Here is a 144,179-nt window from a genome sequence, read left to right on the forward strand (position 1 = left end):
TACAGGAGACAGCACACACGCAGGCTGGCACACACTGTATACATGAGACAGCACACACTGTATACAGGAGACAGCACACACGCAGGCTGGCACACACTGTATACAGTAGACAGCACACACGCAGGCTGGCACACACTGTATACAAGAGACAGCACACACTGTATACAGGAGACAGCACACACGCAGGCTGGCACACACTGTATACAGGAGACAGCACACACTGTATACAGGAGACAGCACACACGCAGGCTGGCACACAATGTATACAAGAGACAGCACACACTGTATACAGGAGACAGCGCACACGCAGGCTGGCACACACTGTATACAAGAGACAGCACACACTGTATACAGGAGACAGCACACACGCAGGCTGGCACACACTGTATACAGGAGACAGCACACACTGTATACAGGAGACAGCACACACGCAGGCTGGCACACACTGTATACAAGAGACAGCACACAGGCAGGCTGGCACACACTGTATACATGAGACAGCACACACTGTATACAGGAGACAGCACACACGCAGGCTGGCACACACTGTATACATGAGACAGCACACACTGTATACAAGAGACAGCACACACGCAGGCTGGCACACACTGTATACAGTAGACAGCACACACGCAGGCTGGCACACACTGTATACAAGAGACAGCACACACTGTATACAGGAGACAGCACACACGCAGGCTGGCACACACTGTATACAGGAGACAGCACACACTGTATACAGGAGACAGCACACACGCAGGCTGGCACACAATGTATACAAGAGACAGCACACACTGTATACAGGAGACAGCGCACACGCAGGCTGGCACACACTGTATACAAGAGACAGCACACACTGTATACAGGAGACAGCACACACGCAGGCTGGCACACACTGTATACAGGAGACAGCACACACTGTATACAGGAGACAGCACACACGCAGGCTGGCACACACTGTATACAAGAGACAGCACACAGGCAGGCTGGCACACACTGTATACATGAGACAGCACACACTGTATACAGGAGACAGCACACACGCAGGCTGGCACACACTGTATACATGAGACAGCACACACTGTATACAGGAGACAGCACACACGCAGGCTGGCACACACTGTATACAGTAGACAGCACACACGCAGGCTGGCACACACTGTATACAAGAGACAGCACACACTGTATACAGGAGACAGCACACACGCAGGCTGGCACACACTGTATACAGGAGACAGCACACACTGTATACAGGAGACAGCACACACGCAGGCTGGCACACAATGTATACAAGAGACAGCACACACTGTATACAGGAGACAGCGCACACGCAGGCTGGCACACACTGTATACAAGAGACAGCACACACTGTATACAGGAGACAGCACACACGCAGGCTGGCACACACTGTATACAGGAGACAGCACACACTGTATACAGGAGACAGCACACACGCAGGCTGGCACACACTGTATACAAGAGACAGCACACAGGCAGGCTGGCACACACTGTATACAGGAGACAGCACACACTGTATACAGGAGACAGCACACACGCAGGCTGGCACACACTGTATACATGAGACAGCACACACTGTATACAGGAGACAGCACACACGCAGGCTGGCACACACTGTATACAGTAGACAGCACACACGCAGGCTGGCACACACTGTATACAAGAGACAGCACACACTGTATACAGGAGACAGCACACACGCAGGCTGGCACACACTGTATACAGGAGACAGCACACACTATATACAGGAGACAGCACACACGCAGGCTGGCACACAATGTATACAAGAGACAGCACACACTGTATACAGGAGACAGCACACAGTATACAGGAGACAGCACACCGTATACGGGAGACAGCACATTATACAGGAGACAACACACTCTGTATACAGGAGACAGCACACAGTATACGGGAGACAGCATACAGGAGACAGCACACAATATACAGGAGACAGCACACAGTATACGGGAGACAGCACACACCATACGGGAGACAGCACACAGTATACGGGAGACAGCATACAGTATACAGGAGACAGCATACAGTATACAGGAGACAGCACACACCATACGGGAGACAGCACACAGTATACAGGAGACAGCACACACTGTATACAGGAGACAGCACACAGTATACAGGAGACAGCACACACTGTATACAGGAGACAGCACACAGTATATGGGGGACAGCACACAAAATACAGGAGACAGCACACTATACAGGAGGTAGCACACACTGTATACAGGAGACAGTGTACAGGAGACAGCACACCGTATACAGCGCACACCATACAGGAGACAGCACACGTATACAGGAGACAGCACACACCATACAGGAGACAGCACATTGAATACAGGAGACAAACACACACTATATACAGGAGACAGCACACTGTATAAAGGAGACAAGCACACACTATATACAGGAGACAGCGCACCGTATACAGGAGGCAGCACACCGTATACAGGAGGCAGCACACACTGTATACAGGAGACAGCACACCGTATACAGGAGATAGCACACACTATACGGGAGACAGCACAAACCATACAGGAGACATTACACCGTATATAGGAGACAGCACACCGTATACGGGAGACAGCACACACTGTATACAGGAGACAGCACGCACTGTATACAGGAGACAGCACACACTGTATACAGGAGACAGCACACAGTATACAGGAGACAGCACACCGTATACGGGAGACAGCACATTATACAGGAGACAACACACTCTGTATACAGGAGACAGCACACAGTATACGGGAGACAGCATACAGGAGACAGCACACAATATACAGGAGACAGCACACAGTATACGGGAGACAGCACACACCATACGGGAGACAGCACACAGTATACGGGAGACAGCATACAGTATACAGGAGACAGCATACAGTATACAGGAGACAGCACACACCATACGGGAGACAGCACACAGTATACAGGAGACAGCACACACTGTATACAGGAGACAGCACACAGTATATGGGGGACAGCACACAAAATACAGGAGACAGCACACAGTATACGGGAGACAGCACACAATATATAGGAGACATTATACAGGAGACAGCACACAGTATACGGGAGACAGCATACAGTATACAGGAGACAGCATACAGGAGACAGCACACAGTATACAGGAGACAGCACACACCATACGGGAGACAGCACACAGTATACAGGAGACAGCACACAGTATACGGGGGACAGCACACAAAATACAGGAAACAGCACACTATACAGGAGACAACACACACTGTATACAGGAGACCGCACACAATATATAGGAGACAGCACACAGTATACAGGAGACAGCACACAGTATACGGGAGACAGCACACAATATATAGGAGACAGTATACAGGAGACAGCACACAGTATACGGGAGACAGCACACAGTATACAGGAGACAGCACACACAGTATACGGGAGACAGCATGCACTATAGGGGAGACAGCACACAGTATACAGGAGACAGCACACACTCAGGCTGGCACACACTGTATACTGGAGACAGCGCACACGCAGGCTGGCACACACTGTATACAGGAGACAGCACACACTGTATACTGGAGACAGCGCACACGCAGGCTGGCACACACTGTATACAAGAGACAGCACACACTGTATACAGGAGACAGCACACACGCAGGCTGGCACACACTGTATACAAGAGACAGCACACAGGCAGGCTGGCACACACTGTATACAAGAGACAGCACACACTGTATACAGGAGACCGCACACAATATATAGGAGACAGCACACAGTATACGGGAGACAGCACACAGTATACGGGAGACAGCACACAATATATAGGAGACAGTATACAGGAGACAGCACACAGTATACGGGAGACAGCACACAGTATACAGGAGACAGCACACACAGTATACGGGAGACAGCATGCACTATAGGGGAGACAGCACACAGTATACAGGAGACAGCACACACTCAGGCTGGCACACACTGTATACTGGAGACAGCGCACACGCAGGCTGGCACACACTGTATACAAGAGACAGCACACACTGTATACTGGAGACAGCGCACACGCAGGCTGGCACACACTGTATACAAGAGACAGCATACACTGTATACAGGAGACAGCACACACGCAGGCTGGCACACACTGTATACAGGAGACAGCATACACTGTATACAGGAGACAGCACACACGCAGGCTGGCACACACTGTATACAAGAGACAGCACACACTGTATACAGGAGACAGCGCACACGCAGGCTGGCACACACTGTATACAAGAGACAGCACACAGGCAGGCTGGCACACACTGTATACAAGAGACAGCACACACTGTATACAGGAGACAGCACACACGCAGGCTGGCACACACTGTATACATGAGACAGCACACACTGTATACAGGAGACAGCACACACGCAGGCTGGCACACACTGTATACAGTAGACAGCACACACGCAGGCTGGCACACACTGTATACAAGAGACAGCACACACTGTATACAGGAGACAGCACACACGCAGGCTGGCACACACTGTATACAGGAGACAGCACACACTGTATACAGGAGACAGCACACACGCAGGCTGGCACACACTGTATACAAGAGACAGCACACACTGTATACAGGAGACAGCGCACACGCAGGCTGGCACACACTGTATACAAGAGACAGCACACAGGCAGGCTGGCACACACTGTATACAAGAGACAGCACACACTGTATACAGGAGACAGCACACACGCAGGCTGGCACACACTGTATACATGAGACAGCACACACTGTATACAGGAGACAGCACACACGCAGGCTGGCACACACTGTATACAGTAGACAGCACACACGCAGGCTGGCACACACTGTATACAAGAGACAGCACACACTGTATACAGGAGACAGCACACACGCAGGCTGGCACACACTGTATACAGGAGACAGCACACACTGTATACAGGAGACAGCACACACGCAGGCTGGCACACAATGTATACAAGAGACAGCACACACTGTATACAGGAGACAGCGCACACGCAGGCTGGCACACACTGTATACAAGAGACAGCACACACTGTATACAGGAGACAGCACACACGCAGGCTGGCACACACTGTATACAGGAGACAGCACACACTGTATACAGGAGACAGCACACACGCAGGCTGGCACACACTGTATACAAGAGACAGCACACAGGCAGGCTGGCACACACTGTATACATGAGACAGCACACACTGTATACAGGAGACAGCACACACGCAGGCTGGCACACACTGTATACATGAGACAGCACACACTGTATACAGGAGACAGCACACACGCAGGCTGGCACACACTGTATACAGTAGACAGCACACACGCAGGCTGGCACACACTGTATACAAGAGACAGCACACACTGTATACAGGAGACAGCACACACGCAGGCTGGCACACACTGTATACAGGAGACAGCACACACTGTATACAGGAGACAGCACACACGCAGGCTGGCACACAATGTATACAAGAGACAGCACACACTGTATACAGGAGACAGCGCACACGCAGGCTGGCACACACTGTATACAAGAGACAGCACACACTGTATACAGGAGACAGCACACACGCAGGCTGGCACACACTGTATACAGGAGACAGCACACACTGTATACAGGAGACAGCACACACGCAGGCTGGCACACACTGTATACAAGAGACAGCACACAGGCAGGCTGGCACACACTGTATACATGAGACAGCACACACTGTATACAGGAGACAGCACACACGCAGGCTGGCACACACTGTATACATGAGACAGCACACACTGTATACAGGAGACAGCACACACGCAGGCTGGCACACACTGTATACAGTAGACAGCACACACGCAGGCTGGCACACACTGTATACAAGAGACAGCACACACTGTATACAGGAGACAGCACACACGCAGGCTGGCACACACTGTATACAGGAGACAGCACACACTGTATACAGGAGACAGCACACACGCAGGCTGGCACACAATGTATACAAGAGACAGCACACACTGTATACAGGAGACAGCGCACACGCAGGCTGGCACACACTGTATACAAGAGACAGCACACACTGTATACAGGAGACAGCACACACGCAGGCTGGCACACACTGTATACAGGAGACAGCACACACTGTATACAGGAGACAGCACACACGCAGGCTGGCACACACTGTATACAAGAGACAGCACACAGGCAGGCTGGCACACACTGTATACAGGAGACAGCACACACTGTATACAGGAGACAGCACACACGCAGGCTGGCACACACTGTATACATGAGACAGCACACACTGTATACAGGAGACAGCACACACGCAGGCTGGCACACACTGTATACAGTAGACAGCACACACGCAGGCTGGCACACACTGTATACAAGAGACAGCACACACTGTATACAGGAGACAGCACACACGCAGGCTGGCACACACTGTATACAGGAGACAGCACACACTGTATACAGGAGACAGCACACACGCAGGCTGGCACACAATGTATACAAGAGACAGCACACACTGTATACAGGAGACAGCGCACACGCAGGCTGGCACACACTGTATACAAGAGACAGCACACACTGTATACAGGAGACAGCACACACGCAGGCTGGCACACACTGTATACAGGAGACAGCACACACTGTATACAGGAGACAGCACACACGCAGGCTGGCACACAATGTATACAAGAGACAGCACACACTGTATACAGGAGACAGCGCACACGCAGGCTGGCACACACTGTATACAAGAGACAGCACACACTGTATACAGGAGACAGCACACACGCAGGCTGGCACACAATGTATACAAGAGACAGCACACACTGTATACAGGAGACAGCGCACACGCAGGCTGGCACACACTGTATACAAGAGACAGCACACAGGCAGGCTGGCACACACTGTATACAGGAGACAGCACACGCAGGCTGGCAGTGTGTAAGGACCGTGCCAGCTCCCGCCGGTGTGCGGGGCGCTGAGGGAGATGGAGACAGGGGAAGGTGAGGGTGACGTGCGCTGGCACTGAGGGTGTGTAGTGTGCGCTGCTGAGGCGGCTCCTCCTTACACTCAGCCCAGGGAGGGAGCGGAGCTGTGAAGTGTCAGACTGCTGCTCCCCACAGGGTACTGCACGGACACACACTGCGGGCTGCTACGGGGAAGCCAGGACCCCTCCACCTGTGTGCCCCCCACACCTGGCACAGCTCGGGCACTGACTGGATCTACTTATCCTTCACGTAACCATGGAACTAGCTGTAAAGTTCATCATTGCCTGCTCCCTGTACGTTCATGCTGCCGGGGACTACGACGGGAGGTAAGCTGCTGCCACCACCTGAGGAGCACTACAATGCCCAGCTAGTGCTTTCTGCTGTATGTTGTGGTGGAATGTAAGGTTGCATGACCTTGATTTTGAGGTCTGTAATTGTTCTGGAGGCTGGAGCTTCTCCTGAAGGCTGTATGCCCGGACAGGTACATACTATCTAGATTAGATGAAGAATTGCTAATGATCTCCCTACTAATTACATTGATATACTTGCTAATGACACTGGTGTACTTATTAATAACATTGATATACTTGATAATGACATTGGTGTACTTACTAATGACACTGGTATACTTGATAATGACATTGGTGTACTTACTAATGACACTGGTATACTTGATAATGACACTGGTGTAGTTATTAATGACACTGATAGACTTGATAATGACATTGGTGTACTTACTAATGACACTGGTATACTTGATAATGACACTGGTGTAGTTATTAATGACACTGATAGACTTGATAATGACATTGGTGTACTTACTAATGGCACTGATAGACTTGATAATGACACTGGTGTAGTTATTAATGACACTGGTATACTTGATAATGACACTGGTGTACTTATTACTGACACTGATAGACTTGATAATGACATTGGTGTACTTACTAATGACACTGATAGACTTGATAATGACACTGGAGTACTTATTACTGACACTGATAGACTTGATAATGACACTGGAGTACTTATTACTGACACTGATAGACTTGATAATGACTTTGGCACAGTCAGGCCCAGTTTCCCCTCTCTGGGCCGGGGCAGCTGTGTCTATGCCGGTGTCAATAGCCCTGTTCCCATCCCGGACAATGTAACGACGCCACCATAGGACATTGTGCAATATTTGGCCGGGGGACACTGTCCTGGGATAGTAACATATTGCTCCAATCATGGTGTTATGTGATTCAGAACAGACATAAGACCCTGTCCAGTAGACATGTCTGACTCCTCCAGGTTCCCTTCTATAGTGATCTGTGCAGCACACAGCACCTTCTCCATCAGCCGGGGACAGGTGCCACCCTGTAGTGTCCAGGACCCCATTATCCCTGGACTGACCCCACAGCACAGATCTCACCTAGTATAACTGGACAGAAGGGGGAGATGAGGCTGAAGGTGTGTCTGAGTCAGCCCTCCTGGCAGATGTGTGTGGAATGAGGCGTGCAGATGTGTTGACAGATAGGACACCTGCAGGTTCTGGGGGTTGTGGTCATTAAGGAACAACTAACTCCCCCGGATAGATTCCTATGAGCTTTTTGTGTTCTCAGTCCTCTAAATGTCTTTAGTTTTAGCTGTCAACATTCTGGTCTCTTTAAATTCCTCATGATACTACCGCTGTCTGCAAGGAAACGCCAGACTGCTGCCAGCTAATGTTAGCAGAAGCTAGGAGAAAATGCCTGGTGTGGACCACTATGGACTGGCACCCTTTCCTTATCATTAGGATAATTCCCTCCAAACATGGAAGGTCAGGGTTACAAGGGTTACAGGGGTAATGCTCCTTATGCTATGTGCACACTGAGGCTTGTTTTTGGAGCAGAAACTCCCTACAAGGGTTTAAATAGTGTATAGAGTTTTTAAGTTAGAGAGGGATTTCTAGAATTTCTGCTCCTCAAAAATCCCCCAAATCTGATTTTTTGACAGTCCATGTAATCCCTGGGGCTCAGACTTACCCCAATTCCCAAATCTATATGTGTCTAAACTTGTTCAGCACAATTCTCCTACACATTGGAAAGAAAGTGTCGTTTACACTTACGTAGCTAGAACCCCAGCTTCACACCCATTCTAGTAAGATATGGACCCTAAGGGCTTCATTCACCGAGAACATGTCACAAGATCATTTTGATAAATTACATTTTCTCTTAAAAGAGTTTCTGTTGCTAAACCTTTATAGATGTCAAGTAGTTTTACCCGACAAGGCCAACAATAATGCCTAGACCAACACCATAAAGTGTACAAAGTGGTGCCCGATTGTGATGAGCGAGCGTGCTCGGATTAGGTCGTGCTTGGGTACTGTGAGTGCTGTCGGAGTTCTCGAATAGTATGTTACAATTCCCGCGGCTGTTCGACATAACATACATACCGGCAATCCATGCATGTGTTGCGGCTGTCGAACAGCGGTGTGACATGCAGCCGCCACGAGGATTCAAACATATTTTCCGAGCACACAGATGACACTCCGTATCACCCGAGCATGACCTTATCCGAGCACGTTCGCTCATCACTAGGCCCAAGTCTTCAAAATTTGACCCATCTCTTGTTATTCACCCTCTTGAATTAAAAACCCTTGCCAGCTTTGACCAAGCATAGATATGTGGCATCTACTATATAATTGTCTAAGGGTCACTTCCGTCTGTCTGTCTGTCACGGATATTCATTGGTCGCGGCTTCTGTCATGGAAATCCAAGTCGCTGATTGGTCGCGGCAAAACAGCCACGACCAATCAGCGACGGGAACAGTCCGGCGGCAAAATGGCCGCTCCTTACTCCCCGCAGTCAGCGCTCACACAGGGTTAATGGCAGCGCTAATGGACCACGTTATGCCGCAGTGTAACGCACTCCATTAACACTGCTATTAACCCTGTGTGACCAACATTTTATGCCTATGCAGCATCAATAGTAAAAAGATCTAATGTTAAAAATAATAATAATAAAAAAAAATAGTTATACACTCACCATCCGTCGGCTCCTCGGATCCAGAACAGGCCTTTCCCGCTCCTCCCGATGCTCCGGTGTCCGCTCCATGCATTGCGATCTCGCGAGATGTTGACGTAGCGGTCTCGCGAGACCGCTGCGTCATCATCCCGCGAGACCGCAATGCACTCTTCAGACCGGAGCGCGCGAGGAGCGTTGGTATCCGCTTCGATCCGGGGGCCAATGGAAGGTGAGTATATAACTATTTTTTATTTTAATTCTTTTTTTTTTTGCAGGGATATGATGCCCACATTGCTATATACTACGTGGGCTGTGCAATATACTACGTGGGCTGTGCAATATACTACATGGGCTGTGCAATATACTACGTGGGCTGGGCAATATACTACGTGGCTGTGTAATATACTACGTGGGCTGTGCAATATATTACGTGGGCTGGGCAATATACTACTTGGGCTGTACATTATACTACTTGGGCTGTGCAATATACTACGTGGGCTGTGCAATTTACTACGTGGGCTGTGCAATGTACTACTTGGGCTGTGCAATATACTACGTGGGCTGTGCAATTTACTACATGGGCTGTGCAATGTACTACGTGGGCTGTGCAATGTACTATGTGGGCTGTGCAATGTACTACGTGGGCTGTGCTTTATACTCCGTGGGCTGTGCTATATACTACGTGGCTGTGCAATATACTATGTGGCTGTGCAATATACTACGTGGGCTGTTATATACTACGTGGCTGTGCTATATACTACGTGGCCGGCTGAAAACAATCAGCGACATGCGCAGTCCGGCGCGGGATTTGAACCACGCTTCTCTAGTTTGTCGCGGCCGGCCGAATCCTGTGTATTCAATGTATTCTAAAATCTTCATAAATAAACTACATACATATTCTAGAATACCCGATGCGTTAGAATCGGGCTACCATCTAGTAAGTTATATCACTTTCTGCTCTAAATTAAGCAAAATCTGTTGGACAACAGTTGGCTATTCTCCCTGCTGTTAAGCCCTGTCCCCCTAAAAGTGGCAAGAGGGGTGAAAAGGTCCCATTTTTTGGTGTAAAAATGACATTTGCCACAATTTGTGACTTTTTCAACTGTTTAATATATTTTAGCCTTTAAATGTGCGGTGGATCAGTAGTGGTCTAAGTCCTGAGATCACCACTGATCGTTGGTAAAATCACATGTGCGCTCATTAGGCAGAGGTTATGCGCTACTGTATGGGCGAGTGCACAGAGCCGTGTACACGCCAAGAAACATCCCCCTAGTTTCCCTAATCTCTATCAATATGACCTGTGAAGAGGGACTCTGGTTAGTGGCAGCCAAACCTGAAGTCGTCCTTAAGGCATCCGGTAGCTAGTGAAAAAGCGTAATGTATATATATATATATATATATATATATATATATATATATATATATATATATATGTAGAGCTGGTTATCTTACTTACTAGTCTCTTAACTAATGACTAACACCGTATGCATGGGTCTATCAGTACACCTACCTCCTAGACGTGTTCCCTGCCACTGACATCATTTATACATGTCCTACAATGGGTTATCGCAGGTGGCACACATAATAACATGTGGTTATCGCAGGTGGCACTGTTCTACCTGTGAAGGTTAGGAGCCTGGCATATAAAGGATACGTTTGTTCGGAAGCCTCCAGCACTTTGTGTCTGGGTGAGGAGCACTGTCTGAGCAGTAAGCTTCTGCTTTTACCCTGGCTTAGGATATTGTTACAGTCTTCATCCGTAATAAGGACAGTATATTGTTTGCTGTCAGTCAAGTGTAAACCCAGAAAACGGAAATTAGCTAAATATGCCGGAGCAGATAGTTACCAGATAGCAGGGATTTTCTGCTTTTCAGTAACAGTATCATATTCAGTTGGACACTCGGCGCTCGGTCTGGACTACTCTCATTAAGTCCATTCTAGACATTTTGGTCATCAGTGAAAAGAACCATAAGGAATATCTGAGCACCAGGGAATGAGAAAATGGTCAGCAAATGGCAAAGTAAGTTTCCATTACATGTCATCAGTACAAAAAGTGACATGGAGGCACCATGCCGTTGGTTGTAGATGGAAAGCGGCACAAATACATGGAACCCTGCACCATCTGGACTGACGTAGTGCTGACACCTTACTTCATGATAATAATATGACTCATTCTGTGATGGGTATTCACCTGAAACGGGTTCATTCACAGGACACCCTGCTGGATCGTGAGCCAAGGAACCCATAGTCCATCATTCTGTCCACCCGTCCCGCTTCCTTCCTGCACCTGCTTGTGCTCCATGCATTTCCCAGCCAAGGTGAAATGATGGTTTGTTGTTAGGCTTTTCTTTAGTTATTTTTACATATTCTTTTAATGCTTCCCTCTGGTGAATGTTTAGATTGGCTTTAGTTTTTTTTTAACTAGGCCAATATTAAAAAAAGGATATCCCGGGGATGAGCTGTGACAGCACAATAATGTGCATTGATTGAGAAGGCAAAAATAGGTGGATCACATTCGGAGCATTGGCAAACCATTTTCCTACGTAGCAACATATAAGGGCTGATTTATAATATGATATGATGTATCCACAAACGTCTCAATAAGCGACTGATGCATATGACTTTCATGTGCTAAGTCAATGGACTCGTATTAGATAAATCAGTCACTATCACTACAGATCATGTATTATCAATCATACAGTTGGCAGTGACTTTTGGATTTTCAGAAGCCTCTATGTACCCTCCTACACCTGCAGTGCCAACTGTTCCCAGAGTGAGGTCATTGCTTTCTTGGCAGCTCCTTTATCAATCCAGTCTTGTTAATGTAATACCTTAAGCTACCATGACCTTTCTGATTACCGTGTGCCCGTGATACTGAAATTAGCGTCTATGTCAAGATAGCAGATATGTAGACATTTTTCGCATAAATATAATTATTTTCAAACATTTTCCTTATGTACTGTAAATCTATGTAGATTCATGGTGACTTTTTTCTTTTTGAAAAAAAAAAGATTATATGAAGATTGTATTCTTTTCATCAAAAAGCATTCCGGAACAAGCAGTGACAAACAGTGTGGACAAGATTATCCATTCACTTCTTAATGCATTGCTAGGTTTAACTTGTTTCCTAAATACGGGAGTTGGGATCATTAACCTACAGAAATCTATCTATCTATCTATCTATCTATCTATCTATCTATGTATTTGAGTCTTACTTAGCAACTTTTATATATACATAAAAAAGTGGCCACATTTTTCTCAAAAGGCCTTGCATATATTCATGTGCATGTTTGTGTTGTAGGAAATCAGGGGTATGTGTCACTGAGGTGGCTGACTTTGGTAATGTAAAGCCTGTACCAGTGGCACTTGGTTACTGACAGGGTTTTTATTTGACTGGATTTTAGGTCTGGGATTTAGGAGCAACCAAAAGAGTCTGGGTGGGAAAGGTCGCTCCCATACTCCAGTCTGTGTCTTACAGGCATAATAACAGGCAGCTGGTTATCTTAGCACAGTATGTTGTGTTGGAGCTGGAGAAAGACCGCTAATGGTGGACAATGGACAGTCTATGCTAGACCCTAAGAAGTGCCTGGAATACCAAGTTAGTGAGACTGTTTTGATTTATTTTGCCTTACTCAGAAAAATGATTGTTTTGTTATTCATTTGTGCTGAAGAAAGGACTGTTTGATTATTAGCCTACAATAAATATATACTATAATAATAAATGCCTTGCTTTAAAGGGGTTTCAAGTTAAATCTTATCCTAGGATAGGGAACTACTTACTGATTGCTAGGGGTCCAACTATTCTGCACAGCCTTGATGGGATGATTCAGCAAACTATGGTCAGACCCCTAGTAATCAGCGAGTTATAGGATACCTCTAATCCTGAAAACCCTTTAATGCAAGTAGATTTTACCTAAACAGCTAAAGTATTTTTGCAGTACACTGTTGGTTGACTGAACTTTGATATTGTAGTAGGTGATGATATCATTTCGGGATAACCTGGAGACTTCCTGTTTCATTTTTTTCCCAAAAAGACTTGAAAATGTAAAGAAACCCTTTGGAGGTCATGAACCTGCACATACTTGTCATCTGAGCTTCCTTGGAGATAGTATGGAATATTGTACATATAACAAATGTGTGTGAAGCCAAGAGTCATTGAGATGTAAGTGACTGTAGTAAGATAAGATCCGCAGTCGTGTTGAGACAGGTAGAACAGAGACTACTAGAGATGGCGGAAGCCAGGAATGCAGGTCCTGCTGGGATACATTTTTCTTCACGCCTCTTGAGTGGCAGCCCTAGAATTGTTGGCTCTCACGTTTTGTAAAATGTGCTTGATATTTTTGAGATTTTAATTAAAATTGTCTAGTGAGAGACAAATATCCCATGTTGCAGCTGGATGTTAGTTGATTTAGATATGACATAAGTGAATTCAGCGGACTGATGTCCATACATTGTGGTTCCTGTGGTTCCTCAGGAGGACATCTGAGCTTGTTACAAGTTTTCATACGGATTTGGATTTTCTTGGAGGAAAATGCTGCCATGGGATTCTCTCTTGCAAGAATACAGGCTTCTTATGACAGTAGAGTCTTGAGAGAAGTCAGAGGTGGCCTTTTTACTTGAGGCTCATTGATTTACATGCCATGTGGGTCAATGTGTTACTGACTGGGGATGTCTACAGAATGCATTTCAAAAATTGGATGATTTATTGCAGAATTACTCCAAATGTTTTCTTTTGATTATTTGTACCATTTTCCTTTTGAACAACTAAGAGGACGTTATTTTCCATTCACACATGTGTATGCTGCTTGTCAGAGCTCATGCATCATACATAGTTTTCAGTATCCATTTTCCGTTCCCACGTTTTAAGGCAGTATGGACCTCTAATACATAGAGTAGTAGTAGTAGATCAATGAGTTTATGCTATGATTCAGCAAGCAGCTACCTACCTTGTGTTATATAATGCTTAATGTGCTTTGGGGTCACCAGACTCTTCCCCCCTTGACAGGCATTGGCAGTAAGGAGAAATGGGCATCTTGGGTTTCATGGTTGAGGTACAAGCCACTGCCAGAGGAGTGTAGCAGTTGTCTCCGTCTTCCAATTGAAAAGCAGTGCATATAGGAAGAGTGATTGGCCAATAGCTAACTTGATAGGTTTGTTCCAGAATAATCTGTTTTTTTTTCTGAACTTCCTTCACCATCCTAATAATTAAAAATATATTTTTATTTACCCTTCAACACTTATTACAGTATTTTTTTTGCCCCTGGTTTCACTGGTTTCTCCATTCCAAATGTTTGAGCTGATGGCCATTTTCTGATAAGCCATGAGAAAGAGCCCTGATATATTAAATTGGGACTACAGCGGGAGAACCATATACAGTGGGGGAAATAATTATTTGATCCCTTGATAATTTTGTAGGTTTGCCCACTGACAAAGACAAGAACAGTCTATAATTTTAAGGGTAGGTTAATTTTAACATTGAGAGAATATCAAAAATAAAACCCAGACAATCACATTGTATAACATTATATAAATTTATTTACATTTTGCAGTGAGAAATAAGTATTTTATCCCCTACCAACCATTAAGAGTTTTGGCTACTACAGACCAGTTAGACAATCCTAATTATCTCATTACCTGCATTAAAGACAGCTGTCTTACATAGTCATCTTTATAAAAAAAACTCCTGTCCACAAAATCAATTAATCAGTCAGACTCTAACCTCTACAACATGGGCAAGACCTAAGAGTTTTATAGGGATGTCAGCGACAAGATCATAGACCTGCACAAAGCACCCGGCAACAATAGGAACATTTTCCTATTGGTTCATTTTGATCACTGTGATAGGGTCTATCACAGTGAACAAAATAAAAAAAAATAGTAAATAACCCCCCTCCCCCCCAGTTATCACCTCCTTAGTTAGGGGAAAATAGTAAAATAAAAAAAAATATTTATTTACATTTTTCCATTAGGGTTAGAGTTGGGCTAAAGTTGCAGTTGGGCTAAAGTTAGAGTTGGGCTAAAGTTAGAGTTGGGCTACAGTTAGAGTTGGGCTAAAGTTAGGGTTGGGCTAAAGTTAGGGTTAGGGTTCGGCTAAAGTTAAGGTTGGGGATAGGGTTAGGGTTGGGCTTAAGTTAGGGTTGGGCTAGGGTTAAGGTTGTGGTTATGGTTGGGATTATGGTTAGGTTTGTGGTTAGGGTTATGGTTGGGGTTGGGATTAGGGGTGTATTGGGGTTATGGTTGTGGTTAGGGTTAGGGTTAGGGGTGTGTTGTGGTTAGGGTTGGAGTTAGAATTGGGGGGTTTCCACTGTTAGGTACATCAGGGGGTCTCCAAACGCAACATGGCACCACCATTGATTCCAACCAATTTTGCATCCAAAATGTCAAACGGTGCTCCCTCCCTTCTGATCACTGCCATGCACCCAAATAGTGGCTGTCCCTCACATATGGGGTATTAGCGTACTCAGGAGAAGTTGCACAACAATTTCGTAGTCCATTTTCTCCTGATACCCTTGTGAAAATAAAAAAAAATTGGTTCCAAAGTAATTTTTTTGTGAAAAACGTAAAATGTTCATTTTTTCCTTCCACATTTATTTTGTTCTCGTGAAGCACCTGAAGGGTTAATAAACATGTGGTTTTGCGCACCTTGAGGGGAGCAGTTTTTAGAATTGTATCACTTTTGGGTATTTTCTGTTATATTGACCAACCAAACTCTTTTCAAATGTGAGGTGGTCCCTAAAAAAATGGTTTTGTAAATGTTGTTGGAAAAATGAGAAATCGCTGGTCAACTTTAAACCCTTATAACATACAAAAAAAATTATGTTTCCAAAATTGTGCTGATGTACAGTAGACATGTGGGAAATGTTATTTATTAACTATTTTGCGTGACACCTCTCTCTGATTTAAGTGTTTAACCCCTTTCTGCCATTAGATGTACTATTCCGTCCATGTGGGGTGGGCCCTACTTCCCAAGGACGGAATAGTACGTCATAGGCGATCGGCCGCGCTCACGGGGGGAACGCGGCCGGGTGTCAGCTGCTTATCGCAGCTGACATCCGGCACTATGTGCCAGGAGTGGTCACGGACCGCCCCCGGCACATTAACCCCCGGCACACCGCGATTAAACATGATCGCAATGTGCCGGCGGTGCAGAGAAGCATCGCGCAGGGAGGGGGCTCCCTGCGGGCTTCCCTGAGACCCCCGCAGCAACGCGATGTGATCATGTTGCTCCGGGGGTCTCCTACCTTCCTCCCTGCAGCAAGTCCCGGATCCAAGATGGCCACGGATCCGGGTCCTGCAGGGAGGGAGGTGGCTTACCAAGTGCCTGCTCAGAGCAGGCACTTGGTAACGCTGCAGCGCTCTTTCATAGATCGGTGATCTGTCAGAGTGCTGTGCAAACTGGCAGATCACCGATCTGTATTGTCCTCCCCTGGGACAATGTAAAAAAGTTAAAAAATTTTTTTACAAGTGTGTAAAAAAAAAAATATATATATATATATATATATTATTCCCATAAATACATTTCTTTATCTAAATAAAAAAAAAACAATAAAAGTACACATATTTAGTATCGCCGCGTCCGTAACGACCCGACCTATAAAACTGTCCCACTAGTTAACCCCTTCAATAAACACCGTAAGAAAAAAAAAACGAGACAAAAAACAACGCTTTATTATCATACCGCCGAACAAAAAGTGGAATAACACGCGATCAAAAAGACGGATATAAATAACCATGGTACCGCTGAAAGCGTCATCTAGTCCCGCAAAAAACGAGCCGCCATACAGCAACATCAGCAAAAAAATAAAAAAGTTATAGTCCTCAGAATAAAGCGATGCAAAAATAATTATTTTTTCTATAAAATAGTTTTTATCGTATAAAAGCGCCAAAACATAAAAAAAGATATATATGAGGTGTCGCTGTAATCGTACTGACCCGAAGAATAAAACTTCTTTATCAATTTTACCAAACGCGGAACGGTATAAACGCCTCCCCCAAAAGAAATTCATGAATAGCTGGTTTTTGGTAATTCTGCCTCACAAAAATCGGAATAAAAAGCGATCAAAAAATGTCACGTGACCGAAAATGTTACCATTAAAAACATCAACTCGTCCCGCAAAAAACAAGACCTCACATGACTCTGTGGACTCAAATATGGAAAAATTATAGCTCTCAAAATGTGGTAACGCAAAAAAATATTTTTTGCAATAAAAAGCGTCTTTCAGTGTGTGACGCCTGCCAATCATAAAAATCCGCTAAAAAAGTCGCTATAAAAGTAAATCAAACCCCCCTTCATCACCCCCTTAGTTAGGGAAAAATAAAAAAATTAAAAAAATATATTTATTTCCATTTTCCCATTAGGGTTAGGGCTAGGGTTAGGGCTAGGGTTAGGGCTAGGGTTAGGGCTAGGGTTAGGGCTAGGGTTAGGGCTAGGGTTAGGGCTAGGGTTGGGGCTAGGGTTATGGTTAGGGCTAGGGTTAGGGCTAGGGTTAAGGCTACAGTTAGGGTTAAGGCTACAGTTAGGGTTGGGGCTAAAGTTAGGGTTAGGGTTTGGATTACATTTGCGGTTGGGAATAGGGTTGGGATTAGGGTTAAGGGTGTGTCTGGGTTAGAGGTGTGGTTACGGTTACCATTGGAATTAGGGTTAGGGGGGTGTTTGGATTAGGGTTTCAGTTATAATTGGGGGGTTTCCACTGTTTAGACACATCAGGGGCTCTCCAAACGCGACATGGCATCCGATCTCAATTCCAGCCAATTCTGCGTTGAAAAAGTAAAACAGTGCTCCTTCCCTTCCAAGCTCTCCCGTGTGCCCAAACAGTGGTTTACCCCCACATATGGGGTATCAGCGTACTTAGGACAAATTTTACAACAACTTTTTGGTTCCAATTTCTTCTCTTACCATTGGGAAAATAAAAAATTGGGGGCGAAAAGATAATTTTTGTGAAAAAATTTTTTTTTTTATTTTTACGGTTCTGCATTATAAACTTCTGTGAAGCACTTGGTGGGTCAAAGTGCTCACCACACCTCTAGATAAGTTCCTTAGGGGGTCTACTTTCCAAAATGGTGTCACTTGTGGGGGGTTTCAATGTTTAGACACATCAGTGGCTCTCCAAACGCAACATGGCGTCCCATCTCAATTCCAGTCAATTTTGCATTGAAAAGTCAAATGGCACTCCTTCACTTCCAAGCTCTGTCATGCGCCCAAACAGTGGTTTACCTCCACTTATGGGGTATCGGCATACTCAGGACAAATTGTACAACAAGGTTTGGGGTCCATTTTCTCCTGTTACCCTTGGTAAATTAAAACAAATTGGAACTGAAGTAAATTTTTTGTGAAAAAAAGTTAAATGTTACTTTTTATTTAAACATTCCAAAAATTCCTGTGAAACACCTGAAGGGTTAATAAACTTCTTGAATGTGGTTTTGAGAACCTTCAGGGGTGCAGTTTTTAGAATGGTGTCATACTTGGGTATTTTCTATCATATAGGCCCCTCAAAATGACTTCAAATGAGATGTGGTCCCTAAAATAAAATGGTGTTGTAAAAATGAGAAATTGCTGGTCAACTTTTAACCCTTATAACTCCCTAACAAAAAAAAATTTGGTTCCAAAATTGTGCTGATGTAAAGTAGACATGTGGGAAGTGTTGCTTATTAAGTGTTTTGTGTGACATATCTCTGTGATTTAATTGCATAAAAATTCAAAGTTGGAAAATTGCGAAATTTTCAAAATTTTTGCCATATTTCCGTTTTTTTCACAAATAAACGCAGGTAATATCAAATAAATTTTACCACTATCATGAAGTAAAATATGTCACGAGAAAACAATGTCAGAATCACCAGTATCCGTTGAAGCGTTCCAGAGTTATAACCTCATAAAGGGACAGTGGTCAGAATTGTAAAAATTGGCCCTGTCCATAACGTGCAAACCACCCTTGGGGGTAAAGGGGTTAAATGTACAAAAATTAAAAGTTTGAAAATTGCAAAATTTTAAATTTTTTTGCCAAATTTCCGTTTTTTTTTCATAAATAAACTTAAGTTATATCGAGAAAATTTTACCACTAGCATGAAGTACAATATGTCATGAAAAAACTGTCTCAGAATCAGTGGGAAGCGTTCCACAGCTATAACCTCATAAAGTGACAGTGGTCAGAATTGTAAAAATTGGCTCGGTCATTAGGTACCAAATTGGCTCTGTCACTAAGGGGTTAAAGTCCGGAGAAATAGTTTTCATTGCTTAGCTGTGAATAGTGTTATCTGTACTATATCCAGGCTGTTAGTGTAAGCAAGACTGTTTCCATTTACTGACAGCAAAGGCTAGGTTCACACTAGCGTTGCGCCGCCCTGCGTCGGCGACGCAACGCGCGACGCACGTAAAAACGCGCGCAAACGCGCGCAAAAACGCGCGCGTTTTGCGACGCGTGCGTCGTTTTTGACGAAAATCGGACGCACAGAAAATGCTACAATGTAGCGTTTTCTTGCGTCCGACGCTAGCGTCGGAAACGACGCACGTGGCAAAAACGCCACCAAAACAACGCACGCGTCCCCTATGTTAAACATAGGGGCACGTCGCCGCTGCGTCGCCGCTGCGTCGCCGGCGCAACAGCGACGCACATTGGCGGTACGCCAATGTGAACGTAGCCAAACCGAGATCTTGAGAAATGTATACACAAAATATATTAGGAAGTTGCAGATATTTCATTGTGCCACAGTTTATTCTTATTTATGTACATAAACCATGGACACCCTTTGTTTCATACATATGTAGATAAATTAGAGTGGTTTCCATTTGTTTTTTTATTCCCAGACTTCATTTAAACGAGACTGACGAGTGACTATAACTGGCTATTCTGCAGGAACATGAGCTGGTTACCAAAAATACTATGGAAAGAGCATGCTGCAGTTAAAAGGGAGCAGTGGCTCAAAAATAGAGTAATGAAGTACTTACCGTACGTGTAATTGTGCGGCTGCTGCTTTATCGTGAATGTGAAATAATACATTTAGGCTTCGTTACCACTATCTGGCCATCTGGCTTATTTTCTTCTTCAGCATGTCTGTCACACATCAGATGATGCAAGTCATTCATCACCATTTCTATCTTTCTTTTTTTATTATTCTGCCTTTGTTTTTTATCATTTATACATTGGTTGCTACTAATCATTGCTTTTTTGAATAACACTATTGTTGCTTATTGTATCTGGGTTTATTCTTTATGTGATCTTAGCCATGTATTACAGTAGGAGTCTGCCTATTTTAGTATGCTAAGTATGCATTTAAATATTACGGTATATACTTTTACATTAAAAGCATGCTTTTAGCATGTGTCCACATTGTGCAGTTTTACATTATTTGAGGAGGTGGTGATGGCGAACTCAGTCGAGGGGTTCAAGAGAGGCCTGGATGTCTTCCTGGAGCAGAACAATATTGTATCATACAATTATTAGGTTCTGTAGAAGGACGTAGATCTGGGGATTTATTATGATGGAATATAGGCTGAACTGGATGGACAAATGTCTTTTTTCGGCCTTACTAACTATGTTACTATGTTACTATGATCTTGATATTGATATGCACAGTTGATCATTTGGACCATAAAAGGTCAATATGTGATTGGTAATTGCAAAATAACAAAAGAACTGTGTACTTGTAGGTACTTAAACTGAAAAATGTCTGAATGCTGATCATACCCCGGAGGAAGCCTGTAGTGATGGCGAAACCCAGCGGTTTGTTGAAGGGATCAGCATCAGTATAAGATTGTTGTCTGAACCAATTGTTTATAATACGTTTGCATAAGTAAGTGGCATTATGTAAAGCTGCAGGACAAAGGCAACACCATCTGATGTTGTTACACTGATGTGATAAATGTGGAGGATATTAGATGTGACAATTGCCAAATACTGATTAGGTTATAGCACCCTCCATTTCGAGGGTATTTATTACGCTGTGGTGTTGTCAGTGCTGGGAACTCCTCTTTACCTAATTGTTGAACTTTAGGACATACCCATTTATTCGCAGCAGCTCCTATGAAGCTAATTGATTGTTGTGACACATCTATGTTTACAGGTCAGAAACTGATGCAAGAGCTGATCACATAGTATTCTAGGGCATCTTTCACATTCATCCAGTACGTCACTTTTAGTATTGGACCCTTGAAGGAGCCATATCAAAAAACACTGCATGTTCAACTCATAAATGTTGCAGAGTAGAAACTGGTAAAAAAAAAGCCTGATGACAATAGATACTGTTTTGACAGCAGTTTTCATCAATTGAGGTACAGGAAAACTGATTTGGATGGCTTGAGTAACATCCATGCCTCTGCTTTTGTTGTGCGGCATCGGACTTTCATTGCTGAAAAATGCGGGGCAAAAGCGCAGTAGTTCAGTTAGTATTTTGGAGCTTGTGGCATCGTCCACAAACTAGTTTGTGGGTTAATTCCTAACATTGTTGCACTCCTGTCAAAGTACAGTATTTATCCTCTTCATATATTGTAATCATCATATTGTATAGCACTGTGTACTTACAGTTGCTCATTTTGCCGTTCTACCAAGTAAATTCTTTTCTTTTTTTTCTGCTCTGTAGAAACAGAAAGTGTCTTGTGCCTGCAGAAATCATTTCCCTCGTTAACTCATAGAATCATAGAATGTTAGAGTTGAAAGGGACCTCAAGGGTCATCGTGTCCAACCCCCTGCTCAATGCAGGATTCACTAAGCCATCTCAGACAAATGTCTGTCCAGACTCTGTTTGATGACTTCCATTAAAGAAGAACTCACCACCTTTTGTGGCAGCCTTTCCACTCATTGTGCACCCTCACTGTCAAAAAGTTTTTTCTAATATTTAATCTGCATCTTTTCCCTTTCAGTTTCATTGCATTGCTACTTGTTTCCATGTGCAAAAGAGAATAAGTATGATCCCTCTATGCTGTGACATCCCTTCAGATATGTAGACAGCTATTAAGTCTCCCCTTAGCATTCTTTTTTGCAAGCTAAACATTCCCAGTTCCTTTAACCATTCCTTGTAGGACATACTGTGCAGTCCGCTCACCATCCTGGTAGCTCTTCTCTGAACTTGCTCTAGTTTTTCAATGTCTTTTTAAAAATGTGCCCAGAAGTGGACACAGTATTCTAGATGAGGCCTGACCAAGCAGGAATGTAGGATTACTTCATGTGATCTAGACTCTATGCTTCTCTTAATACATCCTAGAACTGTGTTTGCCTTTTTTGCTGCTGCATCACACTATTGACTCATGTGCAGTCTGTGATCTATTAGTATACCCAAGTCTTTTTCACACATGCTATTGCTTAGTTCTATTCCTCCTATTCAATAAATGTAATTTTCTGTTTTCTTCCCCAGGTGTAGAATCTTGCATTTCTCCTGTTAGATACCATTATATTAGTTGCTACCGTTTGCTCAAGCTTATCTAGATCCTTCTGAATCCTTCTGTCTTCTCTAGTTAACTATCCCTCCTAGCTTTGCATCATCCGCAAATTTGATTAGTTTACCTTCAGTTCCCTTATCGAGATAATTTATAAAAAATGTTGACCAACACAAGGGCCAGGACAGAGCCTTGTGGGTACCCCACTTGAAACACTTTTCCAATTGAATGTGCAACCATTTATTACCACTCTTTGAGTACGGTCACTGAGCCAGTAATGAATCCACCAACCGTAGCCTTGTTAATCCCTTACTTGGTCATTTTTTCGAGAAGGACAGTATGAGATATTTTATCAAATGCTTTGCTGAAGTTGAGATATACTATACCTACCGCATTTCTCTGATCCACCCAGTCAGTGATTCCATCATAAAAGGAAATTAGATTAGTCTGGCATGACATGTTTGCTACAAACCCATGCTGGCTCTGGGTAATTACTGCATTCTTATCCAATTACTTACATACATGCTATGTAATAATTTGTTCAAATATATTTTCTGGTAAAGAAGTATTTTCACTGGTCTGTAATTTCCTGGATCTGTCTTCTTTCCTTTTTTGAAAATAGGGACAACATTTGCCCTTCTCTAATCCTCTGGGACTTCTCCTGTTTTCCAGGATTTTTCAAAGATTCTGGCTAGCGGGTCTGCAATTTCCTCTGCTAACTCTTTCAATACCCTAGGATGTAATTCAGTTGGATAAGGAGATTTAAATTCATTTACATTAGCTAAGTGTTCCCTCACCATCTCTCTATTTATGGATAGAGTGGGTTCTTGTATTCCTTCGATGGCACCGTGAAGATTAGTTGATGTTACATTTGCTTTCTTAGAGAACTCCTGACCCAGCTTAGGCTGGGTTCACACTGCGTTAGTGTGACCCGTTTAACGGACTACGTTACACCGCGGCATAACGCGGTGTAACGTAGTCCGTTAACGCCACCATTACTTTCAATGGCGGACGCATCGCTAGCGCACGCCCACAATGGGCATGCGCTAGCGATGTGCCATCATTGAGTGACAGACCCGAGACGTGGGCTGCAGCGTTTCCGGGTCCGTCACTGCTAGCGCAGATGGAGCTAGCAGATGCAAACGTCGGCACTTGCATTAGTACAGTCCGTTTAACGGATGTGTTGAACGGACTGCACTAACGCAGTGTGAACTTAGCCTTAGAAGGAATCAGCTAGTCAGTTTATAATCACATGGTGTCAGAGACCTAATGGAAATGAGTAATTGTAAGTACACAGTAGCATCTACTATATACGGTAATTGTCTAAGGGTCACTTCCGTCTGTCTGTCTGTCTTTCTGTCTGTCTGTCACGTATATTCATTGATCGCAGCCTCTGTCTGTCATGGAAATCCAAGTCGCTGATTGGTCGTGGCAAAACGCCCACGACCATTGCCACGACCAATCAGCGATGGCCATAGTCTGGCAGCGAAATGGCCGCTGCTTTACTGCCCTGCAGTCAGCGCTGAGCGCCCACACAGGTTTAATGCCAGAGTTAACAGACCGCGGTGTAATGCACTCTGTTAACGCAGCTATTAACCCTGTGTGACCAACTTTTTACTATATACGCAGCATCAATAGTAAAACGATCTAATGTTAAAAATAATAATAATAAAAAAAAAGATTATTCTCACCCTCCGATGTCGCCTGCTGTCCACGGCAGTGCAAGCGGCAGGTTCCGGTGCCAAGGATGCTATGCGAGAGAAGAACCTGCCATGACGTCACGGTCATGTGACCGCGACGTCATCACAGATCCTGCGCTCATACCAACCCTGGGGCCGGAAGCTGCCGCGTGCACCGCACACAGGCACCAGGACTTCAAGGGGCCTTCGGAAGGTGAGTATATGTTTATTTTTTATTTTAAGTCTTTTTTAACCACGCATATAGTGCCCATATTGCTATATACTACGTGGGCTGTGTTACATACTGCGTGGGCTCTGTTATATACTACATATCTGTGCTATATACTATGTAGCTGGGCAATACGCAACGTGACTGTGCAATATACAACGTGGCTGTGCAATATACTACGTGCTCTGTGCTATATACTACGTAGCTGTGCAATATACTATGTGGCTGTGTCGGTTCTGTTATATACTATGTCGACTGTGCAATATACTACGTGGCTCTGTTATATACTACGTGGCAGTGCAATATACCACGATATACAGTGGGGAAAAAAAGTATTTAGTCAGTCAGCAATAGTGCAAGTTCCACCACTTAAAAAGATGAGAGGCGTCTGTAATTTACATCATAGGTAGACCTCAACTATGGGAGACAAACTGAGAAAAAAAAACCCAGAAAATCACATTGTCTGTTTTTTTAACATTTTATTTGCATATTATGGTGGAAAATAAGTATTTGGTCAGAAACAAAATTTCATCTCAATACTTTGTAATATATCCTTTGTTGGCAATGACAGAGGTCAAACGTTTTCTGTAAGTCTTCACAAGGTTGCCACACACTGTTGTTGGTATGTTGGCCCATTCCTCCATGCAGATCTCCTCTAGAGCAGTGATGTTTTTGGCTTTTCGCTTGGCAACACGGACTTTCAACTCCCTCCAAAGGTTTTCTATAGGGTTGAGATCTGGAGACTGGCTAGGCCACTCCAGGACCTTGAAATGCTTCTTACGAAGCCACTCCTTCGTTGCCCTGGCGGTGTGCTTTGGATCTTTGTCATGTTGAAAGACCCAGCCACGTTTCATCTTCAATGCCCTTGCTGATGAAAGGAGGTTTGCACTCAAAATCTCACGATACATGGCCCCATTCATTCTTTCATGTACCCGGATCAGTCGTCCTGGCCCCTTTGCAGAGAAACAGCCCCAAAGCATGATGTTTCCACCACCATGCTTTACAGTAGGTATGGTGTTTGATGGATGCAACTCAGTATTCTTTTTCCTCCAAACACGACAAGTTGTGTTTCTACCAAACAGTTCCAGTTTGGTTTCATCAGACCATAGGACATTCTCCCAAAACTCCTCTGGATCATCCAAATGCTCTCTAGCAAACTTCAGACGGGCCCGGACATGTACTGGCTTAAGCAGTGGGACACCTCTGGCACTGCAGGATCTGAGTCCATGGTGGCGTAGTGTGTTACTTATGGTAGGCCTTGTTACATTGGTCCCAGCTCTCTGCAGTTCATTCACTAGGTCCCCCCGCGTGGTTCTGGGATTTTTGCTCACCGTTCTTGTGATCATTCTGACCCCACGGGGTGGGATTTTGCGTGGAGCCCCAGATCGAGGGAGATTATCAGTGGTCTTGTATGTCTTCCATTTTCTAATTATTTCTCCCACTGTTGATTTCTTCACTCCAAGCTGGTTGGCTATTGCAGATTCAGTCTTCCCAGCCTGGTGCAGGGCTACAATTTTGTTTCTGGTGTCCTTTGACAGCTCTTTGGTCTTCACCATAGTGGAGTTTGGAGTCAGACTGTTTGAGGGTGTGCACAGGTGTCTTTTTATACTGATAACAAGTTTAAACAGGTGCCATTACTACAGGTAATGAGTGGAGGAAAGAGGAGACTCTTAAAGAAGAAGTTACAGGTCTGTGAGAGCCAGAAATCTTGATTGTTTGTTTCTGATCAAATACTTATTTTCCACCATAATATGCAAATAAAATGATAAAAAAACAGACAATGTGATTTTCTGGTTTTTTTTTTTCTCAGTTTGTCTCCCATAGTTGAGGTCTACCTATGATGTAAATTACAGACGCCTCTCATCTTTTTAAGTGGTGGAACTTGCACTATTGCTGACTGACTAAATACTTTTTTGCCCCACTGTATGACGTGGCTGTTATATACTACGTGGCTCTGCTATATACTATGTGGCTGACCAATATACCAAGTGCCTGTGCAATACACTACGTAGCTGTGCAATAGACTACGTGGCTATGTTATATACTACGTGGCTGTGTTATATACAACGTAGCTCTGCTATATACTACGTATGCTGTGTTATATACTACGTAGCTCTGTTATATACTCCGTCGGTTGTGTTATATACTATGTCACTGTGCAATATAGTACGTAGCCTGTGCTATATGCTACCTACATATTCTAGAATACCCGATACGTTAGAATCGGGCCACCATCTAGTATAGTATAATGACTGCAATATATTAAGAAGATAAAATCTTTGATTGCAGTGCTTTTTTAACTTCCTGTTCTGAGCCTGGATGTAGGGTCTTACACCATTTAAACCCTTATTGATGGTTCACTCTTGTTACTCTGCTACTGCTCATCCAGTTTGTTTCCCATTATTGACTTTTGCTCGTGTCATGACTATTCCTCTTGATGACTTTTTCCTATCCTGACCTATTGGTAATTACCCGACTTTCAGACCATGCTCTGCCAGCTGGCTCCACTGTTCAGCAGCCACTTCATGGACTCAATCTAGTGGCCTTTGTGTAAGTCCAGATCTCTGTCAAGGAATTTAAAGGGAACCTTTCACCCCCAAAATCGTAGGTGAGCTAAGCCCACCGGCATCAGGGGCTTATCTACAGCATTCTGTAATGCTGTAGATAAGCCCCCGATGTAACCAGAAAGATGAGAAAAAGAGGTTAGATTATACTCACCTGGGCGGGCGGTCCGATCCGATGAGCGTCACGGTCCGGTCTGGGGCCTCCCATCTTCTTACGATGACATCCTCTTCTTGTCTTCACGCCGTGGCTCCGGCGCAGGCGTACTTTGTCTGCCCTGTTGAGGGCAGAGCAAAGTACTGCAGTGTGCAGGCGCCAGGAAAGGCCAGAGATGCCCGGCGCCTGCGCACTGCAGTACTTTGCTCTGCCCTCAACAGGGCAAAGTACTCCTGCACCGGAGCCGCAGCGTGAAGACAAGAAGAGGACGTCAGTGTAAGAAGATGGGAGGCGCTGGATCGGACCGAAACACCCATCGGACCGGACCGCAGCGGTAACGCCCCTGGGTGTGTATAATCTAACCGCTTTTACTCATCTTTCAGGATACACCGGGGGCTTATCTACAGTATTCCAGAATGCTGTAGATAAGCCCCTGATGCCGGTGGGCTTAGCTCACCTTCAATTTTGGGGGTGACAGGTTCCCTTTTAGTAATAAGGCCAGGGTCCCCTTGGCACCTGCAAGACGGAGTAGCTAGTGCAAAGACAATCCATGGATGCCCATTAAAGGGTTGTCAGAATTCCACTAACACTACACCATTACAACATGAATATATTGTAAGGAAAGCCATTCTAACAAATGAGCCTTGCATGTGTCAACCATACACTAATATGTCCATACTCATAATTATCATTTGTATTTTATATATGTCCTGCTGAATGTTGAATAATACTTCCTCCAGGGCTTCATGTAAATATTCTTCCACATTTAATTAAGTTACACCAGCTGTTCCTTGGTAATAAGTACTTTGTTTTGGAAGAAAAAAAGAGAGAAGCTCTGTTATTGTCTACAGCTACAATCTGGTTTGCTAAAACATCTACATATTACATCATCTTTGACACACGTCAAAATGCACAATAGACTACATCAAAAGGTGCAAGCTGAAGATGTTGACAATGGTCCTCACAGTCCACTGATCTGAACATAATTGAAAATCTGTAGCTAGACTTCAAAATAACAGTGCGTACAGAACTGGAAGAATTTTCCAAGGAAGAATGGATGAAAATCCCTCAAACAAGAATTGAAAGACTACTGTCTGGCTAAAAAAAAAGCATTTTCAAGCTGTGATACTTTCAAAAGGGGGTGCTGCTAGGTACTAACCATGCAGGGTGCTGAAACTTTAGCATTTTCTTTTTTGCAATTTTTAAAATGTAAAAGCTAAAAATTTATGCATATTTTTTTTTAATAAAATGCAAAGGAAATGTGTCATCTTTAACTCTAGGCCTTTTAGAGATCAGTTCATCTTAGACTTGCTTAACTGTTCACAATAACAGTAATTTTGCCCACGGGTGTCCAAACTTTTCAATGCCACTGCATTAAGCCATATTTAGACATCCTTGAAACACATCTATAGAATGGACTATGGCATATAGACCAGCGGTAAGTCTCTTTACCCGATCTCAACAGCCTCATAGACATATCTGGTTCATGAGACCAACAGCCAGCCGAGGTCCAGTCCATCACGGTTCGTATTTGGACCATGTTACATGGCTGTCTGAATTTGGTCTCAATATTCTTGTATTTATGCATCTCAACCATCTCAATTCTCCAGTCTACACTGTACAACTTTAACATCTGATGGGTTCAGATTTAACATCAGAGGGTTAAGATTGTTTGGTAATTCTAAATATTTCCCTCTTAATGCAGTCTCTGTTAGCGTCGGGTCACAAGACCATTTCCAGCACAACCAAGAAAACAGTCCCATTATTCTGATCGGATTTTGATCTGAATGGCATAAATTTTTCTCACATGTGAGGAGAACAAAAAAAGATCTTACAGCTTTTCCATTCTGTCAGTTAGTGAAAATCGTGAAAAAGAGGATGTCATCCGAGCGTGGTTCAATTTTTTTCATGGGCCCATAGACTTGCATTGTCGATTTTGATCCGACAAACACATCAAAATTGGACATGTCTCCGATTTGTTTCTGCAACCATTTGATCTGAGGAAAACATCAGATGTGCACAGCCCCATAGAATATCATAGCTACAAGTGTGGTCCGTGAAGACCATGGATAGCATTTGTCCAAGAAAATTGATTACTGTTAAGCAGTACGGTAGACTGTAGAATCTGTGGGGTATATTCTTCTCTCTACATAATATTGTGATCAGGTATAACAGGATAATAAAATTGTTTGATTGTTTTTCTTGTCTCGTTATGAATGTGTCGTCCAGTTTTCCCTCCTCTCGATCCTTCTCATACAGTGATCTTCTCAGTACATGTTTGCATCCCCAGGCTGCGCAGAAGACACTAGTAATTATGCATTACAATTCCATTTGGTGAAGTTATCTGTGTGCTTTATGTGCCAGTCCCATAGCCAGAGGTTAACCACCCAGCTATTGGTTAATAAGCACTTTCCAGACATGTTTATTTAGATGGAGTGTGCTGCATTGTATAACAGGTGCCTACATGTAACCATTTCATTATTTTAGTGCTATATTGTGCCTTGTTGTCTCTGACGAAGGGTTAAAAGCATTCCAGTCAACTGGATTATTGCATTTTGCAGAAAAAAAGTCTAGTTCTACATTGCCAAGAGCTTAATGTCTGACCTCAAACTTCTTAGTGGATTTCTAGAGAAATGTGACTCTTCTCACTTTGTTGGTGTTCCAAAAATCCTTTCTGCAATAAAGCAACAACCTTCCGATAACACATATTATTATATAAGGCCCCTGGGCTGTGGGAAAAATGTACTCTTCTCAGAGAAGAGCCAATATACCATACACGAAAAATAGGGAAACTGAACATCCTTCACAGAAAATCAGGTGTGGATGGGAGATGGTTTCATTGTATCTGACACTAATGCTCTGCTTTGTGTTACATTGTTTCCATTAGTGTAGTTCACTTTACTGTTGGCATAGTGGGAGGGGGCTACAGATAGATATAGGTGAGGTATATGTATCTGTCATTGTGTGTACAGTATATTAACAAAGCAAAAATCTGTATTTGAGTGTGAATCATACAGATGATCCCACTAATGATAAGTCATAACAAAGCAAAAAAAGTGGAAATTAAAGCATAACTTTTAATACACTAAAGTTAGTTAAAAATAGTCACCCAAGTGAACACATAAGACAAAGGGGCCACGTCTCAACCATATATAATGGATGTCAGAGACTGATGAGCCCTAGACAGGGTTAAAAAGTTGCCGACCGTAATTTCGGAACCTATATTTCTGAGACAGGGTTCATGGAAGCTGTGTCAAAATATATGAGGGACAGCAGCAATCCCTGTGCACTCAGATACGTATATTAACAATGGACAGTTAACAACGGGTACTGCAAGAGATGCTAACTGTAACTTTAGAAAAATAAAAGGAACGGTCTCACCAATTCCATCAGGCAGGCACAGGAGCATCGGGTGTTTCTTAATCTGATGAACATCCGGAAAGGAAGGAGATGACAATCCCTATGGGGCTACCGGTAAGCTATCCCCAACGCTCCTGCCCTTACAAGGGCAATCCACAGCTACCCCTGTATACACATGCCCTGCACTCTCTCTCTCTTGTCGTCCCAGAAGCAGATGGCTTCTTTCTGAGATGACAGCCATGCAGACCAAATTGGTGCAGTGTGCGGTGTATGGTCTGAGCACTGACAAGCTGACCCCCCACCCCTTTAACCTCTGCAGCAATGCTGGTATTTTTAAAAGACAACCTCTGGATATGACACTGAGCACTTACACTCAGCTTCTTTGTTCAACCATGCCAAGGCCAGTTCTGAGTGGAACCTGTCTTGTTAAACTGTTGTATTGTCTTGGCTAACATGCTGCAGCTCAGTGTCAGGGTGTTGGCAGTCTTCTTATAGTCTAGGCCATCATTATGTGGAGCAACAGTTCTTTTTTCCAGATCATCAGAGAGTTATTTCCCATGATGTGCCACGTTGAGCTTCCAGTGACCAGTATGAGAGAGTGTGAGAGTGACAATACAAAATTGAACACACCTGCTCCCCATTCACTCCTGAGGCTTGTAACACTAATTAGTCACATGACATCGGGGAGGGCACAATTTGGCCATTTTCAGTTAGGGGTGTACTCACTTTTGTTGAAAGCAGTTTAAACATTAACCCCTTCCCAACATTTGCAATATATATCATGCTCAGGAAGTACTTCCCGACCGCTGCAGTATATATACGTCATGGCAGTCTCCCACGCACAGGAGGCTGTGCATCGGTGATCGTCGTTGGGCGTCAGCTGATTCTGACAGCTAACATCTGGCACTCAGTGCTGGTGGTAAAAATGTAATTATTTTTTTCTTCACTGCCCGATGGTATAAAATTTTGTGCAAAAAAAAAGGGGAGAAGCCAGCACTGCTTATGGTTAGAACGTGGCGGGGTAGCTCAAAGAATTGATCAATTGTTTGCTAAATGTCTCATTTTGAAATACAGTTAGAAATCAATATGTGCATTTGCACTTTATGTATTGCGTTCTGACCATAGGCAGCGCTGGCTTCTCCCCTCTTTTGCTATAAAATTTTGTGACCCACCTGTGGTGGCAATATGATCATTGCACCCCTAGATTAATTCATTGAGAGGTTTACTTTGTAAAATGGGGTCTCTTATAGGGGTTCTGCTATTCTGGCACCTCAGGGGCTCTGACAATGTGAAATGGCACCCTCAAACCAGTCCAGCAAAATGTGAACTCATATATGGCGCTTCTTCCCTTTGTGAGCTTTGCACTGTGTCTGAAAAGTTGTTTTCGACCACATATGGGGTATCGGCGTACTCAGGAGAATTGCACAATAAATATTGGGATCCATTTTATCCTTTCCTTTATGTTAAAATTAAACAATTTGGAGCTAAAATAACATTTTTGGTGGTAAAAAATATATATATTTTTTCATTTTTACAGATAATAATAATCTTTATATAGCGCCAACATATTCCGCAGCGCTTTACAGTTTAACAGTTTCAAACACAAAAGTCATAAGTAACAACGTTAACAATACAATAATTAAAGCAAAATAAGCCGCCCCTGCTCGTGAGAGCTTACAATCTACAATGAGGTGGGGGAGATGCAAAGTACAGGTGTGTATTTACAATGATGTATTTACAATCATGGTCCAGCCATCTTCAGGGGTTGGGGAATAGATGGGGATAGTGAATGGGCTACACACACACACAAACATAAAATGACTTTGATTAGTGAACGTGATAGGCCGCTCTGAACAAATGTGTTTTGAGCGAGCGCCTAAAACTATGCAAATTATGGATGGTCCTAATATCTTGGGGTAGAGCATTCCAGAGGATTGGCGCAGCATGGGAGAAGTCTTGGAGTCGGGAGTGGGAGGTACGGATTAGTGCAGAGGTTAATCGAAAGTCATTTGCAGAGCGCAGTGGTCTGTTAGGCTGATAGACAGAAATGAGGGAGGAGATGTAAGGGGGTGCCGCACTGTGCAGAGCTTTGTGGGTGAGAACAAGTACTTTGAATTGTATCCTGTAATGAATGGGTAGCCAGTGTAACGACTGGCGAAGAGCGGACGCGTCCGAGTAACGATTAGCCAGATGGACGAGACGACCCTGGCTGCTGCATTAAGGATGGACTGGAGAGGGGAAAGTCGAGTGAGGGGGAGGCCAATTAATAGAGCGTTACAGTAGTCCAGGCGGGAGTGGATCAGGGCGACAGTGAGGGTTTTAGCTGTCTCCATGGTGAGAAAAGGGCGGATTCTAGAGATGTTCTTTAGGTGTAAGCGGCACGAGCGGGCAAGAGATTGTATATGGGAGGTGAAGGAGAGATCGGAGTCAAACATAACACCCAGACAGCGTGCCTGCTGCCGGGGTGTTATTATGGTGCCACCCACGGAGAGGGAAATGTCAGATTTAGGGAGGTTAGTAGATGGTGGGAGCAGAAGAAGTTCAGTTTTGGAGAAGTTGAGTTTCAGATAGAGAGCGGACATGATATTGGAGACTGCGGACAGACAGTCAGTGGCGTTCTGTAGTACAGTTGGGGTAAGGTCAGGGGATGACGTATATAGTTGTGTGTCGTCGGCATAAAGATGGTACTGAAAGCCAAATCTGCTGATGGTCTGTCCAATTGGGGCCGTGTAGAGAGAGAACAGAAGGGGGCTGAGCCCTGAGGTACCCCGACAGCGAGAGGAAGAGGAGATGAAGTGGAGCCAGAGAACAGACACTGAAGGAGCGGTCAGAAAGGTAGGAGGAGAACCAGGAGAGAGCAGTGTCCTTAATGCCTAGTGACTGGAGCCTAGAGAGAAGGAGAGGGTGGTCAACAGTGTCAAAAGCTGCAGAAAGGTCGAGAAGAATGAGCAGAGAGTGGTCACCATTACGTTTTGCTGTCAGAAGGTCATTGGTCACTTTGATGAGTGCAGTTTCTGTCGAATGTAGGGGGCGGAAACCGGACTGTGAAGGGTCTAGGAGGGAGTGAGTGGAGAGGTAACGGGTAAGGCGGGAGTATATCAGGCGCTCCAAGAGTTTAGAGATGAAGGGGAGATTGGAGACCGGTCTGTAGTTGTTTGCACAGGATGGGTCGAGGGTGGGTTTCTTTAGTAATGGAGTAATTATAGAGTGTTTGAAGGAGGAGGGGAAAATGCCAGAGGAGAGGGAGAGATTAAAGATTGTAGTTAGGTGACTTGTGACAACTGGAGAGAGAGACTGGAGGAGATGTGAGGGAATGGGGTCGGTAGTGCATGTAGTCGGACGAGAAGAGGAGAGGAGCTTGGAGACTTCTTCTTCTGTGATGGGATCGAATGTGGAGAGTGAGCCAGGGGCAATGAGGGGAGGGATGGGAGTCACTGAACTTAGTTGTTGGGAGCGGATTTCCTGACGGATATTGTCTATTTTCTCTATAAAGTGGGAGGCCAGGTCACCAGCACAAATATCTGTGATAGGGGCTTGTGCGTTTGGCCTGAGGAGGGAGTGAAAGGTGTCAAAAAGTTTCTTGGGGTTGTTGGATAGTGAGGAGATCAGAGTGGTAAAGTAGGTCTGTTTAGCGAAGTGAAGGGCAAAGTTATAGGTACATTATAAGTACATTGTAATATTCTGTGAAGCATCTGTGGGTTCAAGATGCTCACTACACATCTAGATAAATTCTTTGAGTTGTCTAGTTTTCAAAATGGGATCAATAGTGGGAGGTTTAGACTGTTTAATCATATCAGGAGCTCTCGAAAGGCAACATGGCAACCGCTAATCCAGCAAATTTTACATTCAAAAAGTCAAATGGCGCCCCTTACCTTCCGAGCCCTGCCGTGCGCCCAAACAGTGGTTTTCCCCTACATAATGGGGTATGGACGTGCTCATGAGAAATTGCACAGCAATTTTTGGGGTCTATTTTCTCCTGTTACCCTTGTGAAAAAAAAATTGGGTCTAAAGTTACATTTTTGTAAAAAAAAAGTTAAATGTTAATTTTTTCCTTCCACATTCCATTACTTCCTGTCAAGCACCTGAAGGGTTTATAAACTTCTTAAATGTGGTTTTGAACATCTTGAGGGGTGCCGTTTTTAGAATGTTGTCCCTTTTGGGTGTTTTCTGTCATATAGACCCTTCAAAGTAACTTCAAATGTAATATGGTCCATAAAAAAATGGCTTTATAAATTTTGTTGTAAAAATGAGAAATCGCTGGTCAACTTTTAACCATTATAACTTCGTAACAAAAAAAAACTTATGTTTCAAAAATTGTGCTGATGTAAAGTCGACATGTTGGCAATATTATTTATTAACTAAGTTGTGTGACACCACTCTCTGGTTTAAGGGCCAAAATTTCATAATTTTTAACATTTTTGGAAAATGTATGTTTTTTTCCACAAACAAACACAAGACATATCAAACAAATGTTATCACTATTATGACATGTCACGAGAAAACATTCTCAGAATCAGTGTAAAATTTGGCCTGGTCATGATGGTGAAAACAGGCTTGGGGTGAAGGGGTTAATAGCTATATGTTGCGTTATTTCGAGAACACACCAAACTTACACTGTTGTACAAGCTGTACATGCAGGCCGTTCTATAGAAAGCATGATATAGAGAAGGACACACTGAGCACAATTATATATACATTTGCTAGAAACGATTCATTATAACTTGTATTTTATTCACTGAAATCCCTGGTGTTTGTATACGGCTGCCGTCACACTATCAGTATTTGGTCAGTATTTTACATCAGTATTTGTAAGCCAAAACCAGGAGTGGGTGATAAATACAGAAGTGGTGCACAATGTTCTATTATACTTTTCCTCTAATTGTTCCACTCCTGGTTTTGGCTTACAGATACTGATGTAAAATACTGACCAAATACTGATAGTGGGACGGTAGCCTACATGTGAGTCCAGTGAACGATCCTCTCTGTGCACATTCACACAGGGAAGACTGTCAGTCACTATTAGCACTGCCCACTGGACTCATATACATATAAACATCATGGATTTTGATGAATAAAATACAAGTTTTGCTGGATTTTTTTACACAAAAATGTACATCAATCTGATTAGCTCTGTAATATTCTGCCTGCAGATCAAATACCAGTTTCAATATGACAAGTTCCAATTAACTAAGGTTTTGGTTGCAATGAATCCAAAATAAAGATGACATCTGTCTTTCCACAGGTGGCCAACACAGGTTGCCTCTTCTACAGGACTCTGCCGGTATGGTAACAGGATTGATTGCTGCTGGGGATGGGCACGACAGTCATGGGGGCAATGTCAACGTGAGTATTAAAATGGCTGGGGCTTTTGCAATTTAGAAGGGGCTTCTACAGATCTAATCTTAGCTTCCATATGTCATAGCAGGGCTTAATTCTGGGGGCTTATGCACGTGCACTCTTAATATGGTGACTCTAATTGACCCATATTTATCCACCGGAAATGCTTTATCAGTCATTTATAGCAGAAAACATCCACACTACTGACTCTGAAATGATGAATTAACAAGACTTTTCCCATTAACGTGCCTTCATATTGTAGTTCTGACTTTTTGTGTAAGGGACTGCCTACTGAGCTTAAACCTGTAAGTACGTGCGCCGGGTCCTTTTCTCAGGCTAAAGGACCACTAGACTTAAGATACATGCTGATCTAAGAATAATATTAACAACCACATGGCATTTTTAATCTGAGCTGTTATTATATACTTTTTTTTTTATAAGGCAGCATGTATCCTATGGTAAGTGGTAGCCTTAGTTGCCAATGGTCATGTAGTGTACAGTATACTTCTGTAAAAGTGTAGGACACTGCCTAGTCTTTTGCAACAAACTCAAGGGTTTTGTAGGCCTGTGTATAGGACTCACCTGGTACCCTTGTATTAGCCAGCTAGAGAGTATAAGATGTTATGTGACGTGAAACCAACATCCATACAACCTATACTGTAGGCATAGCCAGCACTTGTACGCTGCTTTCAGTGCCTTTTTTGGCACAAGCCTTTTTTGATCTTTGACCTAACATGGATTCTTAGAATTGCGAGATGTGTTAGTGTTTCTTTATAGCAGCTTGACAAGATATAAAAATGTAGAAATATCGAAGGACATCCCTGGAAAGGAGTCCAGAGTCGAGAGACAAGTACAATTTATCACTATGTTCACATCTGTATCATAGGTTCTATGTAAAGTAAAACTACAATGAAATGCCTGATTCATCACATACCAGACGCTGGCCTTACTCAAAGGAACTCCATCGATAATAGACCATAAGGTGCACCCAATTTTGCCAGGAAAAATAGCCATACATGAAATGTCATTTTTCTTGTCAAAAACAAGGAAGTGTGCCATGTGAATGTAACCTAAAGTGTGCGTAGACTGACACCCATACATCTGTATTCACTTCAGTGGTCTTTTTGTGTAGAGTCTAGTGGTCAGGTGGCCCACCAGTGAAGAGTTCACTTTCATTACTGTTGAAATGCCAATCTGAGATACAGCCAGATGTGACTCATTGCACGAAAAACTTTCCTATTGACCTACATTAATTGCTATATTAAAGGGAACCTATCATGTTATTCATTCTGCCTGAACCACAAGGAGCATGAATCAGCGCAAACAGCAGGATGGGGAGAAGCTGGCTTGGGAACAATATGGGACTAGTCATCAGAGACACTTAGTCCCCCATCAGCTTTTCAACTATGTTTACTCTAAAATGGTAGAGTGTTTCAGTGTAAAGCATACCAAGATATAATCACACAGCTTGTGTCTGGTTCATGCTGCCTGTGATTCTTGCGTTTGGGTCATTGCCTAGTTCTCATCCTCTTCTTCTGTGTAAAAGTACATTGAGGTCTATTTTATGCTCAGAGCAGCTGTTGGCATCTTTGCTCCTGAACTGTTTCCGTTTTGGTTGTGTTTGTTATAGCTGGTAGCAACATGCCACCAGTTCTAGACGTAATAATAAAACAGCTGTCAAAATGGTCTATGACTGTTGGATTTTGTCTGCCAAAATTAGAGACGTGTACGGTATTCACCCTGTAAAACGTGCATTCAGAGAGAAGACAGCCATTACCTGCAGTCATAATGTGATAAAAGGAGAAAATAAAGTACTGAGGGAACCAGAAGGACACTGCATTTTATTACCTGACCCAAATAAATGGAGAATGTATGACATTCTGGTGCTGACCTACACACCACTAATAAAACACATGGTGTAATATAACCTACTGACTCCAGTCATTCGAGGACTCTTCCTCCACTAAAAAGCCATGATGACAATATGGTGACCTATTTTTGCCCAGTTCATTTCAGGATGAGATCAGCGCAGTTTTAATTGATGGTATGAAATTCTGCCCAGCAGGGGACATGTTATGTGACCACCGTAGTTTTCATCATAGGATCTTTTAATGAAGTGTATGCTTTCAGTTACTGCTCTCTCTACGACAGGCCCATAAATGTCTAGGATATGTTTGACCAAATATTAGTCCATACTTAACATTGTATTGGAATATTTCAGAGAACTAAAAACATCTTTTAAAGGGGCATCTAAAAGAAGCTTTAGTATTCATTTATAGTAAATGTATGTAAGTATAGGGTAGTGCTTCAAGCATCAGCATTGGGCAATCAAAGATTTATCTAAACCTGCTCAGTTCAAGATCTAAAAACATAAACTGAGACATTCTTGAGTAAAAAGTATCTCGGAGATCAGGAATCCAGCTGACACGATACATGACATAGCAAGCTTACAATGGAGGAGGAGGAGGGCTGTCATACTTCCCCATCCTGGCGATGTACGCAGGCACCTGTCTGGACTCTTTACTAACCATGGAGAAATGATGAATGGAAACCGAACTCTGCAGATACAACTTTGCCAAATGCAGTTTCACAATTTACCTTTCAGTTTGACGTTTTCAAAGGAGAAATGCCGGCGCTCTGCTCCATCACCGTATACAGTACAGCACACATTATATTTCACATAGCACTCGCAATGAAAGCTCTTCAATGTTGAGCAATGGCAAAAGATTAAACAAAATCACAGTATCAGCTTGTGCATTCACACCTCTCGGTGGGGCTGACATAGTCCATGTACGTTTAATGGAAAGTTTTGTGACCCCAATAAATATTGTGATTCTGGTATTCAGTCAGCTTTATGCTATACAGAGTGACACTGTGCAAACTAGTAGCTTAGAGTGTCCTGATACCTAAGTCAAGGGGTTCTTGATCAAAATATTTTCATTTTTCTGCTGGAAAACACTGCCTCACGTAGACAATATTTTTGGTGTCTTTATCATGATGCATGTCCCTAGCAACCAGTCTGTCTTATGACTTAAGTATTAAAATCGAGAAGGAATTTCCACTTGTTGCCAATTAAACTGATGGGTAGAAACAAAAACTAAGGATTTTTTTCCCAATGGAATGGTCACATTCTTCAGCATCTTGTACCTCCTGGTGTCACCTGAAAGCAGCCTAAATTTTATTATTTAAATCTATGGCTGTATAAAGGAAAGCAGAGGATTTGGACCTCTGTCGGGTTCTGTTCTCAATGTTTTTCTGCACTGCATCCAGGGCTTACGTCTCAGTCCCTGTGAAATTTGATTCAGACGAAACCCCCGACAGAGGCATCTATAATATAACGCTGGGAGCGTCACTCTGTCCGAAGCCTCTATAGACTGCGCAAGCGCAAGCGCCGGCGCAGTCTGGGCCTCACAGAGCGACGCTCCCAGGAGATCGCGGTGTGCGTTCACACTGAACACACACCGCGATCTCCACCGCAGAAGCAGGGACCGCCAGGAGGGTGAGTATCGGCCTATATTCACCTGTCCCCGTTCCATCGCTGAGCGGCGCCATCTTCCCGGTCTTCGATCTGTGGCCTTCAATTCAGAGGGCGCGATGACGCGCTTAATGCGCGCCGGCGCCGCCCTCTGACTGAACAGTCACGGCCAGGAGACCGGGAAGATGGCGGCGCTCAGCGATGGAACGGGGACAGACAGGTGAGTATAGTAAGTGCTGGGGGGGCCTGAGCTGGCGGCGATACCGGCACCTGACCCCCACAGCATGCCGGTGTCCCCGCCTGCTCAGGCCCCCCAGCACTCGGCGCCGAGCGGGTCAGAGGCAGTATGGGGACGCAGGATGGAGCAGCACATAAGGATGGGGACGCAGGATGGAGCAGCACATAAGGATGGGGACGCAGGATGGAGCAGCACATAAGGATGGGGACGCAGGATGGGAGCAGCACATAACAGGATGGGGACGCAGGATGCAGCATGAACATAAGGATGGGGACGCAGGATGCAGCAGCACATAAGGATGGGGACGCAGGATGGAGCAGCACATAACAGGATGGGGACGCAGGATGGAGCAGCACATAAGGATGGGGACGCAGGATGGGAGCAGCACATAAGGATGGGGACGCAGGATGGAGCAGCACATAAGGATGGGGACGCAGGATGGAGCAGCACATAAGGATGGGGACGCAGGATGCAGCATGAACATAAGGATGGGGACGCAGGATGCAGCATGAACATAAGGATGGGGACGCAGGATGGAGCAGCACATAAGGATGGGGACGCAGGAAGGATCAGCACATAACAGGATGGGGACGCAGGATGGAGCAGCACATAAGGATGGGGACGCAGGATGGGAGCAGCACATAAGGATGGGGACGCAGGATGGAGCAGCACATAACAGGATGGGGACGCAGGATGGAGCAGCACATAAGAATGGGGATGCAGGATGGGAGCAGCACATAAGGATGGGGACGCAGGATGGAGCAGCACATAAGGATGGGGACGCAGGATGGAGCAGCACATAAGGATGGGGACGCAGGATGCAGCATGAACATAAGGATAGGGACGCAGGATGCAGCATGAACATAAGGATGGGGACGCAGGATGCAGCAGCACATAAGGATGGGGACGCAGGATGCAGCATGAACATAAGGATGGGGACGCAGGATGGGAGCAGCACATAAGGATGGGGACGCAGGATGCAGCAGCACATAAGGATGGGGACGCAGGATGCAGCATGAACATAAGGATGGGGACGCAGGATGGGAGCAGCACATAAGGATGGGGACGCAGGATTCAGCAGCACATAAGGATGGGGACGCAGGATGCAGCAGCACATAAGGATGGGGACGCAGGATGGAGCAGCACATAAGGATGGGGACGCAGGATGGAGCAGCACATTTGGATGGGGACGCAGGATGGAGCAGCACATAAGGATGGGGACGCAGGATGGAGCAGCACATAACAGAATGGGGACGCAGGATGCAGCATGAACATAAGGATGGGGACGCAGGATGGGAGCAGCACATAAGGATGGGGACGCAGGATGGAGCAGCACATAACAGGATGGGGACGCAGGATGGAGCAGCACATAAGGATGGGGACGCAGGATGGGAGCAGCACATAAGGATGGGGACGCAGGATGGAGCAGCACATAAGGATGGGGACGCAGGATGGAGCAGCACATAAGGATGGGGACGCAGGATGGAGCAGCACATAACAGGATGGGGACGCAGGATGGAGCAGCACATAAGGATGGGGACGCAGGATGGGAGCAGCACATAAGGATGGGGACGCAGGATGGAGCAGCACATAACAGGATGGGGACGCAGGATGGAGCAGCACATAAGGATGGGGACGCAGGATGGGAGCAGCACATAAGGATGGGGACGCAGGATGGAGCAGCACATAAGGATGGGGACGCAGGATGGAGCAGCACATAAGGATGGGGACGCAGGATGCAGCATGAACATAAGGATGGGGACGCAGGATGCAGCATGAACATAAGGATGGGGACGCAGGATGGAGCAGCACATAAGGATGGGGACGCAGGATGGAGCAGCACATAACAGGATGGGGACGCAGGATGGAGCAGCACATAAGGATGGGGACGCAGGATGGGAGCAGCACATAAGGATGGGGACGCAGGATGGAGCAGCACATAACAGGATGGGGACGCAGGATGGAGCAGCACATAAGGATGGGGACGCAGGATGGGAGCAGCACATAAGGATGGGGACGCAGGATGGAGCAGCACATAAGGATGGGGACGCAGGATGGAGCAGCACATAAGGATGGGGACGCAGGATGCAGCATGAACATAAGGATGGGGACGCAGGATGCAGCATGAACATAAGGATGGGGACGCAGGATGCAGCAGCACATAAGGATGGGGACGCAGGATGCAGCATGAACATAAGGATGGGGACGCAGGATGGGAGCAGCACATAAGGATGGGGACGCAGGATGGAGCAGCACATAACAGGATGGGGACGCAGGATGCAGCATGAACATAAGGATGGGGACGCAGGATGGGAGCAGCACATAAGTATGGGGACGCAGGATGCAGCAGCACATAAGGATGGGGACGCAGGATGCAGCATGAACATAAGGATGGGGACGCAGGATGCAGCAGCACATAAGGATGGGGACGCAGGATGCAGCAGTACATAAGGATGGGGACGCAGGATGGAGCAGCACATAAGGATGGGGACGCAGGATGCAGCAGCACATAAGGATGGGGACGCAGGATGCAGCAGCACATAAGGATGGGGACGCAGGATGCAGCAGCACATAAGGATGGGGACGCAGGATGCAGCAGCACATAAGGATGGGGACGCAGGATGGAGCAGCACATAAGGATGGGGACGCAGGATGGGAGCAGCACATAAGGATGGGGACGCAGGATGCAGCAGCACATAAGGATGGGGACGCAGGATGCAGCAGCACATAAGGATGGGGACGCAGGATGGAGCAGCACATAAGGATGGGGACGCAGGATGGGAGCAGCACATAAGGATGGGGACGCAGGATGGAGCAGCACATAAGGATGGGGACGCAGGATGCAGCAGCACATAAGGATGGGGACGCAGGATGCAGCAGCACATAAGGATGGGGACGCAGGATGCAGCAGCACATAAGGATGGGGACGCAGGATGGAGCAGCGCATGACAGGATGGGGACGCATGATGGAGCAGCGCATGACAGGATGGGGACGCAGGATGGAGCAGCGCATGACAGGATGGGGACGCAGGATGGGAGCAGCGCATCACAGGATGGGAGCAGCGCATCACAGGATGGGGACGCAGGATGGGAGCAGCGCATGACAGGATGGGGACGCAGGATGGGAGCAGCGCATGACAGGAAAGGGAACGCAGGATGGAGCAGCACATGACAGGATGGGGACGCAGGATGGAGCAGCGCATGACAGGATGGGGACGCAGGATGGAGCAGCGCATGACAGGATGGGGACGCAGGATGGAGCAGCGCATGACAGGATGGGGACGCAGGATGGAGCAGCACATGACAGGATGGGGACGCAGGATGGAGCAGCGCATGACAGGATGGGGACGCAGGATGGAGCAGCACATACCATGATGGAGACAATATACCAATATAAATGCCCGCCACCCGGCGTAGAACGGGTTCAATAGCTAGTAGACTATATAACAGAAGAGGAGTTCAAATGAACTCAGCTTCTGCTTTTTTCTGTAAGTGTCCATAGTCAACTACTTTTGTTGCCCATCTGAAAAGATAGACACTTCCAGAAAAAAATCTGATTGTTTGAACTTCTTTCGTATCACATGACCCCATCAAGGGATCCATCAAAATCACATTTTTCAGGGACTCAGGCGTAACTCCCAGAATAGTGCATTAATGCACTGTGAATATAGCCCAACAGAAAGAAGGAACAATTCAACCTAATATGTGTATATCATAGATACTGTAGATGGATAGATATCGATAGAATAGATATTTTCTCAAAAATAAGATAGGGTCTTATATTATTTTTTTCCGAAAGATGGGTTAGCGCTTATTTTCAGGGCTTTTTTTTTTTTTGAACAAGCAATCCACACTTATTCTTGATAAAAAAAAATCATCATTTATTCAAATTTAATCCTGTCATCATGCACTCACAATGCACATACAAATGTATATACACACACTGCACACACACATGGATCTACAAACACACTGCACATGTGTACGGTATATACACACGCACTCACTGCACGCACACATGTACAACCCCTGGCAAAAATTATGTAATCACCGGCCTTGGAGGATGTTCATTCAGTTGTTTAATTTTGTATAAAAAAGCAGATCACAGACATGGCACAAAACTAAAGTCATTTCAAATGCCAATTTTCTGGCTTTAAGAAACACTAAAAGAAATCAAGAACAAAAAAATGTGGTAGTCAGTAATGGTTACTTTTTTAACCAAGCATAGGGGAAAAATTATGGAGTCACTCAATTATGAGGGAAAAAATTATGGAATCATGAAAAACAAACAAACAAAAAACACTCCAACACATCACTAGTATTTTGTTGCACCACCTCTGGCTTTTATAACAGCTTGCAGTCTCTGAGGCATGGACTTAATGAGTGTCAAACAGGACTCTTCATCAATCTGGCTCCAACTTTCTCTGATTGCTGTTGCCAGATCAGCTTTGCAGGTTGGAGCCTTGTCATGGACCAACTTTCACCAAAGATTTTCAATAGAACTGAGATCCGGACTATTTGCAGGCCATGACATTGACCTTATGTGTCTTTTTTCAAGGAATGCTTTCACAATTTTTGCTCTATGGCAGGATGCATTATCATCTTGAAAAATGATTTCATCATCCCCAAACATACTTTCAATTGACGGAATAAGAAAAGTGTCCAAAATATCAACATAAACTTGTGCATTTATTGAAGACTAGATGGTGGCCCGATTCTAACGCATCGGGTATTCTAGAATACGTATGTTTGTATATAGCACCACATAGTATATAGCACAGGCCACGTAGTATATAGGAGCCATGTAGTATATAGCAGACATGCAGTATATATCACAGCCACATAGTATATAACACAGCCCACATAATATATAGCACAGCCCACGCAGTATATAATACAGGCCATGCAGTATATAACAGTGGCCACGCAGTATATAAAACAGCCCACGTAATATATAGCACAGCCAACACAGTATATAACACAGCCCACGCAGTATATAACACTGCCCACGTAGTATGTTACACTGCCCATGTAGTATATAGCAGCCACGCAGTATATAACACAGCCACGCAGTATATTACACAGCCCACGTAATATATAGCACAGCCCACGCAGTATACAACACAGCCCACGCAGTATATAATACAGCCCATGCAGTATATAACACAGGCCACACAGTATATAATACAGGCCACGCAGTATATAACAGTGGCCACGCAGTATATAATATAGGCCACTCAGTATATAACACAGGCCATGTAGTATATAGCAGTGTGGGCATCATATCCCTGTTAAAAAAAATAATTAAAAGAAAAAATAGTTATAAACTCACCGTCCGACATGCAGCGAAGCTGTCCCGATGCGCATGCTGCTGCCGCCAGCTTCCGTTCCCAGCGATGCATTGCAAAATTACCCAGATGACTTAGTGGTCTCACGAGACCACTAAGTCTTTTGGGTAATTTCGCAGTGCATCTCTGGGAACGGAAGCTGGCTGCAGCCGCACGCGCATCGGCGGACGACTGAAGGTGAGAATAGTAGGTTTTTGGCTTTTTAATTATTTTTAACATTAGATCTTTTTACTATTGATGCTGCATAGGCAGCATCAATAGTCAAAAGTTGGTCACACAGGGTTAATAGCAGCGTTAACGAAGTGTGTTACCCGTGGCATAACGCGGTCCGTTAACGCTGCCATTAACCCTGTGTCAGCACTCACTGGAGGGGAGTATGGAGCGGGCGCCGGGCACTGACTGGACGGAAGTAGGGAGGGACTAATTCTCGGCTGGACTGTACCCGTCACTGATTGCGACGCGGGATTTCCTTTACAGACAGACAGACGGAAGTACCCCTTAGACAATTATATATATAGATGTATTGACAGCCATTTGAAATGACTTTAGTTTTGTGCCATGTCTGACATCTGCTTTTTTTCTACAAAATTAAACAACTGAATGAACATCCTCCAAGGCCGGTGATTCCATAATTTTTGCCAGGGGTTGTATATACAAGCACACTGCACATATGTACACATGTATATAAACACACACACTGCACATATGGTACATAGCAGCCTGTCCCATCTTCAACTCCGCTACACTCCCACAGGTAAACGACTGACTGGCATAACATTTCTGGTAAGGCACATGGAAGCACACATTACTGAGAAGACATGCCAAATTCATTAAGTGGCATGCGTCTCGTTATGAATTCAGTGGATCTTATTGCTGCACACCCCTCATTATGAATGGTGTACAACGTCCGTGTGCGGTACGTGTTTTATACGGACCCATTGACTTTAATGGGTCCGTGTAATCCGTGCGCTCCCACGAACACTGACATGTCTCCGTGTTTGGCACACGGAGACACGGTCTGCAAAAAATCAATGACATCTGAAAAGATGCATTGATTTTAATGTGTCTACGTGTGTCAGTGTCTCCAGTACGTGAGGAAACTGTCACCTCACATACCGGAGCCACTAACGTGTGAAACCGGCCTTAATCAGTTTAGCGCTTCTTAGCCAGCGGATTCTACATCAAAACTGGTGTACAAAATGTTAGTATTGATGAAATGGCCCCAAAATGTATAATTTAAAGTGATTATACTTTGTATTTTAGATACAGTGGCATGCAAAAGTTTGCGCAACCCCTGGTCAAAATTACTGTTCTTGTAAGTTGAAGGTGAAATGATATCTAAAAGGCCCAAGGTTAAATATGACACCTTTCCTTTGTATTTTAGGCAAAAAAAAAAATTGTCTTTTTTTACATTTTAAAAATTACAAAAAGGAAAATGGGCCGATGCAAAAGTTTGAGCAACCTTGGAGGGTTGTGCTCAGATAACTTTGACCAAGGGTTCAGACCTTAATTAGTCTGTTAGGGTTATGGTTTGTTCACTATCATCGTTAGGAAGGCCAGGTGATGCAAATTTCCTGGATTTATAAAAACCCAGCCTCCTCTAACCTTGTGACAAAAAACAGCAGTCATGGGTTCTTCTGAGCAGCTGCCTTGCATTCTGAAAATAAAAATTGTGGAGGAGCTGAAGGTTGTACAATGGCTCTTACAGTCCCCTGATTTGAGCATAGCTGAAAATCTGTGATTAGTTCTCAACATAGCAGTGCATGAATGATTACCCAGGAATCTCATAGAATTGGAAACCTTTTCCAAGGAGGAATGGATGATTCCGCAAGCAAGAATTAAGAAGACTGTTGGCTGGCTACAAAAAGCGTTTGTGATAATTTCAAAAGGGAGTTCCTCTAGGTACTAACCATGCAGGGTATCCAAACTTTTGCATTGCCCATTTTCCTTTTTTGTAATTTTTAAAACGTAAAACATGAAAAAAAAAATTATAATATATATATATATATATATTTTTTTTTTATTTTTTTTTGCCTCAAATACAAAGGACATGTGTAATCTTTAACTTTATGCTTTTTACAGATCATTTTGTCTTCAGCTTGCTTGGCTGTTTAAAATAACAGAAATTTTGACCAGGGGTGTCCAAACTTTTACATACCACTGTATTAAGCCAAATTTAGACATCCTTGAAACACAGCCATAGAACAGACAATGACGTACAGACCAGTTACAGGTCTCATTGCCTGCTCTCAACAGCCTCATAGACATACTTGGTTCATGAGACCAACAGCCAGCCGAGGTCCAGTCCATCACGGTCTGTATTTGGACCATGTTACATGGATGTCTGAATTTGGTCTCAATATTCTTGCATTTATGCCTGTCCAGAATTGCCTGCACATTTTCATGGCTAGTGAGGTAATTCCTAGAAATGGTGATGGTTCTTCGTTCTAGGACTAGTGTATGCAGCCACCTTCTCTAGTTGGGTTTCCATATGTCAGTGTCTAACCGGTGGTTTTATGCCAGAGCAGGACACAATTGATGACAAAGCTATGTTAGTTGCATCAAAATATGCTGTAAGCGATACCGGAGGCGGAAGCAATATCAATTAGATTGGTTGTGTCTTAACTCCTACTAGGCTTATGTTATATCCTCATATTGTTTATTTGTCATTTACGAACCCTAATAACCTATGAGTGCTATGCTTTATGTTCAGGACTATGTTGAAAGCTCCTAGTGTTGGATCCCGTTTAGATACAAGTGTATGCAAAGAACAATGTGCAACAATTTGTTGGCATGAGCATGATGACTAAATCAAGCTATGTGTGATTCAAGAGCACCGCTTGTGTAAGCCTGCCGAAAGCACAGTCACATATCACACAGTATAGGCCAGTACATCACAGTGCCCCAAAGGCACAGAAGTGTGTGGGCCCAGTTACCGGGGCCTCGATCGCTGCATGTCGCTGCTGACAACTGCTTCTCCATGAAATATTAGTAAAATGCTTGTGCTGCTGCTTTGAAATGCATTATACATGCCATGCACCTTTTCTTTCACAGGCACTTTCATGCTTTCACTATCTTTGGTACTATACTAAACCCAATGGCATAGCACTGCTTGCAATAAGTTCTACCAACGCATTGGAATCCGTAAGCGCTGTACTTGTATTTGCTGCTCCTGTGTTATCAATGACTGTCTACTGGGAAGATGTAACCAAAGGGGAAAGGACAATGGCTGGTGTTAGGATGTCCTGCGCACTACTCCAGGATTTATAGATTTATATATCAGAGGGACGGAAGGATCATGAGGTATACAGTACATCTCCAGGTCAGTATAAGGCATGCAGTCAGCATTTCATCCTGCAACGTGGACTCTATGAAATGGATGAAGGTGCTCACTTGTTCTCCAGGGAGAGAGTTTGTACAATCCAGAATTGCCACTTTGAAAAATATGCATACAAATATTTTTGGTGATATCTTGTGGATCGGTGGGGGTCCATTCACTAGAATTGTGCTACTCTGAATTTCATCTAAAAAATTGCACTAGTGACAGCATTTATGGGTTCTGAAAAGGTTTTGGAATAAAAATTAAAATAATGGGCCTGCTGCACAAATCTTAAAGGGATAGGCTACAAGTCTGCAGTTACTCTGTGACTGCAGACTTGTGAATCCTCACATCACGCGCACTGTTCGCTGTGAGGATTCTATGGTTCCAGGAGTGGAGGTCATATTACTATGCGATTGGCATACTTCCAGCCAAATTCCGATTGGACTGTGTCCGGCATCAAGCGAGGCCATTCGCAACTAGTGGGCACGTGATTGAATGTTTGCAAACAATATATATGGTAGTTTGCAAACATTCAACGGTCACAAGGCACAGTTTGTTTTAAGAGTCTCCCTACTGCTCTGGTGTCTGTTATTATCTGCTGTTATTGCAACGCTGCAGCCAATCAGTGGCTCTGAGTGGCTTATACAGTCTGCTCCAGCAGAGCCACCGAGCTAACTCTTTGTATGAAGTAACCAAGATTTACAGTGTGATTAGCATATTACTAAACCATGCTTCTTCACTATTGAAGACATGAAGACGGGTCATGGCGATACTAACCCTGATGCATACTTCTCTTCGAGAGACTTGAAAAGCGTCAATTGTCTTTAATGGCTTTTATGAATTATGTAACTGCATGTTTTAGTGTTAACCGTCTGGCATTGAACAGGGCAGTGATAAAACACAACGCTAATGATACATAGCAGGGTCAATGTCATCGTGCCTGGTGGTATACTTCATCACTAATAAAAACACTGTCACACAAATCATGGTTTCTTTTTTTGTAAAGGATGGACAGAGTTTTCTACCTTTATAAAAGTGGACTCCAATTTATTCCCATAATGTCAAATGACAAAGCCAGATAATACTCACCCTCCCTCGCTCCAGCACCGGCCATTTGCCGTTGCCCTGATCTCTCCATTTTGGTGGTAGCAGTGAGGTCACGTTGATGGCTCACATCAACACTGCAGCAAATCACTGAGCTAAGCAGCTCCATCGAAAGAGGCGGCATTCCCCCATGAACCTTCCTCACAGTCCTGTGAGCCCTCTCCTACCTGCGGTGCAGCTACTGATTAGAAGAACTGGCACGACATCACGGGTGCGTCACTCCATAATGTTAATGTTGCACCAAACCTACTAATCAGAAAAGACGCCAGGGATGCTGACTGGTAGGACAAGCTTCGCAGGGCTGTGGTCCAGCGGCCACGGCCTACTGATGTGGCTACTAGAACAAGTACCTGCAAGTCTTTCTGCTCAAGTCTAGAATAACAATAAAAAGCTGGAAGGAAAGTAAAAGCGCAATAGGGTCTTATCTGGGTATTAATAGATACCTCTAATCAGATTTTACTCACCAGATAGAGCCCAAACACAGGCTCATAGAAATATTAGATGCTGCAGATCCACTGGTCTCCTTGTGACCAGCCAGAGTAAAAAAAAAGGGATAAAAAGGTGGATTAACTCTGCGCTGCTTGAAAGATAGAATTCCAAATGGATATTCAGATGAAAAAGTGGCTTTATTCAACGCGTTTCAGAGTACTATGACTCCTTCATAAAAGTATATTTCCTGATGAAGGAGTCTTAGTACTCCGAAACGCGTTGAATAAAGCCACTTTTTCATGTGAATATCCATTTGGACTTCTATCTTTCAAGCAGCGTGGAGTTAATCCACCTTTTTATCACATTTTTTTTTTTTTTTTTACTTCTTTTTAAGTCTAGAATATAACATTCCCGGGGTATTTACACCAGCCAACATGTGGATAGGTAATTTTTATAGATGTCCTTGTCTCTGAAAGTTGCTCTTGGAGTGTACGCGCACATATATATATATATATAAATATTTGAGTATATAAAAATATACTAATAAAGGGTACGGTATATATTTCTACATATACATATATATGGAGTGGAATAAAGCGCATGTTCTTTGATGCCTTGAGACTCTCCAGCGGTCCTCTGCCATTCCGGCTCTTTTCTTATGACAGCAGTGCTATGCCATGTATGGTACCATGCTACTAACCGGTTTTACCTTTCAGCATGCATTGTGCATTACAATAACCATCTTGTTTTGTGCTATTACTTTAATTTTAAACCTGTCCCAGATTTTTTTTCTTCTTGCAGACTTTCTGTGAAAGTTGAATGTGTATAAGGCTGCCGGAATGTAGCATGTTGATTAGGACCCAAGTCCATCCTACCCAAAAGGAACAAAAAAAACTAAAAATAAAGATCTACAATTCCTTTTTTGGACATTTGTTTTGCAGCTTTCTACTACGTCTTAAGGCAGAGAATAGCCAGCGTAAGGTGCCGTACACAAGGTTAGCTAAACATATTTCTTACCAATCATTTTGGCAGAATACAATGTGTGTCTGGGGAGGACAGACTCTAGATTAATACTAAATATACTCATTTCCAATGCTTCTCACTGATCAGTATAATGACTAAGTTGTGAATATCACCGACATGTTTTCTTCACACGCACATATGTCACCAGATACACAGGAGATTAGTCCTAAAATGTGGCTGAGAATGGGTCACTGCATGTTGCGTGGTTTGTATCACCTTGCATCGTCTTGTCCTTTATTATTTTGTGAATTTGGCATGTATTATTTGATATGTGCATGCAGGTGTCTGATAATATTTCCTGTCTCTCGGAGCAAGTACACTGTGTTTTATTGTGCCCTAAGGACACTGTATAATATATCGATCACCCAAAATAGCTGGAATTCCAGTGTGTCACGCGTCAACTGTGTTCTCACGTCACACAGTGGGCTGGAGTGAGAGTAATGGTCTCCTCTGCTGCACTGTTATCAGTAACCAGATGATAACTCTCAGGGCATACTGAGTGGGCAGCACGGTGGCGCAGTGGATAGCAGCGCTGGGGTCCTGGTTCTAATCCCACCCTGGACAACATCTGCAAGGAGTTTGTATGTTGTCCCCGTGTTTGCGTGGGTTTCCTCTGGGTTCTCCAGTTTCCTCCCACATTCCAAAGACATACCGATAGGGAATTTAGATTGTGAGCCCCATCGTGGACAGCGATGATAATGTGTACAAACTGTAAAGCGCTATGGAATATGTTAGCGCTATATAAAAATAAAGATTATTATTAAAGATTATTACTGCCATCGTTTTATTGGCATTTGTTATAATGTGGAAGAATGTTGGTCCAATGTCAAGGCATAGAGCACTGGTTAGTCTTATAGAGACTGTCTGAAGTTAGAATACCATATTTGTGGGTGATTTCTGAAATTGCACAACTCTTAAGGCGCCCGTACACATTAGACTGAGGGCATCTGTACCTGCCCATATAGTCAAGATCGTCCGACAGTCTTTTGTTTATGTGGGCACCTTAACTCTACCATGATAGATTATAACAGGGAAGAGAAGCAATCGGCCTGCTGAATTTTAACGGCCGATCCTTTGGTTCTCTGGGCGATAAGCTGCTGCCAGAAGAGTGTGGCAGGGGCTTTCTTAGAGAACACAGGAAGCTGAGCCAAGCATTCATGTATATGGGGGAGTCAGTGATGATAGCTGCAGGCAAGCAATCGTACAGCTGACAGCTATCTACTGTGTCTGGGGCATTCACCCTTTTGGATGTGTGTTGTATTACGGCTTAGCTACTTGTCCATTGGACTCCTATTTGTGCACAAGAATAACTCGACTCTGAGGTCTGATATCAGTGTGGCTCTCAGCATTCTGCAAATGTGTGGTGATATATTGATTTAGTAGCGGCAACTCATTGACAAATTGGTATTGAGAACAGGTCCCTGATTGCTACACTGATAATAAGCCATTGGTAGGCAGCCTTGATTCATTTTGAAGTGGCCTATAGACATAAAGGCCTTCAGGCTATGCAATCAGACACTAGAATCTATGGATAGTAACATAGTAACATAGTAACATAGTTAGTAAGGCCGAAAAAAGACATTTGTCCATCCAGTTCAGCCTATATTCCATCATAATAAATACCCAGATCTACGTCCTTCTACAGAACCTAATAATTGTATGATACAATATTGTTCTGCTCCAGGAAGACATCCAGGCCTCTCCTGAACCCCTCGACTGAGTTCGCCATCACCACCTCCTCAGGCAAGCAATTCCAGATTCTCACTGCCCTAACAGTAAAGAATCCTCTTCTATGTTGGTGGAAAAACCTTCTCTCCTCCAGACGCAAAGAATGCCCCCTTGTGCCCGTCACCTTCCTTGGTATAAACAGATCCTCAGCGAGATATTTGTATTGTCCCCTTATATACTTATACATGGTTATTAGATCGCCCCTCAGTCGTCTTTTTTCTAGACTAAATAATCCTAATTTCGCTAATCTATCTGGGTATTGTAGTTCTCCCATCCCCTTTATTAATTTTGTTGCCCTCCTTTGTACTCTCTCTAGTTCCATTATATCCTTCATGAGCAACGGTGCCCAAAACTGGACACAGTACTCCATGTGCGGTCTAACTAGGGATTTGTACAGAGGCAGTATAATGCTCTCATCATGTGTATCCAGACCTCTTTTAATGCACCCCATGATCCTGTTTGCCTTGGCAGCTGCTGCCTGGCACTGGCTGCTCCAGGTAAGTTTATCATTAACTAGGATCCCCAAGTCCTTCTCCCTGTCAGATTTACCCAGTGGTTTCCCGTTCAGTGTGTAATGGTGATATTGATTCCCACTTCCCATGTGTATAACCTTACATTTATCATTGTTAAACCTCATCTGCCACCTTTCAGCCCAAGTTTCAAACTTATCCAGATCCATCTGTAGCAGAATACTATCTTCTCTTGTATTAACTGCTTTACATAGTTTTGTATCATCTGCAAATATCGATATTTTACTGTGTAAACCTTCTACCAGATCATTAATGAATATGTTGAAGAGAACAGGTCCCAATACTGACCCCTGCGGTACCCCACTGGTCACAGCGACCCAGTTAGAGACTATACCATTTATAACCACCCTCTGCTTTCTATCACTAAGCCAGTTACTAACCCATTTACACACATTTTCCCCCAGACCAAGCATTCTCATTTTGTGTACCAACCTCTTGTGCGGCACGGTATCAAACGCTTTGGAAAAATCGAGATATACCACGTCCAATGACTCACCGTGGTCCAGTCTATAGCTTACCTCTTCATAAAAACTGATTAGATTGGTTTGACAGGAGCGATTTCTCATAAACCCATGCTGATATGGAGTTAAACAGTTATTCTCATTGAGATAATCCAGAATAACATCCCTCAGAAACCCTTCAAATATTTTACCAACAATAGAGGTTAGACTTACTGGCCTATAATTTCCAGGTTCACTTTTAGAGCCCTTTTTGAATATTGGCACCACATTTGCTATGCGCCAGTCCTGCGGAACAGACCCTGTCGCTATAGAGTCACTAAAAATAAGAAATAATTGTTTATCTATTACATTACTTAGTTCTCTTAGTACTCGTGGGTGTATGCCATCCGGACCCGGAGATTTATCTATTTTAATCTTATTTAGCCGGTTTCGCACCTCTTCTTGGGTTAGATTGGTGGCCCTTAATATAGGGTTTTCATTGTTTCTTGGGATTTCACCTAGCATTTCATTTTCCACCGTGAATACCGTGGAGAAGAAGGTGTTTAATATGTTAGCTTTTTCCTCGTCATCTACAACCATTCTTTCCTCACTATTTTCAGTTTTTATTCTTTTACTATTGATATAGTTGAAGAACAGTTTGGGATTAGTTTTACTCTCCTTAGCAATGTGCTTCTCTGTTTCCTTTTTGGCAGCTTTAATTAGTTTTTTAGATAAAGTATTTTTCTCCCCATAGTTTTTTAGAGCTTCAATGGTGCCATCCTGCTTTAGTAGTGCAAATGCTTTCTTTTTACTGTTAATTGCCTGTCTTACTTCTTTGTTTAGCCACATTGGGTTTTTCCTATTTCTAGTCCTTTTATTCCCACAAGGTATAAACCGCTTACACTGCCTATTTAGGATGTTCTTAAACATTTCCCATTTATTATCTGTATTCTCATTTCTTAGGATATTGTCCCAGTCTACCAGATTAAGGGCATCTCTAAGCTGTTCAAACTTTGCCTTCCTAAAGTTCAATGTTTTTGTGACTCCCTGACAAGTCCCCCTAGTGAAAGACAGGTGAAACTGCACAATATTGTGGTCGCTATTTCCTAAATGCCCAACCACCTGCAGATTTGTTATTCTGTCAGGTCTATTAGATAGTATTAGGTCTAAAAGTGCTGCTCCTCTGGTTGGATTCTGCACCAATTGTGAAAGATAATTTTTCTTGGTTATTAGCAGAAACCTGTTGCCTTTGTAGCTCTTGGTCTGATATTGATGATAGCAATAATTTGCAGAAGTTTCATTGCCAAGCTTCTCTTCACATTAGTAATGGCACTTGGGCACTTGCTTTCATCAATTGAACAAAACTGTCATTGGCAAATTGTGTTCTTATTTTTCGCCATGCTAATTTCCCATACATGTGGCTGGTGTCCAGTCATACTGTGCTTGTGTAAAAGAGAACATCCAGATCCAATTGGTTAATTATAACATATACATTTCCCCTAAATCCACTAGAAGGCCTCAGATGACTTTGCAGACCACAGAACTCATGATTGTGGCCAATCATGCACAATGCGTGATGAGTGATGGAACTTGTACAGATAAAAAAGTGCTAATCCTCGTCCATCATTCTATTTATGATCTGAATAATCCACCTTATCAAATCTCATTCTACTTCACAGAGAAAAGCATGTGTTCCCGCACAAAAATAGTCCTTTAGATTCCTCTTTGTCTTAGTTTCTTTGTAATACTGCCAGCAGAACCGGACTAATGACAGCTGACTATGGCTCTTGTCGCTCTACACTGTGAATGGCAAGCAAGTGACCCTGTACTATCTGTCCCAGATATGCTGGAAGGTCACATCTAGCTTTTACGCTGACATAGCCTATTTCCAGGATGAAATCATTTATCTGTCTCCGTAAAGATAAAAGCCTTTTTTTTTTTTTAAAGAAAGAAATTCTTATCTTGGCATCATTTTGGCTAATGAATTTTAATGACACCTGCCTTAAAATATGGTGTATGGGATATGTTCAAAGTGCAAATACCAGATTGACAGCTTCGTTCCAAAAGCTTGGTGCTACTATCGTGCGAAGGTGAATGAATTTTATGCAATGTAATACATAAAAACTGTCCTATGTCTGAGAAAGCCTCTTGGGTGAATGGTAGAACATCTTCAAGATTTCTAAAACAAGTCTATAACGTTCTTTTAGATGCTAGCAGATGCATAAGAAGGCACTGTGGAATTTCGAAACATAGTATGTTTTCTGTCCAAGGAGTAGACATTTGATCACAATGGGATGACAGAAGGAACCTCATCCCTCTGTAAAACACTTAAGATGATATGGTCACTATTGACTGCATCATCAAAGGGGTTAAACTGCTGGGGTCAATCATCACCAAATTTTGGGATAAGAATAGAAAAAAACCTAAGAAGATAAAATAGTGTTAAAGAGTGCACGTTCACTTTTAGGATTCATTCCTGGCACTGGCTACAATAAACCTGACTACTTGAGTCTAAAGTCTATGACTGACATGCTCTTTGATGTTACAGTGAGTAGGGTGCCAAAAAATTCAGTTTACGCCTGTTGTTTTAGAGACTGGAATTGAGCCACATGGGCTATATTTAGGACATTGTGCTGTTTGATGGAAATTAGTTGTATACATATCTTCTGAAGACTTTCAGAAATACTGTTATGACATTCAGGCTGTTCTATAAAATGGCTTAATAAAATATCATAGGAGAAAATCTCAGCAGTTATTTTAGAAAGGCTCTATTCACATCATGTTAACGTCTTTCTTTTGAGGTATTCATTGGATACATTTCCTGACATGTACATCCAGCAGCAGGCTGCAGTGTATAACACTCTATGGGCATACAGTGGCATATGTTCGCTCGTAGGCTTCCATTGTAAAAAACATACGCAGCAGTAAAGCAAAGGAGAGAGATACAGCAAACCATGCCTACCTAATGTATTCCATTGGCATTTGTTGGGTCAGTGAAGATCTATGGACACCTTTTGGCATATGTGTCATGAGCAGGGCCGGTTTTAGGCAAAATGGGGCCCTAGGCAAAAGTTTAAAATGGCGTCTCAAATTTAACATATCGCACATCACACAGAAGCATTTCTGTTGTATTTAGGTGCGCTGTGTTCAGGCCGCTAAACGAGTGTGATCGACAGTGTTGAAGTCGTTCAACGCTTGTTTCCCAGCCTCTTTACACCAACTGAGAAAGAATGGGAACGGAACAACCACTATTAGATCAATCTGTCCCCATACAGTATCATGGTATCAGCAGCACATCTACAATTTACACTGGCGATGTGCTGCTGAGAACAATTATTTCTGTTCAGGCATAAACAATCCAATCACTTGATGAATATGCAGCATTTTGCTTATTTAGTATAATACACTGCATAGTCCTCCATATAATATAATGTGCCCCATAGTTCTCCATATAGTATAATACACTTCCTATAGTCCTCCATATATTAAAATACACTCCTCAGTCCTCCATATAGTATAATACACTTCCCACAGTCCTCCATATAGTATTATACACTTCCCATAGTCCTCCATATAGTATTATACACTTCCCATAGTCCTCCATGTAGTATAATATACTGCTCATAGTCCTCAATATATTAAAATACAATGCTCACTCCTCCATATAGTATAATACACTCCTCATATTGCTCCATATAGTATAATGCACTGCCATAGTCATCCATGTAGTACAATTCACTTCCCATAGTATAATGCACCCCATAGTTCTTCATATGGTATAATGTATTCCCCATAGTCTTCGATACAGTATAATGCAGCCCACATATAGTATAATGCAGCCACCCCACAGAGTATAATGCATCCATCCCACAGAATATAATGTAGCCCCCTGAGTATAATGCAGTCCCGCCATACAATATAATGCATCTCCTCCATAGAATACAATGTAGCCCTCCTCATATAGTATAATGAAGCCCCCCATACAATATAATCTAGCCCACCATAAAATATAATGCAGCCCCCCATAGAATATAATGTATCCCCATAGAATATAATACAGCCCACCTCCCCATAGAATATAATGTACCCCCCATAGAATATAATACATCCCACCTCTCCATAGAATATAATGTACCCCCATAGAATATAAATCAGCCAACATCCCCATAGAATATAATGTACCCCCACAGAATATAATACAGCCCACCTCCCCATGGAATATAATGTACCCCCATAGAATATAATACAGCCCCCCATAGAATACAGCCCATCTCCCCATAGAATATAATGTACCCCCCATAGAATATAATACAGCCCACCTCTCCATAGAATATATTGTACCCCCCATAGAATATAATTCAGCCAACCTCCCCATAGAATATAATGTACCCCCACAGAATATAATACAGCCCACCTCCCCATGGAATATAATGTACCCCCCATAGAATATAATACAGCCCCCCATAGAATACAGCCCACCTCCCCATAGAATATAATGTACCCCCACAGAATATAATACAGTCCCCCATAGAATATAATGTACCCCCATAGAATATAATACAGCCCCCCTTAGAATATAATGTACCCCCATAGAATATAATTCAGCCAACCTCTCCATAGAATATAATGTACCCCCACAGAATATAATACAGCCCACCTCCCCATGGAATATAATGTACCTCCATAGAATATAATACAGCCCCCCATAGAATACAGCCCACCTCCCCATAGAATATAATGTACCCCCCATAGAATATAATACAGCCCACCTCTCCATAGAATATAATGTACCCCCCATAGAATATAATTCAGCCAACCTCCCCATAGAATATAATGTACCCCCACAGAATATAATACAGCCCACCTCCCCATGGAATATAATGTACACCCCATAGAATATAATACAGCCCCCCATAGAATACAGCCCACCTCCCCATAGAATATAATGTACCCCCACAGAATATAATACAGTCCTCCATAGAATATAATGTACCCCCATAGAATATAATACAGCCCCCCATTAGAATATAATGTACCCCCATAGAATATAATTCAGCCAACTTCCCCATAGAATATAATGTACCCCCACAGAATATAATACAGCCCACCTCCCCATGGAATATAATGTACCTCCATAGAATATAATACATCCCACCATAGAATACAGCCCACCTCCCCATAGAATATAATGTACCCCCACAGAATATAATACAGTCCTCCATAGAATATAATGTACCCCCATAGAATATAATACAGCCCCCCATTAGAATATAATGTACCCCCATAGAATATAATTCAGCCAACCTCCCCATAGAATATAATGTACCCCCACAGAATATAATACAGCCCACCTCCCCATGGAATATAATGTACACCCCATAGAATATAATACAGCCCCCCATAGAATACAGCCCACCTCCCCATAGAATATAATGTACCCCCACAGAATATAATACAGTCCTCCATAGAATATAATGTACCCCCATAGAATATAATACAGCCCCCCATTAGAATATAATGTACCCCCATAGAATATAATTCAGCCAACCTCCCCATAGAATATAATGTACCCCCACAGAATATAATACAGCCCACCTCCCCATGGAATATAATGTACCCCCATAGAATATAATACAGCCCCCCATAGAATACAGCCCACCTCCCCATAGAATATAATGTACCCCCCATAGAATATAATACAGCCCACCTCTCCATAGAATATAATGTACCCCCCATAGAATATAATTCAGCCAACCTCCCCATAGAATATAATGTACCCCCACAGAATATAATACAGCCCACCTCCCCATGGAATATAATGTACCCCCCATAGAATATAATACAGCCCCCCATAGAATACAGCCCACCTCCCCATAGAATATAATGTACCCCCACAGAATATAATACAGTCCCCCATAGAATATAATGTACCCCGATAGAATATAATACAGCCCCCCCTTAGAATATAATGTACCCCCATAGAATATAATTCAGCCAACCTCCCCATAGAATATAATGTACCCCCACAGAATATTATACAGCCCACCTCCCCATGGAATATAATGTACCCCCTATAGAACATAATACAGCCCCCCATAGAATACAGCCCACCTCCCCATAGAATATAATGTACCCCCCATAGAATATAATACAGCCCACCTCTCCATAGAATATAATGTACCCCCCATAGAATATAATTCAGCCAACCTCCCCATAGAATATAATGTACCCCCACAGAATGTAATACAGCCCACCTCCCCATGGAATATAATGTACCCCCATAGAATATAATACAGCCCCCCGTAGAATACAGCCCACCTCCCCATAGAATATAATGTACCCCCATAGAATATAATACAGATCCCCTTAGAATATAATGTACCCCCCATAGAACATAATACAGCCCCCCGAGAATGGCCCCACAGTCCAGTACTCACTGATCTAGTAAAAAAAACAAAAAACACTACAATCCTCACCTCTCCTCATGCCCCGCGCTGCTCCTGGCTCGGCTCCAGTCTGCGGTCTCAGATGCTGCATTGCCCGGACCCGGCACACAGGTGCATGATGAAGTGATGTCATTGCCCACCTGCAGTGTCAGAAGCAGAGGGGAATGATGGGAGAGGGAGCGTCAGCTGACACTCTCTCCTCCATCATTGCTCTGAACTGTAATGGCGTCATAGACGCCGGTATAGTTCAATGCGGTGGCAGCAGCGGGGGAAAGGGGGGGAGTCGGCGCGAGCCGCAGGGGGGCCCCACCGACCCATGGGCCGCATAGCAGCTGCGTGATGTGCTGCTATTAGCGGCACACCACTGGCTGGGGGAGCGGGGGCCATTGGCAGATGCCTGGTCTGCCTGGCACTAACGCTAGCCCTGGTCATGAGCTTGCCTAAAGCATCCTTATCTTTAAGCACCACTCCAGTGTATGTTTTTATTTTAGCATGGTCCATGATCTCAAACTTATCAGCCACTGTAGCCATCTGTTCTCAGTTAGTCTCCAGCAGTTTGTGACTTGCCGGATTGCTCCAGTGTTTGCTGGGCAATCCAGAAGTTCCAACTCAATGTAAATGTATGAGAGTCAGTACAAGGCCAGAAGGAGGCTCAAATAGACTTACATTGAGAGCTTGTGACCTTTACTTCTGACTTACATTCAGTCAGAAGTTGCAGTCAGAAGATGGGGGCACGAAGCCAGAGCGGCACCAGAAACAAATGAAGATGGCTGCTGGTGAGTATAATACTACGATCAGGGACCTTGTGTTAGTGTAACTTTGCATGAGGCGGTAGATGTGGGCGAGGTACTCATCTCTTACACCCTGGGACATTACACAAAAGTATCCTGGTTAGGTTTGTACACTTGTGTTACAGGGTGCTAAGCCCCTGCTGACAGCATGCTGCCGATGATTTTGGTTGGCCAGGAACAGATGGTGAGAACTTTAATGAGGGAGACAACCAGTCAAAAATAAACTTTTTACTGAATGAAAATTTGGCGGGGATTATATACACAAGATAATGGGTAAACTACTTAATGAATGTTTCCTTCACAATATGGAGCATTTTTGTACAGTTTCTATTCCTTTCTCATAACTCATCTTGTTTCCACTAGTTCACTTGCCTTCACCACAACCCAACTCAGTACTACAGGCCAGTTAGTGAGAGGCCTGTTCTCAACCAGCGGTTCTCCATCTTTTTTCCCCTCAAGGGAACTAGCCCATATTGCTGGTACTTAGCTTCTTTGCTACTGATGCCTTAGAACTCCCGCCGGGGCACTCTCTTCATTATCAGTCCCAATCATTATCTACAGTTATATGAAAAACTTTGGGCACCCCTATTAATCTTAAAGGGAACCTGTCACCCCGAAAATCGCGGGTGAGGTAATCCCACCGGCATCAGGGGCTTATCTGCAGCATTCTGTAATGCTGTAGATAAGCCCCCGATGTTACCTGAAAAAGGAGATAAAGACGTTATATTATACTCACCCAGGGGCGGTCCCGCTGCTGGTCAGGTCGGATGGGCGTCTCCGGTCCGCTGCGGCGCCTCCCATCTTCATTACAAGACGTCCTCTTCTGATCTTCAGCCACGGCTCCGGTGCAGGCGTACTTTGCTCTGCCCTGTTGAGGGCAGAGGATAGCATTGCAGTGCGCAGGCGCCGGAAAGGTCAGAGGCCCGGCGCCTGCGCACTGCAGTACTTTGTCTGCCCTCAACAGGGCAGAGCAAAGTACGCCTGCGCCGGAGCCGTGGCTGAAGATCAGAAGAGGACGTCTTGTAATGAAGATGGGAGGCGCCGCAGCGGACCGGAGACGCCCGTTTGACCAGCAGCGGGACCACCCCTGGGTGAGTATAATATAACGTCTTTTTCTCCTCTTTCAGGTAACATCGGGGGCTTATCTACAGCATTACAGAATGCTGTAGATAAGCCCCTGATGCCGGTGGGCTTACCTCACCCGCGAATTTCGGGGTGACAGATTCCCTTTAACCCCTTCCCGACTTGTGACACAGCGTATGCGTCATGAAAGTCGGTGCCAATCCGACCTGTGACGCATATGCTGTGTCACAGAATGATCGCGTCCCTGCAGATCGGGTGAAAGGGTTAACTCCCATTTCACCCGATCTGCAGGGACAGGGGGAGTGGTAGTTTAGCCCAGGGGGGGTGGCTTCACCCCCCCGTGGCTACGATCGCTCTGATTGGCTGTTGAAAGTGAAACTGCCAATCAGAGCGATTTGTAATATTTCACCTAAAAAACTGGTGAAATATTACAATCCAGCCATGGCCGATGCTGCAATATCATCGGCCATGGCTGGAAACACTTATGTGCACCCACCCCACCCCACCGATCGCCCCCCCAGCCCTCCGATCTGTGCTCCGCTCCCCTCCGTCCTGTGCTCCGCTCCCCCGTCCTCATGTCCGCTCCCCCCGTGCTCCAATCACACCCCCCGTGCTCCAATCAAACCCCCCGCACTCCGATCCCCCCCCGCACAGCGATCCCCCCCCGTGCTCCGATCCACCCCCCCGCACAGCGATCCCCCACCCCGTGCTCCAATCCACCCCCCCGTGTTTCGATCCACCCACCCCATGCTCCGATCCACCCCCCCGTGCTCAGACGCCCCCCCGTGCCCTGATCTTCCCCCCCCCCTTATACTTACCGAGCCTCCCGGTCCCGGGGTCCGTCCGTCTTCTTTCCTGGGCGCCGCCATCTTCCAAAATGGCGGGCGCATGTGCAGTGCGCCCGCCGAATCTGCCGGCCGGCAGATTCGTTCCAGAGTGAATTTTGATCACTGAGATAAAACTTATCTCAGTGATCAAAATAAAAAAAAAAATAAATGACCCCCCCCTTGTCACCCCCATAGGTAGGGACAATAAAAAAAATAAAGAATTTTTTTTCCCCCACTAAGGTTGGGGTAAGGGGTAGGGGTAGGGGTAGGGTTAGGGTTAGGGGTAGGGTTAGGGGTAGGGTTAGGGTTAGGGCTAGGGCTAGGGTTAGGGGTAGGGTTAGGGGTAGGGTTAGGGGTAGGGTTCGAGATGTGCACACGTATTCTGGTCCTCTGCGGATTTTTCCGCAGAGGATTTGATAAATCCGCAGTGCTAAACCGCTGTGGATTTACCGCAGTTTTTCTGCACATTTCACTGCGGTTTTACAACTGCGATTTTCTATTGGAGCAGTTGTAAAACCGCTGCGGAATCCGCAGAAAGAAGTGACATGCTGCGGAATGTAAACCACTGCGTTTCCGTGCAGTTTTTCTGCAGCATGTGTACAGCGATTTTTGTTTCCCATAGGTTTACATTGAACTGTAAACTCATGGGAAACTGCTGCGGATCCGCAGCGTTTTCCGCAGCATGTGCACATACCTTTAGAATTAGGCTATGTGCACATGGTGCGAATTTGGCTGCGGATCCGCAGCAGTGTTCCATCAGGTTTACAGTACCATGTAAACATATGGAAAACCAAATCCGCTGTGCCCATGGTGCGGAAAATACCACGCGGAAACGCTGCGTTGTATTTTCCGCAGCATGTCAATTCTTTGTGCGGATTCCGCAGCGTTTTACATCTGTTCCTCAATAGGAATCCACAGGTGAAATCCGCACAAAAAACACTGGCAATCCGCGGTAAATCCGCAGGTAAAACGCAGTGCCTTTTACCCGCGGATTTTTCAAAAATGGTGCGGAAATATCTCACACGAATCCGCAACGTGGGCACATAGCCTTAGGGTTAGGGTTGGGTTGGAATTAGGGTTGTGGTTAGGGTTAGGGGTGTGTTGGGGTTAGGGTTGTGGTTAGGGGTGTGTTGGGGTTAGGGTTGTGATTAGGGTTACGGCTACAGTTGGGATAAGGGTTAGGGGTGTGTTGGCGTCAGAATTGAGGGGTTTCCACTGTTTAGGCACATCAGGGGGTCTCCAAACGCAACATGGCGCCACCATTGATTCCAGCCAATCTTGTATTCAAAAAGTCAAATGGTGCTCCCTCACTTCCGAGCCCCGACGTGTGCCCAAACAGTGGTTTACCCCCACATATGGGGTACCAGCATACTCAGGACAAACTGCGCAACAATTACTGGGGTCCAGTTTCTCCTGTTACCCTTGAGAAAATAAAAAATTGCTTGCTAAAACATCATTTTTGAGGAAAGAAAAATGATTTTTTATTTTCACGGCTCTGCGTTGTAAACGTCTGTGAAGCACTTGGGGGTTCAAAGTGCTCACCACATATCTAGATAAGTTCATTGGGGGGTCTAGTTTCCAAAATGGGGTCACTTGTGGGGGGTTTCTACTGTTTAGGCACACCAGGGGCTCTGCAAACGCAACGTGACGTCCGCAGACCATTCCATCAAAGTCTGCATTTCAAAAGTCACTACTTCCCTTCTGAGCCCCGACGTGTGCCCAAACAGTAGTTTACCCCCACACATGGGGTATCAGCGTACTCAGGAGAAACTGGACAACAACTTTTGTGGTCCAATTTCTCCTGTAACCCTTGGGAAAATAAAAAATTCTGGGCTAAAAAATTATTTTTGAGGAAAGAAAACGTATTTATTATTTTCACGGCTCTGCGTTATAAACTTCTGTAAAGCACTTGGGGGTTGAAAGTGCTCACCACATATCTAGATAAGTTCCTTTGGGGGTTTAGTTTCCAAAATGGGGTCACTTGTGGGGGGTTTCTACTGTTTAGGCACACCAGGGGCTCTGCAAACGCAAAGTGACGCCCGCAGAGCATTCCATCAAAGTCTGCATTTCAAAACGTCACTACTTCACTTCCGAGCCCCAGCATGTGCCCAAACAGTGGTTTACCCTCACATATGGAGTATCAGCGTACTCAGGAGAAACTGGACAACAACTTTTGGGGTCAAATTTCTCCTGTTACCCTTGGGAAAATAAAAAATTGTGGGCTAAAAAATCATTTTTGAGAAAAGAAATTTTTTTTATTTTCATGGCTCTGCGTTATAAACTTCTGTGAAGCACTTGAGGGTTCAAAGTGCTCACCACACATCTAGATTAGTTCCTTTGGGGGTCTAGTTTCCAAAATGGGGTCATTTGTGGGGGATCTCCAATGTTTAAGCACACAGGGGCTCTCCAAACGCGACATGGTGTCCGCTAATGATTGGAGCTAATTTTCCATTTAAAAAGCCAAATGGCGTGCCTTCCCTTCTGAGCCTTGCCGTGCGCCCAAACAGTGGTTTACCCCCACATATGGGGTATCTGCGTACTCAGGACAAACTGGACAACAATATTTGGGGTCCAATTTCTCCTATTACCATTGGCAAAATAGGAAATTCCAGGCTAAAAAATCATTTTTGAGAAAAGAAAAATTATTTTTTATTTTCATGGCTCTGCATTATAAACTTCTATGAAGCACCTGGGGGTTTAAAGTGCTCAGTATGCATCTAGATAAGTTCCTTGGGGGGTCTAGTTTCCAAAATGGGGTCACTTGTGGGGGAGCTCCAATGCATAGGCACACAGGGGCTCTCCAAACGCGACATGGTGTCCGCTAACAATTGGAGCTAATTTTCCATTCAAAAAGTCAAAAGGCGCGCCTTCCCTTCCGAGCCCTGCCGTGTGCCCAAACAGTGGTTTACCCCCACATATTAGGTATCGGCGTACTCGGGAGAAATTGCTCAACAAATTTTAGGATCCATTTTATCCTATTGCCCATGTGAAAATGAAAAAATTGAGGCGAAAAGAAATTTTTTGTGAAAAAAAAGTACTTTTTCATTTTTACGGATCAATTTGTGAAACACCTGAGGGTTTAAAGTACTCACTAGGCATCTAGATAAGTTCCTTGGGGGGTCCAGTTTCCAAAATGGGGTCACTTGTGGGGGAGCTCCAATGTTTAGGCACACAGGGTCTCTCCAAACGCGACATGGTGTCCGCTAACGATGGAGATAATTTTTCATTTAAAAAGTCAAATGGCGCTCCTTCCCTTCCGAGCCTTACCATGTGCCCAAACAGTGGTTTACCCCGACATGTGAGGTATCGGTGTACTCAGGAGAAATTGCCCAACAAATTTTAGAATCCATTTTATCCTGTTGTCCAAGTGAAAATGAAAAAATTGAGGCTAAAAATTTTTTTTGTGAAAAAAAAGGACTTTTTCATTTTTACGGATCAATTTGTGAAGCTCCTGGGGGTTTAAAGGGCTCACTATGCATCTAGATAAGTTCCTTGGGGCGTCTAGTTTCCAAAATGGGGTCACTTGTGGGGGAGCTCCAATTTTTAGGCACACGGGGGCTCTCCAAACGTGACATGGTGTCCGCTAAAGAGTGCAGCCAATTTTTAATTCAATAAGTCAAATGGCGCTCCTTCCCTTCCAAACCCTGCCGTGCGCCCAAACAGTGGTTTACCCCCACATATGAGGTATCAGCGTACTCAGGACAAATTGGACAACAACTTTCGTTGTTCAGTTTCTCCTTTTACCATTGGGAAAATAAAAAAATTGTTGCTGAAAAATCATTTTTGTGACTAAAAAGTTAAATGTTCATTTTTTCCTTCCATGTTGCTTCTGCTGCTGTGAAGCACCTGAAGGGTTAATAAACTTCTTGAATGTGGTTTTGTGCACCTTGAGGGGTGCAGTTTTTAGAATTGTGTCACTTTTGGGTATTTTCAGCCATATAGACCCCTCAAACTGACTTCAAATGTGAGGTGGTCCCTAAAAAAAATGGTTTTGTAAATTTCGTTGTAAAAATGAGAAATCGCTGGTCAAATTTTAACCCTTATAACTTCCTAGCAAAAAAAAATTTTGTTTCCAAAATTGTGCTGATGTAAAGTAGACGTGTGGGAAATGTTATTTATTAACTATTTTGTGTCACATAACTCTCTGGTTTAACAGAATAAAAATTCAAAATGTGAAAATTGCAAAATTTTCAAAATTTTCGCCAAATTTCCGTTTTTATCACAAATAAACACAGAATTTATTGACCTAAATTTACCACTAACATGAAGCCCAATATGTCACGAAAAAACAATCTCAGAACCGCTAGGATCCATTGAAGCGTTCCTGAGTTATTACCTCATAAAGGGACACTGGTCAGAATTGCAAAAAACGGCAAGGTCTTTAAGGTCAAAATAGGCTGGGTCATGAAGGGGTTAAGCTTAATGTTTTATAAAAAAAATTTTTGCAACAGCTATTTCAGTTTCATATATCTAATAACTGTTGGACACAGTAATTTTTCTGCCTTGAAATGAGGTTTATTGTACTAACAGAAAATGTGCAATCTGCATTCAAACAAAATTTGACAGGTGCATAATTATGGGCACCCTTATCATTTTCTTGGTTTAAATACTCCTACCTACTTTTTACTGACTTACTAAAGCACTTTTTTTGGTTTTCTAATCTCATTGAGCTTTGAACTTCATAGCCAGGTGTATGCAATCATGAGAAAAGCTACTTAAAGTGGCCACTTGCAAGTTGTTCTCCTGTTTGAATCTCCTCTGAAGAGTGGCATCATGGGCTCCTCAAAACAACTGTCTAATGATCTGAAAACAATGATTATTCAACATAGTTGTTCAGGGGAAGGATACAAAAAGCTGTCTCAGAGATTTAACCTGTCAATTTCCACTGTGAGGAACTTAGTAAGGAAATGGAAGAACACAGGTACAGTTCTTGTTAAGGCCAGAAGTGGCAGGCCAAGAAAAACATCAGAAAGGCAGAGAAGAAGAATGGTGAGATCAGTCAAGGACAATCTTCAGACCACCTCCAGAGAGCTGCAGCATCAACTTGCTGCAGATGGTGTCACTGTGCATCAGTCAACTATACAACGCACTTTGCACAAGGAGAAGCTGTATGGGAGAGTGATGCGAAAGAAGCCGTTTCTGCAAGCACGCCACAAACAGTCGGCTGAGGTATGCAAAAGCACATTTGGAGAAGCCAATTTCTTTTTGGAAGAAGGTCCTGTGGACTGATGAAACCAAGATTGAGTTGTTTGGTCATACAAAAAAAGCGTTATGCATGGCGGCCAAATAACACAGCATTCCAAGAAAAACACTTGCTACCCACAGTAAAATTTGGTGGAGGTTCCATCATGCTTTGGGGCTGTGTGGCCAATACCGGCACCGGTAATCTTGTTAAGGTTCAGGGAAGCATGGATTCCTCTCAGTATCAGCAGATTCTTGATAATAATGTTCATGAATCTGTGACAAAGTTGAAGTTACGCAGGGGATGGATCTTTCAGCAAGACAATGATCCAAAACACCGCTCCAAATCTACTCAGGCATTCATGCAGAGGAACAATTACACTGTTCTGGAATGGCCATCCCAGTCCCCAGACCTGAATATCATTGAACATCTGTGAGATCATTTGAAGAGGGCTGTCCATGCTCGGCGACCATCAAACTTAACTGAACTGGAATTGTTTTGTAAAGAGGAATGGTCAAAAATACCTTCATCCAGGATCCAGGAAGTCATTAAAAGCTACAGGAAGCGACTAGAGGCTGTTATTTTTGCAAAAGGAGGATCTACTAAATATTAATGTCACTTTTCTGGTGGGGTGCCCATACTTATGCACCTGTCAAATTTTGTTTGAATGCAGATTGCACATTTTCTGTTAGTACAATAAACCTCATTTCAAGGCAGAAACATTACTGTGTCCAACAGTTATTAGATATATGAAACTGAAATAGTTGTGGCAAAAAAACAACAATTTTTATAAAACATTAAGCTTAAGATTAATAGGGGTGCCGAAACTTTTTCATATAACTGTATAACTATCCATGCTGTTGGGCAGAACACAATAATAACACTATTATCCTGCCCCATATATTCTCCCATCCTGGCTCCATATATCTCCATCCTGAACCCCATATTTTCTCCCATCCTGGCCCTATATGTATCCATCCTTCCTCCATATGTTCTCCCATTCTGGTTTAATGTGCCTTCATCCTGCCCCCACATGTTCTCCCATCCTGCCCCCATATATCTCCATCCTGAACTCCACATATTTTCCCATCTTGGCACCATATGTCTTCATCCTGCCCCCATATGTTCTCCCACCCTTGCCCCATGTCTCTTCATCCTGCCCCCATATATTCTCCCATCCTAGCTCCATATGTCTCCATCCTGAACCCCATATGTTCTCCCTTCCTGGCCACATATGTCTCCATCCTGCCTCCATATGTTCTCCCATTATGGCCCAATGTGTCTTTGTCCTGCCCCCATATGTTCTCCCTTCCTTACCCCATTTGTCTCCACCCTGAACCCCATATGTTCTCCCATCCTGGCCCCATATGTCTTCATCCTGCCCCCATATGTTATCCCATCCTGGTCCCATGTCTCTTCATCCTGCCCTCATATATTCTACCATCCTGGCTCCATATGTTTCCATCCTGAATCAGTTATGTTCTCCCATCCTGGCCCCATATGCCTCCATCCTGAACCCCATATGTTATCCCATCCTGGCCTTATGTTTCTTCATCCTGCACCCATATATTCTCCCATCCTGGCTCCATATATTTCCATCCTGAACTCCATATGTTCTCCCATGCTGGCCCCATATATCTCCATCCTGAACCCATATGTTCTTCCATCCTGCCCCCATATGTTCTCCCACCCTGGCCCCATGTCTCTTCATCCTGCCCCCATATATTCTCCCATCCTGGCTCCATATGCCTCCATCCTGAACCTCATATGTTCTCCCATCCTGGCTCCACATGTCTCCATCCTGCCTCCGTATGTTCTCTCATTCTGGCCCAATGTGTCTTCATCTTGCCCCCATATGTTCTCCCATCCTGGCCCCATATGTTCTCCCTTCCTGGCCACATATATCTCCATCCTGCCTCCATATGTTCTCCCATTCTGGCCCCATGTCTCTTCATCCTGCCCTCATATATTCTCCCATCCTGGCTCCATACAGTATGTTCTCCCATCTTGGCCCCATATGTCTCCATCCTGCCCCAATTTTATTCTTCCATTCTGGCCTCATCATGCCCCCATATGTTCTCCCATCCTGCCCCCATATTGTTTCTCAGCCTGGCCCCATATGATCTCTCATTATGCCCCATATGATCTCCCATCTTGTCCCCATATGATTTAACATCCTGGCACCATATGATCTCCTATCCTGCCCCCATGTGATCTCCTATTCTGCCCCCATATGGTCTCCCATCCTGGCCCCATGTGTCTCCATCCAGCCCCAATATGATCTCCCATCATGGCCCATATGATGTCAACTGCCGGCCTTTGATTGGCTTGCAGCTATTAACTATTAACATGCAGGAAGCCGGTGGCTTCCTTCACGGCAATAAATTTCAACTGAATGTCCGTCTGGTTACTGAAATGGCTGAATCCTGCCCCTGGGGCCCAGTGAGCAGAAGCAAAAAGAGGACTGGCCCAGTCCAGGCCCCCTCCTTGCTTCTGCTCTCCAGCCCCCATACACTAGTAAGGGCAGTAATGCCCTGATGGCGGCTCTGGAAATAATTACTGAACATGTGAACATAGCCCATTGTGTTAGGAGATTATGATATCTTAATTCTTTTGACACTTGTAAAATGAGATTATTCATTGAAATTAATTAGTCTTGTGTCATCTTGTAGTAAAAGATTAGAAGGCAGTGTTTTAATCATAGGTTGGCACTACAGATGAGCAAATTGATTCAGAGGATGCAGGCCTAGAGGCAATGTGAGTATTCTGTGGATGCTAGACAGGAGCCCTGGGATAACTGTTGCTTATGTTGCTAATGCAGGAAGATGTGCTGCCAACTATGATTGTTAAGCAAGCAGGCTTCAATATATCACCCAACAAAGGAGCATTTTGCTTATTCATTGGGTGATTGGCAGCTGGTTTACACTGACTGGTTATCAGGAAATGAGCATTCCTATTCGCTAGACAGGAGCCCTGGAAAACGCCTCCTACCTTTCGATATTTGTGGCTCTTCTTATGATTAGCTGGCATGGCACAACGTCATTGTGTGGCATGATCAAAAGAGGAGCTGCAGATGCTAGAAGCCAGGAGGAGGTTCTCGGGCTCTCACGGAATAGGGGCTTTGAACTTGGGTACTGCAAATTTCCTCGCTCAACTATAATATAGTAGATGTCATGTCTACTGATTTGCTCCACTGTCTTCCCTTTAATTTGGCCCTAGTTCTTAAGACCTGACATTAGGAACTAGGAGACGTGTACTGATCTGGGGAACTATGAACACTATGAATATTTTCTGGTGAAATGCTAATAGACTTAGTATAAAATACCAATAGTTGTAAATAAAACGTACAACAATTATATAGTATACAAAAGTTACAGCGTTTGCTAAAGGGAAACTAAAGTCTGCCCTGAACACGTACCAGTAAGCCCTTCTGAGTCATGAGATCTATTACTGTTGGGCAAAGTTTCCATTTACAGGAAAGATAATGTTTGCTTTTAGCTGTAATAATAACTTATACAAAGACAGGAGGGAACTCTGGGACTTTTGAGTGTTGTATTTTTTTCTTAAAGATACACGTGTGGATTTCTGAGCATTTGGTAGACCGTAGATGTGATAGTAGAAATGATAACTGGAAAAAAGTATTGATCTATGATAACCGTTAACTAATGGGAAGCTAAAGCAAGAATTGTGAGAGGTTTACTACGGCTATATTACAGTGTGCTTATGTAAAGTTGCCACGAGCGGTAGTCATGGTTGAGTTGCTGTACGGTTATGCTCTTTACAGAAAAACAGTGTCCCAGTCCCAGTGTGTTGTCAAGTGTGGGGTGCATCACAATCACTTGGAGGCCGCAGGCCTCCGCTATCTCCAGGCCTCCATCTTCCGGGATTGCTGCACACAACTCAGGGGACACTAAGTTCATTGCAACAAGCAACTGTTTTCTAGTCCATTCAAGTGGCAACATGTAGAATAGGGCACACCACTTTATATTCCCTACTTTCTTAGCACAACACATCTTCAGCCCTACCATTCATTCCTCTTTGAGCATCCCTCCATCCACTGGCTCTGTTAGCCCCAAGGATCTCCCTTCCCTTTCCACAGTGCACCGGGGATCAAATACTTTCTGTCTTGGTGTGTCCCCATCCATATTCCCTTCTACACCAAAGGACATGATGTGCCCAGCAGCAGAAAAGTCTGTTGTCAGGATTTTATTATGGCGTCCCACTGCCTTGAATGGTAAACACCTGCTGACCCTAGCAGCCCACTGGACTTGAACTTGGACTTGTTACTACACTTCTCTAACTCACTATCAGAAAGTGCCCACCTTTTATTAAAGTTAGTTCCCACCCAGAAGGCTAAGTATGTCCTATCCTAGACTAAACCACTTAGGCTGGTTTCACATTTGCGTTTTTTGCCGCTGCGTTTTAGCGCAAAAAAAACATGCATTTTTTTCCTATACTTAACATTAAAAACGCATGCGTTTTTTGCATGCGTTTTACCGTGTTTTGCCGCCGCATGCGTCTTTTCTATTCATGCGTTGTGTTGCAGAAATGCAGTAGTAGTCATTTCTAGCGGCGTTTTTTTGCCGCTAAAAAACGCATGCTTTTTTTGCGGCAAAAAATCCTATTGCTGTCTATGTAAACGCATGCGTTTTTAAGCACATGCGTTTGCATGCGTTTTAATAGAAAAACACAAGAAAAGACACTGATAAGCCAACCCCCAACCCTAACCCTAAGGATCCAAACCCTAACCCTAACCCTAGGGATCCAAACCCTAAGGGTTTGGATCCCTAGGGTTAGGGTTAGGATGCCTTAGGGTTAGGGATAGGGTTAGGATCCCTTAGGGTTAGGATCCCTTAGGGTTAGGGTTAGGATCCCTTAGGGTTAGGGATAGGGTTAGGTTTAGGATCCCTTAGGGTTAGGGATAGGGTTAGGATCCCTTAGGGTTAGGGTTAGGATCCCTTAGGGTTAGGGTTAGGGATAGGGTTAGGATCCCTAGGGTTACTAGGGATCCTAACCCTAACCCTAGCTATATCTATTTATAGTGTGTTTTCTTTCTGATTTTGATGATTGGCAGCTGTCACACACTTTGGTTTTAAAAACGCAAACGCAGGAAAAAACGCATGTAAACGCGTCAAAACGCCGCGTTTGTATTAAAACATGCGTCTAAAAAACCGGCGTTTTAACGCATTTACATGCCTTTTTTGCACCAAATGTGAACGCAAATGTGAAACCAGCCTTAACTATGTGAATCGCACGAATGTGATCCCAAAGCTAATCATATTCTTACCCTGCACTATGCACTACTCACATTATACATTAACACTTTACATTGCTTACATGCTGTACCCTACCATAACACATTATATAAGATGCACATCACTATTCACATTACATGTAAAAGCACTTAACTCTGTACACACAGCGCGATTGTTGCCTTCAGGGGTTGGAGTGCAGCAGAACAGTCCATCATTATTCCCCCTGTAAGTAAGTTAGGTACTAAAACTACATGGTTTCATTAAGGGTTTGTCTCCAGGAGTGCACTGCTCCCCAGCCTCCATTCCTGCATGCTGCCATGGTCCAGCATTCGATCCTGAAATCAAATGCAGTTTTCCCTCTGTAGGGTTAGCAAAGCTCAAAGTGCCAGTGGAGCTTACAGGAATGGGCTCTTTACACAGGCTGATCGCGGACACTGAACATCAGTCGATCAGCTACCTGTTTGCCAATCAGCGGTCGTTCAGTAGCCTGTTGACTGTCATTGGTCTCGGCAGCACAGGTCCTGTTGGATAAGCAGGATGATGTGCTGCCCACAGCTATGATTTTTAAGCAATTAGGCTTAAAAATAATGTCACCCAACAAAGGAGCGTTTTGCTAATCTGTTGGGTGATCGGCAGCTGGTTTACACTGGCTGAGTGACGTGAAACGAGCATACCTATTTGTGCTCATTCACGAGCCATTGTAAGTGCACCTTAAGTCTACACAGGACAAATGTAGATGTGATTGCAATGCAAATTCAACACTGAATCTGCAGAAAAATGTGTAGTTTTTGTTCGTGATTTGATTTTGTAAAACTAATGCAAAAACCATGCAGTTTTGTGACGATGCTGCTAAATTACAAAATAAAAATGTATCATGTGAACTCAGCCTTAATACGGTTCCCTGAAAATTGCCCACAGGAAAAATGCCCCCAGGAAAATTGCCCACAGGAAAAATGCCCCCAGGAAAATTGCCCACAGGAAAATTGCCCCCATGAAAAATGCCCACAGGAAAATTGCCCACACAGAAAATTGCCCACACAGAAAATTGCCCACATGGAAAATTGCCCACACAGAAAATTGCCCACACAGAAAATTGCCCACACGGAAAATTGCCCACACGGAAAATTGCCCACATGGAAAATTGCCAATTGCAGCATCACAAAGTTTCAGATCTATGATATTTGAGGTGAAAGGTGAGGATGTTCACATGATGTGTGATCAACTTGTGATCTACAGCTGACCTAGTGCAAAACTGCAAAAATGCTGAAGATCTGTGGTTTGTAGCAGTCTGTCATTATCAGCAATAGATATATCTAGTCTGCTCTCCTCTCTCACTGATTCTGCCTTACTCCTCCCACCAGCCCAAAACAGCAGCACATTGCATGCAAAAACAGCAGCAGTATGACTATGATCCAGAGGAGCCATCACAGCTATCAGTACCCACAAAAGAATCACTGTATTATCTGTGGAGTTACATGCAACTGCAGGTCAGATCTAATACATTGTCATCTCAGTGGGTGCCCACCAAAAGCAGGGTGCTGCTGGCTGAGATAGATGGTCCTGGAAGCCCAGAAGGCACCGCAGAATCTGTCAGAGGAGCGGAAGAGTCATAGCAGCACTGCTCTCCCATTGACTTCAGTGGCAGTGAATCTGGGGCCTGCACTTCCTTCCCTGTCCACTTATGACTACCAAGAGTAAGAGTGAACAGACCCTACCTAGTTATGTATCATACACATATACTGCAGGTGCAGGCAGGCATAGGATGGAAGGAAATGCAGAGTGGATTTGAATGTGTCTCTAGGCCCAGACACACCACAATGAGAGTGGAATTATTGTTAGCACAGTTAGCACAGTGGAATGACAAGAACAGAATCCGTACTCTGGGACTAGGGATGAGTGAACTGAACCTGTAGAACCTGGAGAAGTAAACTGGGCCCAGAGACCTTTGTTGAAATCCATTCTGCATTTTCTTTGCTGCCTGTGTTGTGCTGTATTGTATTTCAATGGAGCCCATGGAAGTCAAGGACAATCACCCGGCAGTTAATAAATTTGACGGTAGTTTTTTATGTGGGCAATTTTGGCAGACATTCTTCTGTGCTGCAGAGCTTCTCACCTATAATTCTATACTATTCTCTGTTCTGCAGAGCGTCTCACGTATACCTGCATACTATCCCCCTGTCCTGCAGAGCATTTAACCTATATCTCTTTGCTGTTCTCTGTCCTGCAGAGCATCTCACCTATAATTCTATATTGTTCTGCCCTGCAGAGCATCTCATGTATACCTGCATACTATCCCCCTCTCCTGCAGAGCATTTAACCTATATCTCTTTGCTATTCTCTGTCCTGCAGAGCATCTCACCTATAATTCTATATTATTCTTCTGCCCTGTAGAGCATCTCACGTAAACCTGCATACTATCCCCCTGTCCTGCAGAGCATTTAACCTATATCTCTTTGCTATTCTCTCTCCTGCAGAGCATCTCACCTATAATTCTATATTATTCTTCTGCCCTGCAGAGCATCTCACGTATACCTGCATACTATCCCTCTGTCCTGCAGAGCATTTAACCTATATCTCTTTGCTATTCTCTGTCCTGCAGAGCATCTCACCTATATTTATTATTCTTCTGCCCTGCAGAGCATCACATGTATACATGCATATACTATCCCCTGTCTTACAGAGAATTTAACCTATAATTCAGGTTATGGGCAATTTTCTGTGGGCATTCTTCACCTTGCACCTCAAATATCATGGATCTGAAACTTTGTGTTTCTGCAATTGGCAATTTTCTGTGTGGGCAATTTTCCGTGTGGGCAATTTTCCGTGTGGGCAATTTTCCATGTGGGCAATTTTCCTGTGGGCAATTTTCCATGTGGGCATTTTTCTGGTCACCCCTTAATTCATGCACATTATGGCTTGTTATAAGCTTGTCAACATGGACAGTTATATTTCTCTCTTTCCAATATTGTAACAGACACATACAGATTTGATTAATTTAATGCTTTATATTGGGATGTGTTGTCGGAGGGGAACAGATTTTTTAGTGAGCACATATTGTTTTGTTCATATAGCTCTACTCTTTATAGCACACCTGTACAGATGAAACAATCTGATCCTCCTACTATTGATACATTGATAAGCTATACTTACACATTTTCATTCTGCTTTTCAATTTCAATCCTTGTCACCATGAGCATTCCAAATCTTAGGGGAATGCCAACTTCGTTCTCTAAATGCAATGTTTCAGTCCAAGCATTATCATTTTTTTTGTAATAAAAAATGCAGTCCTAAAAAAAGGAAAAAAACATACAGCTCTTTATAACATCATTTGGCATTAACCCTTAGTGTTATTGATTCTGAGTCTTTCAGGCCGTCTTCTGTAACAAATTAAAATTTGGAGGACTAGAATAATGAAATTTACATCAGGGACCGATCAATGTTAATCTTTTTTTATCTCTGTTTCTGTAGCCGTTTGCCAACCAGGATGTAAACATGGGGAGTGTATAGGCCCCAATAAGTGCAAATGTCACCCGGGATACACTGGAAAAACTTGCAATCAAGGTACGTGGGCTCTTTTAATGTTGCTTAGGTATTGCCTGTAAGTATGTTCTGACCAATTATTACACAATTGAGTTGAGCAAAATGATTTGCAGAACCCTGGTCTAGCGGCCATGTCGATTGTCCTTGGCACCAGGTCAGAGCAATGTGAACCTTCTACCTTCAGCGTTCCCGTCTCTTCTTTTGGTTGTCCACATGCGTGCACTGCGCCTCAATGTAATGATATTGGCGCTGCGGATGCAGGTTGCCAACTATACTTTTTATTTTTTTCTGGAAATTAGACAAGCAATATTTTTTATGGACACACTGAAGAAAACATAATAAATCATTGTGACTATCAGTGATGCATGTCTACAGTCCATAATTATGATATGCAGACATTAGCTGCATTCACCGTGAGATGTAAAATTATGATAATTACAGTTATAATAATCTGGATAAGTTTCTTCATCTTAAAAAAAAATCACAGATGCCTTTTTTATGGACAGGGAAAAAAGTGCCCTATTTTTACAGACTGTCCTGGAATTTCTGGACCATTGGCAACCTTGTAGGGATGTCCTAGGTAGGAGAAGATTCCCAAGGCTCTGGTCGGGTGGTTACAGAGTAACCACATGGCTGCTGGACCAGATCTTGTGAATGTTTTTGCTCAACTCTATTACATAACAATGACAATAGAAGCTAACTGTATTGTCTTGATTAAACTTACAGAATAAACCCAATGGCAACCAATATTATATGAAGAGATGTTTGTAAGATTGCTCTACTGTAGATCCACTTACTGTATATGTTGAAAACCTGCCACAATATGGCAACTGTAAGCTAATGTTTTGTCTCTCTATTTTGGAAAATCTATTGAGGAGTCATACTGCACATCCAGCATGTAAATAAGAAAACACCAAATTATTCACCAAAAACAAAAGCACTGTGTGTGTATCACAGCTATGTGCACACGTAGGAAAAGAGGTGCAGAATTTTCGGCACAAAATCCGCATCTCCTGGCAGAATCCGCAGCTGCGGATTTGCCACGGTTTTTATGCAGATTTTGTGCCGTTTTTATACAGAATTGCTGCGGTTTTTGCCACTGCGGATTTTTAACATGGAGGGGTGCAGAAACGCTGCAGATCCGCACAAAAGAAGTGACATGCACTTCTTTGAAATCCGCAGCAATTCCGCACTGATTTTTCCGCACCATCTGCACAGCTATTTTTTAATCCCATTAATTTACGTTGTACTGTACATCACAGTGCGAATCTGCAGCGTTTCTGGGCGGAAAAATCCACTGCGGATCCGCAGCAAATCCACATTGTGTGCACACAGCCTAAAACATTGTGAATGTGAAACCAGCATAGCAGTTTTGGGAGAGTTGACATGATTGATATTTGATTATTACTCTGGGCTCACTGCTCAGATCCCTCCAGATCAGATGGCTGCTGCAAATGAACATCAATCATTCTGACCATTCTCTAAGCACTGAGTAGAGGTATTCCATAGCTCCCATTAATGGTTAACTAGATTTTCATTTGGCTGGGCAGATTTCTGCCTATAATAATCAATCTGTACGTTAAGGCTATGTGCACACGTTGCTTATTGGTGTGCGGATTTTTCCGCACTGTTTTTGCAAAATCCGCAGGTAAACCGCACTGCGGATTTTCTGCCGATTTACCGCAGTTTTTGTGTGGATTCCACCTGCAGTTTTACACCTGCGGATTCCTATTATGGAGCAGGTGTAAACCGCTGTGGAATTGACATGCTGCGGAAAAAACAACGCTGCGTTTTCGTGCGGTATTTTCTGCAGCATGGGCACTACAGATTTTGTTTTCCATACGTTTACATGGTACCATACAACGCATGGAAAAAAGCTGCGGATCCGCAGCAAAATCCGCAACGTGTGCACATAGCCTTAAGGTTGTTTTAAGCTGTATGGGAATGAACAATGGTTAACGCAGTGGTTCTGTAAATATATAGTATGCATATTATTGGCACCATATCTCCCATTTACACAGGACCATGTGCTGTCGACAACAAGGATTCTTTTGTCCGTATTAATGATCCAATTAGCAGGCCAGTAATTGGGAGTGATCGTTAGGAATGTGTGACTGTTCACCAATTATCTGCCTGTATAAATGAACGGTAAAGAGGTTGTCCAGACATATCTTTTATATAGGTTATCATAATCAGATCGATAGGGGTCCGACACCCAGCACCCCCACCCCTCAGCTGATACCAGCTTTGGTGGCGGCCTAATATAAACATTGCTCAGGGCTGAACAGCTTAGCTCCATTCAATGAGTATTGATCACTTCCGAGAATGGCAGATCTGCGCTTACTCCTTTATAAGGAACCTGTCATTAGATTTTCTCTATGTAGGATGAGAACAGGAATTCAGCACATCCATCCCGTGATGTATGAAAAATGCTCCTCTATATTTTTAATCCATTAAAATACGATGGTAGCATTAAAAAAAAGATGTGTTTCTGGTGCTCCCACCCTTAATCATAGCTGATCATATTGGTTGTGCTGAATTCCTTTTCCTCTCCCACATTGCTGTGCACACCAGCTGAACACAGCACTCACCGATAAAGATTCAGCTGACTCCATTACCAGCAAGGAGGGTGAGCACTTCATTTTCTTCTTTTTTATGTAATCTAAAAGCAGCATGATGTAGGGGCTGAGAGCCTGATTCCAGTGATGTCTCACTTACTAGGCTGTTTGAATACAATCAGTGTTTTATCAGCAAGAGATTATCACTACAGGGCTAGGTGTTTCAAGCATCATAGTCCATTGCTTGGTGTAACCCACCCCAGCCACTGATTAGCAGATTTCTGTCAATGTCACTCTACATGGAAAGCAGTATGGCGTTTTGTAGTTTGTGTTTGTAATGGGCACTTAGGAATCACCTTTATATAAAACCATGACTATGAGGCACTAGGTAAATAAAGCTCTTGTGGATATTGTTTAGTACATGTTCCTCCTATGCAGTATGTGTAAATAAGCCCTACTGTTTCATATTTTATTGGTTTCCTCATGTAATCCACAATCCACACACAAGAATTGTTGACCTTCTCTTCCTCCTTCATATGAAGATGAGCGCCTATTGACCATCCAGCCTGACTGGTACCATGAAGTGCCTGTTTTCTATCCTGTCGAATACCCGACTACAGAGTTCCCTCCCGGGGGTGAGAATATCTATTGTCTACTAGGCCAGTGCACTCCTCGTTCAAGCATGGCTGTAGGAGAATGAGCAGGCTCTTTGGCAGAAGGCTGCCCCTTTTAATGCAAGACTGATGGCTTTGCCTTGAAGACCAGGCTTTCAAAGGCATGCAAGTGAAATATGGAATGCAAGAACCTTCCTTTCCTGAGAATGACCTCTTTTCTCTATCTATTCTGTCCAGCCTGCCTATTCCAGCACAATCTCTTATGCACTTTCACTTTAATACGGAACTGTAATTTTAAAGGGAATCTGTCAGCAGGTTAATGCCACCTAATCCGAGAGCAGCAAGATGTAGCGACAGACACCCTGATTCCAGCGATGTGTCACTTACAGGGCTAATTGCAGTAGTTTTGGTAAAATCACTTTTATCAGCAGGAGATTATCAGTAGAGGACTAATAAACCTGCTGCCATGTAGTTCTCCATATTCCTGAGCTCTGTATTATCTTGCCCTACCACTTTCTGCCTATGCACATTGTAGACAGAAAGCTGTCAATCAATGATTTAAAGAGATCTGAATTCAGAGAACTGGTAGATCTGCAGCCAATAAAACAATGATTTTATAAAAATGACAGCAAGCAGCACATTAAGTGACATATTGCTGGAAACAGGGTCTCTGTCACTGCATCATGATGCACTCAGATGGGGTAGCAAAAACCTGGTGATAGGTTCCCTTTATGGCCCCCCCAAGCCATAAAAGTCATTTGATATGGTTGATTTCGACCATGCTGTTTTGGTGAAAGCAGGTCCAGTTTTAGACAAAGTGGGTCCCTAAGCAAAAGTTTAAAGTGGGGCCCCAAAAGCTCACATTTTGCACCATCACACTGAAGCATTTCTGATGTATTTATAAGTTCTAAGATCAGGCCTGTAAACGAGCGTGATCGACAATATGGAAGTCGTTCGACGCTTGTTTCCCGGCCTCTATAGGGTATGTGCACATGTTCAGTAATTGGCAGCGCTTAGGACGCAGCACATGTCCGCTGCGTCCAAAGTGCTGCCGGCTATTGAACGCAGGTGAATCCACATGTGGTCATTGAACTGAGCACCACGTCCATTACATTATATGTGTGAGCTGCGGGTGTCTGTGCACACATAGTGGGCATGGGATTTCTTGAAATCTCATCCAATATGCTGTAACATCTGGATGCTGTACACGTATGCAGTGTCCAACCCGCATTGTTTACTGACCATGTGCACCTACCCTTACTCCGGCTGAGGAAGAATGATTGGTACAGATAGTCCTTGATACAGTATAATGCAGGTCCCATATAGTACATATAGTAAAATGCACTCCCCATGGTCCTTGATAAAGTATAATGCAGCTCCCCTCAGAGTATACTGCAGCCCCCCTCATAGAGTATAATGTAGTCCCCTCATAGAGCATAATGCAGCCCCCTCAGAGTACAATGCAGCCCCACACACAGTATAATGCAGCCCCCCAGAGTATAAAGCAGCCCCCTCAGAGTATAATGGAGTCCCACACACAGTATAATGCAGTCCCCCACACAGTATAATTCAACCCCCCACAAACACACATACAGTATAGTGCAACCCCCCACACACAGTATAATGCAGCCCCCTAAGAATATAATGCAGCACCCCCAGAGTATAATTCATCCCCCTAAGAGTATAATGCAGCCCCCCAGAGTATAAAGCAGTCCCCTCCAAGTATAATGCAACCCGACACACACAATATAATTCAGCCCCCATCACAAACACAGTATAGTGCAACCCCCCCACACTATAATGCAGCCCCCCACACAGTGTAGTGCAGTCCCCCACACACAGTATAGTGTAACACCCACACACAGTATAGTGCAGCTCCTACAACCAGTATAATGCAGCACCTACAACCTGTATAATGCAGCCCAACACACACAGTATAATGCAGCCCCCACACACAGTATAGTGCAGTCCCCCCACACAGTATAGTGCAGCAGACACACATACAATACAGTATAGTGCAGTATCCCCACACACGGTTTCGTGCAGCAGACACACACATACAAATACACACGCACACACACACAATACTTACCTCTCCTTCTCATTCCCTTGATGCTCTGGTTTCTGCAGAGCGTCTCAGCAGCTCCCCTGCTGGTACACGCCAAGTCAGAGGGGGAGTGATGGGAGAGGGAGTGTCACATGATGCTCTGTCCTCCATCACTGCTTTCAACTGAATGAATGCGCGATGTGGGAGGGCGGTGCTGGCCCCTCTTACTTAGGGTGCCCACAGCAGCCTTGTGGTGTGCCACTATTAGCGACACGCCACTGTCTGGGGGCCCCTGGATGAGCGGGGGGCCCTAGGCAACTGCCTGGTCTGCCTGCCCCCCAACTCCTGCCCTGAGTGAAATTAATGATCATTTCAATTGATGCTTGACCGTCAAACGATCATTAGTCATGTGACAAGTGATTTCATTACTATAAGACTGTGTGCACACGTTGCGGATTAGCCTTAGGAATTTCTGGTGCGAATTCTGCCTTTCCTGGCAGAAAACGCACCTGCGGATTTGTCGCGTTTTTTGTGCGGTTCCGCAGCGTTTTTTTTGTGCATTTTTGCTGCGGTTTTCTTGCGGATTTGCTGCGTTTTTTACCCCTGCGGTTTTCTATAATGGAATGGGTACAAAAACGCTGCAGATTCACAAAAAATAAGTGACATGCTACTTCTTTTAAACTGCAGCGTTTCTGCAGCGGATTTTCTGCAAAGTGTGCACAGCATTTTTTTTTCTCATTGATTTACATTGTACTGTAAATCAATTGCGGATCTGCAGCGTTTCTGCACTGTAAATAACGCTGGGGATCCGCAGAGAATCCGCAAAGTGTGCACATACTCTTAGTCAGATATTCTGTATACAATATGACAAAGCTGTGAGCACAAACCTTGACTGTACAGCTTCATTCATCCCCAATATCGTGCCCTTTGCTCCATTGTGTGGGAATATTTACCTGTAATGTGTTTTATACCACAGAAGAGGGAATGAATCCTCTAAAGATTCCTCCAGAACAGTATGGGCCCATGTGCTATATTGCAGATACATACAACATACATTAGTAAAATTGCCGGGCACCTAAGAACTGATCGCCACAGAAACTATAAAATAATAAAGAGAATTTAGCACTCATCCACAATAACGGGCACAGGAAAAAACCAGACGAGCACTGTACATTTGTCCCCAAAATGTTCCAACATGATCTCCTTCATTTACTACTGACGCACATCCAAGGTCCTAATTTCCCTGTATATGCCATTGAAGGCCACAAGATAATTTTTGGGGGAATCTTTCTCGTGAAGGCTCTCATACATATTAGATACAAATTGTATGAACCTGCTGATTTAGTCAGGATCAGCTGACCATCAAATGTCCTCCGACTCTGCTCTGACAAATTATATGGGGGAAATAGGGATCAATAGTACAATCCCTTTTATTGGCGGGAGATAAGCCATGCTAGATGATTCTGGCTGTGGTTCCAGGGTTGCCAACCGTCCAGAAATTCCAGGATTTAGGGTGTCAGGGATTTTTTTGGAGCTAAAAAACTTACACCGATGCTTTTGTCTGTAATTATCATCATTTTACAGTTTACAGTGAATGCAGCTGATGTCTTCATATCAGAATTATGGGCTGGAGACATCTATCACTTATAATCATTTAATGATTTGTTGTGTTTCTCCAATATGTCCATAAAAAAATATTGTCTGTGATTTTTTTTTTTTTGAGGAGCTGTCCAGAACAAAAAATAAAACTTGAAGTTGGCAACCTTGTGTGGCTCTCGCACTCCTGGGTATAGGGGGTCCGGAGGGATAGCTATCAGCCAAGCGATAGTTCTAATGTTTATGGCCAGCTTTAGACCACCGTGACCATAGTTCATAGGACGATGTTGTTCTACCAATGTGTGGGCATCCACTTGTGTTCAGGGTGGAACCATTTAGATCACGACATCTACTTAAAGTATCACGCACAATTTTTATAGAAGACAATCCTTTATCTGAAATATAATTTCTGGATCACCTCTCCGCTCCGCGCTGTAGTTCTTGTATGTGCCTGTGCTTTTCTTCTCTCTTCACCTAAAGCACCTTTTCTGGCTGAACACCAAACTTCATGGGAGAAACTTGACTTTTCTGTGCATTTCCCATGTGCGGCATGCTAATGTGTTCAACTGATGAATCTACAATATGTGGACATATAATATCAATCACTTTTGGGTCGATTATAGTTACATAGTTTGTCAAATGTCATGATGATTCCTGCTGCCTACCTAGTGAATACATGCTCCTGGGAGAAGAAAGAATAGACCTGTGCAAACCGAATATTCGGTTCACTTCAAGTTCCAGGTCACATATATCCTTGATTGGGTTATCAGTTTATTGCTATAGAGGCAGCCATGGAAATTGGTCAATTTGTAACTTATGTTTTCATTCCCTACCTCTAAACCTTGCACTCAAGCAAGATAATTGGCCATCAAGCCATTAGTCTGCCAACGGTTATGTTCCCTAACGCTCCCCGACGTTTATACTATTACGGCCCTGGTGTAATGGTACAAGCGGATTCCGAAGGAATGTGTGGCCAGTACAGTACGTTGGCACATGACTTATTCCTTCCAAAGTTCCTACTGAGGATTAGGGGGCACTCATTATTGGTGGAAGAAAGGCGATTCCGGCAGCTAAACAAGAAGGGGTTCTGTACAGTTAGGACAGTCAGACTGTGGAATGCCCGACCACAAGAGGTAGTAATGGCAGACACTATAACAGCTTTTAAGGAAGGGCTGGACGATTTCCTTGATACACATAACATTGTGGCTTATTGTTAAATTGGTGACAAATGTACAATTGGTGGACAAAGGTTGAACTTGATGAACCCAGGTTTTTTTTCAACCTACATAACAATGTAATTATTAGATTTATAGAAGAAGGTGCTGACAAATATAATTTTACACTCTACACTTTTGCAATAATTTTTTTAATTTTTTATGTAGAAAAAAGGAACAAATCTGCATGTAGACTTATACTTGATTAAAAGTACAATGCTGTTTTGTGTCTACAGCTCCTAAGCTCCTATGTGTCCCCAATATTACGGACCACAGACAGTCTAATTATGTTGTCATTCACCTTTGCATTTATCATCCTCTAAAACTGGGAAGTAGGCTAGCGAGGACACATGGTAAGGAGTGTGGGGATGGAGAATCTAGGAGTTTAGTACAAGTCTGTGTCCATGGACACACATAGGCCCGCAGAGGAGCAGCACACTAAATGGTAGATTTTTAATAAAGTCTATTTGTAAAGCTGTTTAAAAAAATCAATTATTTGTAAAAGTCCGCATATCCTCTAGATATATTGAAGTATGTATCCATGATGTGTAGCTATGAAATCGCTCCATTTCATGAGGCTGAAGATACCGATCACAGTTCTGTAGAATGGGTGATTGAGTAATGCCCTCATATACATTGATAGTAATGAGTGGAGGTTTTATCTCACAGGAGAGTGCAATAGGTTTTTAGGAGGTTTTTTGGTTCTAGGAGTAAAGAAGTGACCAAATGGTGGAACAGATCCACATGGAGAACATTGTATCATTCTCAGGCTCCACTAAGGACATGCTAGCCACTCACATGGTAATTGTTCCTCTGCTCCAGTCGTGTAGAGATACGTCATTACAACATGCCAATATATTTAAGATTTTCAAAATGAAAAAAGTATTTTACTCCATACAGATCTAAATGAATGTGGACTGAAGCCTCGACCGTGCAAGTACCGCTGCATGAATACATTTGGGAGCTACAAGTGCTATTGTCTGAACGGATACATGATGATGCCCGATGGAACGTGTTCAAGTATGTCCGTTCTCTGCCTCGCATTGTTATGCCCTCATTAGTGGCTGCTGTTCTACTGAAATGTATGACCGCTGGCATTGATCTCTGTTCTTCTTGTTCCCATTCTGCAAACACTACAAATGGGTCTGCTTGTGCTCACATGAAGTCACTTTTGTAAATGCTTGTACCAACGAAAATTTCGGGTTTTAAGTAAAGGCAGAGATCCATTTTTTGGTCTCTATATCTGTTAGCAAACTACCTATTATCTATGCACAGTAGATAGCTGTCGGCTAGAAGACCATTCAGCTGACCAGTATCTCTCCTGCCTCTCGCTGGAACACTTAGTTCGGCCACGTGCCCCTGTGTTGTATCTGACAGCGGCATATATCCATGGAGAGCAAAAGGGTGTGTAGTGGGGGAGTCGGGCGGACCCCACACACATCAGACTGTCAACGATCATCATGCCGGTACCGGCAGGCTCAGCTGACTTTTGTGTAATGTGTAGAGGGCTCTACTGGATGCCTTTTGATCGCTTAGCACTGGAGCCACTGACAACCCCAGTAATAACAGTTTTATAGATAAGCGCCAATACTTTTGAAGTGAATAATTCATCTGGTAATGGGGGCAGGTCTAGTAGTGACCATAGACTTAGTAACTGATCCTAGGAATATTACATGTCTACTTGTACTACTACTATTATGAGTAATAATAAATTATAAACATGATATAAATCTTCCTCCAGATGCACATACCTGCTCTATGGCAAACTGCCAATACGGATGTGATGTTGTAAAAGGAGAGGTCCGATGCCGCTGTCCTTCTCCTGGTTTGCAGTTAGGAGCAGATGGCAGGACATGTGTGGGTAAGTGGTACCTGACATTCACTCAGTAATCGGTAATTTACCTAGATTTTCTCCAGGCTTCAAAATCCATACTTGTGAAAATAAAATGTTAAATGACCTGGTTGTGATTGGAGATTTTGGGTGTTGGCACGGCTGTAGGGAAACTAACAATAGTGCTATACAAATCATGATATTAACCAGATATCAGATTAAATTGATATTATTATCCTAACATGTGCAGTAGTTCTTTCCCGTTGACCTAGCAGCAGTCCATTCATCTAGCAATGTATGATCCGGCCTGATATGGCAATGGAGCTGAGAATCTGGCCAATAAAAATGCTGATGTTCACAAGTATAGGCAAAAGATCCGTCGTTCTGTGGCCATAGTAAAGCACTCATACTCATTAGATAAATGTTGGCTGAATATGCTAATTTAGACAGGATTAATCGACTACTTATTGTGTCCAGGGGGTAAAAAGATGTTAAAATCCAATATGTCCGGCCCTTCTTTTGGCTTGGGCTTAGTAGCAGACACAGCTGCCTAGTAGCATGCATTGTTCTCCTGTTATGTGCATATTCTGGTTTCCTTCCACACCCCAAAAAATACAGATTGGTTAATGAGCTCTTTATGACATTGGTCCTAATGAGTGTGTGCCTAAAAGGGGTTTGATTAAAAGCCTAACTCAACACAATGACTGGTGACAAATGTCTATACTGCTCTGCGAAATATGTCCGCACTATATACAGGTGGGACAACATAGTGCGCAGCAGTCTGATTGAGGATACTGTCTGCATTGGGGTTGTGCCGTAACTTCACTGCAAACACTTTCATTGGTTACTAAATGTAAAAAGAAAAAACGGAACCTGTCCTTTCCCCTGATATTCCTGTTTTGGAGCACCTCTTTCTATAACTATTTTGTACCGTTTTTTGTTAATCCTTGTAGAAATGTGTGCGTAAATTGACCATTTGGGGTTGTTCTTACAAATTCTGGCACAGTTCGCTCACTGCTAACAGTGTCTGACTTTGCATCCATAAATATTCAGGTGGATAACAGAGGACCAGGACAGTTCAGACCTATAAGAAAGGCTTCTCCCAAAGCACTGTTTCACAGACCAGTAATACCAGATATCATTTTGGAACGTTAATTTCCACAATATCCATTCTTTTATGTAAGACACTAATGTGCATTTTTCCGTAATGTCTCTTTGCTAGATGTTGATGAGTGCACAACAGGAAAGGCTGTATGTCCACGATTTAGGAAGTGTGTAAACACGTTTGGAAGCTATATTTGCAAATGCTATCCTGGATATGACTTAATCCATGCGCATGGGAAATACCAGTGCTTCGGTAAGTTCAAGCTTTTTATATAGGGCACTTGTGTTTGCCCAATATCACTGACACCAATGGACGCCAGTACTTTGATAATGTATGCAATAAATAAGTATTCATTTACAGAAAAGATTGCCAAGGTTAGTAACACCACAGAAAATGAGAAGATGGGATATACTCCAGTTTAGGCCATTTCTCTAGTTATTGCCAATGTAACTCTTGTATACCTATTTTTATGTCTATGGACAGATATTGATGAGTGTTACACTGGGGACTATCAATGCAGTAACTATGCAAGATGCTACAACACCCAAGGATCCTACAAGTGCAAGTGCAATGAAGGCTACCGGGGCAATGGAGCTGACTGCACACGTATGTGTTATTTCAGAATTCAGGCTGTTGTATATTTCTGTAGATGTGCAATGCATTATTATGCTTTAAGCAGGGTAAAGAGAAGTTATTAACCATTACCGGGAGAATAGCAATAGGGGATGGTAAAGACAGTGCATTATTTCGTTGAATCAGACATATACAACACACTTTACTTGCACTGTTCTCTAACCAGTGTCAGGGCAATGTCTCCGATTCCCTGCGGGTTACATCTGCAGATGCTATAGTGCACTACTGGTAACAGAAAAATTATCAAAACACTTTGTACCAAGCTCAAAACCATATCACTGGAAGATAACAGTAAACTGTCTTGTCACGTGGGTATATCTTTTATAGGCTTTTTTGTTTTATTTTTGCTTGTGTCATTCAGATTAGGTTCTTTAGAAGGACGTAGATCTGGGGATTTATTCTGACGGAATATAGGCTGAACTGGATGGACAAATGTCTTTTTTCGGCCTTGCTAACTATGTTACTATGTTAGATGTCTGGTTTTCACATACAAGTTCTATCTGTACTTCCACAGATAGACCTCTTACCTAGTATAGTCCATGGGGCTTTTCCCGAGACACAGGGCCAGCGTCAGCACCCGGGCAAGTGCCGGGGCCCTGAGCAGATGGGAAGACCCAATTGCTGTCGGCGACACCGGCGCGCTATGGGGGCCCGGTTGCTCAGAGCCCCAGTGTAATTTATACAATGTGATTTTCTGGATTTTATTTTTGTTATTCTATCTCACAATGTTAAAATTAACCTGCCCTTAAAATTACAGACTGTTCATGTCTTTGTCAGTGGGCAAATTTACAAAATCAGCAAGAGACCAAATAATTATTTCCTTCACTGAATATGGGGCCCATTATACTGTATGGAGCAATATATGGTGCTCATTATACTGTATGGAGCAATATAGGGATCTCATTATTCTGTATGGAGCAATATACAGGGTCCATTATTTTGTATGGAGCAATATTTAGGGCTCAGTATTCTGTAAGGAGCAATATATGGGGTCCATTATTTTGTATAGAGCATTATATGGTGCTCATATTGTATGGAGCAATATATGAGGTCCATTATTTTGCATGGAGCAATATATGGGGCTCAGTATTCTTTATGGAGCAATATATGAGGTCCATTATTTTGTATGGGTCACATTATACTGTATGGGGTCATTATTTTGTATAGAGTAACATATGGGGTACATTATACTGAGTGGATCATTATATGGAGTCCAATATTTTGTATGAAATAATTTGTGGGGTCCATTATACTGAATGGAGCAATATATGGGGCTCATTATTCTGTATGGAGCAATATACAAGGTCCATTATTTTGTATGGAGCAATATATATGGCTCAGTATTCTGTATGGAGCATTATATGGGGTCCATTATTTTGTATATAGCAATATATGGGGCTCATTATATTGTATGGAGCAATATATGGGATCCATTATTTTGCATGGAGCAATATATGGGGCTCAGTATTCTGTATGGAGCAATATATGGGGCTCATTATTCTGTATGGAGTAATATATGAGGCTCATTATACTGAGTGGAGCATTATATGGGGTCCATTATTTTGTATGGAGCAATATGTAGGGCCCATTATACTGAATGGAGCAATAGATGGGGCTCATTATACTGTATAGAGCAATATATGGGTCTCGTTATATACTGTATGGAGAAATATATGGGGCTCATTATTCTGTATGGAGCACTAGGATGCCAACCATGTGTTGTACGTTTTTCACCAACTGCTAGATAAGAGAAAATGGAGAAATATTTCTTTTGTTGTTTCATATCCAAGAAAAACTGATGGACCAACCTTGGATATAACTGTAATGAAACTCAGAACAAAATTACCGGCGAAGTTAGGACAATTTTTTTAATACATGAAAAAAAGGACCTCTGAATGTGCGTTTTGCTATGTTTATATGTGCTATGGCAGAAAGCAAGGGTGGGACAAGATTTACCAAGCTAAATATTCCAAATTTAGTGAGCAATTTCTTCACAAAAATTATCATACATGCCTTGTAACGTGGATTGGAAAGGAACGTGCTTTAAAATGTGACACACTGCTCCATAATTTACCATATTTTAAGACCACCTAGTCTATTCTGCCCCACTGAATTTTTAAAAACCACTTGGCTCTTAATGCATTTTACGTGGAAAGAATACATGTAGCTTGATGATATGATGTCATTTCTACAGAACTTTACTTCTAAGTAGTCAGGGGTTGGGGCTCACCTCCATGGCTACTTTAATTGTAAAGATAACTTTATTTAAAGGGAACTTTCTTGCATATAATTATATAAAGCACTTAATCTTTCTTTGAAGAGCAAGCAATATCTTTAAATGCGCTAGAAGTTCATGTTATAAAATACATGTTATCATTGTGTTTTACCTCTACATTGAAATTAAATACACATGAAAACTTTGAACCATTTTGACGTACTAAGTTTCTGATAGATTTCATTTTGAAGCTGCATAGCCTTCTGGTGTGTTTATAGTGTATATTTCATTTAGAATATTTTTTGATGACTGGAGAAAAAGTATTCGATATTCCTACATTCTGCATTAGTAATATAGAGATGGTATATAATGCTATGTTGTTTTTTTCCTACAGCTATTCCCCGTGTGATGATTGATCCACTAGGGCCACATAATTTTCTACCAGGTAAAGATAATATGAGAAACATAATTAAAGGAAATGGCAGCACATTAAGTGGTAGTGAAGGAAGCAGCAACAGGATCCCAGACTTTGGCTCCAGACATCCTAAGTGGCCTCCCTCACCCTCTATTACAGCAAAGCCTCAACCAAAGACACCCAAGCCCACAAGTAGGCCAGCTCCACCTGTAACACGGCCACCTAATCCTGTAACAAGGCCAGCACCAAAGCCAGTAACTAGGCCTCCGCAGCCAGCAACAAGGCCTCCGCAGCCAGCAACAAGGCCTCCTCAGCCAGCAACAAGGCCACCGCAGCCAGCAACAAGACCACCACAGCCAGCAACAAGGCCACCACAACCAGCAACAAGGCCACCACAACCAGCAACAAGACCACCACAGCCAGCAACAAGGCCACCTCAACCAGTTACAAGACCACCTCAACCACCAGCAAAGCCACCAACACCCAAATCGCCAATAGTTGTTACAACAGACCCTCCTCAGTTCTCAACCAAGATACCAGACAATAACAGGATCGAGGACCAAGGAAAACAAAGAGGAGATGTGTTTAGTAAGTCTTTTCAGGTCATTTTTTTTAAGTTATGGTCTATAAATGTTATATGCAGGACAAGTCATCTTCTAAGCAGTATAAGTAATGGGTGCTCTGCTGTATTAGGTACTGTGCCCGTGCAGTCTGTTCTGATAGTGCTCTCACTGAATTACATGGGCATTACAGTCCCTTACTTTTCAATAGGAACACTATCAGAACAACCTGTTTAAAACACAAGGACATGACACAGTGCACTTTTCTTATGTGATCAGTGTGGACAGCATCTACTGCTGCATTCTATCCAAAAAAATACCCAAAGGAAACCTTATGAATTCAATTTTTAAGTGAACCTATAATATTTGTCATGGCTAAACCGAAGCCATAATGCTAATAATCAGAGCCTTATAGGGCGATTATCAGCACAGAATGACAGATCAAACCAAACACAGGCATTCCCAATTAGTCTATGCAGGTATTAAATATCGTTGGAAACCACTTTTGATAGAGAAGTGAATTTTTGGGGGTGAATATCAAGAGTTAAAGGTAGTCGGTCAACACAAAACCAAGAAAAGGGGCTCGGTACGCCCTTGGTATGGCCAAACAGTTTACTTCACCTTCTCACCTACTTGTATTCCATCTACCTCCATGCACCATCTGCTCAATTACCACCTCTGGTTTAACAATACCCAGATGAGGGTAGAAATAGATGTGAAAAAGTAGTTGAGAAGGTGCACTGAACCGCTTAGCAATAGACAAGCGTGCAACAAGCACCTTTGTTGGTTTGAACAGTCATTTTGTGCTGACAGACTTTACTGTCTCTGATATTTACCCCCAAAAGTTTTCTTCTCTAGTTAAAGGCGGTTTCCATCAATAGGGAGGCTAATTGTAGGCAAATCACTCGGGATCTCACTACTGAGGCCTCTGCCACTTACTGAAATAGGGACCTCAAGCCACCCGTTGTTCCTCAGTGCGCTCCCCACAGTGAGTGATGTGGAGGTCCTAGTGTTCGGGTTCATGTTTATTGGGGGAAATTCCCTTTAATAATATACAAAGCTTTCTGTATCTTTCTCTCTCTAATATAGTTTTCATTGAGAATTGTATTAAGCTGCAAAATAATGGATATTGCCACACTACAGGTATTACCTTGCTACAATTCTACCTGCCCTGGTTACTTACAAATGTTCCTTTGGATATTACAAGACTAGATATTCTTCTTTGACAAAAATGATTAGCTATAACCAGCAGAAAATATTGTAGACCACATTATCTTGCATTACATGATCCAAGGCTCTCACATATATAAAAGGGACTTTCATTTAAAACTGAGTTAGAGCAATATGATATGGCAGATATTTAGCGTCAGGAAGAGCCAATTTTAAATAGCCCATTAATAGACGTTTCCCTGGTGTTTTGCCAGGTTCAATTGGTACATACCAGGAATGCCATTCTCATTCAGCCTTGAGCTGGATTGCTTCACAGGCCATTCAGCCTCCTTTATTAATTATTATTGCTGGCTACAGTACCAAGAACCTCTTTGAATTGCATAACATTGCTGAGTAAATTTCACTAGACTGTGACCAAAGGTGGCTTAAGGCAAATTACAACCCACATAACGATGCTCGGTGGTTGAACTCTGGAATACACAACACGGTGTGTGCATTGGATATTGGTGAGAACGTAGCTCCTGCACCTTATGTTTATATTCCTTTAGAGGGCCAAGATACCTAGCATTTCATAGATCCTATCCGACACTCCTCATCTCTGCAAGTCATCTTTCTCTTTTCTAAGATAATGGGAAAATGCACATCACATTTTTTTTTATTATAAAGGTCTGTTCACATCTACATTGGAGATTCTGTTTGAAACCTTTAGCGCAGACTTGGCCAAAAATACTAGACGATATAGCACAGCATGCTGCCCCATTTTCTCTCATTTAAAGAATGTACACCATAACAGATACCTGATGCATCCCATTATAGTCAATGAGATCCATTGGGCACTGCTGATGTCTGTCATGAGATGGTTTCAACACTGACATTATTTTCAATGCTAAGATGGAGCAGATCAATGGGAATCAAACATCTATTATGTGGCCAATTGATGGACCTTCTCTCTTCGAGTCACTCTATTTATATCTGGTCATCTAATGACTCTGACAAGAGCCACAAGGAATATGGTCTTTCTTATTTGTGGCTATATCTGAATGGATGGACAAGTAAGCAAAAATAAAAGTGCACCCCTGCCCAGTTGGTTCCATGTATCACACCTGATATCCCACTCACCATTTAACGAAAGAAATCAATCAGATGGTACTCTTCAAAGGGAATGTGTCCAGAGGTTTTTGCTATGGAAACTGAGAGCAGCATTATGTAGGGATAGAGAGCCTGATTCCAGCAATGTATCGCTCACTGTTCTGCTTGCTGACTCAGGAAGTCCTAGAAATTAACAGTGCGTGTGTTATCACTCTCAATTCTAAATGAGATGTATTGTTAATATTGAAATTACTGATAATGATTGGGAAGACCTGCTAGCTTTTGAAGGCATTCATCTTATTTTTTTATTTACTTTGGCTTAAATATCTTTTAAATATCTTCCTCCAGGGGTGTAACTACAACAGGTGCAGGGGTTGCAATCGCACCCGGGCCCTGAAGCCTAGGGGGCCCTAAAAGTCCCTTTGGCATATAGAAAAAGACTATTGCTATTAAAGATTTAAAATATTTGGGGGCCCCGTTGGAGCTTTCGCATCGGGGCCCATGAGTTTCAAGTTACGCCATTGTCTTCCTCCCTGGTAAGGATATGGCCGATCGCCAATCTCAATCTTTTACCCTTTGAATGGAATGCAAAACAAAATGCAGAGTAACTGAAGGATAACATGTAGATGACCAGAGATGTATTGATGAGGGCCTCACCCGGCGTACATGGTGGCTTATGTCAAGCAAGAATTCTGTGCTCATTTGGAACACATACAAAAATGATTGTAAAGCTAGCAATATAAATTGTGTCATCCCACCTGCATTGCTATTAAACTATCCAGGTTTAGGTTTTTAGGTTTGTTTTATTGGTTCTCATCTATTGTATCTTATTTATCAAGCACTATTGCTAAAACAAAGTACCAGAATGTATGCACTTGGTGTGTAAGACTAGCACAAGTCTTAATGGTGGGGGTGGCCTGTTTCTCTTGTGTTATTATTAGGGTGTGTTGGTATCAAGGAGACTTTTCTTTCTATTCATGGACTGGCTGAAATCCTAAGATTCAAATCCATATTAATATATCTAAGTTTCTCTCAGTTCTACCGCTGACTTCAAGACTTAAAGTAGCCATGAATGTGTAACGTGGCGCGGAACGGTAGCCGTGGGTGAGGTGCTTGTTTTAAACTCTAGCACACTACATCAAGATGGTGGTCTTAGCTGGGTCTGTGGACTTTGTCTACGGGGGTCCTACGCCCTTGCAGGCCCCATGATCATGCTGGATGACTTTGGCTAGCCAAGACCAGATATTGAAAAGTTCAATAAGGGAGACCACCAGTCAACCATAAACATCTTTTTACTGAACAGTAACTTGGTGGGAATTGTACAATATGTACAATAGATAGCGAGTGCATAATTTCACAAATGTTTCCTTTACAACATGGAGCATCTTCACAACCTGTCTCTCTATCTCTTCTAGACTTACTTGCTTCTGTCCCCAAATTCCTCCGCCTTATTCACAACCCAGCACAGTACTAGAGTCCAGTAAGTGAGAGTCCTATATTTCAACCTACGGTTCCACGTCTTCTTTTCCCCTTAGGGAAGCTAGTTTGCCACTATGGACTTTACTTAGCGTCTCTGTTTTCTGATGCCTTGTAACTACCGCCTGGAGCACTCTTTGTCTCACGCTCCCTGTTCCATCCTCTGAGTTATAAACTCGGAGCCATACTGCCAGGTGTTCTGTCACAGAACTTGTTTCCAGTGCATTACTGTCTTTCTGTCGCTTTTCCTCATCTTTACCCCAGATCTTTTCTCAGTCTTCACTCACGTCATGGACACCCACGTCACACATGTCTGCTCTCTGGTCAGACCATACATTTGATTCTACTGCCAGCTGAGTCCTATCCTATCTCACTTCCTCACAAGAAACTGTCCCTTCACTTTAGCCCCTCCTATTCTGGGCTAGCCCCAGCTATTACCTCTAAAGGTACCGTCACATTTAGCGACGCTGCAGCGATCTAGACAACGATTCCGATCGCTGCAGCGTCGCTGTGTGGTCGCTGGAGAGCTGTCACACAGACAGCTCTCCAGCGACCAACTATGCGAAGTCCCCTGGTAACCAGGGTAAACATCGGGTTACTAAGCGCAGGGCCGCGCTTAGTAACCTGATGTTTACCCTGATTACCAGCGTAAACGTAAACAAAACCAAACACTACATACTTACATTACGGTGTCTGTCCCCCGGCTCTGTGCTTCTCTGCACTGACTGTGAGCGCCAGCCGGAAAGCACAGCGGTGACGTCACCGCTGTGCTCTGCTTTCCGGCCGGCGCTTACACAGTGCAGAGAAGCACAGAGCCGGGGGACAGACACCGGAATGTAAGTATGTAGTGTTTGGTTTTGTTTACGTTTACGCTGGTAATCAGGGTAAACATCAGGTTACTAAGCGCGGCCCTGCACTTAGTAACCCGATGTTTACCCTGGTTACCAGTGAAGACATCGCTGAATCGGCGTCACACACATGTCTGCGGGAGTCCAGCGACGAAATAAAGTTCTGGACTTTCTGCGCCGACCAACGATGGCACAGCAGGATCCTGATCGCTGCTGCCTGTCAAACTCAACGATATCGCTAGCCAGGACGCTGCAACGTCACGGATCGCTAGCGATATCGTTCAGTGTGAAGGTACCTTTAAGGTAACTCTCTCTACTTTCGGGCAGAATGCAGTACTGTTGCCAAAAACGCACATCACGATACACATAACATATTTCACCAATCTGCCCGTCTTCAAGGGGGAACGTGGGCAGTATGTCCATCTCCTTACAAATGTATGCAACTGTGTAATGTGTATTTGGGTGGTGGTCCTGAATATCCACCAATGACAAACATTATTCAGAAAGAGGAGTACTACATTCCTAGTCTTCTTGTTTTTAAAATTATCTAAAATTCCTAAATTGTTAAAATTACAAGGAGCTTGTAAAACCAATCAACTTTTCAATCTACCTCTTACTGGAACCCCTCCCTGTTCTCAAGAACAAGAACAGAGGAAGTTTTAATTGTATAGAGCAGTGTTTCCCAAACTCCAGTCCTCAGGGCCCCCAACATATCATGTTTTCAGAATTTCCTTAGTATTACACAGATGGTTAAATTATTGCTCATGCTGTTGATGTAATTATCACCTGGGCTATTTTAAGGAAATCCAGAAAACATGATCTGTTGGTGGCTCTTGACGAGTATAAATACAAATTAGATCAACCAAAATTTACCACTAATATAAAGAACAATGTGTCACCAAAAACATTCTCAGGATTACTGAAATATGTTGAAGGATTTCATAGTTATTATCAGCAAAGTGACAATTGTCAAATTTGAAAAATTTGGGTTGGTCAGGAAGATGAAAACTTTCTTCGCAGTTAATGGGTTAAGTTCCTTTTTTTATCTTCTGGTATTCTTTGACTATTGCACCCAATTCTTTAAAAAGGTTGCACGTGGTTCCTGAATGTTGGCACAAAAGCAAAAATGGTCCTTATTATTTTCTATTATCTTTTTGTGCCCTTTTTTTAGGTACAAAAGTTATAACATTTTGCAAAATTTGAATAAACTTTGTATGCATACTTAAAATCACTCTGGGGGGACACTGGAGTATATTAAGCAAAAAAAGTGTGACTTTTAAATAGTTGCAATTGATAAATTACATGAAAAAGTCTGTGATCTCCAAAGCCCGCCTTCAATGACGAACATAAAAGAAACAAGCGAACTCATCTAAAATAGACATCAAAATAAAGAAGAATTTGGCACAAATCAAAAACAGATGTAAACCACCCAAACCTAGATAAAAAGTATAAATCCCTTTGTGTTGTATTGTACTGTCTATAAACATACTTTAGGATTATGGCTATCCAAATTCTAGCACAGAAAAAGCGAGAGATCTTGAAATATGACACACAGCTCTACATCTCTGGACCAGATATCACCTCCCTACTAACCAGAATCCCACAATGTCATTCTTCTTCTCCACTAGATTTCTAAACCTTAATATGAACAAAGCAGAATTCATAATCTTTCCCCCATCTCACTCGACCCACCCAACAGACCTATCTATTAAAGTAAATGGCTGCTCACTCTCCTCAGTCCCACAAGCTCGCTGCCACGGGGTAATCCTGATCCTGATCTCTCCTTCAAACCACATATCCAAGCCCTCTCCACTTCCTGCCGACTTCAACTCAGTTATATTTCCCGGATCCGCACATTCCTCAAGCAACAATTTGCAAAAACACTAGTGCATGCCCTCATCATCTCCCGCCTTGACTACTGCAACCTCCTGCTCTGTGGCCTCCCCTCTAACACTCTTGCACCCCTCCAATCTATTTTTAACTCTGCTGCCCGACAAATCCACCTGTCCCCCCCGCTATTCCCCAGCCTCTCACCTCTGTCAATCCCTGCACTGGCTCCCCATTACCCAACAACTTAATTTCAAAACCCTAACCATGACATACAAAGCCATCCACAACCTGTCTCCTCCATACATCTGTGACCTCATCTCCCGGTACTTACCTACACGCAACCTCCGATCCTCACAAGATCTTCTCTACTCCCCTCTTATCTCTTCTTCCCACAATCGCATACAAGATTTCTCTCGCTCATCCCCCTTCCTCTGGAAACCTCTACCACAACATATCAAACTCTCACCTACTATGGAAACCTTCAAAAGGAACCTGAAGACCTACCTCTTTTGGCAAGCCTACAACCTGCAGTAACCCCCAATCTACAAAACCACTGCACGACCAGCTTTACCCTCCCCTACTGTTTCCTCACCCATCTTTTGCAGTTTGTGAGCCCACGGGGGCAGGGCTCTCTCTCCTTCTGTACCAGTCGTGATTTGTATTGTTAAGATTGTACTTTTTTTTTTTTAATACCCCTCCTCACTTGCAAAGTGCTATGGAATAAATGGCACTATAATAATAATAAATAATAATAATATGACTGGGAACAGGGACCAGTGTTTGTTTTCTGACTAGCATAATAGTTACTGACTCCTATATTTAGGGTTAGGCCACTTTCACAGATTCAGTAATCGGTCAGTATTTTACATCAGTATTGGTAAGCCAAAATCAGGAAAAGTATAATAGAAACATGTGCAGCACTTCTGCATTTTTCTCCCACTCTTGATTTTGGATTACAAATACTGATGTAAAATACTGACTAAATACTGAACGTGACCTTAATCCCTTCAACCTGAAGCCTGTTTTCACCTTAATGACCAGGCCAATTTTTTAAATTCTGACCAGTGTGACTTTATGAGGCAATAACTCTGGAACCCTTCAACGGATGCCAGTGATTCTGAGATTGTTTTTTTCGGGACATATTGTACTCCATGATAGTGATAACATTTGTTCAATACAACTTGCGTTTATTTGTGAAAATATTGGAAATTTGGGGAAAATTTTTTAAAATTTAGTAATTTTCAAACATTACATTTTTATGCCCTTAAACCAAAGAGTGACCAGCAATTTCTTATTTTTCCAACAGAATTTATAAAACCATTTTTTTAGGGAGCACATCACATTTGAAGTGACTTTAATGGGCCTATTTGACAGAAAATACCCAAAAGGGAAACAATTCCAAAAACTGGACCTTTCAAAGTGCCCAAAACAACATTCAAGAAGTCTACTAACCCTTCAGGTGCTTCACAGGAATTAAATGAATATGGAAGGAAAAAATGATCATTTTACTTTTTTCACAAAAATTTTACTTTAGCCCCAATCATTTTTCTTTTTCTTTTCACCAGTGTAACAGGAGAAAATGTAGCTCAAAATTTGTTGTGCAATTTCTGATACCACATACAGTGGGGCAAAAAAGTATTTAGTCAGTCAGCAATAGTGCAAGTTCCACCACTTAAAAAGATGAGAGGCGTCTGTAATTTACATCATAGGTAGATCTCAACTATGGGAGACAAACTGAGAAAAAAAAATCCAGAAAATCACATTGTCTGTTTTTTTTATCATTTTTTTGCATATTATGGTGGAAAATAAGTATTTGATCAGAAACAAACAATCAAGATTTCTGGCTCTCACAGACCTGTAACTTCTTCTTTAAGAGTCTCCTCTTTCCTCCACTCATTACCTGTAATAATGGCACCTGTTTAAACTTTTTATCAGTATAAAAAGACATCTGTGCACACCCTCAAACAGTGTGACTCCAAACTCCACTATGGTGAAGACCAAAGAGCTGTCAAAGGACACCAGAAACAAAATTGTAGCCCTGCACCAGGCTGGGAAGACTGAATCTGCAATAGCCAACCAGCTTGGAGTGAAGAAATCAACAGTGGGAGCAATAATTAGAAAATGGAAGACATACAAGACCACTGATAATCTCCCTCGATCTGGGGCTCCACGCAAAATCCCACCCCGTGGGGTCAGAATGATCACAAGAACGGTGAGCAAAAATCCCAGAACCACGCGGGGGGACCTAGTGAATGAACTGCAGAGAGCTGGGACCAATGTAACAAGGCCTACCATAAGTAACACACTACGCCACCATGGACTCAGATCCTGCAGTGCCAGACGTGTCCCACTGCTTAAGCCAGTACATGTCCGGGCCCGTCTGAAGTTTGCTAGAGAGCATTTGGATGATCCAGAGCAGTTTTGGGAGAATGTCCTATGGTCTGATGAAACCAAACTGGAACTGTTTGGTAGAAACACAACTTGTCGTGTTTGGAGGAAAAAGAATACTGAGTTGCATCCATCAAACACCATACCTACTGTAAAGCATGGTGGTGGAAACATCATGCTTTGGGGCTGTTTCTCTGCAAAGGGGCCAGGACGACTGATCCGGGTACATGAAAGAATGAATGGGGCCATGTATCGTGAGATTTTGAGTGCAAACCTCCTTCCATCAGCAAGGGCATTGAAGATGAAACGTGGCTGGGTCTTTCAACATGACAATGATCCAAAGCACACCGCCAGGGCAACGAAGGAGTGGCTTCGTAAGAAGCATTTCAAGGTCCTGGAGTGGCCTAGCCAGTCTCCAGATCTCAACCCTATAGAAAACCTTTGGAGGGAGTTGAAAGTCCGTGTTGCCAAGCGAAAAGCCAAAAACATCACTGCTCTAGAGGAGATCTGCATGGAGGAATGGGCCAACATACCAACAACAGTGTGTGGCAACCTTGTGAAGACTTACAGAAAACGTTTGACCTCTGTCATTGCCAACAAAGGATATATTACAAAGTATTGAGATGAAATTTTGTTTCTGACCAAATACTTATTTTCCACCATAATATGCAAATAAAATGTTTAAAAAAACAGACAATGTGATTTTCTGGATTTTTTTTTCTCAGTTTGTCTCCCATAGTTGAGGTCTACCTATGATGTAAATTACGGACGCCTCTCATCTTTTTAAGTGGTGGAACTTGCACTATTGCTGACTGACTAAATACTTTTTTGCCCCACTGTATGTGGTGGAAAACTGCTTTTGGGCGCACGGAAGGGCTTGGAATGGAATTGCGCCAATTGACTTTTGAAATGCAACAGTGGCTGAAATAGATTTGCAGAGCCACTTGCTTGAACAGTGGAAACTCCCCATAAGTGACTCCATTTTGGAAATTACACCCCTCTGGGAATTTATCTACAGGTCGTGACAATTTTGACTCCATGCGTGTTTACCAGAATTAGGCAGTGTTGAGTGAAAATTGCAAATCCGCCAGTGTAGTCCCAATACTTTGTAGTGCCCATACATTGTGCCCAGATCATGCTTCTGGAGACATGTACCTGTAAATTAAGTGGGCAGGGCTCTTATCGCTATAGAAATACCAAACGTGGATGATAACTGTGGTTTAGGCACACTGGGGCTCAGACGGGAGAGGGGCATTTGGATTAAGGAAAATTCGCTGGATTTCTTTTGGGGGACGAGGAGCTATAGTGCTTTTCCAGAGCCTTTGTACTACCAGTAAAATGGGAGCTCCCTATGTTTCCATTGACAGATGATGGACTTGCTTTTTTGTGGATTGATTTGAATCTTTAGTTGGGAACATTTTACATAATATTTTGGATCACGTTTATTCTTTGATCTACGACAAGCACTTACATCTGGTTTCCATCTAAATCTCCAAATGGCGTAATTCAAATGAAACCCCCGAATGTTCCATTCACTATAATGAGGCAGCAGAGTTACTCTGGACTCCATCTGGCCTCTGTTCAGTGGTGTACTTCTTTTCACAAACCTGTGGTTGACCGCATTTTTATGTATGGACATAGCTGGATCATAGGCCAGACGGCATTCACAGTGCCTCCATCTACCTCGTTATAGGGAATCTTCCGCCAAAGGTTCCGTCTGAATCACGTATTTCAGATGGGAGACAGAATGAACAAATCAGCAGCAGTTGAAGAATTGGTTTTATTTATTTTTTTCTGCCGTTTCTCATGCGGTATAAGTGATTAGGCGACTTTATTGTTTGGGTCTATGCAGTTACATTGATACCAGATTTATATTGTTTTATTTTTAATGTTTGGCTGCGGTCACACACTAAAAGACGCTTTTTTTTGCAAAACAAAATTATTCCCTTGCCATATTTTGAGAGCTATAATTTTCCTATATTTGTGCCGACCAAGTCATGTGAGGGCTTGTTTTTTGTGGGATGAGTTGACTTTTTATTTGTACCATTTTCAGTCTTCAGTTTTTTTAATCTCTTTCTGTTTTGATTTTTCTAGGCAAAAAAAAATTAGAAAGTAGAATGTATTTATTGGATTAATATTTATTCTTTTTTATTGTTCTTTATTTTGTGATTCTTTTTTAATATTTTTACAATTTTTAAAAACTTTTATTTTTACTTTTTTATCTTGTTTCGCCATGAGACATTAACTTTCCCTGCCCTGATCACTGATCCAATACTTTGCAAGGCTTTTGCTTGCAGAGCATGAGATAGCGTCTTGAGGACAAGGATGAGGCAGGAGCTTACAGGCTACCATCTCTGGGTGACCCCGTGGCCCGAGGTCACCATTGAGACCACTGGCACACTGTGATCGCATTGTGCCGATTGGAGCACAGACAGAGCTTCCTCCCTCTACGATGCTGATTGATGTTGCTGTCACTATTGACAACAGCATCAAAGGGTTTAAACACCCGCCATCGATGCTGGGACTGATCGTGGGCATTGTTATATTTACTTCAACTTTTTAAGCCAAAACTAGCTATATTGACAATGTATACCCTAACCTTACAGAAAATAAGCGCTTATTCTGGTCTTACCTTCTGGAAATTCTTCTTCTTTCTAAAGAAAAAGACAGCTTGTTCTTTGTTGGGTCTTTTTTTTTACATTTTCCATTTTTGGGATAGCCCCAATTCAACTCTCTCATTAAACTTTCTTAAGAATGCAATTTGTAGTAAATACTTGGCATTGGCCGGCATGGCTCGCTGTCGCCTGTCAGTGAATGTCAGACACACAATTACACCATGACTTACCGGTGTACTCTTACAATCCTCTCTGAGCTGCTGGAAATCTACCTACAACCACTTGTAGGGTGCGACCTTTCTAGAACATAATGTTATGTTTCTGGTGTGAAATGTAGAACCGGGAATAAACATTTCAGTCAAATTAAGGATCCAAACTATTTTATAATCATTAACTAAGATTGCTTTTGTCCTTCAAAAGATCAATTCTGTGTAATGCAAAAATTACTCTCATCATGTATGTAAAACACAGTGCGTGATATTGTAAGTGCACAATGCTGACCATGTTTCCATACATGCCCCAAACAGTAACATGTGGAACAATTCCATCTATAGACATCTACACTCAGTGAAAGGCACTAAGCAAATATGTAAAGCTAATAGAGAAGGCAGTCTGGGTGTGGATTATCTCCTATGGGAACCAAAGGTCCAGTATGTTGAAATTCAATATACATTGCCCACCATTTTTCCCCGACATTTAACAGCCGGGAGAGAGTCAGGACTCCACCATACACAGAAGATGTTTGGCCAGTCCCGCTAAAATCAGTGAACTGGGTATGCATTCTTCTAATCTATCTGGCCTCATTGATAGCCCTTGCGTTCAGATCCAGTGTCCCTAAAGTGACAGCCCAGGGGATGGTAATATCCCCCACCCACATGAGTGGTGCAAACCTGTTTAAGGTTCTGTGTACACTGCAGTCAGTGGTTATATTTGGAGCCTCCAATGCCAGAATATACTGTTACCATGATGGAAAATAATGGACCCTATTACAAGTGATCAGGCATCAGTGGTATCCTTCGTACGGCGGATCTGGCAACTTTTGTTGCAAACATAGGTTACAATCGTAGTGTGAACACAGCCGTCCGACGTGTTTCCACTTGCATATCTTGGTTCTGCATTCTGTCTGTGTAGAGGAATCCAGAATATTATGAAAATTTATGGTGTATTTTCATTGTGCATTGTGGACTGTGGCTGCTTGTTATATCCCTGCATTTGGTCCTGCTAGCTCTGTGCACTGATATTTAAATCTGATAGAGTATTAGGCACGATTCATCAAGATGGTTATGCCGGTCTCGATGAGGGGGCGTGTTAGAGTCAAACGCTAATGATTGATTAAGAAGCACACACCTCATAATAAATTAAGCGTGTCTGAAAAATGATGTGCGCCTCCGTGTTCACCTCACCGCAAATCTTACTCCAGTCAGGGACTGGAGTCAGATTTCTGACATAAGGAACACCACCGCTTGTCATGCCACTGTTCCTCCAGTTCCTGACCCGTGAAAATGGCTAGAGCTGGGTTAAATTGGCATGAAAATGCCAAAAATTGCAACATTTTTGTGCAACTCATGTTGTGCAAAAACTTCACAACTTTTCAAATCGATTTTCGGCAGAATTCTGGCTTTTATGAGTCAGAGCCTTACTGCCTGATCATCTAGAAAATGATGTATGTTAGAAATGCAGAGTAAAGCAAGACACTAGCTGTGTGCCGCAGTCCTTTGAGCATTCAAGGGCATAGTTATCAATAACTTCATGTTTTCCTGTTATAGGTTCAAGGCTGATCTAAATCAATGTGTTTGGTATTTGGACGGCAGACGGGAACATTGATTCCTTGTCAAGGAGCACAATATTTCATGCCGGTAGAATGAGTAATTCTTTGTTCCCACATTTGTTCTTCATGTCGTGTCACCAGATTTGCCAGCGACATGAAGGATGGTTTTGAAGATCTGCATTTTTAGACCTGTTTCGCAGACACATCCCTATTTCTTAGGAATTGTTTCCATGGTGAAAAGGAAATAAAAATTCTGTCATAAAAATTCTCCATTTACAATTCATTGCGGCATAGGAGATCGTATGAGCGGTTGTGCTTTCATAAAATCCTTATGTGTAAAAGATCTTGTTAGAAGTATGATCATAAGAGGTTGAAAGATGTTGATTGCTTGGTATTTCCAGATAATTTTCCATGCATTTGTGTCACTGGCAGACACAGACAGAAAAGGCCCCTGTAGAAGAACAATATACAGTCCCTTTGTAGGCCAAGATCTCCTAGAAACGCAACATTGCACTTGCCTTGGAGGTAGAAATGGGCCCCGTGCACCAATGATATGTCTGCCCTTGATTTGAACTTTGTGACATTTATGCAATCTCTTTTCTTGACATTGGCCACATCTGGAGATTAGTAGAATTAGTCGTAATGCACTGTATGTCCCAGATCACAAGATCAATAAGTTTTTTTTATTTTGGTAGAAATCAACCATTTACATCCTGATTCTTCAGCTTCTAAAACTAAAACTGGCTAATCCCTCATGGCTGAGTTATACTGTAGGTCATGTCCTGGACGTTTTCATGTATAATTTTTAGTAAAAACCTGAAAAGAATAAAGATGGGGCCATAAATAATTTACCTGCCAAAAAAGAAAACCCCTAAAAACATATCTTTATTAAATATGCATTAGAAACGGGGTACTAACAAAAACAAAAATGTTACGTATTAACTAGAAAGATAGTAGAAATATATCCTCTTATTGGGTGGCACAGGGGGGCAATAGGGGGGTGTTATAAACATCCCTAACACCCTAAAAAGACTCACCCTGCCTTGTCGCAGAAGTTGGCACCCAATTATACACTATATCGCACCCTGCTCAATGTCGAGTATCCCTTAGACACCTTAGTCCATTCTAACTAGTCCAAGACTTGTAAATAGCACTTAGATCATGCAGCAATAACCTATATACACAGGGAAGGGAGTGAAGATGTATACTGTGCTAAGTACCATTTCCTTATTGAGCCCTTTTCAGATATTGAGGATTTTTCAGCAGACTCCTCTTTGCTATATATGGGATATAAGACCTACATTGTTGTTTTTGGGACTGTATTATATTATTGTATTAGATTGTACTGGTTGCTTACTACAGTTAATACTTTCGTGGGATACTCGCTGTCACTTATCTCACCTACGTTTCAGTCTCTAGGTAATATATATGTTCCCTTCCCTGTGCATGCAGGGTATTGTTGCATGATCTGGGTGTTATTTGTATCTCTTGGACTATTTAGGTGGTACTAAGGTGTCTTGGGGATAGATGAAAAATAAGGAAAGATTCCGGCTCAACCATCCAGAGATGATTGTGCCAGAATCTTTCCCTATTTTTTGTCTACCTTCCTGTGATCACCAGTGGAAACGCACGCTCTGGAGGAACGCCGGACTAATTTCCAGCTACACATTCTCAGCGTGGGAAGCTCCTTCGTCCCTCTCCCTGCGTCTCACCATGTTTTAGGGATACTCGACGTTGAGTGGGGATACCATATCGTGTATAATAGGGTGCCAGTACCGTTACTATGATGTAAGGGCTATTTGTGTACAAATTTTACATTTTTTTTACCCTTTTGTGCCTGAACGATCACTTTTCTAACAGTGAGTAGAGGTTATGAAAATTGACGTACCATGTAGCTAAAATCTCTCATGGCTGCCGTACATTTTAATTCCTAGCACACGGACGGCCCAATAATGCAGTAGGGGTTTTAGGAGCTGTGCACGTCTTCAGCGGGCATTTGCTTTTAGACTGACATAAGATATGCCTTAGTTTATAAATATTTCCCTACACTTGGTCATTATGTAACAGGACACATTCTTTGACTAGGATTAATTGCTGCCTTTTTTAAGAGTAAAATATGTGATAAGGATTTGGTGTGAAGCCATACTATAGGATTCCCTTGTGTTCTGACCCCGAATGCCTGTCAGCCTTTGCACCTGCAGGCGAGAAGTGCTCCATGGTGTTCACATGCAGACCTCCCAGATTAAATGGAACATGGCTAGAATGTCAGACCTTCAAATTCTTTCACACAGCGTCCGTGGAAGGAGGAGTCTTCTCATACAGGATTAGTGCTATGTATAGTGAAATAAGAGGTCCAAGATTAAGTAACACGGAGCACAACGCAATCGACATTGTTTAGATAGCTTAGCGTCTTACAGGACTCTAGTAACAACCTTGTAAAACGTTCTCACATTCCCTGCTGTTGTTAGAGGAATTCTTTATTCATTACTTTTCAGTCCGGAGGAAAGTCCTTATATTTAGCTTCCCCTACAGCTATTATAACTTGTTAATTTCTCATTTCTCAAATTTGTTATTTTTGGAGGATTTTCGAGTTGAAAAAATCGCATCAAGGGAACCTGTCAGGTGATACATGCTGCCCAAATCGTGGGCAACATTTATCAGGCACTGGCTGTATGATCACAGCCATGTGTCTGTCTCGTTTGGGCAGCATGTATCACCTGAGAGGTTCACTTTAAGGAAATATCAGTAAGTGAATATAGAGGTGTGTGTATAAAAGGGATGAAATATTCTTACAACATAAAAATGCCTAAAAAGTTACAAACTATCCCAGAAATTCTGCTCTCCATTGATCCTATTTTGTCTCATATTGCAATAAAATGAAGGAAAATATAAAAAAAACTTGTGTGTGTTCCCAGGAGATTAGCCTCCTCGTCACTATGCGTTATATGTATGTAAAACTGCTGCAGCAGGTCTCCCACCTGTCACCCATCGTACAAAAAGATTGTTAAACCCATCCCCTTTGGCTAAGTGTCACCCGCTCAATCATTCAAAAGTAGAACAGTTCTGAAGGACAATAATCAATGTGTTCTCTGCGCGATTTCTGCAGTGCAGGATTTTAGGAAGATGCAGAAAATCCTGCCAATTGAATTACCTCCTGTCTACTCATACGTTTTATTTCTGGAATTAACGTTCCTTCAGCTCATGTTTCCCTGTAATGAAACGATACACATTCCTTGTAAAAGTGGAGATCAATAAACTGACAATCACCTGACCTAGTCCCTATCCCAGAGTAAAGGAATCCCTGCCTTATTTGTTTTTCTTCTAACCGTCAGGTTTTATTAATGCATTAAGTACAAGTGTCCATGGGTTGTGCTTAAATTCTTTATTACTATTTCAGTATAAAAAAATTCAAATGATGACCCCAATAGTATCTATTAAAGGTCAGAGATGTGATCATATAACTGCACAAAATCTAAATCAGAAAAGAGTAAGTGCAGTAAAGGAAAACCATAAACTCGTAATAAATAATGTTTCCATAACCTCCTTTGGTTCCCTCTGCCGGAATATTACCTTCCTTGTGCAATGATGTCATTATGAATAAACCGTTATCCCCTATTTTATTTTATCTTTAGTTTTGTACTTTAGTGTAATGTACTCCTGCATAGAGTTCTTATCCAGCCAAGCACAGAATTACAAGATCTTCTCTCTTTACATTATAGTTCCACGGCATGAAAATAATATCTTTTTTCACTTCGATGTTGAGAGGGGGCTGAGTGCTGATGAATATGAAGAAAATGACGATCCAGGTAAGAATTTATAGTCATATGAAAATATATTTCATCATCTTGCTGTGCATAAAGTCAAGTAATGTTTGCATCGGCTGTTGAGTACTTGCCTACCATATTCTATATATTGCCTAATTATTTGATGAATACATGTGCACATAAAACTGGACATCTTTGTTTTACGAAGCAGACTTTTGGAGATAAATCTGATGTACCTTGGCTTTTCTGTGTTTAATGTTTTTTTCCTGTATATTTGGAGAATTTTCCTTTAATAACATGATTATTCTCTGAATTCCCATCCTCCCAAATCACATGCAGTAAAATATATCCAGAATCCAGTTGTCTACCAATTTAAGAGCTTTGAAATGGATTCCTGCCCCAAACAGTCTGCTAATCCAGAATCATTCAAAACCCGAAGAATTAAGTATTATCATGTAAATGAAGTGGCAATGGCATGTATATCAGACAAATCATTGAAACCAGGTTACAGCAAAGAGAATTACGTTGATTGTCCTTTATCAGAGCCACTTGTTAACGGGTGGATCATACTTGGCAGCTGGCAGGTTGTCAGTTCTTGAGCTTGATGTCTCGGAAGTAGGAAAAATGGCATAAAGAACTGTGCGTCTGACACACAGGCCTTATCGTGGCTAGATTACTGGATCAGCACATCAGCAAAACAAGTGGTCTGATGAGATGTTCCCAGTTGAGGTAGTTCCTCCTAAAAGTGGTCCATCAAAGATCACAATAGGGAGCGAAGAGAAACTGTAGCACAAATTGATGCTGGATGTGGTAGAAAGCTGTCAGAGCAGAAAGTGCAGTGCAGTTTTCTAAGCATGAGGTTACATGCTCAGAGTGAAGTCTTATCCACCACGGAAAGCACCTAAAATGTGCATATCAGCATCAGAACTGGAACATAGAGAAGTGGAATAAAATGACCTGGGCTGTGCAATTACGTTTTCTGCGAGGCACATCTACTTTACTTACATGGGATGATCTATCACTAGGATGAGCTATCGAATGTGCGCAAGCATGTGGATGCTGCAAATGTTTGTGTAGAAACCCTTGGTCTTGGCATTGATCTGGAAGTTACTATGACCCACTCTACTTGCCTAAACATTATTAAGGCAACAGTATACCCTGATGACAGTGGTCTCTTTCAGCAATTATGTGTCTACAGCCCAGCATTCTTTTTCATAATCTGTCATATGGTTCCAGAGATATTGTCCTTTTTATTTAGTGCTATTCGTTATGGCCTTTACCAAGGGGGTGGTGTTTATAGGGCAATGATGAAGAGCAGCCTAAAGACATGCCCCCAGAGAGTCCTGTGAGCCGTGCCCCCAGAGAGTCCTGTGAGCCGTGCCTCTAGAGTCCTGTGAGCCGTGCCTCTAGAGTCCTGTGAGCCGTGCCCCCAGAGAGTCCTGTGAGCCGTGCCTCTAGAGTCCTGTGAGCCATGCCCCCAGAGAGTCCTGTGAGCCGTGCCTCTAGAGTCCTGTGAGCCGTGCCCCAGAGAGTCCTGTGAGCCGTGCCTCTAGAGTCCTGTGAGCCATGCCTCTAGAGTCCTGTGAGCCGTGCCTCCAGAGAGTCCAGTGAGCCGTGCCTCTAGAGTCCTGTGAGCCGTGCCTCCAGAGAGTTCTGTGAGCCGTGCCTCTAGAGTCCTGTGAGCCGTGCCTCCAGAGTCCTGTGAGCCGTGCCTCCAGAGTTCTGTGAGCCGTGCCTCTAGAGTCCTGTGAGCCGTGCCTCTAGAGTCCTGTGAGCCGTGCCTCTAGAGTCCTGTGAGCCGTGCCTCCAGAGTCCTGTGAGCCGTGCCTCCAGAGAGTCCTGTGAGCCGTGCCTCCAGAGAGTCCTGTGAGCCGTGCCTCCAGAGAGTCCTGTGAGCCGTGCCTCCAGAGAGTCCTGTGAGCCGTGCCTCCAGAGAGTCCTGTGAGCCGTGCCTCCAGAGAGTCCTGTGAGCCGTGCCTCTAGAGTCCTGTGAGCCGTGCCTCTAGAGTCCTGTGAGCCGTGCCTCTAGAGTCCTGTGAGCCGTGCCTCCAGAGTCCTGTGAGCCGTGCCTCCAGAGAGTCCTGTGAGCCGTGCCTCCAGAGAGTCCTGTGAGCCGTGCCTCCAGAGAGTCCTGTGAGCCGTGCCTCCAGAGAGTCCTGTGAGCCGTGCCTCCAGAGAGTCCTGTGAGCCGTGCCTCCAGAGAGTCCTGTGAGCCGTGCCTCCAGAGAGTCCTGTGAGCCGTGCCTCCAGAGAGTCCTGTGAGCCGTGCCTCCAGAGAGTCCTGTGAGCCGTGCCTCCAGAGAGTCCTGTGAGCCGTGCCTCCAGAGAGTCCTGTGAGCCGTGCCTCCAGAGAGTCCTGTGAGCCGTGCCTCCAGAGAGTCCTGTGAGCCGTGCCTCCAGAGAGTCCTGTGAGCCGTGCCTCCAGAGAGTTCTGTGATCACTGCTTCCTTGACTAAAAAAACTCAAGTATCTGGAACCGTATGGTCTTTTTTTTTTTTTTTTTAGATAAACAAACAATACTCACACCCAGTATAAAAAAGAGTAAAAGCTGCCCACTTTTGACCAGGTGACTGGTCTTTTTCAATAAAGGCATTTCAGTCAGGTTTAGTCATGTATGGCTTTATCCCAGCCCACACAGTACAAGAGCGGAGTTCGCCATTTGCCAAGATGGCGTGTGATTTCGGGATTCCTATAGGTAAGTATATAGTAAGCACTAAGCATAGTAATAGTTACATCATGTGTTACCTAGCAAATGCTCTTTACTTATTCTTTTAATCGCTTACATGTTCCTTTCATCTTGGAGATTTTAACCTTTAAATGAACACAATACCCTTGATACTTTGCAGAAGTTTTGATCCATAGCTGTGACTTTGACAATGGATTGTGCGGCTGGATTAGAGATAGAGAAAATGATTTACATTGGGAACTGATCCAAGACAAGTCAGGTAAGATGTTTTGCTTTGTCCATTGGACTTCTCACCATGAATTTAGCTTATCACCCGAACAGCAGAAAAACCCATGAGTCAGCTTGCTCCCTATGTTCTGGCTTATTATTATCTGTTCCTGAACACATCACCCAACTTCCGCATACTTGTGAAGGCTCAGATAGGCAAACCTTTCATGTGTTCTGTATGGGGAACGGAGGGTAAACCGCTACCGAACCGGACACCTCCTACTTCTTATTTTCGGGAGAACAAATGGATTGGGCAGTCAAATTCTAAATATCTGATTCCTCGCTACCCTGATATCATCTGTCGGGTCAGAGGCAGGGAGTCCCCATACACATTAGACTGAAGGCTGGTCCAACCCAAATCGTCAGGCTCGGATGACTACACTTAAATGTAGATGGGGTGTTTAGTACCAGCATTAAGGAAGAATAGTATGTAGGTTCTCTATCCTAATTGGAGGTACCTTCCATTTATTTTTTTTTTATAAGTGATGACATGGAAATTATTTTTTTTTTAAGGGACGGTATATCCAGTGATTTTTTTTCTTCTTGCTTTTAATGTTGTATGATGAAAAATGAAAAATAATGTTTGTTAAGAAAGAATATATAAGATCTCTGACTCATATGGAAATATCAGTATCATCCTCAGTTTTTCTTTGCTCTTCTTGTGATCCACTACAGCCTAACAAAAAGCAAATAATGTACATCTGCATTGCTTTATGGGCAATTTAAAGGTACTTTCCACTTTAACAAAACTAGTCCCCAAATGCATTTATTCATGTAATATAAAGGTCCAACGCTGACTCTATGCCTCCGCTCCAGTTTCCGTATATTGACTGCAGCCGTGATGCCATGATTACATGATTTCGACTTTCCCCTCTCCAGTCCATCCTTAATGCAGCAGCCAGGGTCGTCCATCTGGCTAATCGTTACTCGGACGCGTCCGCTCTTCGCCAGTCGTTACACTGGCTGCCCATTCATTACAGGATACAATTCAAAGTACTTGTTCTCACCCACAAAGCTCTCCACAGTGCGGCACCCCCTTACATCTCATCCCTCATTTCTGTCTATCAGCCTAACAGACCACTGCGCTCTGCAAATGACTTTCGATTAACCTCTGCACTAATCCGTACCTCCCACTCCCGACTCCAAGACTTCTCCCGTGCTGCGCCAATCCTCTGGAATGCTCTACCCCAAGATATTAGGACCATCCATAATTTGCATAGTTTTAGGCGCTCGATCAAAACACATTTGTTCAGAGCGGCCTATCATGTTCACTAATCAAAGTCATTTTATGTTTGTGTGTGTGTGTAGCCCATTCACTATCCCCATCTATTCCCCAACCCCTGAAGATGGCTGGACCATCATTGTAAATACATCATTGTAAATACACACCTGTACTTTGTATCTCCCCCACCTCATTGTAGATTGTAAGCTCTCACGAGCAGGGTCGTCTTATTTTGCTTTAATTATTGTATTGTTAACGTTGTTACTTATGACTTTTGTGTTTGAAACTTAAACTGTAAAGCGCTGCGGAATATGTTGGCGCTATATAAATAAAGATTATTATTATTATTATTACTACAGTGCACATCACCACTTTAGCATATCTTTGAGCTTCCTTGTTCTGCAGATACAGACAACAGAGCTCAGTGATTGGCTGCAGTGGTGAGATTCGCTGTAGTCATGACGTCAGCACTGCAGCCAAAACACAGAATCCGCAACAGAGGCAAAGAGCCGGAGCTGGACCTAAGGGAGGCGAGTAACAGCCGTGTTTGTTATTTTACATGTGTGAAAGAGTTAGAGGACCACATTTGTAACAGTGGAAAACCCTTTAACTACTATGTCTAATTTAAAATGATAGTTTAATGAATGAATGATTGTTAATCCTTAATATTTCATAGTTTGTGCAGTTAGTGCCGTACACTGAAGCCTGTCGGGATCAGTTCTTGAGGTCTGATCCAGGTTTTGGACAGAGTGAAAATAAGGCCAATACCTGATTGTATACTGGGACAAAAAGCCCCTCATGGCCGACACGTGTGCCTGTACTAGATGATTGCTGCTAACCCATGGGTACACAATTCTAGTGACAGAGGCCGAGTATAGTTATGGAGTTATTATCAAGGCTTCATGGTGACTGTGCGCCTCATACGTGACAGCTACAGATCAGCGGTTTTTAACCTAAAGTTCAGGAATCAAATTATGGGTTATAAAGACATTTGGATGTGTCCCCTGCCATTTCCACTCAAAAATTGCATTATGTACTGCCTCCTCATAAATTATATACTAATCATATTAAAATGAAATTATTTATGACATGTTCCCATTTCCATTTCATTATATTTGCAGCGGCATACTTCATTTACTGATAACACCGGAGCTAATAAAGTTAATAAAGCCTTGTGCATTGTTAATAGGAAAGCCAGCGTAAGTCACTGACTTCATTTAGGTTTTGGATGAAAATGAGTGACCTGTGGGTATTTGTCTTTTTCTCAAGTTGTTTCCAAATTGCAGAGGGCTTTATCTGTCTATTCCCAATAGTCTTAGCGAATATTTCCTAATTCCGCTATATAGGGCATATTGGAATGTAATGAAATCTATAGCGCTAAGTCATTTTATTAGAGCGCTCCAATTTACCGCTCTTCTTGAAAGGTCACTATATGTCATGATTATCATTGCTGTTTAGGAGGAAAATATTTAACAGTCATGGAACCCAAGGGAACCTCTGGGAAGGTAGCACGGCTGGTCCTTCCACTCGGACACCTTTCATTTTCTGGAGACCTCTGCCTGTCATTTAAAAGCTTAGTGTCTGGAGGGGATTCTGCAAAGCTTCAAGTCTTTATTAGACGATCGGGCGTCCGTGGTCCTGCTGTGTGGGTAAAAAATGGAGGCAGTCATAAATGGGGTGAAACATACATCACTTTGCCTGGGGCAGGTGTCAAAAGTGTAAGTAGACTTATTATAATTATTCCTACTTTTGTTCTCCAAACCGTCCACACATTATATTCAGGTCTTATAGTCAAATGTTTGTCAGTGTCAAAGGTGCTAAAAATTATGATGTAAGTAAAATGTAAACTTAAGAAAAGTATTTTCTAGAAATATATTAGATCAGTTACAAAGTTTGTGGTGTATGATGACATCAGAATGACTGTTAAAAAAATCTAACTGGCGTTTTGTTTTTTTATTCAATTCCATTGTTAGGGATCAGAAATGTAAGTGTAGCGCATTTAGGAAAAAATGTGCAAAAAAATCCAGGAAGGGGTCCTTAAACTCCAGCTTTTATTGTCAATCCATTAAAATCCAAGATTTTGGGACCCCTGTGTTTGGTTTTCCAACCATAAAAGTAGGTTGCTGAAACCATGGCTTTCCTTTTAAGGAAAGTCCTAAATAAAGGAAAAAAAGGAAAAAATTAAGAATGTTAAGATGACACCTAAATAATCAATATTATTTATACACCTGACAAACAATACTCCAAAAATCCTGCAAATTAAAGTTGTCTTTATAAGCAAATTTGTAATGAAAATTAGCAAACTTCGAGATAGCTTAACACATTGAAAATCCCAAATACCTACAAAATCATTAGTATTGATTAGGTCAATGTCTACACATATGATAACCATATGGAATATATAATAAAGTTGAGTAAAAATATAACAATAGCAAATCAGATGGGTAATAGTCAACAGTTGGTAACTGTATCATTAAATCTACCAAACATAACTTTGCTAGGTTCCCATTGCGTTAGGGCAGTCTGCTTAGCGCATAGCACTACGGACTCCGCTAACGCAATGTCCCAAAAGGGATCGCGTTTGCCGATCCCGCTAGCGCAGATGCCCGATCTGTGCTAGCGAGAAACGGACCGCAAACGCAAGCAGCGTTCAAGGTCCGTCACTCAAATGACGGCACATCGCTAGCGCACGCCCATTGTGGGCGTGCGATAGCGATGCGTTCGTCATTAGAAGCAATGGCGGCGTTAACAGACTACGTTACACCGCGCTATGCCACGGTGTAACGTAATCCGTTAAACGGGTTCACATAACGCAATGTGAACCTAGAAATGTTTTCCCAACCAAAATGTTTTCCCTTTACAAGTATTAGGATATTGCATCACTTTATGACTGGTGGGAATCTGACTGCCTAGCCCACCACAGCCTTAGGGTTGGCACCACTGTTTTTACATTGTGGCTCTTTCTAGTTATCCTCACGTTGTCTTAAAACTACAATTTTTTGCACTGCTTATTAACTAGAAGATTATCCCCCTGCAGTTCAAGAAATGTCTCACATGTTTCATACCAGTGCTTCTTCCAGGAGCCTTTTTCTGTAGAATCCCTGAAGAGATATCTTATGGCTTACAATCTAAAGACTATGTGCTCCTTTGCTACAGATATTTGCATTGGTCCAGTGCATGTAAAGTAATTCTACCCTATGTGTATACAGCTCCTATGCTGATCCATGTGTGTCCTGTGTAGTTTGAATCTACAGCTACATCTGCTTACTGCTTTTTGTTGGCCTTCTGTCTGATTTTTTTTCTTTCATAGATTATCCTTAAAGCAGAACGTGGGAAAGATGGATCAGGACAAGTTGGACTTGATGATGTCAGCTTGAAAAAGGGGAATTGTGCTGAAGCTTAAAACTGTAGCTAAAGTATGTGACAACCCACCATGCCAGAGGGGCATGAAAAGCTTGTGGTGGGACTTCAAGAAATCAAATTCACAGAAATGAAGAGGCGAGAACCCCCGCATTCTCTCCTCATAAGATGACAACGGGCAGCAGGACTTTCTCCCAGAAATCTGTTGCCAGACAATATTTCTTGCTTCTTAAAACTGTTTATATGTTGCCAAAGAACTTTATTTGAGAAAAAGACTTGAAGAAAATGAAAAGGAGCATGTCTGGTCTGGCGCAGAGTTTATTCTTGAAATACGTGTGTGCCCGAGCTTCTGAAGGCTGAGAAGACGTTAAATCACTTTTGCCAAGTCAAACTCTACTAACAGTGGAGCTGAACGCTTTGTAAATGTGTCTTGTGTACCTATGTATTTATCAGAAGATTAGCACTCCACAACTAATATAATGGGTATGGCAACTTATTTAATTATGTTGAATAGCTCTTAAAGGTCAAACACCTAGTCAGATCCCCAAGTCTTTATAAAGAACACAAATGGTGCTTATTTTTAGGCTTTGTTGGCCGCTTAAAACATGTTGAAGTTTATGTGAAAAGTAAATATATTAGAATTGTTCTCTTAGCATGATATATATATGTACATTTTTACCTACAAAAAGTGTTTAAATAATATTTTTATATTATATATAATGCTGGGTCAGTGATGTATTGTTTTTTTCTATTGGGTTTTCAATGTAAGAAGATATTGAACTCCATCGTTAATGGAGATTAATTGCTTATTTCATTATATAGAAAGCTAATCTTGAGTCTCACCGCGTGGGTATGACATAGGAAGATTCTGACCATGTCACTGTGGGTGCAAGTCCAACTGACTATTATTATACTATATTCAGGAAAAGGGAGAGCAGCACTTCTAATGGTTTATTATGAAAAAAAATCTATATTTTAAATCCTGGTAAAACCATAAGGACCAGTTATTATTGTCCCACTATTTCCTGGGGGCGGTGGTATTAATTTATCTGACCAAGAACAATTTTCTCAATTTTTCGAACACGTGAGGAGTAAATGTTTTTGCTCCACATTACAGAACTTGTGTTTTTTCCAGTTACTAGCGTACTTTTGTAGTAGTAATTGTGTCTAAAATAATCCTAGGAAACAATGATTTTTTTTTCTAATTGCATTTTTCACATGCAGGTAGATCATTAAATCAAGTGGATGACGTTCCCATAGTAATACTGCTGCACTATAAATACTACGAAAGTGTTTGACTGTTTTAGAAAATTATTTTCAAATAATGTTTTAGGTTATCCTCTGTCAAAATAGTTGGCTCCCTCAGAAGGACTTTCATCTATGCAAACCTGAAGGTACATCTCTCACTCTGTCCATCAACAAGTCATTGGTTGCAACTGAGAGAACAGTGTCAATCTTCACTTCACCCGTGGTGGTGCTGCATGTAAGGGCCCTTTCACATTGAGTTCTCGCTACATTGGGTGGCCCGTAAGGGCTTACATCCAAACTGCCCCGCAGAGAAGCATTTGGTCAAATACGCCTATTGGAAGACGTAGACTACATCTTAGTGCCCATCTCCAATGAGCGTATACGGCCGAAAACGATGCACGACGTAGCATACGGGGACTCCGTCTGCATCATTATAGGTAAAGTCCCATTGGGGCATACTTCGGAAGCCCATTTTGCTGGAGGATTTGTATGTAAGCCCTGACTGTGCCACTGAATATAGAAAAAAAAACACAATATGAAGGGGCCCTAACAGTTACTGTTGGATTCTACTATAGATGACATCTCATCAGCAGAGCACACTGATCAGCTTATCATCAAGGTACTCTGCCCAAAAATAATGGGATTTTAAGATTGTAGCAGTATAGTTACATAGACACTAAGGTTGCAAAAATATAGAAATCTTGCCCACAATCTTACAGTGTTGATCCTAAGAAAGGGTAGTAGCTAGGAAAATAAGAAGTCCAACGGTGCCATCTGATTAAACCCACTTTTATTGCTGGTAAGTTACAAAAACAATAAAATAAAAAATGTTAACATGTTAAACAAATGCTTTTTCGGTTGCATAGCGTCTCAGGGGAGTGCTTAATTTTTAATTCCACCTATATCACTTGTAACAATATCACACATGGAAATGCTCTTGTCTCCCCGATTTCCTTTTTTAGTATTTCTATTTGATCCTGAAAAGGTCGAAGCGTCGGTGTGGTGGATGCCTATTGCTCTATATTAGGTGGGGGAGAATCCTTCCAGCTACAATTATGGCAATTACAATAAATCACTGGATCATCTACGAATCTCGAAAAATCAAGAACCTATTATTTGTGGTATACAATTCAACAAAAGCACACAGGCCGTTCTTGAACTTGTCCACTGAATTAACCATTACTGCACTGTTTCCTAGTCAGATCCATAGTCTTACAGCTCTAACAGTAAAGAACCCTCATCTGTAATGATGGTCAAAACTGTCATCCTCTGGACATAGAGGATGTCCCCTCATTATACTTGCAATATAGAAATATTTGAACATTAATCTATACATGTAAGGGCTTATTCACATGCCAGTATTTGGTCAGTATTTTTCATCAGTGTTTGTAAGTCAAAACTAGAAGTGGAACTTACTGAGAAAGACTATACTTAAAAGATTGACATCTGTTCTGTGTTTTGGAGACACTTCTGGTTTTGGCATATAAACACTGATGGAATATTGTTCCGAAATATTGACGTGTGAATAAAGCCTAAATACTGTTCGGATGAGTGAATGAAAATTCTAATGTGTCTCATGCCGTCCATTACAGAATTCCATCCCCCAAAAGGAATTAGCCTTCCCCATATATCAGAACATATCATAATTCCCTGCATATGCTGAGAAACAATTACCATTAGGCTTTGTTCACATCACTCCATGTGTTTCTGATGGTGATGGGGCAATTTGCAGCACTGGACCCTACATCTGAAATCCCAAATATGGCACCAATAGCTTGCTACTGACACATACTGTACCTCCATGGGATTTTATGAATGCTCTACAATGTATATGGCAAATTGTGGAGGTATTGCACCCTATAAGCATTTCTTCTAATGGAAATATTTTCCTTTACTAATGCCTGTGGGAGCCTAAATCGAGACTGTAGCCACAGCATGTCCAAATATAAAGGGTCCAGGAAAAATGGCATTGCCACATACAGTGTGGAAAATAAGTATTTGATACACTGCTGAGTTTGCACATTTTCCCACCTACAAAGAATGGAGAGGTCTGTACTTTTTATCGTAAGTACACTTCAACTGTGAGAGACAGAATCTAAAATAAAATCCTGAAAATCACATTGTATGATTTTTACATAATTAATTTGCATTTTATTGCATGAAATGAGTATTTGATACAATAGAAAAACAACTTCATATTTGGTGCAGAAACCTTTGTTTGCAATTGTAGAGGTCAGATATGTCCTGTAGTTCTTGACCAAGTTTGCACACACTGCAGCAGGGATTTTGGCCCACTCCTCCAAACAGATCTTCTCCACATCTTTCAGGTTTCAGAACTGTTGCAGGGAAACATAGAGTTTCAGCTTCCTCCAAAGATTTTCTATTGGGTTGAGGTCTGGAGACTTTCTACTTGAGGACCTTTAAATGCTTCTTACGGAGCCACTCCTTAGTTGCTCTGGCTATTTGTTTCGGGTCATTGTCATGCTGGAAGACCCAGGCAACACCCATCTTCAATACTCTTACTGAGGGAAGGATCTCGCGATACATGACCCAATCTATCCTCTCTTCAATACGGTACAGTTGTCCTGTCCCCTTGCTAGAAAAGCACCCCCAAGGTATGCTGGTACTCATTCTTTTTTTTTCCTCCAAACAAGTTGAATGGAGTTGATACAAAAGTTCTATTTTGGTCTCATCTAACCACTTGACCTTCTCCCATTTCTCCTCTGGATCATCCAGATGGTCATTGATGCACTTCAAACAGGCCTTGACATGTGCTGATGTGAGCAGGGGAACTTGTGTGCCCTGCAGGATTTTAATCCTTGAGGACTTACTGTATTACTAACAGTAATGTTTGAGACTGTGGTCCCAGCTTTATTTAGGTCATTGACCAGGTCCTCCCGTTTAGTTCTTGGCTGATTCCTGACCTTTCTCACAATCATCCTTACCCCACGAGGTGAGATCGTGCATGAAGCCCCAGATCGAGGAAGATTGACAGACATCTTGTGTTTCTTCCATTTTCAAATAATTGCTCTAACAGTTGTTACCTTCTCACCAAGTTGCTTCCTCATTGTCCAGTAGCCCATCCTAGCCCTGTGCAACTCTATAATTTTGTCCCTGGTGTCCTTAGACAGCTCATTAGTCTTGGCCATGGTGGAAATGTTGGAGTGTGATTGAGTGTGTGGCTAAGTGTCTTTTATACAGGTAACGAGCTCAAACAGGTGCAATTATTTCAGTTAATGAGTGCAGAGTAGAAGGCTTCTTACAGAAAAAATAACAGGTCTGTGATAGACAGAATTTTTGCTGGTTGGTAGGTTATCAAATACTTATTTCAAGCAATAGAATGCAATTTAATTATTTAAAAATCATACTATGTGATTTTCAAAATTTTTTTTTAGATTCTGTCTCTCACAGTTGAAGTGTACCTACAATAAAAATTACAGATCTCTCCATTTTTTGTAGGTGGGAATACTTGCAAAATCAGCAGTGTTTCAAATACTTATTTTCCCACTGTATATAAGCCTAAGAACCACCAGGATCTAAGATGGAAGCATTCAAGACAAAAAAATTCTTGTCCCGCCCAGGTTTCTATAAGGCGTAAGCAGACAATTCAATTTTACACACCTGACAAACTTTAATAATTTAATTTGTATCCTATTTATTACTGATCTGTGTCGTGACAGTCACTGCTGCCCGATATTACATTTTTAAAATGTTTTTTTTTTTTAACTTCTTTTTCAATATTGAATACATTTGTGTTGTTTAGTCATCTGACATTCCGGGTTCAAAGTTATGCACCACAAGGATTCAATAAAGAGAAATATTTGTATAGCCCAAACTTGTAATAAAAGTCATTTTCACATGTCATATTTTCTTGTGGGTTTTTCTGGAATTTTGAATATGTGTTGTTGGAATATGTTTTATTTGTCTGACAAACTTGGGTTACCCTAAAGTGCAATTTGGTAATAATAATAATAATAATGTAAAGACTGGGGCCACACACAGATTTTGGCAGCTTCAGAAGCACAGCCCCAGTCATTTGATATGTATGTGATTTGCATCCTAATTTTTCCTTTTTATTGATATTTTGATATGGGTCAGCTGAATACAGGACCAGTTTTATAGAAAGTGGGGTACTAGGAAATTGCTATTTTTTAACATTAAAAAAAGTTTCAGCTTACAAACTACTAGATAACATTGCAACACCAAGACGGAAAAGTCATGGAATTATGGAAATCACAGAACCAATAGCCATGTAAATGATATGCAAATGATGACAAAAGTAAATTTTAGGCCACTCCTCTGAGCACACACATTCCACAACTAGTTACACCCATATCCACATCCCAACCACACCCATTTAGCACTGCTGATCACACTATTTCATAAACAATAATTATAAACAAAAAATATGGCCACACATGATGCTCAATATTGTATAATGGCCACACATGATGCTCAATACTGTACAATGGCCACACAGGATGCTCAATACTGTATAATGGCCACACAGTGCTCCATACTGTATAACGGCCACACATGATGCTCCATACTGTATAATGGCCCCACATGATGCTCAATACTGTACAATGGCCACACAGGATGCTCAATACTGTATAATGGCCACACATGATGCTCAATACTGTATAATGGCCACACACATGATGCTCCATACTGTATAATGGCCACACAGGATGCTCAATACTGTATAACGGCCCCAGATGATGCTCAATACTGTATAATGGCCACACAGGATGCTCAATACTCTATAACGGCCACACATGATGCTCAATACTGTATAATGGCCCTACATGATGCTCAATACTGTATAATGGCCACACAGGATGCTCAATACTGTATAACGGCCCCAGATGATGCTCAATACTGTATAATGGCCACACATAACGCTCAATACTGTATACTGATTCTAAAGGTTATTATGAGTTTGTAGATATCAAACATGTATAGGTGCTTTTTCATTTAAGTGGTGAAAAAAAATCCAAAGTTTAAAAAAAGAAATTGCGACATTTTTCGAGACCTGTAGCATCTAAATTTTTCACGATCTGGGGATGGGTGAGGGCTTACTTTTTGTGTGCCGAGCTGACATTTTTATTGATACCATTTTAGTGTACATACAATCTTTTAATCGCTTGTTATTGCATTTGAATGCAATTTTGCGGCGACCAAAAAAACCGTAATTCTGGCTTTTTGATATTTTTTTCTCATTACGCCATTTACAGATTAGATTAATTCTTTTTATATATTGATAGACTGGGCAATTGTCAACCCGGCGATGCCAAATATGGTATACAGCCCTGCTCTATGTAGCAGAAATGTTCACTTGCTATGAGCCCCTACCGCTGAGCTCCACTCATAGCAATCCGGCATTGCCAATCACAGTGGTCTCCAGCAGACCCCGGGTTGTCATGCCAAACCAAGGGGGAGCCGCGGTCATGTGACACAGGCGCTGATATCTGGTATTAGTGATGCGCTTCCAGTGCGATCATGTTAAATGCCGTTGTCAGAGATTCAGCTGACATGTGCTGGAACAGTTGCGAGCTCATCGCCGGAGCACGCAGCAAACGGGGAGGCCATCTTAGACGTACAGTTGAAACCAGAAGTTTATCCTATATTGACTTTGTTATCCTTAAGCTACTTTGTTACCATTTTGGCAGTATGCTTCGGGTCATTGTCCATTTGGAAGACCCATTTCTGCCCAAGCTTTAACTTCCTGGCTGATGTCTTGAGATGTTACTTCAGTATTGCCACATAATCTTCTTTTCTCATGATGCCATCTATTTTATGAAGTGCACCAGTCCCTCCTGCAGCAAAACAACCCCACAACATGATGCTGCCACCCGTGTTTCACAGTTGGGATGGTGTTCTCAGGCTTTCAAGCTTCTCCCTTTTACCTCCAAATGTAATGATGGTCATTATGCCCAAAAAGTCCAATTTTAGTTTCATCGGACCACAAGACATGTCTCCAAAAATTATGGTCTTTGTTCCTGTGTGCATTTGTAAACATTAATCTGGCTTTTTTATGCTTCTTTTGGAGTAATGACTTCATCCTGGCAGAGTGGCCTTTCAGCCCATGTGAATACAGTACTCATTTCACTGTGGATACTGACACAATCTTACCAGCTTCCGCCATCATCTTCACAAGGTCTTTTGCTTTTGTCCTTGGGTTGATATGGACATGTTGAACCAAAGCACATTCATCTCCGGGATAAAGAACTTGTCTCCTTCCTGAGCAGTATGATGGCTGGACAGTCCCATCTTGTTTGTACTTGCATATCATTTTTTGTGCTGATGAACGAGGCACCTTCAGGTGTTTTGAAATTGTACCCACGGATGAGCCAGACTTGTGCAAGTCCACAATTCTCTTTCTGATAACTTGGCTGATTTCTTTAGACGTTCCCTCACGACCATCCTCCAGGTCGTGGACAGAAACAATCTGCAAAACGTCGCAAAAATGTATCCTCAACAGATGATGGCGGCGAAGGTGATGCAGCAATTTAACGAAACAATATTGCTGGCGCACTACAATATATTAACTAACCGATCCAAAAAGGCGGCGTGCAAGAAAGTGGCTAGCAACAATGGCAATAAGCAAGAGAAAAAAGGAGCCACTATATAATCTGCACACAACCAGTCAAATAAGTGAAAAAAAGGAACAACTTTATTGGTAACAAAGTATTAAAAACAATTAAAACCAATACACAAGAAAACTCCCCCATAGGGCCTGTTCATAGTAAATTCTGCATAAATAACACAAATAACACACATGGTGCTGGACACAAATACAAATATAAATGCAATACACTGCTGGGTACAATATAGAACACACATGCAATGTAGAAAGTATGTGAGCTTCTTAAGATGTACTGAATCCCAGTAAGTGGAAAGGCAGAAGCGAGGTCCCCAATACGCTGCTAATGCATGAATATTATCCCAGATACAGAAGGGCATCAGCCCCGGTACACAGTGCAACAATAGCAACTAATGCAAATAACCGGTATAGCAGCCATGGAAACCCTAATAGACGCGCCGCCCAAGCAGTGTTCAAAGAGTTGCCCAATAATCACCTAAAATAGGGAGGGTAACCCGAGCGACCAGTGTGAGGAACAGGACCAGATGGTGGGAGGACCCAACATGTATCGCGGTTTCCAAGACCGCTTCGTCAGGGGAAGTAGCTTACCACCAAAAGCGGCGTCCTTTTATATCAGATAGCACGGTCGTAAATGAGCACCGATGTGTGGCCTGCTGTTGGCCGGAAATGAGGAGACCGGAACTACATGGTAGGAGGAGGTCAGGAGAACCGGCAGGAGGTGCCAGAAGTGGTCAGATATCTCTGCCCACACTATTCCATTGCGCACGCGCCGATCAGAAGGCCAGCGGTCCGCAAAGGAACAAAAGAGAAAAAAAATAGCAATGAGCCCGAAAATGAGATTGCCTCAGAGAACAACAAGTCGCACATAAGGCATTGATGAATCTCCAGGAATGCTTGTTTCAGCCGATGGAATTCGAAGGAAACCTCTTGAGATTGGAGAACCTTTACCTGGTAGGTGTGCAAACCAAAAGATATTAAGAGAAGCGCCTGGCCCTACAAGATATGAGAGAAGGAATGTAATTAGTGATCGTCCTTTGCGTGCATGGCGATTATTTTTAGATTTGTTCATATTGACTCACATAAAGAGATGTACAATTGCAGAAGCATGCAGGAAAAATGATGAAGATTTTACTCTTTCCGATGAGGAGCTAGAGGCATTTATTGCCATATTTTACACTCATGGAATATCAGGCACAAGCAATCACTCTATTTTCAGTATTTGGTCAAATGACTGGAGAATGCCATTTTGTAAAACCACAATGTCTATGAACCGTTTTGTAGAAATTTTATATTACCTAAGATTTGACGAGAAGTCCAGTCGATCCCAGCGACTCAAAACTGATAAGTTTGCTCTCTTTTCTATAATGTGGGATAGATTCATTGATAATTGCATTGCTTCTTACAAACCTAGCCCGTACATTACTGGTGATGAACAACTTTTCCCCAGCAAAACTAGGTGTCCTTTCACTCAGTATATTCCTTCCAAGCCAGACAAATACTGCCATAAATATTGCTAGCTGTTGACAAGGATAGCAAATATCTTGCATATGGCTTCCCTTATATTGGAAAAGTTGATTTTCGCCGTGCTGAGGATCGATTAGCAGACCACGTAGTCATGAAACTAATGCAGCCATTTTTGAAAAAAGGAAGAAATGTTACCACAGATAACTATTTTACGTCAGTCAAACTTGCTAAACAACTAAAAAGCCAGGGAATGACCATCGTGGGAACGATAAATAAGAAAAGATGAGAAGTGCCTAATGAGATCAAATCAATGAAGGAAAACTTGTACAACACTAAAGTTTTTATAAACAAAGGTGATTTTTCCCCTACCGTGTATTAAGGTAAATCAAGTAAGAATGTTATAATTTTGAGTTCCATCCATTCCGATATCGACGTTGCTTCGGAATCTGCTAAAAAACTCCTGAAACCATAACGTTTTATAATGAAACTAAATATGGAGTAGATGTCTGTAATGTATAAGAATTAGATCTGTCTCTTTAAGAAAGCGAGGGCGGGAGTTGAGAGTAGTTTCAGTTTCAGTTCTGGCCTGAGGAGGAAAATGTTATGCTGCTGTTATGCTGTGTGCTGGAGGAAATGAGAAGAATAAACTACAGTTAAAACTTACTCTCTCTTAAATTCCTTACACCGTGTGGACATTACAACTGGCGACGAGGATCGGATAGAATCACCTGCTTCTGTGAGTACTGACCCCTGCTTTACTGCTTCACACGCCAGCGCCACTGAGAGACTCCATCATGGCTGAATACTTGCACATGTTCCCACAGTTTGATATGACTGATGTCACTAATCTCTCTCATAACTGGAGAAAATGGTTAAATCGATTTGAGAATTTCCTGGAAGCAATAGATATAAAAGAGGAGAACAGAAAAAAAGCCGTGTTCCTGCATTGTGCGGGCACAGGAGTCTATGACATATATAGCACATTACCAGCAGCGGAGACAGACACGTACAGCAAATGCTCCAAAGCTCTCACTGACTACTTCAACCCTAAACAAAACATCAGATATGAAAGATACAAGTTCAGGATTGCTAAGCAGCTTCCAGAAGAATCCATAGACACCTATGTCACCCGGCTAAAAGAACTAGCACATGGGTGTGCATTTACTGACGTAGATGATGAAATCCTAACTCAAGTAATTGTCACCTGCTCGTCTAATACCATAAGGCGTAAAGCTCTGCAGCAGGATCTCTCTCTGCATGATTTACTCAAGATGGCCCGTGCTATAGAGATAGCAGATCATCAGGCAAGTGCAATGGAGAATGGGGATCATTTACATGTGCATAATCTCAAACATAACAGTGCACAAGGCAAGCAGGCCCCGCAACAGAAGAAATGTTATAGATGTGGACAAGATTTCCCTCACCACATGAACAAATGTCCAGCTATAGGACAAACTTGCAGTAAATGTGGAAAAGGGAACCATTTTGCAGTTGTCTGCAAATCAGCACCCAACAAGTCTCCTCTGTCAATTACAAAGCCTGCAAATATAAAAATGGTAAATCAGGATATAGAAGAAATGTCTGTGGCTGAGAACTATGTGTTCACAACTTCTGTCACTGGCTCAGTGCAATCTCCATGTATTACACTCACCATCTGCAACACGGATATCACCTTTACAATAGATACAGGAGCTTCAGTGGATATCATAGACAGCAATACTTATGAACAGTTGAAAACAAAGCCAGTCTTACAGCAAGTGCATACTAAAATCTTCCCATATGGATCTAAAACACCTCTAGTTACAATGGGACAATTTGATGCTGAACTTAGCTATAAAGAAAATAGGCAGAAAACCACTTTTGACACATTACAAGGATCCGGAGGCTGTCTTCTCAGCTATCACACTGCCTTGAAGCTAGGACTCATCCAGATTGTTCATACCATAACCAACCCTGCGGACCTGGATGTACAAGCCATGGTGAATAGTTTTCCCTCCCTATTTAGTGGATTAGGAAAATTAAAGGACTCTCAAGTGCATCTTCATGTGGATGACAGTGTCCGTCCAGTAGCCCAGGCTCACAGGCGTATTCCATTTCACCTGAGAAAGAAGGTAGAAAAGGAACTCCAATTACTCATGGATGATGATGTCATTGAAACTGTTTCTGGTCCCACTCCGTGGGTCTCTCCACTTGTGGTAGTTCCAAAACCAAAGACTCCAGAGCAGGTAAGACTGTGTGTTGACATGCGCCTGCCCAACACTGCTATTCAATGGGAAAGACACATCTCACCCACAATTGATGACATTATTAATTTATTAAATGGAGCAACTGTTTTTTCAAAGCTCGACCTCAATAAGGGCTATCATCAATTAGAATTGAGTCCAGAATCCAGATACTTAACAACATTTTCCACCCATGTGGGTCTCAGAAGATACAAAAGATTGACGTTTGGGGTCTGCTCAGCAGCAGAAATTTTTCAAGATACGATAAGGAGCGTCATTCAACATATTCCAAATGCCTATAATTACAGTGATGACATACTGGTTTTTGGGAAAACTCAAGCTGAACATAATCGTGCTCTATATGCTATCTTTGAATGTCTGCTCTCTGCTGGACTCACTTTAAACAAAGAAAAATGCGAATTTGATAAAAATTCATTGGAGTTTTATGGTCACATTTTCTCGGCGGAAGGAGTACGACCTGATCCCAAGAAAGTGGAATCCATCAGAGCAGCTTCAATTCCACAGGATGCCAGTGAAGTGCGCTCTTTTCTTGGAATGGCAAGTTACTGTGCTAGATATATTCCAAATTTTTCGACAATCAGCACTCCATTAAGGGAACTTACGAAACAAAATTGCGTTTTTCAATGGTCCCAAGACTGTCAGGTCTCTTTTGAAACAATCAAAAAGGAACTCTGCTCAACAACCACCATGGCCTATTTTGATCCAGCTCTTCGAACCGAACTGATTGTGGATGCTAGTCCCGTGGGACTGGGTGCAATTTTAGCACAATACAAGGATGACAATCAAAGTCCCCACATCATTTCTTATGCAAGTAAAAGCTTATCAAGCACTGAAAGAAAGTATTCACAACCTGAAAAAGAAAGCTTGGCAGTCGTCTGGGGATGTGAACACTTTCACTTATTTCTCTATGGCGCTCCCTTCACCATTGTCACAGATCATCAAGCTCTCCTTACAATTTTTGGAAATCCCCGAGCTAAAATGCCAGCACGGATTGAACGATGGGGTCTACGTCTACAGGACTATAATTACAAAATTGTTCACAAACCTGGAAAATACAGCAATCCGGCTGATTATCTCTCAAGACATCCCACGAATGATGATTTACCTGTGCATTCCTCCATTGAAGAATACATCCACTTTGTTGCAGCTCACGCCGTGCCAAAAGCACTTTCTGTTGATCAGTTTGTGAATACGACAACAAGTGACAAGACACTCTGTGCCTTAATACAAATTATTCAAAATAGAAGGTGGCATGAAATTCAAAAGAAAAAATTTCCTGAAGATGGGATTGATCTGAAAGAGTTAAAACTATTTTCAAATGTACGTGAGGAATTATCAGTCACTGAAGATCAACTCATCCTTCGTGGTACCAAACTGGTTGTACCTAAGGCCTTGCGCAACCTAGTTATACAGATAGCACACGAAGGTCATCTAGGAATTGTTGGCACAAAAAAGTTACTCAGAGAAAAAGTGTGGTTCCCAAATATGGATAAATTGGTGGAAGAGAAGATTGGACATTGCTCCACTTGTCAATTAATTACTCCATCATCAACTCTAGAGCCATTACAAATGTCTCCGTTACCCACTGCTATATGGGAGGAAGTGGCAGTCGACATATATGGACCATTACCAAATGGCCAATACATTCTAATAATAATAATAATAATCTTTATTTATATAGCGCCAACATATTCCGCAGCGCTTTACAGTTTAACAGTTTCAAACACAAAAGTCATAAGTAACAATGTTAACAATACAATAATTAAAGCAAAATAAGCCGCCCCTGCTCGTGAGAGCTTACAATCTACAATGAGGTGGGGGAGATACAAAGTACAGGTGTGTATTTACAATGATGTATTTACAATCATGGTCCAGCCATCTTCAGGGGTTGGGGAATAGATGGGGATAGTGAATGGGCTACACACACACAAACATAACATAACTTTGATTAGTGAACGTGATACGCCGCTCTGAACAAATGTGTTTTGAGCGAGCGCCTAAAACTATGCAAATTATGGATGGTCCTAATATCTTGGGGTAGAGCATTCCAGAGGATTGGCGCAGCACGGGAGAAGTCTTGGAGTCGGGAGTGGGAGGTACGGATTAGTGCAGAGGTTAGCCGAAAGTCATTTGCAGAGCGCAGTGGTCTGTTAGGCTGATAGACAGAAATGAGGGAGGAGATGTAAGGGGGTGCCGCACTGTGGAGAGCTTTGTGGGTGAGAACAAGTACTTTGAATTGTATCCTGTAATGAATGGGCAGCCAGTGTAACGACTGGCGAAGAGCGGACGCGTCCGAGTAACGATTAGCCAGATGGACGACCCTGGCTGCTGCATTAAGGATGGACTGGAGAGGGGAAAGTCGAGTGAGGGGGAGGCCAATTAATAGAGCGTTACAGTAGTCCAGGCGGGAGTGGATCAGGGCGACCGTGAGGGTTTTAGCTGTCTCCATGGTGAGAAAAGGGCGGATTCTAGAGATGTTCTTTAGGTGTAACAATTGATGAATATTCTAGATACCCTGTCATTTCATTCATCTCTTCAACGTCTGCTAATAGTGTCATACCAGAACTGGACGACATATTCTCTGCATATGGTATTCCAAGAGTGGTCAAAACAGATAATGGACCTCCATTCAATGGACATGTGTTTGCACAGTTTTCTGAATACTTGGGGTTCGGCCACAGAAAAATCACACCTTGCTGGCCGCAAGCTAATGGAATCGTAGAACGTTTCATGCGCACCATGGGGAAACGAATCAAGGCAGCTAGCCTGGAGCACACCCCACTTAAACAGTCACTATACAAATTCCTGCGCAATTACCGCAACACGCCACATTCCACCACTAATGCTGCGCCATCTCATCTAATGTTCAGCAGAACTCTTCGTACACGGATCCCTGATGTGACCAGTCATCCCTTACCAAATGACTCTTCAGTGCGATCAACGGATTTCTTTAACAAGCAAGCCATGAAACATTATGCAGACAGAAGGCGACGGGCACAGCCATGTGCCATCAAAAGAGGTGATATGGTTGTTGTGCGTCAAAAATCAACCAACAAAACCTCAGCTGTATATAGTCCTGCAAAATATAATGTTACTGAGAGAAAAGGCAGTATGGTCACGGCTGAGCGAGACGGACACTCCATCACTCGAAATTCCTCACATTTTAAAATCATACCGCAGAACAATGGTAATGAGCTCCCACCAGTGGAAGATTTGATACCCGACGGTGGAGAGGACCAACAAGAGGTGACTGATCCGTCAGCACTGGACACCGCCAATGAACGCAGACATTACCCTACACGGGAAAGAAGGGCTCCATCGAGACTTATTGAAGAGATATAGTTTAAAAAAAAGGGGAATAAGACAATACAGACATATGGTTTTTCTTGGACATTTTTGTGTTGTTACATTGTCAATATTTGTTTTAGGTTGCTAATATATGTATATAAAAAAAAAAAAAAAAAAAGGGGGATGATGTAATGTATAAGAATTAGATCTGTCTCTTTAAGAAAGCGAGGGCGGGAGTTGAGAGTAGTTTCAGTTTCAGTTCTGGCCTGAGGAGGAAAATGTTATGCTGTTGTTATGCTGTGTGCTGGAGGAAATGAGAAGAATAAACTACAGTTAAAACTTACTCTCTCTTAAATTCCTTACACCGTGTGGACATTACAATGTCGTAGATCAAATGGCACGCAAATACACCACAAAAACATGTACTCAGAGATGGCCTGTTCACTCTTTTGAAAATACCCCTGACTTAGCAGGTATAAATGTTTTGATAGTATACAAGGAGATGACCTCTGAAAACATTTCACGCAAATCCTTGTGTGGGCAATGTACGGCCGTAAACGAACGACGATGCCGGCTGTAAACGACCGACGATGCCTGAACTGTGAAACAACTTAGACAAATGTAGTATGTCAATTCTTATGACGTACTTTTAGTAAGAAGTTTACTGTCTCTTTTGAATTTACATATTTGTATTTACCACATTTTATGTCAACTCACCTTCAAAAGTTTGTTGTTGTTTCTATGTGTGTACTTTCAAAACTTACAAAATAAGTCAATTCTCAGTTTGAAATCAGATTGTTTCAAGCATATACAATTGCATTTATCACGATGATTGCTTTTGTCAGTTGCAATTCAAAAGTCAATTCAAAGCGAAAACAAACAATGTATTATGTAACCATCTTCTCTTATGTGTAGTTTAATTCAACATGTTGCGTATGCATTTGACCTTACAAAATTAATAATACATGATTGTAAAACGTATATTATTATTGTTTTATTTAGTTTACTTTTGTCATTTCTTGTAGAAAAATATGAAAATCAGAAAAAAAAAAATCCAAAGCACTACTGTCGGATCTCAAAATAAAAACACATAAGAAAAAATATAATTATTATTAAAAACCACAAATGTAATATAGTAATAATAAACAAAAATGATAAAATTAAAGTTAGAACAATACTAGGAGCAAGAAACTCTAAAAATAAACGAAAACAAGCCAGGAGTCAAAATGACTCCATTCGGTAGTTCTAGGGAGGGTGAACAGTCTGGTAGTCCTAGTGTTAAAGAGGTTGTTCGACCCTGAAATCCAAATTTTAAGTTAATCTGTGCTATATTATGATATACAATACTCCACATGGTGCAGTAAGTTTTTAATGGAATCAGTTACGTCTGCATATCTCATATCTGTATTTATATCTCTACTAATGGACTGTCTGTGCAGGCTCAGCCGTGACAGCTTTTACATTACATTATACCCTATAAAAAGTTAACTATTTAAACTATTAACGTTAGAAGAATTTTTTAAGTCTATGCACAGTGAACAATCAGATATGGATTTTTGTATTTAACCTCCTCACGACATATGACATACATGCTGATGAAGAACCCCATGCCTGTCATTATGATACACCCGTGAAAGCCAGTTTGTAGCTGGGGTTCATAAGAGATTGTCATTTTAACTATACATCGACCCTGGGTCGTTTTAGCGGCACCTCACTCTGGGTTCCAACCTTTTGTCCCCTACCGGATTGGACTCTCCACCTTACCCTGGCAAGTCTCTTTCCAGCAATTGGGCACATTTTTCACCCTATCCAAACTCTTGGACCCACATTACTATTGTGGTTTTTCTATATGTGGCCCTGGCTAGCCTTTACTATGTATATATGTTGTGGCCCGCTGGCCACTTACATATTATATACATCTACATATGTGTGGGCTTTGACTGAATTGGGTTTATATTGATTGGTGGTCTTTGTCCTTGTTGGCATTGGTTGTTTGAAGGACATTATCTGCTTTGAATATATCCAGGGGTACCTAGGGGTTTTCACCCCATCACCCCATCTATTTATTGTCTTAGGTGCATTGGATTTTTCAATATACAGTGGGGCAAAAAAGTATTTAGTCAGTCAGCAATAGTGCAAGTTCCACCACTTAAAAAGATGAGAGGCGTCTGTAATTTACATCATAGGTAGACCTCAACTATGGGAGACAAACTGAGAAAAAAAAATCCAGAAAATCACATTGTCTGTTTTTTTAACATTTTATTTGCATATTATGGTGGAAAATAAGTATTTGGTCAGAAACAAACAATCAAGATTTCTGGCTCTCACAGACCTGTAACTTCTTCTTTAAGAGTCTCCTCTTTCCTCCACTCATTACCTGTAGTAATGGCACCTGTTTAAACTTGTTATCAGTATAAAAAGACACCTGTGCACACCCTCAAACAGTCTGACTCCAAACTCCACTATGGTGAAGACCAAAGAGCTGTCAAAGGACACCAGAAACAAAATTGTAGCCCTGCACCAGGCTGGGAAGACTGAATCTGCAATAGCCAACCAGCTTGGAGTGAAGAAATCAACAGTGGGAGCAATAATTAGAAAATGGAAGACATACAAGACCACTGATAATCTCCCTCGATCTGGGGCTCCATGCAAAATCCCACCCCGTGGGGTCAGAATGATCACAAGATCGGTGAGCAAAAATCCCAGACCCAAGCGGGGGGACCTAGTGAATGAACTGCAGAGAGCTGGGACCAATGTAACAAGGCCTACCATAAGTAACACACTACGCCACCATGGACTCAGATCCTGCAGTGCCAGACGTGTCCCACTGCTTAAGCCAGTACATGTCCGGGCCCGTCTGAAGTTTGCTAGAGAGCATTTGGATGATCCAGAGGAGTTTTGGGAGAATGTCCTATGGTCTGATGAAACCAAACTGGAACTGTTTGGTAGAAACACAACTTGTCGTGTTTGGAGGAAAAAGAATACTGAGTTGCATCCATCAAACACCATACCTACTGTAAAGCATGGTGGTGGAAACATCATGCTTTGGGGCTGTTTCTCTGCAAAGGGGCCAGGACGACTGATCCGGGTACATGAAAGAATGAATGGGGCCATGTATTGTGAGATTTTGAGTGCAAACCTCCTTCCATCAGCAAGGGCATTGAAGATGAAACGTGGCTGGGTCTTTCAACATGACAATGATCCAAGGCACACCGCCAGTGCAACGAAGGAGTGGCTTCGTAAGAAGCATTTCAAGGTCCTGGAGTGGCCTACCCAGTCTCCAGATCTCAACCCTATAGAAAACCTTTGGAGGGAGTTGAAAGTCCGTGTTGCCAAGCAAAAAGCCAAAAACATCACTGCTCTAGAGGAGATCTGCATGGAGGAATGGGCCAACATACCAACAACAGTTTGTGGCAACCTTGTGAAGACTTACAGAAAACGTTTGACCTCTGTCATTGCCAACAAAGGATATATTACAAAGTATTGAGATGAAATTTTGTTTCTGACCAAATACTTATTTTCCACCATAATATGTAAATAAAATGTTAAAAAACAGACAATGTGATTTTCTGGATTTTTTTTTCTCAGTTTGTCTCCCATAGTTGAGGTCTACCTATGATGTAAATTACAGACGCCTCTCATCTTTTTAAGTGGTGGAACTTGCACTATTGCTGACTGACTAAATACTTTTTTGCCCCACTGTATATACTGTGTTGTATATTATAACTATCTATTCTGTATTTATGCAATTTCTTTGTTGGCATCCTATGTACTGTATATTGTATATGATGGGGGGCTCATGAGTGGGGTGCTTGCGTTATTTTACTTATGTTTTATGTTTCTGTCATGGTGTATCAAATAAAGTTTGATATATTTTTTTCATAGATTTGTGTGGTGTAGTGTGCAGGCTATACGGTAGTGCTTTCTCTTTCTTTTTTCTCATACTCAACTTTTACTACCGGCTTTTTGCACCTCCCCCTACTATATATCTGCTATAGTTGTGCGCCTGATCCTTAAATTATATGTTTGTGTGATTATCACATGACTAAGATTTCTTTGGAAGTAAACAATGAAAGCTCGTACTGTATGGAATGACGAGTGGACATTTTGAATACTCAGATTGATACAAAACGTGTATTGGAAAATTGTATGTGTTAGGGGTCGAGTTCCCGCTTCTGCACAGGGGGAATCTCGAGCCACCTTCGCTGCGGTCTCCCATTCTTGTCCAGCCGCAGTGGAGTCTGCTCAGCAAAGACGTCAGTCCCAGCGTCTTGCTCATTCTCACTCTGTTCTGAGAGTTACTGCTGCTTATCCAGTCTCTGCCATTAAAGTCAGTGCTGGTCAGCAGCCAGCGGACTTCTCTGGGACTAAGTCCTTGTCTGCACGTACTGAGCATGCCCAGGGTAAGATCTCCCGTTGGAGATCGAGGGTCATGTGCTCAGGCTCTGCAGCACATTCCATTGGTCCTCTTGGCAGGTCTTGGAAGGGCAAAGGTGCTGTGGCCACTTCCTGTGCTGCAGCTATATAAACTGCGCATGACCGCACAGCCATGCGCTAGTATTGTCTTACAATTGCTAATGTGTGTATGTTGTGAGTGCAAGTCGTCCTTGGATACCCCTACCCTATTGAATGACTGTTCGCGGAAGGTGTATGGCTGCTACCTAGCGCCCGACTTATCCTACAGCACTAGTCACACATTATAGCGTCCAGTTGCTGTGACCGCCAGTACGGCGCCGTGCGCTTGCCTTGCGCTTTCCATACCCAAGCCTGGGTGGTTAGTGGCGTCCGTCAGTGCGGCATCGCACGCACTCTTGTGCTCTTATATTGCAGATAAGGTTCTTTGCACACCCAGTTGCGGTGTTGTGCCAGCAAGGGTCTAATCGGACTACAATCCCTTTTGGGGTTAAGTTCGCTGACTGCTTGCTCGCGCTCTATGTGCGGTACCGCGGTCCTGTGACTTAACAGGATCGCTTTCTTCACGCTGGGTGAGGTTAACCCACGCGTGTATACTTTAGTGTACCGCCATATAGTCTGCTAATTGCTAGCAGCAGGTTTTCACCTGCACGGTGGACCCCGGACTGCGAACGCATCTATACCATCTGTTTTGGTGCGTTCCGCCAGTCCTAACAGAATACTAGCGCCAGGGTCTGGCTAGTAAAATGGCGGACGACCAGCGTTTACAGCAGTACATCCAGCAGCTGGAGGGAAGGTTGGCGGCTCTTGAGCGTTCAACCTCAGCTGTGGATGTTACTGCTGTCGCTGTTCAGGCTGCAAGTGTGGCTGCAGCTACCTTGTCCAATTTTCTGGTGACAGTAAGTCCTGTAGGGGTTTCGTGAGTCAGTGCTCAATACATCTCGAGCTTCTGGCCTCTCGTTTCCCTACAGAGCGGGCTAAGGTGGGCTTTATAATTTCCTTATTGTCGGACAGGGCGTTGCAGTGGGCTACGCCGCTGTGGGAGCGTGGCGATCATGTGGTGCAGAGTGCTCCGTTATTCCTGAGCACTCTGAAACAGGTCTTTCTAGGACCTCGTGTCACCCATGACACGGCGCTCCAACTGTTGGCACTGACTCAGGGCTCGTCCTTGGTCAGCCTTTTTGCCGTCCATTTCCGCACTCTAGCATCTGAGCTGGAGTGGTCGGATAAAGCCCTTATCCCTATATTTTGGAGGGGGCTTGCTGACCACGTTAAGGATGCTCTGGCCACTAGGGAGATTCCCGCCACACTGGAACAGTTAATAACAGTAGCTACTCGCATTGACCTCCGTTTTCACGAGCGGAGGTTAGAGCGAGTACAGTGTAGGCAGAGGTTTCGGCTGGCTCCCACCTTCGCCAAACCTTTGGAATCTCCAGTCCAGGCTCCTGAGCTCCAGGAACCTAAGGTGGTGTCACGAGCGGGATCTAAGTCCCAGACCGCTCGTGCACTCCAGGGTTGCCATGTATGCCAACAGTCAGGACATCTTGCCACCAGATGTCATCAGCGGTCGAGGAAACGTCAGCGTCTAGTGGTAGTAGGTGGAGGTGCGACGTTTGCCTCCAAATTGTCCTTTAAGGGGACAATTACCTTTGGCTCATCCTCCCACTCGGTAGACCTCTGCGTGGATTCTGGGGCGGATTCTGGGGCGGAGGGCAATTTTATGTCTTCTGCCTTCGCCCAACGTCACGCAATACCCCTGGTTATGCTATCTCAACCAGTAACGGTACGAGTGGTGAATGGGTCGACACTCCCCGCACAGATAACACATCAGACCATCCCTGTTACTCTGTCCATGTCGCCATCCCATCAGGAGATTATTTCTCTGCTCATCATTCCTGAGGGTATTGATGAGGTCCTGTTGGGGATGGCTGCTAGTATTGTCTTACAATTGCTAATGTGTGTATGTTGTGAGTGCAAGTCGTCCTTGGATACCCCTACCCTATTGAATGACTGTTCGCGGAAGGTGTATGGCTGCTACCTAGCGCCCGACTTATCCTACAGCACTAGTCACACATTATAGCGTCCAGTTGCTGTGACCGCCAGTACGGCGCCGTGCGCTTGCCTTGCGCTTTCCATACCCAAGCCTGGGTGGTTAGTGGCGTCCGTCAGTGCGGCATCGCACGCACTCTTGTGCTCTTATATTGCAGATAAGGTTCTTTGCACACCCAGTTGCGGTGTTGTGCCAGCAAGGGTCTAATCGGACTACAATCCCTTTTGGGGTTAAGTTCGCTGACTGCTTGCTCGCGCTCTATGTGCGGTACCGCGGTCCTGTGACTTAACAGGATCGCTTTCTTCACGCTGGGTGAGGTTAACCCACGCGTGTATACTTTAGTGTACCGCCATATAGTCTGCTAATTGCTAGCAGCAGGTTTTCACCTGCACGGTGGACCCCGGACTGCGAACGCATCTATACCATCTGTTTTGGTGCGTTCTGCCAGTCCTAACAGTATGACTTTTCATTTTGCAAAGAATTTACTTGCTAAAATGTAAATACTTTGAAACATGATAAAAAAACATAGTTTCCAATGGTCTCAGATCCAGTGGGATTGTCCTAAATTTAGGGAGCTGTCCTGTTGTTCTGGGTTGTTCTTGGTATGTGTGACAACACAGCGTCAATCTGCCCACTGCCAGGGTGAATTACACTTAAGTATGCTAGACATACTGTTCCTTTATTCAGAAGGTCAAGGGACATGAGCCATTGCTTCATGTGAGACTGTCCATTGACCCTTGCATGTTAATTTGTGGAATGTCTGCTAATTACATATTGCATAAGCCTCCTGCGGTGTACTAGTCTACACAACTTGGAGGACAAATATGCAGCCTAATTGTCAAACAATGAGGGATTACCTCCCTCCACCTTTCCCCAATCCTGTGGGATATAAAAAGGTGCTTCCTCTATCATCGGGATGATTCTACAGGACATCAACCCAGAAACCATGGGTGGAATACAGATCTGCTCCATTACCCATTACTGAGCCCACAAGGTCGTTTGGAGAACCCAAGTAATCAGGTCACTGGGCTTTATACTCGCTGTGCTTGGTCAACTTCCTAAGCTTGCCACTATCTGCTCTCAGTGGGTGCCTGCCAAAAGTGGGGTTCTACTGGTTGGGGTAGTTGTCACAAAGTCACAGAGGTTCTAATCCCTGGTGAGCCAACAGAAGGGCAAGACTATATTTTGCACCATCATGTGTACTTGCTGGAAATTTACTGTTGTGACTTTTTGTAATACAATAAAGTCTTACACGAGTGTGATACCCTCACCCTGTGTTGTATGAGTAATGTTCTGCCCAAGGGGAATGAGCCCTGGTCAATGTGGTCTTTCTAAAGACAGTCAGACCAGTGGATGAGAGCACCTACTGATCCTTGTGTCTCCACAGTATGTCCCAACTTCAACTGTATCTCTGTCCTCAAGACAGAGATCCAGTTGAATAAAATGATTGAACATAGAACCTTCAAATCCTTCCAACACCATTTAGTCTAAGTTAAGACTGAAAATCCTGCCAGGACCTTTTGGTCATGTCACATTCGTAGGGCAAGAGGAGCGGGACACAGCCAGGGGGGTGGTTGTGTGTATGTGTACATATAGTGTATTTTTGTGTGTGTATGTATATAGTACATCATGTGGGTCTTTATGTATGTCTGTTGATATAGCAGAGCTAAGTGTATATGCGTGTTGATGTAGCACCTCTGTGTTGGTGTAATAGAGCTGTGTATATTTGTGTAATGATGTAGTAGAACTGTGTGTTGATGTAGCAGAGCTGGGTTGTGTTGATGCAGCAGAGTGTGTGTGTTGATGCAGCAGAGTGTGTAATTGCTGATTCAGTAGAGTTTTTGTGTATTCAAGGGCATCATATTATGGGGGGACTGTAAATGCCATCTTACTGTGTGTGTGTGGGGCTGGGGGGGCTATGGGCGCATTATACTGTGTTGGTCTATTATAAAGCTGTCTTTCAAGTCCAAGTCCTTAGTTGTTGCATGCAAACAACCAAGATTCTGCGGTTTTTATTTAGAGTAATAGGTTTCTATGATTTTAACATGGTGGAATAAAGAAGACACATTTATATTCAAGTGCATTCTGGTGCTGAAATTCTATATTCTGTGCTCCATTACGAGGTAGCAGAACTTTTTTTTACTACCCAGTGATTACGTTACTGACCTAAGCTTTGTCACCACCATTCCTGGTCGGATTTATCCTGTATATGATTTTATCATTGGTAAAACTTTAGTTTCATATTAAAATATCTTGGAGAATCTAGAGAGAAATATTTCCTTCCATGGTTTACACGACTGCAGCTGACAAATCGTCATAGCAGAAGACAAGATGCTATCCTATCGGGTAAGGACCGCTTGTCTGAATGCAAGAGATTAATTAATTAATTAATAAGAATTCTGCCCACCGCGGATATTGTATAATTAATCCCTTTGAAAGCAAAGCAGAACAATCCTATTAACCCTTGTCTAACCATTTACTGAATACATGGTATAGTCATCTTCATGCCAGTTAAGCATCACAGCATTTCAATTTCTGGGGGCTTCAAAGTAACGCTCCTGGTTCATTTCCCATCTCTTAATTAAGTGCACAAAAGTCAATTGACATCGATGATGTGCACCCTGGATGTTTAGAGGTGCAATAAGTCCGAGATGCCGTCTTCCTTACACAGCCGCGCACAGGAAAATGACACAGCTAAATAGCTCAATTACATGCAAAGCCACAGCTCTTGTTTAAATGCAAATTTCTCTATTCCCAGACATCGTTATTGTCTAATTAAAAGCCTCATTTAACAGCCAGGGATTCATTCACACACGTTCATCAGCGCTGAATTATAGGAAATTGGATGTGGCTTAGCACCAAAACAGATGACCATTTGCAAAAATTAAAAATGTAATGTTCTAATCGCACATGGTGTGCATGAAAAATGTAGCACTGCTCGTATAGCGCCGAGAGATCCATCATTATTATTAAAGGAGTTAAGTGCTGCAGTAATGAGAATCCCGCAATCTGATTGGATGGCTGTACGAGGCATTACTCTTCCCCAAATCGGCCTGATTATTCACATGCTATACATTACAGCAATGAGAGGGAAACTAAGGAAAGGACATTACAACTGGGGGCATTTTATTTCTCAAGGAGGGACCAATTGTGGAATGATGAAAAGCTCCTTGTAAAACTAGGCAGTATTTATTTGCCAGTTAAAATGCACTTTTGGAGTCGGGAGACTGTTGTAAAGGGCATACTATATCCTCAGCCACCTAGCATTACTTTGTAATTTATACTTTCTGATAAAGGCGTAGACCATGGGTATAGAACAAATAATAAATTGGGTCAATACTTTTGAATACTTTTGTTTTTGAAATTTTAATCATTGAAGTGCCCATGACTTGGAAACTGCATTGGAAGAAAATATTAGCTGGACGGATCACCAGTGAGAGCCAGACTCACAAGCAATTATCGACTCGGGATATCGTTCTGCTCCTGTTCCCCAGCAGACAAATACAGTGAAATCAGAGATAATTCTTCAACATTGCAATGATTCATGCCATCGCACTTACCACGTATATTAGAGTCATTTTATAAACTAAGCATTAGCTTTGAGGTCCACGTCCAGATCTGTTTGTATATACACAGCAATTGCCAAAAGTTTTGAGACTGATAGAAATGTTTTTCACAATATTTGCCTCTTCAGGGTTTTCAGCCCTGTTAGTCAAATGTTTTGATGGTTACTGATGGGGGTGGGGGCTAAGTTGCATCTATCCCTTAGCGTTCGTTCAGGGTCACCAGGTGCATTAAGAACATTCTACCTTTAAATCACTGACAGGCTCATTGTAATCTGAAAAAGGTCACAGCACATCCTCCAGATTATGACGTGGCCACAGGTGATTGAAAGGTACAGCTCCACTAAAGCATCTGGTGGTCCTGGCCACTGGGCAATATAGCAGTGCTGTACCTTTAAATGGCATCAACAGAATCCTAAAGCGTGCCCACACAGCAGAAGATTGTACAAGGCTCTTACCCTTAGGAGAAGAGCTCTTGCCCTGCTTAGGAGACACCTCTTCATTTACCAATGGGCCTGGCCAGCGGTGATGAAAAAGCCAGGTGAGGGTAGATCCACCATGGCACAGCTGTCAGTGGGCATCTTTTTAGGTCATTGGTAGTATTGCTTTGGACCCTTTGGGATGTTCATGGGAGTAAATGATTATTTATGCTATAGAGTATGAGATTATAATTCCATTGGAGAGGATGAGTGCTGCAATGGGCTATGCATTTGGGGGTATAATTATTATAGTAAGGGGGCCGTAATTATTGCAAAGGGGTAATTGACTATATTCCTGAAGATGGCTGCTGGGGCACCATTATTATTATACTGCAGGGGTCACCATGACCCTGTTCAGTATGCTATTTTATGCCATGTCTACAGACGCCTATAGCAACTACGATGACGGAATCCATGTCAGGTACACAATTGACAGCAAGCTATTCGACCCCAGATGCCTGAAGGCTGTTACACAGGTGCATGAGACTGTCATCCATGACTTTTTGTTTGCTGATGACTGCATATTCAATGCCAGCACAGAGCTGCAGATGTAGTCTGAAATAGATAGTTTTTCACAACCTTGCGACAACTTCTGTCTCCTTATGAATACTGGAAAAACCAAAGTTATGTACCAACCTGCTCCAGGAAAACCATACCAGCAGCCACGCATTACGGTGAAGGAGCTCAACCTCAAAGCAGTGGACAACTTTACCTACCTGGGCAACACACTGACAAGCTTACTGACCATCCTGCATAGTGACCATAGATGCTGAGGTCAACAACAGAATTGCCACAGCCAGCACTGCCTTCGGGAGGCTCCATAAGAACATTTGGGAACAAACAGGACACAGCTTTACCATTAATCTGAAGTTCTACAGTGTTCTGGTTCTTACCACACTTCTCTATGCCAGCAAGACTTGGATTGTCCACAGCCGACATGCCAAACAGTTCTATCACTTTCACCTGAGTTGCCTCCGCAGAATTCTCATCAGGCGGCAAGATAATGTCCCTGACATGGCAATCCTGGAACAAGCTGGACTCTGAAGCGTTTACACTCTCCTGCTGATAGCCCAAGCCACGTGGGCTGTGACCAGAATGCCAAACAGCCGATTGCCTAAAAAACTGCTGTAGGGGAAACTGTGTCACAGAAAGCGAACAGTCAAGGGACAAAAGAAACAGTACAAAGACTGCCTTAAAGCGTCCTTAAAATCCTGGGTGTCAACATACATCAACGAATGGGAGAATCGTGCCCTGGACCATTCTGCTTAGCGAGGCAGGATCTCCTCAGGAACACATGTGCAGCTGAAGGCCGGTGAATCTCTAAGGCAAAAAGAGAGTTGTGCGCAAGGCACAAGTGGTAGCTACTGTCCTGACTACATCTACTTACTTATGTCACGTACAGTATGTGGATGACCCTTCAGGACCCTGATTGGCCTCATCAGTCACCTTTGGACCCACAGTTACTGAACTTCCTCTAAACGTTGAAGTCATGGTCATTCTCGACTACGAAGAACGGACAACTGCGAGTAGGTGGAAAGGATTAGGATTGCATTTACTGTGGGTGTTGCAGTAGAGGGGCTTGGGAAATACAGTATATGATTTAATCTGGGTGAATTAATTGTAATATATAAGGGGGAGATTATTATTGGCAGTCTTGACCTGACACCACTCACAACTTCTCCCTACCAGTCAGGAGTTGGGTGTCAGCAATGCCAATAGTGCCCGTCGCTTTAAGTCACATTCATATGTTCAGTATTTGGTCAGTATGGGCTGGAAGAAATTACATTATTGTAGAGAAAAATTGCAAAATCCATAAAGACATCTCTGAAGAGGGAACATATCACACTTACATTGAACATATGGGATTAATTATAAGTGGAGAAGTGAGAAAGAGCTGACACTTCAACCTCCATTGAAGTAGGACCTCTTGCCATGAACATGTAAATACCAAAGCGGATTTCATGAGATTCAGTCAACAAGCATAGGACTCATGTACTCAAAGGCGGAAACATACAGGGGCTTCCTCTGTTCAAAAGGAATCAGTTTTCTCTTTTCAAAGGATTTTTCTTAGACGCTCTGGAGCCA

The 144,179-nt window shown here is 42.9% G+C and overlaps 1 protein-coding gene across 5 annotated transcripts; it reads left to right on the plus strand.

Annotated features, from left to right (window-relative positions):
- Positions 1-7,118: 7,118 nt before the first annotated feature.
- Positions 7,119-117,459, plus strand: NPNT (nephronectin). 5 transcript variants are annotated; one of them, XM_069743714.1, is made up of 15 exons: positions 7,144-7,357; positions 36,613-36,713; positions 51,565-51,618; positions 77,397-77,489; positions 80,569-80,661; positions 86,398-86,517; positions 87,239-87,358; positions 88,551-88,685; positions 88,917-89,039; positions 91,676-91,726; positions 91,856-92,284; positions 109,160-109,246; positions 112,051-112,149; positions 114,838-115,097; positions 116,690-116,914. In XM_069743714.1, the coding sequence occupies exons 1-15, from the start codon at positions 7,287-7,289 to the stop codon at positions 116,780-116,782; spliced, it is 1,929 nt and encodes a 642-aa protein (XP_069599815.1). In that variant the 5' UTR covers positions 7,144-7,286; the 3' UTR covers positions 116,783-116,914. The 5 variants fall into 5 exon arrangements, with proteins under 5 accessions (XP_069599814.1, XP_069599815.1, XP_069599812.1 ...); XM_069743711.1 differs by having other exon boundaries at positions 91,676-92,284; XM_069743713.1 differs by lacking the exon at positions 80,569-80,661 and having other exon boundaries at positions 7,119-7,357; positions 91,676-92,284; positions 116,690-117,459.
- Positions 117,460-144,179: the final 26,720 nt, after the last annotated feature.

The sequence above is a fragment of the Ranitomeya imitator genome, chromosome 1 (genome assembly GCF_032444005.1).
Source record: "Ranitomeya imitator isolate aRanImi1 chromosome 1, aRanImi1.pri, whole genome shotgun sequence".
NCBI classification, from domain to species: Eukaryota; Metazoa; Chordata; class Amphibia; order Anura; family Dendrobatidae; genus Ranitomeya; species Ranitomeya imitator.

Excerpts from the sequence above, each read along its gene's own strand:
- NPNT (XM_069743711.1), top strand. The coding sequence starts at position 7,287 with ATGGAACTAGCTGTAAAGTTCATCATTGCCTGCTCCCTGTACGTTCAT. Across the intron at positions 7,358-36,612 it reads GCCGGGGACTACGACGGGAG|GTGGCCAACACAGGTTGCCT; the intron begins GTAAGCTGCTGC and ends GTCTTTCCACAG. Across the intron at positions 80,662-86,397 it reads TACAGAGTTCCCTCCCGGGG|ATCTAAATGAATGTGGACTG; the intron begins GTGAGAATATCT and ends TACTCCATACAG.